Source organism: Phoxinus phoxinus, assembly GCF_949152265.1.
Source record: "Phoxinus phoxinus genome assembly, chromosome: 14".
Taxonomy (NCBI): Eukaryota; Metazoa; Chordata; class Actinopteri; order Cypriniformes; family Leuciscidae; genus Phoxinus; species Phoxinus phoxinus.
Window position 1 is genome coordinate 32,557,747 of NC_136889.1, and position 144,179 is coordinate 32,701,925.

Genomic DNA, 144,179 nt, shown 5'->3' on the forward strand with positions numbered 1-144,179 from the left:
AATAATGCAGATTCACTAAAGGTTAGAAACATATCTCCCTTTTCAAGAACAGACAGATTTATCCTGGAGGTGTTCGTATGAACCACGCATTATCTCGTGGCTTACACTAACCCAGCAGAAATGATGTTATTATCTGTCTCTCTCGTATTAAATCTAGCAGAAACGTCCACAGATTTGTGCAGAACACCTCTGCCTCTTGCTTCACACCTGGAACATTATTATTTTGTAAAGTAAAGGTTGTGCAAAGTATCATTATGAGCAGAATTGTCATATTTAATAAAAAAAATATGCTAACACTTTATAATAACTGCACGCTATTAATCATTAAATAAGCATTAGTAAACAGTTCATTCATCATTTATAAAACATTAATAGACATTAATAAGCAGTTTACAAATACAGCTATACATGATTTGTTCTTGATTTAAAAGCATATATATCATGTGTTTAATAATTGTATTTTCATACTTCATTAATGATCAATGTATCATTTCTAAATGAAGTATAGTATTATTTACACATCAGTTATTTAGGAGTTGTCAGTGATTCATAAGATCACAGAAAGTGTGAGTAAATGATTAATAAACTATTTAAATGTAGATCCATACATCTTATTATTCAGACATATAATAGTTACCTAGTGTGTTAATAAATGCTTTATTAACATGTATTTCTACTGTAATTCAGGCAGTTATACAGCATTTAGTAGTGGTCAGTCAACTATATCTGTGAGCTCATCTAAAGTGAGGACTAGTTATGACTTGTAAAGCATTTATAAAGGAGATTTAAAGGCTGTTAATATTTATATGTTCTGTATCACTGTGTTGTGTTTGTTTATTTTTTCAGTTTAGAAGAGAAATTAACATTTAAATCTCCTTTATAAATGCTTTACAAGTCATAACTAGTCCTCACTTTAGATGAGCTCACAGATAGTTAACTGACCACTACTAAATGCTTTATAACTGCCTGCATTTACTACATTTACTTACAATTTCTAAGTGATCTTATGAATCACTGACAACTCCCAAATAACTGGTGTGTAAATAATGCTATACTTTATTTAGAAATGATACATTGATCATCACTAAAGTATGACAATACAATTATTAAACACATTATAGATATGCTTATAAATCAAAAATAAAGCATTTATAGCTGTGTTTATAAACTGCTTAATAATGTCTATGAATGCTTTATAAATGATGAATTAACTGTTTACAAATGCTTAATTAATGATTAATAGCGTGCAGTTATTATAAAGTGTTACCAAATATTTTAATTTCACAAACTCATCTGAGATGATCAGCTAAATTAGCAGTGCTGTTAGTATCATTAAGATACTATAATAGTTTTCTTTATTATTATTTATTTTTATAACTATAATAACCCTGTGGGTAAGGGTTGCATGATGACACGAACCGATCTCATGAGAATATTGTACAAAAGCGTAAGATTTGTTGGTAAAACGTGAAGGATCAGCCCTTCTGGAGCAGATTGCACATGCGAGTGTTGTTGTCTGAGGTCTACATCGCCACCTCTGCCACTTGGCATTTCAATGGATCAACATCTGCATCTCCTCAGCCGTCAGAGGATGAACTGCTGCTGTTTCACATCGGATGTCTTTACCGGTCAGTCCTAGACCTCAAAGACTCGTACACCCTTGCAATTCAAGAAAAGCATTCACACTAACATATTTGAGTTGCCTGCATGGATTCTCCCAAAGGCTTTCTTTTCCCCCAGGTATCCAACATCAAACGGACAGTTTCCTGTGGCTTGCACACCAGGGGACTAAAGAAATTATGTTCTGTGAACTGTATTACATTTTATGTATAAGCATTTTGACATGACTTTCAGTTAACATTTTAGGGGTGGATGATATTCCCAAAATCTTAAACCGTTATTTATTTGTGTTTTTACCAGTGATGCTCATCACCACATAGTAATCAGGCTTGTCACCAGCGCTGGAGAAAGACAAGTTATGCATTCAAATATTCAGTCAGTCCGTAAAAAAACTGTTTGCGTGGAAAGTGATGCGTTACGTTACTTTTCTATTACTTTTTCTCACCTGGGCTGAGCTTGTTTTATGATAGCAAAAAAATATAAAAAATTATAAGATCTATTTTGGTAAATGTAAAGGCCCTCTCTCACCAAAAGGGAAATGATCAAACAAACCTCTCAGCTGCGCTTCATTCTGGATGGCAGAGGAAAAGAAAACAGGAGAAGAAAGTCTTACATCAGCAATAAAAAGAAGAAGAAGAAGAACGAAACACAAATGTGATGTTTAACTTAAGTAATTTTACTTATTAGAATGGTTAAAGATTAGATAAAACACATAATGTATAATTGTATAAAAAACATGTGTAATGTGAAAAGTGCTGTAAACATTCTTCTGCCAAATCTTATAATACACAATGTCCTGAGAGTGTTGAATAATGCACTACCTGCTCAAGCACTTCAGTTTCAGCTTAAAATAGATCATTGAATTAGCTTTGTCCCCAAATGGACTTTATATAAGGACAAAAGAAGACTATGGACAAGATGTTCAAATGTTTTACCTCTAAAGAAATTAAAAGTAAATTTGGTCCCACTTTATATCAGGTGTCTTTATGTACTAACATTTAAAATAATAATTTGATACAATGCACTACCTGTGTACATGTTTTACATTGTACTTATATTTAAAAAATATATATATAATTACAGATGTAAATTACTTTTATAATTACACTGTTGACCTTCCCTTATACCATAACCCATCCTTAAACCTATACCCATACCAGCAAACCTGTCCTAACCTTACCCATATCCAGCTCAATAACACAATATTGCAATACAATATGAACACAATAATAGTAGCAGGTAAGGACACCTAATATAAAGTGTGACCGCAAATTGGACAGATATGCTTACACTGATGTGCACATGAGATGAAGAAAAAGCTGTTTGGGTTTTCGCTCAGTGGATTGTCACCTGACCAGCCAAATCTCAGTAACCAGAGACTTTTGCCTTTGTGTGTTGCTTAATCCTCACCAGTAGGTGTCAGTATAAAGTCCAGGACCACTGACCACATTGATTAAAGCTGTAATCAATTCACTTGCTGCCTGTCAACTCATATAGGTCAAAATATTACGTTTATTTTCTTGTAGTAAAATGACAGTATTTCATACAGCACTTTATAGCCTCTTTCTTCTCACATCATTAAATAGTTTTAAGTCAAATCAGATTCATGAGTCATGACCATTAATTTATTTGGTAAGTACCCTGTTAGGTTACAAGCAACAGTGATAGTGTTTTTAATTTTATTTTTAAAGACCTGATATTGTAAGGAAATGGCATTTTGATATTGTTTGTCCTTTCCAATATAATCTACTGTACATGTGCACTTTGTGAAATGAGAGCCATTAATGAATGGCTTTTAAATAAAAAAACAGTTTCATAACACAATCTAAACACAAACAAAATCATGACCTATATATAGTGCAAAGCCAGTGCAGTATATATGCCAGTATTGTTAGTCACCCTTAATGATATCTAAGCACCAATTACCCACAAACCAGCATTTATCTATCTTGCATTTGTTCCAGCATTTCAGTGTCAATTAAACAACAACAATCGGGGTTATTTTGGAAGAGTGTTCGAACAGGCTGAAGTGCAATTTAAGGTTGTATGGATGATTGACTAAAGCTTTTAATCAGACCAAATTAGAGGTTTTGTCCTCGGGTAATGTTTCATAATTGCTTTCATTCAAGTGACAGAAAGTATAAAGCCAATTGGCCCATATCCCCACTCCAGATATGCGTTTAAGTGAAAAATACTACTACAAAGTAACAGTCCTTGCAGCATTTTTCACCAGTTATATTGCAAACCTTCAACACTGGTGTTAAAATTCAAGTAAACAGCACCGTTATACTTTTTAAAAGCCGAAGTGTGTAATTTTTTGGATCTGAAAATACTCTCTCCTATCCGAGTTAAATACACAGAGCCAATCTTAAACAAACCACTCGAGCATGAGCATCCCAACCGGTCTGACATAACAAGCTTGTCTCAATAATTGGCATAAGTTAGAAGCAGGACGATCTGTTAGCCTGACCAATGGAAGGTGAATAGTGCTTGAGAAAACCTTGAAAACAATTATTTGTGCAATGTTTGCAAATCCATTTGGTCAGGCTAGTGGTGCACATCTCAGCTCACTTCACTTTTCATTTTAGTACTTATTCTTGTGTATTAAATTTCCAACCCTTTGAATGAACCGGCCGAATCTGTTGTCTTGCCCCTGTGTCTGCTGGTTTGTATAAGTGTTATGGTCATTCATTGGTTGTCTTCTTAAAAAGACAGTATTCCTTGTTTTCTCACTTACGCTGCTCTGTGGAGACACATAGGCAGGCTGGCCCGCTGTGGGAGGCCTGGCTTCAAATGAGCAAAGCGGCTCAAATCTGCTATACAGCCGGTTTACTGATACTTGTTGCTTTGGCAACGGATCTGATCTTGTTAGTGTCGGGTCTGTCTTCTCTTTCTGAGCAATAACCGAGGATTGTTCCTGTGTGTTGGAAGTCTCTACACTTGCAGGTGAGTGAGGCGGATGAAGCTCTTCAGTGCTAAAGCGAGGCGCAGATGTCTCTCCCACCAGGCCTTCATCTCCAGGGAGCTTCCCATTAGCTCGCCTCAGTCGGATGCTATCAACAGACTTGGTGGAATTGGCAGTGCTTCCATGGTGTTTCTTGTCTCCCACGGTGTCATCATAATCCGAGAGAATTGTATCCGTGCTGCTTCCCATTTTAAGACTTTGTGCATTCTTTCCTTTCAGTGAGCCGTCCCCCTTCTGTGGGATGTTGAGAAGAGATTTTATTTTGTTGGTGCTCCTTTTCAAGAAGCGTTGTGATGATACACTGCTCGGTTTCGAAGGCGGACTGTCCTCTTGGTCCAGAAGCGATGCGGACACAGTTCTCAAAGGGGGCTCTTGCCATGTGTTTGCTGAGGTAGTTGTGCTCTCATCTGCCTTTTTGAAATCATGATGTGAGACGGACCTCTGGTCCTCTTTGAAATTTGGAGTGTACGCTTGATTTCTGGGAGTCTCCTGTGCAGGCGCAGTGCAGTTTCTCGGTTTTCTAGGTAAAGATGCGTACATGTAACTGGAAGGCCCGTTTGTGTCACTGTTATATGTATTGCTCCTGGGATCGGCCACACTGTGCCTCTTGTATCTGTCCTCTTGCTCAGTGTTTTGAAATCTACTTTTTGCTCGGTTTAAACTTGTATATATTGCATCCCTTGCAGAGCTATTGGTTGCATTACTCCCTGAGTTTTCTAAAACACTGCGCCTCTTTAGCATGAAGTCATCATGCTGTGCGGTCTTATTCCAGTGTGATGAAGAATAAATCGGAGCATTTGGCTGAATTCGTGCTGGATTGAGGTTGGAGGACGCTGAACTATTGGAGTAGCTGTTTGTCTCTGGTTGTTCCGGTATGGTGGGCGTGAAAACAACTGATGACCTAATGCGAGAGTGTTGCTGGGGAGCCAATTTATTATCCTCGTATTGGTCCAGATAATCGCAGTTCTCTCCATAAGATGCATCATTGTGGTTGTTGAGGTAAGACTCTAACCTCCACGTCCGAAGGAAAGACTTGGAAGTACTTGCTAAACTGGGCATGTTTTGCCTCATGTTGATAATTTGTTTGTCGTGGCCATGGTACGATTGCCGCATGTTTGAGCCTCTGAACATCGGGTTGGTGATGTAACTTTCATACTGGTTGTCCACATTGTTGGAGAAACCACTGTAACGGCTGCTCTCTGCTGCCACGTTCCAATTACTAGAGCCAATCTTGGACAATTTCGACATATATACAGGCTCCTGACGTTCACCCGCGTAGCTGTGTCTTTTGTAAAACTCTGATGTGTCTTGAAGGAATCGAGCATGCGGTGTAACGACCAGCCTTTCTTCCACCTCTCTCAATGGCGAAATCCCTGATCTTCTTTCACAGGCTTGCCGGTAAACAGCGTCAAGTGTGTGCCTTAGATGATCTTTCCTTTCAAAGGGGTTGGTGGAATTAATCGAATAGCCATCCATTTTGCCATTGGGCTTCATCTCACACTGGATCACGCTGGCAGTCTGAAACTGAGCTGGGATTGTTGATCGGGCGTACAATGTCCGAAATTCCTCGTCATATGTCTCCACTAAACGGCCTGTTATAACCTGAACCATGCTGAGGTTGATCTTCTCATAGGACCACATGAAGCTGCCAAACGAGAAATGAAGATAGCAATTAAATTCAGCCTTAGCAATATGCAAATACTTTGGAATGCAGTTTAGCTCAGGTAAGGTGTAATAAATGTTCTTTGAAAGGCAGCCATTTGATTGACAGCATGTGTTTGTTGACATGTGCTGAATGTTAAGCATATATATAAGTCAAACGCAAAATGCAGTAAGTCCTTATAAAAAAGTGTTCCAAATCGTATTTTGTCACTTAAGCCCCATTTAAAAATGGTTTAGGATTATATAATAATTTCAAAACATTTGCAATTTATTTTAAAGAAACATGCACATATCCAGAAAACAAAAATGAGGTTCCCTTTCGAAGTGGAACTATAGAACTATGGAAACGCTTCCGTGTGAACCGTTTTCTACACGCCAATCTGATTGGCCGAAGGTAGTGACGTCACAGAGTCCGAAAATAGACGCCAGAAATGTGTGCCTCAGCTGCTTTGTCTTCAGAAGCTGTATGTTAGAGCATGTGTCTGCCTTCAATCATGTGTGTGTGTGTGTGTGTGATAAAAGTCAGGAATCAAGCTCCTCAACATGTCGTGGTTAACACCATGCCTCCGCTTTATTTCGGCGGATGACTCACACCAAATGTGCCACAGATCTCGCCCTTCGTGCAAGCGCCAGTGGCGTAGATCCTCTCAGCTTCTGGTGCTTATGGGGTCACAATAGAGGTAATGCAGTCACCAAGCAGCGTATTTAGCATTGCATTTCAGATTTAAGTCACCCTCTTCTATGAGGCACGCAGGATGGCTTCGCCTCTAGGCATCAGGACCCACTCCACTAGGAGTGTAGAGTCTTGAGTTCTTGCGAGGGGTGCACCTTAACAGGATATGTGTGGTGCTCTCCGCACTAATTCATCAGGTACTACAGTTCAAACATGGATTCAACCCCAGGAACTCGAGTCCTTCAGGGTTGACCCAAGTCTAGTCTGTGCTCAACAAGCTCATACACAGCCTTGTGGGCTCTGTTACTTTGGGTGTGGCAACGTTAATATTGAATTTCCGACTGTAAAAAAATATGGACGTAGTGTCCATGACGTCACCCGTAGGTTTCTGAGGAGTATTTTTTAAGCACAAAGAGGGCGGAGCCGGCCATTGCCATCTTGGTAGCGTGTCACTCCCGGATAAACGAAAATGGGCAAAAAGGCGGGATTAGCTAGGGTGACGTGGCGCTAACAGACAGCAGACAAACGGCTAGTAGTGACATCCGCGACAATCCACCCAAGTGGCCACACACTTAATTATGCAGAACTTTACGGCATAATATAAATCAAATGGATGAGTTATAAAAACAATCCACCCACCTCACAGTCGTCACGAAGGGCAACATTAGCAATATAGACCAAAAGCTCTTTTTGTACCAGGCTGTAAACATATTTTTTTCTGCTGTAATGTTGGGCATTTTAACATGGGGGTCTATGGGATTGAGTCTCTTCTGCAGCCTGTCTCTACTGGCCAGTCGATGAAGTGCAGTTTAAGTCACTTCCATGTTGGCTTCACGAGAGAGACAGGAAGGTTGCAGCTTGGCCATGACGTAGCGCCGAAGCTCCTCTTTGAACATCGTGGGTTACGAATGTAACACGGTTCCCTGAGAAGGGAATGAGATGCTGGGTTGCATTGCCACACCTCGGTTACACCGGTGCGTCTTCTTCAGACAATTAGAATCTGCAATGCTCATTTCTGGTGTCTATTTATGGACTCTGACGCACTTTCTCTACCTCACGACATCTATATGGAAACACTGCCACTGCTTGCTGTTTTACAATCAGTCGTTTGTTTGGTTCAGCTAAATAAATAAATAAAGTAATGTCGCCTCACCTGTATGATCCATAAAACACCTTTTGGCAGTCAATAAGAAGAAATTTCTGCTCCATTGCTCCGTGGAACTTCACCCCAGATCTGCAGAGGTATTCTTGGCCTTTCACTGTACGTATCCTCATAGTCTGCATTCAAGAGGAAAATGTTTAGATAACTTTTAGCAAGAAACGTGAAATGACATCTTAACTTTTTTAATTCAAATTCCTACTGTTAATGTGCATGATTCCTTGATGCACATTGAATAAAAAATACATATTACATTTTGGTTATGAAGACATACAATTCAAGTCAAATTGAATTATATACAGTAGCACATTAATTATTTTGTGCAGCAGAAATATCAGTGCCTGTATGTTCAAATGTAAATAAGAGATTTCTCAAATTAATATTATTATTTTTATTATTAAAAAAGTATTAATGAAAACATGATTCAACATTACCACAGGACAAATGAACTCGGGAAACACAGGACTATACTAAACCAAACAGGGGACTAATAGACTAATTACTTAGAACAGGTGAACGGAGTAATTAAGTAACACACAGGGAAACGAGGTCAACTAATAATGCCCAAACTGAACATGACTTCTGACAACTGGTTTGACTCAGACTTCTGCCTCTGAAATCATTTTCCTTCTTGCTGACATCAGAAATGTTTATTTGAGATGAGATGAGATAAAGTTTTCATCCGGTCAGTTCCCATGCATAAAATAAAGTCCCCTCCAACATTTTCCCCATATCCTGTTTTGCTCATGTTGTGTTTAGTGTCTCATGTTGATTTTAAGATAAATTACACAGAGACACTGTTCAGCAAAAACTAAACGAAAGGCAAACAAACCTCATTACTGCTTTGTAAACAGAGATAATGACAGCAAGTCTGTCTGTTGAAGTCAAGGGTTAGTTCTTATCACTGCTGCTAAAGCGACAAGGCTGTTAACGTGTACGTCCCTTCTGTTTGACTACATCTGCACACCCAAACAACACTGACGACAGTGGGCATGTTGTGTGCAACTGTAAACTGTAAAAAGTTTCTTGGGTCTACAGTGAGGAAAGTCTGTTGCCAGCTTGTTTGGCAGCTGTGAATAATTGTCTCCCGCAAGAGCGAGAAATTGTAGAGATGCTTAAAACTTACAATTTATACGAAGTAAATCAAGCATAGAAATCAGGATCTGCTTCAGCAGCTGTTGCTGAGCTGTTAGAGGGTTTGTTCACCCAAAAATTTAAACTCTGTCAGTAATGACTCTTCCTCATGTTGTTCAACCTCGTAAGACTTTCGTTCATCTTCGGAACACAAATTAAGATATTTTTGATGAAATCCTAGAGCTGGCTCACTCCTCCATAGGCTGCAATGTATCTGCCATCCCAGAAAAGCTAGTAAAGACAATATTTAAGCCTCCGTTCTGACGTACAACCCAGAAGAACATCAAGAGTTCAATAAAGTCCTTGTTTTTGTGTGTTTTTTTGCACATAAAAAGTATTCTCGTCGCTTGATAAACTTAAGGTTGAGCCATTGTAGTCACTTGGACTATTTTAAACATTGTCTTTACTAACTTTCTTTCAAGTTTCAATTACAATAGAAGCCTATGGAGGAGTGAGACAGCTGTCAGATTTAATTTAATAAATTTGCAGAATTTCACTTGGGCCAATTGAAAAATTTAGATGTGACCAGTCACTAGACAATTTTGAGTTGGGGAGGCTAGAATTTTTTACAGTGTTGAATAAAGTCGTTATTTTTGTTTTGTTTTTTTTGCACACAAAAAGTATCCTCTTAAAGTAAGGTTGAGCCGCTGTAGTCACTTGGACTATTTTAAACATTGTCTTTACTAACTTTCTGGGCCGGCAAGTTTCAATTATAATAGAATTACTGACAGAATTAAAACTTTTGGGTGAACTAACCCTTTAAGTGACCTTTAAATGTACTGAGGAGTTATTAATAAATGTCAGTAGCAGAAAAATGCTCTCATGATAGTGAGGTGTGGTGAGAAAAATCATAATTGCCACTTGTTTTTCATATAATAATAGTTAAGACCCTCTGGGGAGAAGTGTTTCCAGCTCAAAGCTTCTTTATATTTTGTATATGGCTCCTCATTACTTCACAGTGCATGTGAATGAAGCAGTAAATGATTTGCTTACAAAGAGCAAAAAAAGTATTCAGTTGAAAATATTTTCTAATTTTAATAATGTATATGTTTCTCAAAGTTTCTCAAAGAATGACTCGCTGGGAACAACTTTCATTTCCTGTAGCGCATTGAACAAAGAAATAAAAGAGAGAGTGGAGCTCTGTAAAAAAAAAACAAGAGTAACCGCATGACAGGTTTGCAGATTGTTGTTGACGTTTTGTTTTTCTGGTTATGTGTTATGCCAGTCACATTTTAAAAGTGAATTCAGCCTCAGCTATCAACCACAAAAGTATAATGCAGATAAATGAAGAAATCTGTTCACACACTGGAATCAAATATATAAATCTGATAACAAAGCCTTTGACACCTCATGGTCACAAATATACTGTGATTTTGGTCAGTGTTTCTTTCAGAAAGACAAAGTTAGCATTGTTGCAGCAAATGTAGGTTTGTAACTGATGTTTCATTTATGTATTTCATCATTGCCATAGAGAACATGAATGCTTTCAATACTTCTCATTTTCAAGTTTTATGTTTCCATTCTCATATTAGTATCGTGTCTTTCTCTTGTTTGATGCGCACACGCTTGGTTGGAGCTTCAGGTAAACTGAGTCTCGTTCTCTTACAAGTCATGATGAAATATGCTGTGTGCGGTCATCTACAAACTGAGCTTGTGACCCTGTTTCTGCCGGTATGTGTGCGGTTGCTTCTTTTTCATCTTCTGATCTTTTGACTGCTTTGTCACTATGATTTGTCATCTTTAACTCGTGGTCATTTGGTCAATGCTCTTCACAGTAAAAAAAAAAAACGGCGGGGACGTCGAGTGAACTGCAGCGAGTAGCCTCTTTTTATAATGTTCAGCACCCATTATTATACCTCGGGAAGCTTTGCCCACACATTTGCGTGAATAGCTTGGGGTAGACACTGTTGAGTACAAATACACCTAAAGTACATCGTGGAAAGTCTGGAAAATGCACCATCAATTGCTCAGCAACCTCGGAATTGGTGATCTCACGGAGGAGACTCAAATATCTTCAGAGGCTTTTGTCTGCAGAATATATGATGTGCATAAAACAGACTCTGTTGATGCAGCAAGGCATATACTTTTCTCCAGGACAGGTAAACCAGAAGCAATGCCGGCGACAAGCGATGCGCTCCACTTCCATCTGCTGAGAGTACACTACCAGGCAATGGTTTGGAGAAATGCTCACTATGCCACACCTGAGCTTCCTTCACCCTTGGACATGGGATGGAAGCATGGCGGTTCAGGACTACAGCCCATTCTTATGTCACAGAATCCAATACCTGAAAGTTGCCTGGAAATGATCCTGTGTACATGTAAAAAACAATGCACAACACGCCAGTGCAAATGCTGAAAATCAGGGCTGTTATGCACTGCAATGTGTACATGTCAGAGTGATGACCAATGTCCTTGTTTAAATGTGGAGTTGTAGTCCTCAAGTATACCAAGGCAAGGGGTAACCAAAGAACTTGGAAAAGGACTGCAGAAAGAAATACTAATCAAAATGAAATTCCAAAGACAAATGGCACACAAGCAAACTAGAAAGGTATAAAAACAATTTACCAAAAACAATTTTCACAGGGAGTGAACTACAGAACTAAAAATCTAACAGAAAAAAGCAAAGCAATTAAGCTACAAACATGAAAGAAAATATACAGAAACAATATGTGATCTATAGATCTGTTCAAGGGAATTTTCATGGTGTTTTTTTCCCTATTCACTTGGGTTTTTCGATGTTTGAATTAAGAGCGTAAATGCTTTGTTTGCATAAAAAAATGAAACCTCAGACAACTTGCAATGGTGTTTTTCTTAGTTATTATGTAATATGGAATACATCACATATCATACACTGGGAACATTAAAAGCCCTATTCGCACGGGATTAGTACTATATGTGGACCTCTAGTCATTTGTAATAATTGCGGAGGTTGTCTGTGATCTTAATCCCGTGCGAATCGGCCATGTCTGTAATTTGTATAGTAAAAATTCCCCCGCAAACGACCTACCATATTTCGCCGAACACCAAGATCCTGTGATAATATTAGTCCCGTGCGAATCGGCATCTCTGTGATTTGGCGGGATCGTATATAATTGTTTCAATGTTTTTGTTTCATGCGCGCCTTTTTTTCCATCTTTCGCGAAGAATGGAGGCTGCGTTGAAGTGATTTGATAGTGTTTTGGGTGCCGGGTCATATCGCTATAACTACTATTCAATTTGCAGAAAGAGAAAGCTGAAAATTATCAGAAGAGCAAAAACAAAAAGAATGATTAGATGGAGATAAATGACATGTATAGCAGCATGCGGTAAGGAACATTCTTCTGTTTATGATATATCATACAGCTTGACCTATAATAACGGCAAGACATTTCCTAGTAAAGCCTATTGACGTCATATCAGGGAGATAAGTCAGTAAATTTGAGTAAAATCACAGGCTTCGGTTATCCCGTGTGAATGCGCCACACGAAATTCAGATGTGTGGGGGTCATTTCTAAATCACACGTGGTCCCGAGATAGTACTAATCCCGTGCGAATAGGGCTTAAGAGAGATATTGATTGAATATTTATGTCGGCCTTAAAAAATGACACAAATAATGCTTAATTTCAACTTAAAAGTTGGTATTTTGCATATATATATATACATAAAAAATGTATTATATCCATTATATCTTTGCTCTGACCCTTGACTATCGAAATTAAATTTCCTCATCTTGATTGCCTACTTACAAAAAAACGAGGGGAAAATGTCCAACGACTGAGCAAGATAGGCAATTTGGCGGCCATTTTGATATGCAAATTAGAAGGTCAAAAACTCACAATTTCGCTTGGGTACCAGTTTTTTTGGATTCAGCACCCTTGGAATATGTAAAGCAGGCCGGTTCCCGACTTGTACCCATAAATGCTCCTCACTTTCACTTTTTGGGTACATCCCATCTAGACTATAAACCCACGTGATGGGTAGGTTTAGGGGCGGGAAAGGTCATTCGTACCAATTCATACGAATGTGGCAACTCGTAAAATATTTACGATTTAGCAAAAATCGTACAAATTCGTACGAGTGAGGTCGTATGAATTGGTACGAATTAGCCACCTCGTAAAATTTGTATGAATTGCCATGAGATCGGGTTGGAAATGCACTGCAAATGTATATTAATGCATATTACAGCCTGTATATTTTACAACTTGTAACCAAATATTTCATAAGTGATATAATGTTAATATGCCAGACTACTTGAACAACCAAAATCTGTATTTGTTCATGCGCGCTCGTCTCGTAAATAAGGATTAAATTGGGCCAAAATGATCTGAAACAGCATTTTGACAGTTCGCTTGTCAATTCATTGCATTTCCTGTATGCTCCAGTTTGTTTTGATCCATACACACATTCTGTCTCTTTTAGCGAGTGTACTCAATCGAGATAAATCTTTCATGCACAGGCTCATACATTAAGGAATATGCTTCATTCCGTCAATGGTTAACCTTGGTAAAGGTGGCATATTTGTTCTCGTGAGCAGAGCGAGACACTGCGTCCCTCTCTCTCACACACACACACACACACACACACACACACACACTGCCTGCTCTCTGCTTCAGTGAAATCACTCTGTGAAACATATCCAGATGCATCACACTTTCATATATATATATATATATATATATATATATATATATATATATATATATATATATATATATATATATATATATATCCATTGATATGCAGTAGCAATGTTACTTGGTTTATTAATAGTTAAATATGCGGAAAAGTAAGAACCATAGCACTGGATCACAGCATATATAAAGGTGTTAGTGTTTTTAAATATTTATCCATCTGTATATTTTATGCATTTTATTATTTATTTATTTTTTGTACGTAGCCAATATGACATTTTTTATTTTATTATATATATATATATAGGCCTATATATATATATCGTGGCCACGAATCAAGAATTCACTACCTTAACCCTGACCCTTTTTTTCAGATTTTTCTTGTTTTAGTGAGATCATCACAAATTAAGAATTTGTTCCTTTGGTCCCAAATTGGTACAACATGGCCACGATTTATCTAAAACTAAGAAATTAATTGGTGGACAAATATATATATAGGCTAATATATATATATATATATATATATATATATGTCCATATATCAGCTGAAGGTTTTTTTTGTTTTCTAGTAAATATGTAACTAAAACTGTTAATATTTTAAATTATGCTTTTGGTAACACTTTATTTTGATAGTCCACTTTAGAAATTCTATTAACTATAAGTGACTTTGCAACTACATGTCAACTAGCAGTCGTTAGTAGACTGTCTGCTTAAAATCTGATAACACTTTATTTTGATCCTCAACAACAGACATTCTACTGACTACTGTAACTTTGCAAATACAAGTCAACTTATTCTACTAACCCGAACAGTCTACTAATAGCATAATGAGAATTAGGTTACACAGTTAGTATAATGTCTAAAGTGGACTATCGAAATAAAGTGTAACCATGCATTTTTTTTTTAACTAAGTGTTTTCTTCTATTGTTTGTGAAGCACCTTGGGCAACATCTGTTGTATTATGTGTGCTATATAAATAAAAAAACCTTTTCCTTAGTATGGAGGGCATTTTGATTCTGACTTGACTTGACTGCAGCATGTGACCTGTGCATTAATATACAGTAGAATAGGGACACTTACCCTGAGTTTTTGGAGTTGGACGTCTTGTTTTTCTATCATAGTGAGGAAGCTTTTGAAGTGATTATGGTCGAGCAGAATGTAGACAGGAACACCCCGGACGGAGGCATCTACCACTTCTTTAAAGATGTCCACATCGGTGAAAACATCCATTGCGATTGCTATGACCTGTATAGACATAAAGAAGGAAAACATAATAGAAACATCAGTCTGGGCATTCAATAGCTGACATTCTCTTATTTAAATCAAAGACATCCCTGTCTTTTCTCTGCGTAGTCAAACAAATCTAGGTCGATTTCAATAACTTGAGAGGTGGATTTCATGAACCTAACAGGGGATCTGCATTTTCCTGCGCACTGTGCCTAATATTAAACAGTAAGTCAGGGGAGAAGACTATTCGCTTTTGTATTATTAACAGATTTAGACATTTGTGTTTCAGGAAGACCAGCATTCCAGGATTCAAGCCTTGACAGGTTGAATATGTTCTGTTAAAACTAAAGGACAGCAAGTCTCAGCATAAGCTGTATCTCACCACACCCTGCAGAACAAATGATTAAATCGAGAATTTCAAGAATTTGATGACTGAATAATATCATACAATACATAATCTTGATCCCAGTCTGACTGGGACATTTACAGTTTTGCATTTCAAATAAAGCAATATGTCATCATTAGCATCGACTGTAAGCAATCTCGCAATAACATGTCTAGAGTCTCACGGATTAACGGAAGATGAAGATAGTCTTTATTTGCAAAACTGAAGAGCATAATCCAACATGAAGATAATCCAAACAAATGAAGGCAATGTAAAAGAGCAGACAACACCAGACAGTGAGCTGACAGAACTGATGGCATTATACAGCAGTGGCGTCAGTGGTTTTCTGAAATGAGGCAAAGTCCTTTTTATTTATTTAATATAAATTCATCTCCCAGTTGCACTTAAGGTTGTCACATCTTCCTGCTTAAATAAACATCACATAAAAATGAGAAACCAAACACAATTCGATTGTGTATATTAATTAAATCAAGTTAGTTTAAGAATTTTTACATTTATTCCAAAATAATAACTAAAGGCAACATTTAAACATTGTATTTTATTTGTGAACTGAGGTTCAGCTATTCTTTTTAATAGTCAACTTATTTTCTGCAGTTATCAAGCTCGGTAAACACCGTCACAGACGAAAATATACCTTTAATACATTTAAAGGTACTAAAAATACCCCACAGTCATCATGTTTTAAGTCCATTTCAAGTTTCATTTTGATGTGACAAAGTAGCTGAGTTGTTTACTTACTTTTCAATTAGTCTTCCCATTAAACGCCATCATTTTGTTCATTCAGACCGATTTGATAATGCGCACGAAAACAAGAGGCGGGATTTATCGCATGAACCAATCATATCCAATCATAACCAATCATATCCAACCATAACCAATCATATCCAATCATAGCACGATGGAAGGCATTTCATGCGACTTTCCCCTATTCGTTCTCAATTACCCCCCATCAAACCCAGCGCACACTTTAAGGGGTCTGTTAAAACTTTACTTTGCGTCCCTCTGCAACTTTAAGCGCTGGTGTTGCTGTTGGACTGTTACTTTAGAAAAAAACAATATTACCAGTTTGTAATATTTGCATTGTTTACTTTCTCATCCAATTTTTTGAGGAAGCACTGCCTCCCTTGCCTCCTCGGAGGAAACGCACAGAGACACAGAGAACTACTGAACAAATGAGGAACAGGTGTGTAATAATCAATGAGACAATGAGTTTCTATGACAACAGATTAAAACAGAAAGGAAACAAAGGAAATACAGAACGACCACTGGCTCTGCTCCCTTTTACATAAACTCAACTCGAACTGCTGATTCCGTTGCTGTTTTCAGCAGCTTAAGATGCATCTTTTTCAACAATACTTGATCGATTAATACTGACACTTTCTCTTCTCTTCTTTTCTTTTCTATATCTATAAAAAAAATTGCGTCAGATTAAGCTGGGACTGGTCATAGAACTTACATATTGTTGTCATATTGTTAGTTTAACTGCTTCTATTGTTCTTCTCATTTGTAAGTCGCTATGGATAAAAGCATCTGCTAAATGATTAAATGTAAATTAAATTATGAATAACAAACTAAAAGTCCTTGAAAATGAAACTAAAAACACAACAGAATGACATAAAGAAGATCACGAAGAACTAAGATCAATGAAAGCTTTAGCGTAAGTTCTGCCAGGAAGACTCAATCAGCGTGCCACGTAATACTTCACTTCTAACCAATCATGTGCTAACACTCACAGTATAAAAGATCGGTACTTACATTCGTCTGAGTTCGCAGATGCTGATGCTGCCAATTACCTCCATCCTCCCCAACCACCACCAAGATGGTCCCTTCCTTAACCTCCAGGGGGGTCGGCTGCGCCCCTGCCTTCGTCTTCAGGCAGGATATGCAGATTCCGCTACCCTCGCATTGCTCTCTAAGGACGGAGCCCACGCCAACGAACTTTATAAATTCATGCTTGCTGGGCTGTTAATAAATATACGCCGTTATATCAATTTATCTCCCGAGTCTTTCTGGTAGAACTGTACCTAACAATTATTTTATGATGCAAGTAGTTTATATAAAGTTTGAACATATGCTATAAGGTAGCAAAACAAACATTGATATATTCAAATATTGTCAGCATGGTTGAAAACAAGATGAGATGAGCGGGATCTATTGGCGAACTAGAAACAGGATACAAAAAGATAGTGAAGGCACTAAATGTTCATAGAGACACCGTTGGAAATATAGTTCTCAAAGTTAAAGGAACAGTGGTTACACTACCTGGACGGGGCAGAAAAAGGAAGCTATCAACATCTGCAACCAGATTTCTGAGAAGGCATGTTAAAAAAAAAACCTAGAGTGACTGTAAAAGACCTGAAGCAAGACTTGGTGGCAACAGGACCTGAGGTTTCAGCTTGCACAGTAAGGTGCGTACTATTCGCATGCAGTTTCCATGATATGAAGAACACCGTCTACAGTTCAGCATGGTGGGGCTTGTGATGCTCTGCGGCTGCTTTACGTCCTCTGGCACTAGAAACCTGCAGACCAGATGGATTTATTGAAGTATCAGGAAATCCTAGGAGAAAACGCCATGCCGTCAGTGAGGAAGCTGAAACTTGGCCGTCATTGGACCTTCCAACAGGACTATGATTCAAAGCATACCTCAAATTCCACCAAGGCTTGGTTGCAGAAGAAGTCCTGGAAGAGTCTACAGTGGGATCACAAGTTACCTGACTTAAACCCATAGAAAATCTCTGGTGGGATTAAAAGAAGGAGGTTGCAGCACGCAAACCCAAGAATATCACTGAACTGGAGGCCACTGCTCGTGAGGAACGGGCTCAGATTCCTTAGAAACGCTGCCAGAAGTTGCTGTCTGGTTATACATCTCGTTTGCAGCAGGTCATAACAGCAAAACTGTTCTACTAAGTACTAGAGATGTTTGTCATTAAGGGGTTGAATAATTTTGAGATGGCAGAAGTCGTTCAAAGTTGCATTTTCAGTTGATTTGTTCAGTGCAAACAGCTGAAAGTCTGGAAAGTCTGGAAATTTTAGCTAATAATCCTGACTTGCAATGGGGGTTGAATACATTATATTACAACAGTAGATTTTATTAACAAAGACTTAAAACAAAAACACTCTATACTTGAAAACAGGAACAGAACAACCATGTTAATCTGAAGAGTACAGAAAATCAACTGAAAGAAATAGAGCTTAAGGTCCTACTTAAGTGCCTTAAAACGGGTAGCATTATTCAATGTGTTGACGTAATTTCCACTGAAACAGGAAGACAGGGCGGGGCATATCGAACAGCTCCTCCCCTTTTTTTAAATAGCCAAGTTTAAATCACAGCTCAGAGCCGTTGATCTCGGCAAAGCCACTGTTTCCTTCTGATCTCTAACCGGTTCTCCTCCTAATCTCCTCCATATCACTTTAAAATACAGCATTCTGTGCAGAATTCGAAACGTTTTGTGGTCTGTGTCGACTCGATCATATGATCCGCTCTGTGCTGACGTTTTTCTATTGTCTCTCTATTGTCGGACTTGTCTCGGACTATAGTTGGCATTTGCACACGGACATGTCTCGGACTTGGTCATTGGTCATTGGGTGAGAATCTATCTGTCACGACACGCACCAACAGGTAAGATCCAAGAGCAGTTTTATTGGATAATCCGTGAGCGTAAATCCAGGCAGGCAAAAGGTCAAAATCCATGTAAGGGCAGTCCAAAACAAGAAACAAACAGATAGGAACAGATCTCCGAAGTGCTGGTAACATTAAACACTAAACCAAACCAAGACTGACTCTGGGAAGCGGGTGACAACATACAAGGATTCCAGAACAAGTGATAAAACAGACAGGATATAAACAGACAGACACTAACAAGGTGAGTGGGAAATGGGGTGATGGGGATTGTAGTCAAATAGTGAATGACACCTGTGGGGGAAAAGAACCTCTAGTGGCTACCCAGGGGACATCACCCAGACATTGTGACATAACCTCCCCTCTACGGAGCGGCTACCAAACGCTCCAAGACCCACAAAAAACTAACAAAACAAGAGTCCAGGAGGGAGATAGAAAGGAGGATCAGGGGGAGGGATGGGAGGATCAGGGGGAGGGATGGGAGGATCAGGGGGAGGGATGGGAGGGCCAGGACCATGCAGGGGAAAAGGAACAGGAACAGGGGGTGATGGCTTAGGCGGTGGCCAGGGCGAAGCAGACAGTCCATCGGGCGGCCAGGGCAGAAACGTCAGTCCAACTGGCGGCCACGGCGGAAGAACCCCTTCAGGCGGCCACGGCGGAGAAGACTCCACGGGCAGCCAGAGAGGATCAGAGCCCTCGGACGGCCACGGCGGTGAAGACACCTCGGGCGGCCGCGGGCGGATCCGGCTTTGCAGGCGGCCGGGACGGGGCAGGTCCTTCGGGCGGCCATGGCGGAGACGACCAGGGCGAAGACGACCACTCGGGCGACCACGGCACAGGAACAGAACCCGGCTCAGGAACAGCAACAGACACCGGCTCAGGTACAGCAACAGACACCGGCTCAGGAACAGCAACAGACACCGGCTCAGGAACAGCAACAGACACCGGCTCAGGAACAGCAACAGACACCGGCTCAGGCTCGGCAGACGTGACGTGAAGCTCAGGCTCGGCAGACGTGACGTGAAGCTCAGGCTCTCAGACTTGACGTGAAGCTCAGGCTCGGCAGACGTGACGTGAAGCTCAGGCTCGGCAGACGTGACGTGAAGCTCAGGCTCGGCAGACGTGACGTGAAGCTCAGGCTCGGCAGACGTGACGTGAAGCTCAGGCTCGGCAGACGTGACGTGAAGCTCAGGCTCGGCAGACGTGACGTGAAGCTCAGGCTCGGCAGACGAGACGTGAAGCTCAGGCTCAACAGACGTGACGTGACTCCTCCACGCATGCAGTACTGCCACTGGTGACACAGGTGTCATTCACTATTTGACTACAATCCCCATCACCCCATTTCCCACTCACCTTGTTAGTGTCTGTCTGTTTATAAAAGAGGTAGACAGCCCTCTTGGCCGTGGCAGGACTGACGGTGGGCAGCTCCGAGACGATCTCAGGGCTGACAGCGGGCTGCACAGGGACGACCTCCGGGATGACAGCGGGCTGCACAGGGACGACCTCCGGGATGACATCGGGCTGCACGGGGACGACCTCCAGGATGACAGCGGGCTGCATGGGGACGACCTCCGGGATGACAGCGGGCTGCGCGGGGACAACCTCAGGGATGACAGCGGGCTGCACGGGGACGACCTCCAAGACCAACGGACTCGGGACAACCGGACTCGTGACCACCGGACCTGGGACCACCGGACTCGGGACCACCGGGGCCACGGGGACAACCAGGGCAGTCACGGAGGAAGTCTTCCTTCTCCTCCTCCGTTTCGGTACCACCGGAACAGGGACCACCGGAACCAGCGGTGAAGGACGCTCGGGGCTGAACATCACCCGCCCATGGTCAGAGAATGACGGAAATGGAGAATGCTGTCGGTGCTCACCTCTAGTCTCTCCTGCCCTGCGACCTCCATGGGTCCCAGAAAACCTGGCCAGACGGGTTCCCTCAAACAATTGTCCGTGTTCCATGGAAGGGGGCTCGGATTCTACCGCCACGGTCTCCTCAGTGATGCGAGCCCATAATGCGAAGCACTCGAAAATATTAATCCGAGGCGGCACCTCCCCAGATTGCGAACTCCCCTTCTGCTGCTTCCTCTCCCTCTCGGTGGCTGGGGAAGAGGCACGAAAACCCATACCGCTGGATCGATTCATGCTGGAATCCTTCTGTCACGACACGCACCAACAGGTAAGATCCAAGAGCAGTTTTATTGGGTAATCCGTGAGCGTAAATCCAGGCAGGCAAAAGGTCAAAATCCATGTAAGGGCAGTCCAAAACAAGAAACAAACAGATAAGAACAGATCTCCGAAGTGCTGGTAACATTAAACACTAAACCAAACTAAGACTGACTCTGGGAAGCAGGTGACAACATACAATGATTCCAGAACAAGTGATAAAACAGACAGGATATAAATAGACAGACACTAACAAGGTGAGTGGGAACAGCTGAGTGTGATAATGAGTCCGACAAGGGTGATGGGGATTGTAGTCCAATAGTGACTGACACCTGTGGGGGAAAAGAACCTCTAGTGGCTACCCAAGGGACATCACCCAGACATTGTGACACTATCATTGGCTTGGTTATTGGCTGAGAATCTATCTAGAGCGCTCTGCATCTTTCAGACAATCAGAACAGCTCTGTGTCTGCTTCGGTGGCCGATCCAAGGGATCTCCAGTCACGAAGCAAAGACTGTCCAGATGGATAGATGCCAAATCTATGGCATACACCTCAGTGGGTCAGGTTTGACCTATACTGTAGGTACTAGAGCCCATTCGACTAGAGGCATGTCCTCGTCATGGGCTTGGTCCTCTGGGTTTCCTATTCAGGACATTTGTGCGGCGGCCAGCTGGTCCTCGCCTTCCACTTTTATGAGGTTTTACAACATGGAGGTACCTTCCCTGCAGGCTAAGGTCCTTTCAGTATGATTATGACCCGACGGTGTCTGGTCTTATCTACATGTCATGTCACTGTTCATAAGCACATTATCCATTATCTTATAAAACCCACCTTGGCCGGTTCAGATATCCCTTGTACTTAATAGTCCCGACAGTGTCCAGTCGTATTAGTATATTTGTTGGGTATGAGCTTACTGACATTATATATGTATATTATTAGACATGACGGTGTCCGGTCTTTTTCAATATATATGCTTTGGGTTCTGGCTTGTTTCTGTGAGCTCAGGAGTCCTGAGCTGCAGTAGGCAACCAGTTACTTATAGTGCAGCGTTTTACATGGCGTCCCCACTGCGTATTAGCTACGCAATACGAAGTGACCATTCTCGGAAGGGAACGTACTCTGTCACTATCGTAACCTCGGTTCGCTGAGAGCAAGGGAACGAGTATTGCGTAGCCAGCCGCACTATAGTAACATGGCAAGTTGTCGCTTCAGTCGATTAAACCTGCTATAATGGCTATTTCGGGCACTAATATAGGTCTAGACCACGCCCAATTTGGCGGTTTCTGACATGTGTCGGCACGCTGTTAGCTCATTGGCGCACATGTCAGAGGCGCCACGCCATTGGATGTGCAGTTGCCGCAGCACAGCCAATGAGTAAGCCAGACACTCACTGTGCTAGCTGTGCAGCTGCAAATGTGTTTTACATTTTAGGCTTCAGTAGTATCGAGGAAAAGGAGTTTCCCCACTGCACACTAGCTTATTTATAACAGCAATGCGATCATATTAATTTTTTAAGCTAAAAAACTTTAAACACAAACAAGCCAATTAACAAAATGAACAACAGGTGTGCATGATAATGAAATTAACAAGAAACCATAGGAAGCAAAACAAACCCAGGAAACAAGAGCTAGAACTACAAATGAACACAGGCTAGATACACAACACAAAAGCAAACTCAGAAATCACTTACATTTCCACCACATCAAGCAGGTGCAACTATGTGCCTTATAACAAAATTAAGACCAACAGACGAGGGCAGGAGGGGGTCTGGAGGTGGAGAACACAGGGCAATGAAGGAAGACCACAGGAATCAGATTTGCTGGAATCGACAGATGTAGTAAGGCTATTTCACTCTGATTCCTCCCCTGTCCAGTCGTTTTTTACACTTACAGTACAAATTTGAGGACAGAAACTGCATGAAGTTTCAGAAATGTGCATGGCTGAATTAAAGCAAGGCCTGAATTTTGCTCATTTTCAACCTATCCAAAGGATATCCTGTTTGCTTAGACATTATAATAACCCATGTGGTTTTCATTACTTTTCATTTATGGCTCATACATTCTTATTCAAAGTGTCTCCTCTCATCCCGAAGGAGCTGTTCAGCCTTTCTAATTTACTTCTTCATGAGTCATTGAAATACAGAAAAGGCATCATTACTGCCAGGCACAATCAAAGCTATCATTTGTTTGCTGCTTTTAAAATGCCTTTATTCTGAAAACACACGTACAAGTAAAGTGTACACAACACAGCACTTGGAAATACAAATACACATGTATTATGGAAATTACAGTGATTTAAAAAGCTTCCAAGAAAATGTCATTTCTCAGACCTGTTTGCACTCTTTTATGCAAAAACACATTTACTGAAGAAGTTATTAAAACTCCTGTGAGCTTCACTGAACACAGTGCTGATGTGGTGCTGATATATTCGTTTGCGTAATTTTACAATCTATGATGAAACCACCTTTAGTTTAATTGAATCTTGGCTTGGCAGAGGCTAGTATATACATCGATATCATTTGGCACCCTAGATGAGAACACCCTCCCCAAACACACCTGAGAAGAGACTGTATACATCCGTCAAGTGTTTCATTACTCTAGAGAATACATGTAATCAGAGCGCCAGGACCACACGAGGCAGTTCATTCGACACACTGAAATTGGTTTGATAAATCCATGTCCCCCAAGAGATCGCCTATGTCACCTATTAGGTCTGGCTCTGCACTGGAAACAATGATTTGTTGAAAAGTGATACATGATATGCTACGATTTTTGAGACCATTTAAATTCGTCCACATGCAACAAATTTAAGTTATACCAACAGAAATCCTTTTATAGAGCCTCTATTATTTTATTGGTGGAAAATTGTTTAATACACATTGTTTATCCCTTACTTAACAGATACAACTTTTTATTTTTTTTCATAATGTATTAGTAAATGTCGAAATGAACAGTAAAAACGATTAGAGGATTAGTTCACCTCCAAATGAAAATTTCCTGATAATTTACTCACCCCAATGCCATCCAAGATGTCCATGTCTTTCTTTCTTCAGTGGAAAATAAAAAGTTTTTTGAGGATTATTCTCCACACAATGGACTTCAATAGCAACCAACATGTCTTCCAACATGTCAACCAACACTTCAGCCAAGTCCAAATCAATGCAGTTTCAAACGGCTCTGCACGATCCCAGCTGAGGAAAAGGGTCTTATCTAGCGAAACGATCGGTCATTTTCTAAAAAATGATATACTATTTAACCACAATTGTTCTTCTTGTTCTGGTCTGCGACTCGCCAGGCATTACGTCATCACGTTGGAAAGGTCACGGGTCACGTCATTATTTGTCTGTGTACTCCAGTTCAAAAAAAGGGCGAAACATGCATAAAATTGTCTCCTCTAACTTCAAAATCGTCCGACATCTTTGTTTTATTTTATAATTATTTATTATTTTTATATTTTTTTGTGAATTTTCCAACGTGATGACGTAATACGTAGAGCATCTCGGAGATGGTACAAGACGAGCATTTGTGGTTAAAAAGTATATATATATTATAATTTTTTTAGAAAATGGCCGATCGTTTCGCTAGATAAGACCTTTTTCCTCAGCTGGGATCATGCAGAGCCGTTTGAAACTGCATTGATTTGGACTTTAACATGTTGGTTGCGATTGAAGTCCATTGTGTGGAGAAAAATCCTGAAACGTTTTCCTAAAAAAACTAAAAAAAAATTCCACTGAAGAGAGAAAGACATGGACATCTTGCATGGCATTGAGGTGAGTAAATTATCAGGAAATTTTCATTTTGAGTTGAACTACTCCTTTAAGGGATTCGAACCGGCGTGTCCAGTGTGTGAGACCAGGGGAGTGAGGTTTACACGCACAGCTCTTACTGGCCTACGTTACACTTATTTAGATGAAATTATCACTTCCTTTTTGCCATTTCTTGTCGATCATAAAGGTTGGTCAGCGCTGTATTGATGAGATCCCATGCTGACGATATTGTACTCAATCACATCTATCTCAGTCCCTCAGTGTGCCATGTCCAACAGAAGCTCGTAGACGGCTTTATCTCTCATAATCAAAACACAAAGAAGACTGCATTGCTCAGAACGAACACATTGCATTCTCACTTATAACTAATGAGCTCCACACCCCATAGCAGAGCTTTCTTTGCATAACAAAATGTTTCTTTTTTTGTGTGGTAAAGCTGGCTTCTCATGGGCACACCTAGATATTTCTGGCACTCCTGTGTCATCAACTGCAAAGGGAGCGATCATTTCTGCATTGCATATTGCACAACTTCATTGTTTGCCCTGTGTTTGTTCAGCACGGTTTAGCAGCCACTGTTGCTGGGGATAGACTATATGTACATGACTGATGCCTGAGGGGGAAAGTGATGTCGCCTACGTGACCTTATCACATCTTTAGCAAGAGTTCAACACGTCTGGGGCTGGTTTCAAAAGCTGTGATTTAAAGGAAATCAATCTACAGTCTCCTCTGTGATTATGAGGGATTCTTGAGGTACAGACAGACCAGGCACTGAACATGGTTGGCACTTTTCCTCATGAGAGGTTCAATTGTCTGACGAACAACAATGCTGGTCTCATCAGGGCTGTCTGTACAAAATGATTATGATGAAAAGATTATGGACTCATTAAAAATTATATTTGGGGTAGGGGTGTAAGAAAATATAGATACTCGTGAATATTGCGATATTTTGTTGGGTGATACTTCGATTCACAAAAGCAATGTATCAACATTTATTTATTAGCTTAAATCCAAGATTTGTGTCAGTGGCTTTGTGTTCGGTTTAAACCCGACCGATGCTCACGAGACGATAGAATTATACCGGCTCCCGTCGCGGTGTTCACAGCTGAAGTCTGGACTCATTTTGGCCATTAAAGAAACCACTAAGGAGATTGACAAGAGTGGATTGCCAAATAAGCCATGATAAAATCCAATAGCTACTCTAGAAATGCATCGAATCTGAGAGATCATTTAGCCACGCTGCTGAGAGTAGCGTTTCAATAGACAAATATGAACTGCACGCTTTCATTGTGATGTGGATATACAAGCTCTCCAATTCAAACGCTCCAGTGAAGGCACGCTTATTTATACAGCACTTTATACAACAGGTGTTGATGCTGTAGAGCAAGCAGCTTTACAGTGTACTGTATATACATATATATAGTAAAACGGTGTCATGCAGTCATTGAGTTGGCTATGCATTTTCAGGAATTAAATACTTGAGAAATTAAAAACTGTCATAATGTGAACATTTATTAATGAATGTGTTCAGTGATAAATGAAAATCCAGATCCCACTGTTTTAATTAAAAATAATGGTTTTAGCTCAGTTTTTATGCATTTTATGGTGTGTTCTTTATGACAGTTTTTCTAAAATTAGACTAAGAAATATCTAAAAAATATCCCCTTTCTTATCGCAATAGATCACAAACAATATACCGTATCATAATCCCTGTCTCATGATAGGTATCGTATCGCTAGATTCTTGGCAATACACAGCCCTAATTCGAACACAGAACTACATTGCCAATTTAAGGCTTTAAATCAAACCCACATTAAAACAGGAAAAACTAATTTATATATATATATATATATATATATATTTTGCATTATGAAATTATTTTATGACTAATTCTCAAAACTTGATTGTTACCATAAAAACAGCTCTTTATTTTAGTCCTCTTCTGTATGCATGCATGCTAATATAGTAATTCAAATAACTAATGTTGAACCATGATAAGTCAAAGTAGTTTATTTATACTCAGTACTTTCTTGTGCACACAATGTAAGATAAAGTGCAAGCAAAAAAATCTAATCTGCATTAAAGTCAGCATGAAACAAATATGCTTAATTGTCATGAAAATAATGTCACATTGAACTAAAGGTAAGTTATTATTTTTCTTTCAATTTGAAAAGCAATGTATGTAATAATTGATTTTATTTCAGAGTACTCTGAGAACCTCTATGATGTTTTCATGTAGCATACCAATATTTATTTAGAAAGACATATATCTGTAGAGAAAATCTTCACTTCACTTTCAAGGTAGAAGCTGTCTGCTGGGCTAAAAAAGCATGTCTGTATGATAGATGATTCCCGTGTGGATCAAAGACGTACGTTGTATCTCTACATTTAAAGGAGCTTTGCTCATGTAGCCTTGATCTCTGACTATTAGGCCCTGAAGAAAAACTGGAAGCTGCAATATAAACTTACTTTCTAGATGATGGCAAGACACTTTATTTGAGGAAAACTATTTAAACTCAACATATTACGTGAATTGTTATGACAGCCTAATTGTTAAAAAAAATTACATTTAGTATTTTCATTTAGTGTGATTCCCCTTTGTTTGCTACATTGGATAATTTCCCACAATTATTTTTCCCATATAGGCATTTAAATAAAAAATGGACAAACCGAACTTGAAGCAAAAAATAATAATAATTATTATTTTTTTGACATTTGCGATTTTTGGGTTGTTTGACATAATTTTTTGCTTCAGGATTGTGGGTAGTGTAGTTCTTCACTAGAATTTGCTAAATAAACACTGGCTTGTGGCTTCTACAGACGCATATGTTATCGCTTAAGGCCTGTCTCGAAATGTTAAAACAATATTGCTAAAAATTGTTTTTTCTATAACGAAAATGAATGGGACATCCATATTCTGTCTGTGCACTCTATATAGCTTTTCAAAGATTTGTTCATTTATTCATCACACACTCGACAGGGTGACAGTGAAACGATTTTTCCAAAGAGTGACCTTATCAACATGCTGCACCATCTTTGATAGTGGTGTATAACTTATAACCTGAGGTGAAGTGCTTTGTTACGGGCATGGATCAGCTCTTGTGGGCCTTGAACCCACAACCTTTCAATTACCAACCAGAGCTGCGTTTCTCACAGGGGCTGTTCAAAGCATTGCAAGCCTAAGTAGATTGCAGAACCATTAGCACCAGTGATCTCTACCAGTGATCTCTACGACCAACTAACCCTAACCCTGACCCTGACCCTAACCCTAACCCTCACGTGCTTTTGGGCCTGTTTACACATGGTCTCTTCATGCGGTTTTACTGATCAGATAGCTATCTGATTTATCAAAACGATTACATTTACACCTGGTCACATAAACGTGATTTCGCAAAACGGATATAAATCTGATCTTCAATTCATATTTGCAGATTTAATGCAACCTCTGCAAGATTCTTGCTGACATTTTAGCAAGTGAACTCTCTCTTAATCCAGGTATTATTTATTGGATCATGGATTTCCTTACCAGTAGAGTCCAGCGGGTTAGAGTGGGCTCATTTCTGTCTGACGTGATGACAACATCCCTAGGCTCTCCACAAGCATGTGTTCGATCTCCTTTACTATTTATTTTATACACAAATTCATGCACTAGCACTTTTCAAAACAGACACTTTATTAAATATGCAGATGACACAGCTCTAGTGAGTCTGCTACAGGACGGGGAGGTAGATCACGGGCCAGTTTTAGACTCCTTTTTAGAACGATGCAATAAGTCACACTTAGTTTTAAATACCAATAAGACCAAAGAAATGTCCATAGATTTCAGAAAGTCACAGCAACCCACCGACACTTTTATCAATGGGGAGACTATTCAGGTTGTTACTAACTATAAATACCTTGGCATTGTACTGGGCAACAAGCTTAAATGGGACTCATGGACTGATCTTTTGCACACTAAGACACAGCAAAGAATGTACTTTTTAAAGAAACTGCTTGTTTTAAATGTCAATAACAAAATGCTTCAAATGTTTTATACTGCTTTTATTGTAAGTGTTTTAACTTGCTGTATTATCTGTTGGTTCGGAAATGCCTCTGAATCACAGAAAAAGATAATCAGAAAAACAGTAACTACTGCCAGCAAGTTACTTGGGACAACATTACCGAGCATTGAAGACATTTACAAAGACAGAATGGTGTGAAAGGCCAATACAATTGTATGTGATTACACACACCTGTTGGCATCTCATTTTAAATGGCTGCCATCTAGGCCCATCTAGGCCCACCCCTTATGACCAAGAACAGATCCAAATTTTATTTTGTACCACAAGCCATAAAAGCCTTAAATCAGTCAAAATAAGCTAGATGTCCAGCTGGCCTGGTGTATTGTATTAGTTTGTGTCATATGTCTGATGTTCTGTCATGAAGTGCCTTGCGACTGCGCCGTAAACCCAATTGCCCCACGGGGACAATAAAGTTCTACTACTTAAGTTCACAAAACCAAAAGCAACAGATATGAGCTGCATTTTATTGGTCATCAGCTAATTTCAAAATCAAAGACCGCAATAGGATAGAGAGCTGCAACAGCACTGGTAAGATCATATCCGCTGCTTCATAGTACGATGCATCATTGAAGAAATCAACTAGCTAGTCACGACTGTTTCCGAAACCATACTGTCGCGAATTGGTCATTCAAACACGTTGGTTAATGATGTCACGCAGGTGGTGGAGTAATAACTACTTTTAATGAATCTGTTTGAGTTCGAATTAATGCTAGATCTTTTGTTATAAATTACGGACATGGCATCTGAGGAATATTTCTAATTTCTCAGTTTTTTTAGATTCGACCTTAGGCATTTACATTTTATATTTAAACTTATGCATTTGGCAGGCGCTTTTATCCAAAGCGACTTACATTGCATTTCAAGGTACACATTTACATTCTTATCAGTTCTTGCTTTCCCTGGAAATCGAACCTGTGACATTGGCGTCGCAAGCGCCAACACTCTACTGGTTGAGCTACAGGAAAGTACAAAGATCGTTCTCACGTACTAGAGCACGTTCACACATGCACACTCTTAAAAACTACACTTTAAATCTCTTGACGAATTAAGGGGCTGTTTACACGACACAGTTTTCAACTAAAAACGGTCAACTTTTAATGCGTTTTTCCCGTTCGTTTACACAACAACGCCGTTTTGGGTGCCTGAAAATGCAAACTTTTAAAAATGGGTTTCAATGTGCAAGTTGTAGAAAACGTTCTTCACCTAAACAATAAAAACGTGAATCTCTGAAGGCGATGACGTCGTGCACATGCGTATTACGCGTTCAGTCTACAGTGTTTCGTCAGCAGAGTACAGCGTTTTTAGTCGTTTTTTTGCAGATCCGGGATCATTTTGACAAGTGTGGAGCATTTCTACGCTATATGTGTTTCTTAACTCTGAGTGCAGCTCAAAAGCACATGATCTACAGAAGGACTGGTTTCAAAGAAGCGTTTATTTACACCCTTGTTAGCATGCTGTTTTATCAACATTACCTGCCTGGCATCCTGTATTTGTTTGCGGATCACCTCCTTGATAGTGGGGCTGTTTTGCCTGGGCGGGTGGAAGAGCAGGTCGATGCTGGTGTCAAGCCTTCGGTGCGGGACTTCTGGCCAGCCTAACTCCAGGTTTGGCGGGTCAGTGTCTGAGTGTGTGGGCCAGTATGTACCGGTGGAGGACGTGTCGACCTGCGGACAGTCCACTTCTTCTGAGTGGTTGCTTGTGGGCGGCTGTACAGTGCTCTGTGTAATATGCTTGATTTCCTCCTCAGAGAGGAAACTGCAAATGCCTTCCTCTTTGATGAAATTTTGATAAGAAACTTCTCCATCTTTGAGGAGGCAGTCGATGGCTAACCGATACGCTTCCTTGTAATGCGGCTGTATGAAATCTTCTGCCTTGAACTCTCCCTTTGAGGAGGACAGCAGTGAAAAATCGGATTCCATCACGGTGTTGATTTGGATCCCTCAAACGCCGTACAGCCTTCGCCACCTAAGAAAAAACACATCATGGTAATCTAGGACAATTCTGTACATCAATAGTATAACAACTCATCTAGGTGGATGTATAATTGCATCTTGCATATATTTTGTTGCAATATAAATTGGAGCTTTTTTCTAGCTTTGCTATCAAGGCCAGGTTTTCCAAGCTTTGCACATTATTATAGGTTTTTGGTTTCATCCGTGCTGCAGGGATAACATACTTTTGTAGGACAAAAGCCAGAAACGAGATGCATTTTAGCATTTCGTAAATTAATTAACAAAAATGAACCATCACTGAACTTACTTAAGCTGGACTGTGATGCTATTTTCTTCTGGAATCAAAATTTGTTGCATTATTTTCCTGTTTTTATTATTATAGGTGCTTTGAAACGATCTGTATTGTAAAAAGCGATATATAAATAAAGGTGACTTGACTTGACTTCCGGGGTTACATCGACAGGTTTTGGGTTAAATGAGGATTTGGTGAAATGCCTGTTCAAACTCAAACTTTTTGGAATTTTTAAATAAAGACTGAATGAGTTGTCGGAAGCCTTGTGAAATAATCATAAACTTTTGTTGGTCAAAGAGCTTATTTTCTGCTATAATTCAAAAGCCAATGGAAAAATGCTAGTAAGTTTTTGTCAAGGTGATGCGGGTTAGCCCAATAAAAAAATTCATCACTGCACCACTCTTTGTTCAGATGCCTCCAATTCGACCCTCAAAGGACATTCATCAGTGGCTTGTAGACTCGTTTTATTTTACAACCAAATATATACTGTAGCTTTGAGATTGAGGTCCTGCCACTTGTCCCAACTCTTGTGGCCTTCATGGTATGTTTCACTGTAGGGACTGCTTGTTTGAACATGTTATTTCTCCACACTCATTCAGTGTGAAATGCTGGATCCCACACATACCATCACACTTGGTATTGCTGTTCATACTATGTTCATCTCGATTTGTTGACTATATCTTTAAAGTGTCCCATATCCGATATGGAAGCTTGTTTCTGCCACAGAATAAAAAAATAAAAAGGAAATTGTGACTTTTTATCTCACAATTCTGAAATTTTTTCTCACAATTTCGAGTTAACTCGCAATTCAGATTTTTCATGAGATTCATTTGTGAGAATCTCACAATTCTGAGAAAATATCTCAGAATCGCAATAAACTCGCAATTGCGAGAAAAAAAGTCAGAATTCTGAGTTAATTTCTTGCAAATAACTGACTTTATATCTCGCAATTGTGAGATAAAAAGTCGCAATTATCTTTTTTATTTTTATTCTGTGGCAGAAACAAGCTTCCATAGATATCGGATATGGGTCACTTTTAAAGATATAAAAAAGTAAGTAAAAAACTTGAAATTTGCAATGGACGCAGTGAAATGATAATACAAGCTTTTGCTTTCCGCAGCATCTTTAAATGTCAGTAAGACATTGGTCTCTAAAGATGGACAAAAAGAGGACAGCTCTTGTTGCGCTGCTGTAATCGCTGTGGTTGGTGTCCAATCTTTAAAACATTGTTATCTTGGGCGAATGTTCTGCAACGATCTCTGCTTTATTCGCTGTGGTTGGTGTCCACCTGAGATTATGTCATTCATCACAGTCGCATTTTCAATAACGTGCGACTTTCATTGACATCCGATCTGTCTGCTTAATATGGCAGACGCAAATGCACGTATCCGATTCATATCAGATTTATTTACACATATGAATGAGGACTGAAACTTATCTGAGATTTTCAGAACTCATGTTCTTATTTCCTGCTTACATGGTTGTTGTTAATATCCGATCTGGGAATTGGGTCACTTGAATCATGTAATGTAAATCTGGCTATACTATCATAGGCCATTTCCTCTTTTTTTTTTGTCCAGTAAAATCCTCCCTACCCTAAACCACCTGACACCAAGTTGCAAAAGAATGTAGAACATTTCCGTCAGGAACTATTCTGTTAATTATGTGTAAAACCTTTTTTTTAATGAGTCCACATTTAAAAAGATAAAACACTGAGTAACAACAGTGAGTAAAGTCTCCAGATGTAACATGTTCTGCTGATGATGAAACTGAGTGACTCACTGTTCCTGTAATGAGAAAGCTGCTCTGTAATTAACATTTCTTCGACTGAAAATGTGAGAAAATGGCAATGTTATAGCATCACGCTGCTTTGTTACTGAGTCAGGGCTTCTCAAACAACAAGAACCCTCATTTCCAACTCAATAAGTTCTGTTTGCTGGGAGCAGGGCAGTTCGTAGATAGTTACAAATCTTTAAATGTTGGCCACTAAGGAGGTCTAGAGTAGGCCTAAAGTTATCCCTCAATGGTTAAATCTCAATGGTTGCTCAACTGGTGTTTTAACAGGAGAATTATGTTATGACAAAGATGACTTCCCAGTGCCACCAAACCCTTAATTCTCTATAGTGACTATCATGAGTCCATTTCACGCCTTTAAGAGTCGGTCACTAAAAAAACCTGGCAAAACATCAGCTATAATATAATGATATATTTACAGTTCGTATGAGGCTTTTAAAAAAATCTAGTGGCATATAAATTATGTACTTCACCTTCAAAGGAACAAATTAAGACTGTTAATGAACCCGTGGGCAAGACCTTTGATGTGGTATTAGTCAACATTAAGGATTTCATAGAATATTGTGGAGTAAAAAAAAAACAGAATTAACTAATATTGACTAAGAGTTTTTCAGAAACAACCATATTATTCATTTGCAAACTGTCTGTGTCATGTTATATTGGTGTTTTTTTTTTTTCATTTTCATTTTCATTTCTTGTTTTCCCTATCGCTTTTGCGCAATGGAAAGTTTCCATGGATGTTAAAGGTTCTTGATGGAACGCCATCAATGCCAATAAAGGACTAGCCTGGGAAAACCCAGACCACTCTCAGTTGTAACTGAGTTAGGGTCTGGCAAAGCTCCATAGACAGTTCATTTCCACAGGGGCGTCACCAACGGACGTCGATCAAATGGCTCTGGGCGCAATTGGATAGATCTAAAACCAATCAGAGCGACGGAAAAACATCTGAGACTCTCAGCAATTCTCTGTTTGTGTTTTTCAGGAAGATGTAGAAATGGCTTCTGACGACTTTTGCCGTTTTTGTAAATTACAATTTTAAATCGCTTGAAACAGACGCGATAGCTGATTCGATCGAGTGATGTTCCACGGCGGCATCCATCTTTGTAATGTACAAAATCTGCGTCACAGTCGCTGCTCTGTCGTCATCGTGTAAAGCCCGCCCCAACGTTTCTGATTGGTGCCGTGATTTCGACGGATTGGAAATGGGTTTCAATGGGCTCTTTGCCAGACCCACTTGCAGAGCAAATCTAAATTTGCCGGAAGTGGTCTGGGTTTTCCCAGGCTAATAAAGAACCTTTATTTTTGAGAATGAATGTACCAATTAGGGACAGTGAACAAAACTGTAACATGCAGAAAACCTTAAAGTGATGGTTCGGAGTAATTTCAACCTAGGGTCCTTTGCACCATGAGCCCAAACACCCCTCAGGAGCTTTTTTCCCCTTGGTCGAACATTATTAAAGTTCGAGCTTATTTAGAGATATCAGCTGAATGGCTTAGTGCAGGCGCTAATGGATCCAAGGTTGTATCTGGTAAATTACCGCACTAATAATGCCCGGAATGGCACCAAACTTTTACAGTAGTACACATAGGTTCTGTAAGCATTAAATGAGCCATTGGAAAGTTTGTAAGTACATCAGGAGTTTATTTAAATAACACTTGCCTGATGGCTTATGCTACCGCTAACCCGGACGTCGAGGTCACTTCCGTGATTTGGGAAAAGCCTGTAAAAGTCCTGGCAGAAAGCGATGCATAAGGATGTAGTGTAACGACGCCCAGTTCCAGGAATGCACTAATATTTTGTTGATAGTACCAGTTTGCAACAATTATTAAGTTGTCAACTCTTCGGAACAAATAATAAAAAAATATTGGATATACCCAAAAACTTTTTCAGCAACACCAGTTAATCGCGCAAGAGTTTTACAGGCCTTTCCCAAATCACGGAAGTGACCTCGACGTCCAGGTTAGCGGTAGCATAAGCCATCAGGCAAGTGTTATTTAAATAAACTCCTGATGTACTTACAAACTTTCCAATCCCTCGTTTTATGAGTACAGAACCTATTTGTAGTTTGGTGCCATTCTGGGCATTATTAGTGCGGTCATTTATCAGATACAACCTTGGATCCATTAGCGCCTGCACGAAGCCATTCGGCTGATATCTCTAAATAAGCTCGAACTATAATAATGTTCAACCAAGGGAAAAAAAGCTTCTGGGGGGTGTTCGGCTCGAGGTCATGGTGCAAAGAACCCTACGTTGAAATTACTCCGAACCATCACTTTAATGCCATTAAATGTTATTTTCCAGAATCCGTCAGTGTTAATCATATTTCATATTCATCCCGTCAGGCATAATTAATTTATTCAACTTGACTTGACTTGATCAGCAGGTGCTGAGATCTCCACAGGCCTAAAGCAATCACATGGGGTTAGTGAGTCGCTCTGAGCCCCACCTGCTCTGATTAATCCGCTGACTAAATAACAAAGGCAGGTTTAGTCAACCAAAACTAAATGCTGGGTGTTACATACGTTTCTGAGAGAGAAACTTGTCACAGCAATATTATCTTCACTGGTGTAGGATTATGTTATAATTATACTGTATATTTAACTTGAAAAAGTTAGGTTAGTTTCACTAAACAATTAATTTTGAGAGATTACAGGCAAATTTTTATGAAAATGAAAACAATGGTTCAATGCAGTTTATGAGAGTTGTGTGGGAGAGAGTCATCATATTGGCCGTTACTATCGCACATGAGTTGCGATTCTTCTCTATTTTGAAATATACAGTTCTACAGTGTTATAATTTGTCTAGAAAGTGAACTGTGTGTAATAGTGACAGTAAAGTTAGACTTTAAATTTCAGTCATTTTAACAACAGATGCAATGAAGTCTTATGTGAAGTACACGTGATTGCGTTCAAATTTCACATTTATATACGCATACAGGCATATTTATATTCAAAAGATCTTAAAAATTCATTTACTTGCAAAAGCACAATTTCACAAAACACTTAATTCAAAACAAGAACGATAAAAAGCTAATTTTGAGAGATTTCAGGCAACTTTTCTAAGATTTGTTCGTCTAAGAGACCATAAGACATCAGCACTTCATAATATGCTTTTATTCATTTTTTTTTCTTTTACATATCTTGGCAAATCATTTTCAATAGGTAAACTGTGACCCTGGATCACAAAACTAGTTATAAGTCGCACAGGTATATCTGTGGCAATAGCCAACTATACATTGTATTGGTAAAAATTATACATTTTTCTTTTATGCCAAAAATCATAAGGATATTAAGTAAAGATCATGTTCCATGAAGATATTTTGTAAATGTCCTACCCTCAGATTCCAGATTTTCAATAGTTGTATCTCAGCCAAATATTGTCATATCCTAACAACCATAGATCAATGAAAAGCTTATTTATTCAGCTTTCAGGTGATGTATACATCTCGATGTCAAACAAAAGTACCCATGTGACCAGGGTCCAGCGTCACAATTATATTATTTTTGTTGTTGACTATTGAACTATAACTTTTTGAAAAAAATTCTGTTTTTGTATCTTATGTTTGTTAAAATTTGCAATTAAAAAAAGTAAAAAATAAGACATCAGCGCATTCCAAGATAAAACCAGAACTAAAATCCATGTTTAGAAACGATTGTTTGTCTGTGAGAACCCTTAGTTAATCCTTTACCTGTTCAGAACTAGTCATAGCGTCATGCATTGTGCTTGAGTAATGAAACGTTTCTTTCAATCTGCAAAAACAACCTGTAACCAAGTAACCTGTCTGCAAACTACCTCCAAAATATTCAGCATCGACTTCATGAACATTCAAGCCTATGCCATTTGTAAAAAGTTACTTACTCAAGAGGAAATCATCATGCGGGGACTCTTAGCATTCTTATCCTGTGTTGTTCCAGCGCAGATGATGTCTGTGACAAGCCAAAGTTTTAGACTCAGAAAAAAAGGAAAAAAAGCCTGAATGTGTTTTAACATGAGAAGAGCCGAGAGCCGGTGCAGGGTGGGGACTCAAGTTTTCACACGCAAATAACAAGAGCGTCTCACTGGCCAGAGGCTGTAAACCTGTCTGACATACCGAGGACACACCTCTTCCCCTCTATCTATCATCCCGCGCTTCTATCCTTTCAGTTCATAGGTCACTCAGATAAGGCTGACAGTTTCTATTTCTATTCTATCTTCTTCTCACTGACAGAGATGTTGTGTAAGTGTGACATGTACAATGTTTCAATGCACTTGTTGCACTAAATCGAGTGCTTCACAGTGGGTGTAGGAAGGTAAAGCACTCTGATGTCGGCGTCTTGCTGAGAGGAAAGCTTTTTATGAATCAGTTCATTTATTTTTAAAAAGCACGTCTTGATCTATCAACGCAATCCTGACGCTGTTTATGTTCTGTGAGTTGCCGACTTTTATAAAAGACCTCTGAAGATCAAGGAGGCTGTCAAAAAGCTTCTGGGACGCATGTGCTTGCCATAACTGATAGCATCTCGACTCTTCATGTAGAAAAACACGGGAGGTTTCATGTGGGTGGTGTTGTCGGTTTATCTCCACAGGCTCTTTTGTACCTGAACATTTCATCATCCTTGTCATTGTGATGATTCACTTGTAGGATTGAGAATTGAGTTTGAGAACATTTCTGAAGAAAATAACTGAATGGTTTTCGTGTTCTGTTCTCGATGTAAGACACTGACGGTGTGCCATGTTCCGCTACTCAGTGTTTTAACTCGAAGGTGCTTCTGAATCTGCGGTGCCGTGGCAAAAGCAATTACTTTGTCTTGAGGGTTCAGAGTGCTGTGTGTGACACCAGAGAAAAGACCAGAATACAAACAACGCAATACAGAGACCACAGTGAAATAACATATTTTGAACATGTTTTTTTTTTTTTTATAAACTAAATTTGTCAAATGCATGTGTTATTAGTGCATGTGTACAAAAGGGTTGTGAAACACAAATCAGTGTAATGAACTGGTCGGACATGTGACCAGGCGTTGTAGAAACCTTCCATTCGGCAGCAAACATCAGCTGTCTTTGAGACATGCCAGACCGGTATCCACATAATCGGGAAAAACCCTGTTATTACCAAGGAAAAGCATTCTTTCATACCCACCCACAAAAACACACACACACACACACACACACACACACACACACACACACACACACACACACACACACACACACACACTGTCTGGTTCACTATCTTTGTGATCAGACGTAATGGTGTTTATACTGTAAACTGTATATTCTGTCCCCTTACACTAACCCGACCCCTAACCCTAACCATCACACACACACACACACACACACCCTAACCTGACCCCTAAACCTACCCATCACACAAAACTTTCTGCATTTTTTACATGTTCTTACAAAAAAACCTGTATGATTTATAAGCTTGTGTTCCTAAATTGAGGTCCACAGTGACACAAGTCCCCATGAGTCTGTGTGCATTCAGGTTTAAGTCCCCACCGGGATAGAAAAACATGTACACACACACACACACACACACGCACACAAACACAGGTAAGTCTTGTCTATGTCACAAACACACCAGAGGGCTTTTTCAGTCGTATAGAGGATATCATTTAGCAGCATTGTTCCGCTACGGCTGGAGGATCTCAGGAGCAGGTGCAGTCTTACACATTAGCCACATTTACACATTCACAACAGGTTTCTGTCCCTTGAGGAAACTGCATCACACTCGAGTAATGCTATCCGAAAGGGAAAATCTTAATGCAAGCAGCCCACACTGTAATATACGTCACCTGAGCCGCATCGGCTTGTTCCAGCAAGCATTCCTTCGGTGTGGATGACGGAACACAGTCTTACTCGTCTGACTAAATCTGCTCATTTCAGTGTTTGTGGAGTGTTTATCTGCGTTTCTATGGCCCTAAAAAACAAGCAAGGTTTCCAAATTCATCAAATCACCTGAAAAAAAAAAAAAAAAAAAGGTCTCATAGAAACTGTCAAGAACATGTCTGGGTCATATTTCACCCCAAAATCGAAAGTAATCAGATTTTGGAATGAAAAGTCATGAATATTATGTCACGATGCACGATGTTGAGTTGTGTGAGAGTTACTGTATGATATCTGTTGTACTACTGTGTGTTGCACAAGGGTTCAACTGTGATTCTGTTCATCTTGAAATATTGATGTGCAGTTCTCCATCCAGCGCTATAATTCGTCTAGGAAGAAAGTGAACTGCTCTGTGTGCAACGGTAGTGAGAGTTTGGCATTACAATGTGTTAGACGTCTATATGACTTTCATTTCATTGGCATTCATAAGTTTAATTGGTAACACTTTAGAGCAATGGTCCAGTCTAATAAGTAACTGTGCAGAAAGTAATACATGATGAGTAGTATTACATTAACACTTAATGTGTTTATGGACCACACTTGAAAACTATGATTCTTACTTTAAAATAATGGTCCAGATCAATAGTAGTTCCTGTATAGTGACTTGGTAATTCGTAATTAGTGATGCATTTTATGACTGTATTCAGAGTAAAAATGAGGACTGATTCTGTCAGACACACGATGATGTTCTTTATAATTTGTCAGTTATTTAATAGATATTTATGAGGCTAATCTCATTAAGTAATTATAGATTTCCCAAAAAGGAACTATCTCCTAAATTCGATATTACTCACTGATTAGTTAAGCTTGTTTCCATATAAGTTAATAGTGTTAATGTAGTGCTACTCATAAGTCCTGCATTACTTTCTGCATAGTTACTTATTAATGACGCACCATTATTCTAAAGTGTTGCCATTTCATTCATTCTAATAAGAGATGTGATGAAGTTTTGTGTCCGTAAATGTTGTGTAGCATTTTGTTTTACAATGTGTTTAATTTCCACCAATTATAATTCAATTTAAAATGACAAATGCTTTGCCATATGATGAACAATCCTTAGAACGCAGAAATAAATTGAAAGTACAAACACTCACCCTGTCAATAACCTTACGCTCAATGCTACACAGCACTAACGTCTTCGCATCCGTATGAAGATCTTTTCAGTTGACCTACATGATGAGTATAAATGATATGTCATGTGTAGGTCAGTATTTGTAGATCTGTGAGTTGCTTCGGATGAAAGCATCTCGAATCAAACTCAGCGTGTAACCTTACGAAACAAAGTTTTAATTGCCATTTTCTGTCTTAGGATTGTATTCAGCATTCACAGCTGATATAATGTTTATTCAGCTAGAAAACTAAACTACAAACTATTTAATAGTTCGAAAAACTTTATAATCCAGGTCTGTCGACCGCTTTACAGTTCCATATCACTTCAACAAATTATTTCAGTTATTTCAATGGTCCTTTGTGCCTACAACAGCAGATGAACCAAAATCCACAAAGAAACCGAAAATTACAAACAATTTCCTTGTTTTTCACACTAAATTACCTTTTATCTCTTCTCCCCTGCTCTCTCTCTCTCTCTCTCTCTCTCTCTCTCTCTCTCTCTCTCTCTCTCTCTCTCTCTCTCTCTCTCTCTCTCTCTCTCTCGCTCTCTCACTCTCACTCTCACTCTCACTCTGCATGCACACACACATACTGTGCAGAAACACACTCACACAGGCGAAAACACATGTGATATGCTTGTCAGAGCTGCCTTGTGATTGATTTATATTTTAAATGCACAGATATCCCTTTTGGCCTCTGACTAGGTAATGCCTTTTTCAGAAGACATCCCAGTTAACGCATGCAAATCAAGAGATCCCTGCCGAGCAGCATCCACATCTGGTGTCCGGTGACACCCAGGTACCGACCGTGTTGGCTCCAAACGTTGGCTGTCATGGTCGATTCTGGCAAAGAAAGATTAAAGGATAATTCCGGTATTTAACACCTTGAGTCTATATTGTAGTTTGTTTTGGATGAACAAGAGTGGTGGACAACATTTTTTTGACAATGGTTCCTCTCTCGAGTTTTTGACTATAAAAGAATTGGCCATGGACCCATTTAACATTGGAGTCAATGGGCATGTCCGAAAATGTAATTAAAACAACCTTTAACATTAGTTTTCAAAACTGTGCAACTCACCGAGTGATTAGTGATGTTAGTTGATGTTCCAGAAACAAAAAGTGTTGCGAAATACAGTTTCTGTCGTGTTTTATTCGTCATTTTGTAAAATCCCATTGTTGAAAAAATAGTTCCACTATAGCAAAATAAACGGATTGGAATCATATATTGCGACGATATATTGTTTATAATCATCAACGAACACCACTAACCACTCGGTGAGTTTAACAGTTTTGTAAACGAACATTATTGGCTGTTTTAATGACATTTTCGGACATGCCCATTGACTCCAATGTTAAATGGGTCCATGGCCAATTCTATTATAGTCAAAAACTCGAGAGAGGAACCATTGTCAAAAAAATTTTGTCCACCACTCTTGTTCATCCAAAACAAACTACAATATAGACTCAAGGTGTTAAATACCGGAATTATCCTTTAAGCATGGATCTAATCGCAAGCCGTTTATTTTTATTAAATGAAAACAAACACATGGAAAACTTGGATCATAGGTGGTTTTTCAGGAACACCAATAAAACCACAGATTACATAGACAAGAATGGACAACACACTAAAAAAAAAACTTTTGCAAAAACTGACGTCACATCTAAAACTGTGTGTGACTGCTGTGTGTTATTCTCCACATATAGCACGTTCTGAACCCTAAACATGTTTTGTCACAAAAGCCGGTATTGTCCACTGTCAGGGCTGCTAGTCACTTCGAAAATACTCTCTAGCTGAGAGGAGTTTCGACACAGCGGACTAAAAGTGATCGAGGATGGATCATTTCAACAAACTTGATGAACCTATGATAACTTTTTCGAGACGTAAGAGGAAAATAAAAGCTGAAACTTTTTCACAGAACCTTGATAAAGCAGCACGTGACAGTGGTGAGGGAAAAGCTCCCTGTATATGCGTGTAAATCACAAAAATAAAGTTGGTCAGGATCAGGTATCTATGTCAGCTGAGAATATAACGTTATATTCCTTTCTTCATTACAGCAAGATGGTCTTTCTGCTGGGGCTTAAGCCTGTCGCACCTCCAACGGTGCCTTTGGTGGACTATGCATGGCAGAGGCGTCCTTTTCTCTGAGGCAGGCCTAAACCTGACCGCATACCGCACGATTTTGCTGCAGGGTCTTCAGCTGGGGACCACCGCTCATTGACGTTTCGCCCCTTAACCCAGAACGTCTCATGGTGGCGGAGCAGTGAACAGGGACAGACTAGCAAAACCTAATTTGATGTTACTCCCCAAGCCTTGTCTCGTCGTTTCAGCCAGAGCCAGTGGCTTGCTTTCTCCGCTTCCTCAGAGAGCTCTTTGGTGGATCTGCTCAGTGTGGCTCCCCGTAGTCCCAGGTCCTTGAGCAGACGTGATATTGATCTGCCCACAAAGCCTCTGGCTCCCACCTCCACTGGATACAGCCTCACACTCCATCCACTTTCCCTGCACTCCGCAACCAGGTCTGCATACTTCGCCTTCTTTCTCTCATAGGCAGCTTCCAGTCCCTCCTCCCATGGAGCTGTCAGCTCGATCAGTATTACTAACTTCACAGCTTCAGACCACAGCACCACGTCTGGTCTTAAGGTGGTGCTGCATATCTCCTGTGGGAACTGGAGCTGCCTTCCCAAGTCTATTTCCATCTTCCACCCCGCCCCTGGTGTTAAAAACTTGGCAGGTTGCCTCTTGCTGGTATGCATTGCGTGTTCCCCCTGCCTAATGAAGTGGATCCTGCATCGACTCTCTGATGGACTATGGTTGTTTGCCTCCTGTCGACTTTTCTCCAGCACCTCTGCCAGTTTCCCGAGCACTTGGTCGTGCCGCCATCTGAGCCGCCCCTGTGTCAGTGCTGTTTTGCAGCCCGACAGAATATGCTGGAGTGAGGCATTGATGGTCCCGCAAATGTCACAGGATTGCTCTGTTCCAAGGTTTTTAGGGCTCGGGAGGGTGTCGTACGTTGCCCTAATGAGGAAACTGAGCCTAGCCTGAATAAAATATATTGTATTATTTATCATAGCAATTACTTGGTTTTATTTAACTCTGAAACATGAAATGTGTATAGTTATCTGCTTTTCCTAAAAAACTAACCTTTAATATATAAAAATATATATTTTAATTTAGTAAATTACCTGTATTTTTTTATTACTTAATAAAAACCACCCAACTGCAGTTTGATCGATATTACTTGGAATACACAAAAATAAATAAAAAAACATGATTTATGAAATGTTAGGGGAGAGGCGGGACAGTTGAAACACTTTTCAGATAAACGTCTTTTTCTACGATAAGGTTACAGATAGATTTTTTGTGTGTGTGTGATCAACAACTCACATATGTGTTCTCTTAGTATCATGTGTTATTCGGTACAAATATAGAATGATTTAAGTAAAAATTGACTTTGATCGGTAGTTGTGCTTTGTTTCAATCGTCCCGCCTGAGCGGGACGGTTGCAACACAGGGGTGGGACGGATGAAACATAACAGTTTAAACGGCAACTATTCATCTAATGCTTGTTTTTATGAACAACACCTGACAAGTAACTTGTGTACATATTGTTACAAACATATTTTGTCATTTATTTTAATTTAAAGGCTCATTTTAACCATTTTGTTCTATCACCCATTAAACATAGGCGATAAGCCTATGCGCATTTTGTGTAATCTTTCTAATAGGCTATTTTGACAAAGACAGACAAATCCGTTTACAATTAATTATCTTAAGCCGCGTTTCCACCGCGGGAACTTTCCCCAGGAACTAGGAACTTTGGGCTGGTACTCGGTGTGTTTACACCGCAGGAACCAGGGTCTAAATGAAGTTCCGGGTAAATATTTCCCCCTCCGAAAGTCCCTGCTCGCGAGGTAGTACTTTTTCAAAGTTCAGGAACTTTCGGGGGTGGGACTTGCGTGCTGAACATGCTGATTGGTTGTGTTCACGCCGCATTTTGATTTGATGACTCCACGCAGCATTCTATTTTAACCGGCATTTTTGAAAATCTATTGCGTTTGGTGGCTTCATGCAGTAAGAGTTGTCTGTCTGCAAATATGGAATTAAAAATAAAATAAAAAAGATAACACAGCTGGACCGACGACGAGGTTCAGGCTTTATTAAGCGTATATGTGTAACAGGAAATTTTCTGCGCGTTCGTCCCAGCTATCTCACGGTCAATGTCCGCATCGTCTAATTTTATATCTAGCTTTCTGAACACACTTTAGTATCAGTGCTCGTCTCGTTTCTGCCGTTTTGTTAATTTCCTCGTTAGTAAACCAATACATCACAAACAACCTCAGCACAGTTTGAATCTTCTCCATACTTATTATAATGTGGCACCCAAAACTGATTACTGTCCGTCGCAGACTGGGAGGAGCAGTCGCGCGCAGTTTATAATCTTCCCGGTACTTTAGACCGCGGTGTAAAAGCAGAAAGCAACTGGTCTGGGGCAAAAAAAGTTCCTGGGAAAAAAGTTCCTGGGACAAATTGTTCCGGGTAATTTCGGTGGAAACGCGGCTTTATACTTCTTCCTTGAGTCATATCGAGTGTTTACTAGTTGAATAGCCTTAACAGCGGTTTTCCTATGACCAGATTTAACTGGCTGGAGGCGCTGTTTCATCCGTCCCGACAGCGCATCCCGACAGTTAAACCTGTTTTTCCCTTAAACTAAAAAACTCTGATATTGCACACTTAAGGGTGTGTTACAGTACTAATACACCTGCCGTATTATCATTACAATGGCACATGAAACAATAAATACAACTTGTCAGTCAAAAAAAAGTACCGCACGAAAGAATTCACTTACTGCACTCAAAAACAGCTTTCCGGCTTTAAATCCAAAACGGCATGACGTAAAGAAGAAATGTTTTCGCGGGTCTGGTAGGCATTGCGTGTTATACGTGCTGAAGAAATGTGACGTACATGACGTGAGTGGTTTTCAAGAAAATCGCAATGTTTCATCCGTCCCGCGTTTCAATCGTCCCGGCTCTCCCCTATCTGTTTTTGCAAATTAACTCTTTATGCACAGGGCGAAATGTGGCATTTAACAAGACACAATTGGAACTAAAATCAAATACCATGGCAACCAAATCAATCGCCAAGGAAAAAAAGCACCTAAGGACTAAACATAGGGAATGCATACTAAAATTAAAACATAGGCAATCTGTAACCATAAACTCCCGGCAGAAATGGAGGCCATCACCACTGAGGATCTGGTGGAGGAGAAGACCACAATGAAACCGGCGGAGTGGAGGCATGAAGATCCATGGTGGAGCCGGCGGAGTAGAGGCATGAAGATCCATGGTGGAGCCGGCGGAGTAGAGGCATGAAGATCCATGGTGGAGCCGGCGGAGTAGAGGCATGAAGATCCATGGTGGAGCCGGCGGAGTAGAGGCATGAAGATCCATGGTGGAGCCGGCGGAGTGGAGGCATGAAGATCCATGGTGGAGCCGGCGGAGTGGAGGCATGAAGATCCATGGTGGAGCCGGCGGAGTGGAGGCATGAAGATCCATGGTGGAGCCGGCGGAGTGGAGGCATGAAGATCCATGGTGGAGCCGGCGGAGTGGAGGCATGAAGATCCATGGTGGAGCCGGCGGAGTGGAGGCATGAAGATCCATGGTGGAGCCGGCGGAGTGGAGGCATTAAGATCCATGGTGGAGTGGAGGCATGAAGATCCATGGTGGAGCCGGCGGAGTGGAGGCATGAAGATCCATGGTGGAGTGGAGGCATGAAGATCCATGGTGGAGCCGGCGGAGTGGAGGCATGAAGATCCATGGTGGAGCCGGCGGAGTGGAGGCATTAAGATCCATGGTGGAGCCGGCGGAGTGGAGGCATTAAGATCCATGGTGGAGTGGAGGCATGAAGATCCATGGTGGAGCCGGCGGAGTGGAGGCATGAAGATCCATGGTGGAGTGGAGGCATGAAGATCCATGGTGGAGTGGAGGCATGAAGATCCATGGTGGAGTGGAGGCATTAAGATCCATGGTGGAGTGGAGGCATGAAGATCCATGGTGGAGCCGGCGGAGTGGAGGCATGAAGATCCATGGTGGAGTGGAGGCATGAAGATCCATGGTGGAGCCGGCGGAGTGGAGGCATTAAGATCCATGGTGGAGCCGGCGGAGTGGAGGCATTAAGATCCATGGTGGAGTGGAGGCATGAAGATCCATGGTGGAGCCGGCGGAGTGGAGGCATGAAGATCCATGGTGGAGCCGGCGGAGTGGAGGCATTAAGATCCATGGTGGAGTGGAGGCATGAAGATCCATGGTGGAGCCGGCGGAGTAGAGGCATGAAGATCCATGGTGGAGCCGGCGGAGTAGAGGCATGAAGATCCATGGTGGAGCCGGCGGAGTGGAGGCATGAAGATCCATGGTGGAGTGGAGGCATGAAGATCCATGGTGGAGTGGAGGCATGAAGATCCATGGTGGAGCCGGCGGAGTGGAGGCATGAAGATCCATGGTGGAGCCGGCGGAGTGGAGGCATGAAGATCCATGGTGGAGCCGGCGGAGTGGAGGCATTAAGATCCATGGTGGAGTGGAGGCATGAAGATCCATGGTGGAGCCGGCGGAGTGGAGGCATGAAGATCCATGGTGGAGTGGAGGCATGAAGATCCATGGTGGAGTGGAGGTATGAAGATCCATGGTGGAGCCGGCGGAGTGGAGGCATGAAGATCCATGGTGGAGCCGGCGGAGTGGAGGCATGAAGATCCATGGTGGAGCCGGCGGAGTGGAGGCATTAAGATCCATGGTGGAGTGGAGGCATGAAGATCCATGGTGGAGCCGGCGGAGTGGAGGCATGAAGATCCATGGTGGAGCCGGCGGAGTGGAGGCATGAAGATCCATGGTGGAGTGGAGGCATGAAGATCCATGGTGGAGTGGAGGCATGAAGATCCATGGTGGAGCCGGCGGAGTGGAGGCATGAAGATCCAATGGTGGAGCCGGCGGAGTGGAGGCATGAAGATCCATGGTGGAGCCGGCGGAGTGGAGGCATGAAGATCCATGGTGGAGCCGGCGGAGTGGAGGCATGAAGATCCATGGTGGAGCCGGCGGAGTGGAGGCATGAAGATCCATGGTGGAGCCGGCGGAGTGGAGGCATGAAGATCCATGGTGGAGCCGGCGGAGTGGAGGCATGAAGATCCATGGTGGAGTGGAGGCATGAAGATCCATGGTGGAGTGGAGGCATGAAGATCCATGGTGGAGCCGGCGGAGTGGAGGCATGAAGATCCAATGGTGGAGCCGGCGGAGTGGAGGCATGAAGATCCATGGTGGAGCCGGCGGAGTGGAGGCATGAAGATCCATGGTGGAGCCGGCGGAGTGGAGGCATGAAGATCCATGGTGGAGCCGGCGGAGTGGAGGCATGAAGATCCATGGTGGAGCCGGCGGAGTGGAGGCATGAAGATCCATGGTGGAGCCGGCGGAGTGGAGGCATTAAGATCCATGGTGGAGCCGGCGGAGTAGAGGCATGAAGATCCATGGTGGAGCCGGCGGAGTGGAGGCATGAAGATCCATGGTGGAGTGGAGGCATGAAGATCCATGGTGGAGTGGAGGCATGAAGATCCATGGTGGAGCCGGCGGAGTGGAGGCATGAAGATCCATGGTGGAGCCGGCGGAGTGGAGGCATGAAGATCCATGGTGGAGCCGGCGGAGTGGAGGCATTAAGATCCATGGTGGAGTGGAGGCATGAAGATCCATGGTGGAGCCGGCGGAGTGGAGGCATGAAGATCCATGGTGGAGCCGGCGGAGTGGAGGCATGAAGATCCATGGTGGAGCCGGCGGAGTGGAGGCATTAAGATCCATGGTGGAGTGGAGGCATGAAGATCCATGGTGGAGCCGGCGGAGTGGAGGCATGAAGATCCATGGTGGAGTGGAGGCATGAAGATCCATGGTGGAGTGGAGGCATGAAGATCCATGGTGGAGTGGAGGCATTAAGATCCATGGTGGAGTGGAGGCATGAAGATCCATGGTGGAGCCGGCGGAGTGGAGGCATTAAGATCCATGGTGGAGTGGAGGCATGAAGATCCATGGTGGAGCCGGCGGAGTAGAGGCATGAAGATCCATGGTGGAGCCGGCGGAGTAGAGGCATGAAGATCCATGGTGGAGCCGGCGGAGTGGAGGCATGAAGATCCATGGTGGAGTGGAGGCATGAAGATCCATGGTGGAGTGGAGGCATGAAGATCCATGGTGGAGCCGGCGGAGTGGAGGCATGAAGATCCATGGTGGAGATCCATGCACTATTTTGACGGAGCTGCACTACTCTCTCCTGAAAAGGTCACAAAAAACGCACGATCAATAACTCAACCCCTTGGTCGTTATATCTGACCCAGGATCTTAGTACCACAAAAACTACCCAAACACTGGGTTACACAAAAACTGGGTTGTTACATCTGACCCAGTGTCCCATGAGGTTGCAGGAAGGCAGACGGAGACGTGAATAATTTTCTAACACGAAGGTTTAATGGAAATTAAATACAGGACAGCAGAACAGGCAGCAACACACACTAAATACAACAGAGATCGGACAAAGACTGACTCAACAGACGAAACTTAAATACAGACACAGATGACACTGATTAACAGAACTCAGGCGATACAGATGATGATGATTAACTAAACACAAGTGAAACAGCTGAACTCATAATCACAGTGAAGATGACACGTGACATGATGACATGAAACAAGGAAAGAGAGAGGCCGAAAATTATTCAAGCAACCCTCATCCAGTCCATGTTTCTTAAGCAAATGCTGGACAACTGCATGCTTAAAACTATTTGGGACTACCCCAGTGTTCAAAGATGAATAAATCAACACTTGGACACTGGGGCCAATTATAGGAAAAGCTGCTTTTAAAATCTCTGATGGAATGACATCAAGTGGTGTGGTAGTTATCTTTATCTTGTTAACCAGGTCATTTAGTTCTGTTAAAGAGACGTGCTGAAAATTATAACAGAAAAACGGACTAGCCAACGAATTCAAAAACTGATCTGAAAGATGTAAAGTGAAGGATGAACGAATACATGTCACTTTATCAGCAAAAATTTTTTAAAAATTCTCACAGAGTTCTGCCGAGGTTTCCCCATGAAATTGGCAACTTGGATTAATTACTGAATTTATCATAGAGAATAAAATCGTATGTCTATGCAAGTGTTTAGCAATAAATTCTGAAAAATATTTTGATCTAGCTAACTAAGCAGCATTCTGAAACATAATCACTCTTTAAAGATCTCAAATGACACAGTAAACCGATCGCGCTTCCACCTCCTCTCCGCTTTACGACAAGCCCAGAAAGAGCATTGTCATCCATCCAATAATAAAGTTTTTGCTTTGGGTGTTTCATCTTCAAAGGGGCAATCGAATCTAAAATATCAGAACAAGCTGCGTAAAACAGAAAAAGTAAATTGTCAGGGCCATAGAAAGACTCAGCATTCAAGATTGAAAGATTGGCAACTCAATAGTATTAGCTAGATATTTCTCTGTAAACTGAGAGGAGGTACGTGGGTTTATAAAGCGAGAAAGGGAGCCTGCAGGCTTCTTAACAACGGCTGAACTCACAACAGGAATCATAAAAATAATGGGCTTATGATCAGAGAAGGAAGCAGCTTTGATAAATACATTATCCACAGGGATCCCATATGACATAATAAGGTCAAGTGTATGACCGCAGACATGTGTTGGTTGATTCATGTATTGCGTAAAACCAAATGAGTCCAAAACATTACAGAACTCAGAAACCAAGGAACGATCGGGGCAGCAAACATGAACATTAAAATCATAGCATGCGATCATACAACCAAACAACAGAAGTTAAAAATACTAAAAAGTCACTTATAAAAGCAGTGTCAGAGTTAGGTGGCCTAGATGAGAGCGCAGAGCAGAGGAAGAAGACCGTAATGCTACGCACTTTACTTCACATGACGAGTAGCTCCGAACAGAGACTGTAAGTATTTTAAGTGATTGTTTAAAAACCATAGCAACGCCACCACCCCTATCAACAGACCTTGGGGTACTAATGAAACAACAGTTCGCCGGACAAAGTTCCTCGAAGACGGACAACTCACCAGCGCTGGCCCAGGTCTCCGTCAGAAATAAAATATCCAGGTCATGTCTGGTTAGAAAGTCATTTAGGATAAAAGTTGGTAACACTTTATTTTGATGGTCCCTTTTGAACATTCTGTTAACTATAAGTAACTGTGCAAATACATGTCAACTAACTCTCATTAGAGTATTAGTAGACTGTCTGCTTAATATCTGCAAAATCTTTATTGTGATCCTCCTCCAACAGACACTCTACTGACTATAAGTAACTTTGCAACTACATGTCAACTTATTCTAACCCTAACCCTACCAGTCTGCTAATGCTCTACTAACACTCTAATGATAGTTAGTAGACATGAAGGGGCAATGTTACTTATAGACAACAGAATGTGTTAAAGGGACCATCCAAATAAAGTGAAACCTAAAAGTTTTGTTGCATATGGATCTAGCGTTAAATAGGACCATATTCAAAGGAGGCTGCGATGACTGAGGCAAATCCAGATGAACAAAATCCAGTTGACGTAGATTTTGACAGTTTACTCCTCTCCGGCGAATCCGTAATATTAACGTTACTTGCGGTTGCGGAGAAGGAGAGTAAATAGATGAGTGAGAAAAGTCCAGAAAAACAGTAAGATGAAAAGCATATCTATATTCCCATGAGCGCCGCATCAGATGAAGACCCTCCAGGTTCATGGTATCAGAGGGAAACTCCATCGAAGATTTGATTGCCCGTCCGATTCTCTCTCGAACACCACCCCGGCTGCCTCTCTTCCTACGATGCTTCCTTAGAGCAGGAACGCAGCAAGGAAGCCGGCGAGCGCACTCCTCCACAGGTTGGCTGAACGAGGATCGGCAACGAGGATGCAGAGCAGGACAAAAACCGCGGTAAACTCCCATACGGCTTTGGATGTTGAGCAAAGCTTGACGATCGTAGGTCAGCACTGAGACTACATGGTCCCAGTGCAACAACATGCATAAAACAAACAGTATTGATGCCAGACGAAGAGGTGCCACAGGTACAACACACTGAGACAAACGAGAAAGACGGCAAGCCGGGTACACTGGCGCCATCTTGGATGTAGGATGTAGCACTGTCCTGTACTCAAAGAGTGAATTGCAATTATACAAAAATATTACAAATATACAAAACCAGCCAATAATATAAATGTTACAAATATGTGAATAATACAAATACAAAAAGCAAGAAAGTTAAATTTTTTCATTCACACCATCAGGCAATAAAGACTTAAAATTATAGTAAATACAATAACTGGGTAATAACCCTAAACCTAGCCTTAACCCATGTTACTTTTTATTAACCAGTACTTTCTTAGGTTAGTACACTGTAAGTACATGTAGTGTAAAATAAAGTGTAACCAACTTGTTTAAAAAATCATATGATTTCACGTGCAATAAAAAAAAGCCTTAGAATATGCTTTAATCACGGCCAGAGGATCTCAGACCAGTTTCAGAGAGAATCCCACCAGCAGAAACAATACAGTTTTTATAGAATAGGAGCAAGGCAAAGGTGACATGATTCATTACATAATTTTCCTACAATATGATTGGTTCTTATTCAGCAAACCTTTCTGTTACTAGGTAGAAACTTTACTTTGTTACTCAAAGTCATGAGGTTATATATTTACACTGTTTAGTTTAATTTCCCCTTTTGTCATATTCAGAGATGATTCACTGACTGACTGACTTTGACCAAAGTGTTTGGAGACATTTTAGGTTTCAAAAAGCCTATAATTGTTAATCCTGCAAGAAAAATAAATGCTAGTTATTATTCATTTTAAAAATCCATAACAGAGGATAATGCTACTGTTTTCAAAAACTTGAGTGATTGAGAGTTAGAAGTGGTGTCGTGTAAACGTCCTCTGAAAGCTACATGATATTTCTCAGTAGTGAGGTAGTAACGTTGTTGTTTTTGAAGCAGTTCAAATTACAGCTTCGATTTATTAGTAGAGACGCTGCCAAACACTGTTGAGAGGCTCAGGTAATTCACACACTTAATAATCTCTCTCTCGGTCACACGCACACACACTTACTGCATGATTTGGGTAAGAAATTAATTCAGCAGATGATCGTTTTAAAGGGAATATTATGTTAATTGTTATCACAAATAACACAAATACTGGCTTAAATATTTCATAACACGGCAACCACACATTGGAATTGTGATGTCACGCTCCAAGTTGTGTTTGGAGTAAACCTCTGCAGTCACAACATCTTTTTGAAGAATATCTACAAGCCACATCTGTTTCTCTACCTCGAAAGAAACTGTTTTTGAGCTGTTTTAGATGTCTTTGAGAGATAACCTTATAATCTGGCTTGAAAGCCCGTTTTGGACAAAATAAAGTGGAAACTTATTCTAGAGTCATAGCTCTGAATAAAAATTGTGCTGAGGTCATATATGAATCCGTCTTGGAGATTGATTTGCACTCAGTGTTGTACTGCGGGTTGTGAAGTGCCTTCATGGCATTGTGAACCAATTACATTCTGCTCAGATGTGCCGATCCAGCCACTTCTACACCACAAAGGAGATAAGCAACACATATCTGCTTGCTCTTAACAGATTTGTATGCTACATCAGGAATCACAATTACAGAAAAAAAAGGAAAAAATAAATCACATGTTCGAGTGCCAATTTCAACTCGCATGATTGTATATTCCTCATGTTGCATTTAAGACAGCACAGTCTCTGACATGCCATATTCTCAGTATTTCTTTGATCAAAGTCCTATGTTTTTCTGTTCATTGTTCATGTTCCTTTTTTTTATGTATGTATGTTCTTTAAATAATTTATTGCCTTCATATTATGATTTTAGTTCAATTAAAATGGATGCGTTCATATAGCTATAGTAAATTCAATTCAGCAATGTCTCATTAGTTCATTTTGACCTGCATTGTTACTGCTAAAGGGATAGTTCCCCCAAAAATGACAATTCTCTCATCATTTACTCACCCTCAAGTTGTTCCAAACATGTATGGATTTCTTTCTTCTGCTGAAGACAAAAGAAGTTATTTTGAAGAATATGGCTAACCTAACAGTTGATGGGCCCCATTTACTTCCATAGTGGGGGAAAAAAATAATATGGAAGTCACTGGTGCCCCACAGCGGTTTGGTTATAGCCTGGTTAACACCAGACCCTTCTCAGTTGTAACAGAGAGTGGGTCTGGGAAAGGTTCATACACAGCCCATTTCCAAAGGGGCGTCACCAACGGACGTCGCTCAAATGTCTCTGGGCGCAATTGGATAGACCTACAGTACAACCAATCAGAGGGATCGTCATTGTGTAAAGCCCGCCTCAACATTTGTGATTGGTGCCAGATTTGGAAGGATTAGAAATGGGCTTGAATTGGCTCTTGGCCAGACTGACTTGCAGAGCAAATCTAAGGCCTTGTCCACACGAACACGGGTATTTTTATAACCTTTTTTTACGCGGTTCGCCCGTTCGTCCACACGGAAACGCAGTATCAGGTCACTGAAACCGAACATTTTTGAAAACCCCTGCCAGGGTGAGGATTTTCAGAAACGCCGGTTGCAGTGTTGTCGTGTAGACAGCAAAACCGGAGTTTTTGCCTTGCGACGTCAAAGTGTGCGCCGTTATCCACTGTGTTTGACGTCAGATTGTGCTCCGCTGACGGCTTCTGATTGGCCAACGTGGCTTTACGGTTAGGGTTATATCGCCGCCTGCTGGTGTGGAATGCTCTTGACGGCGCTTGATAGCGTGTTTTTGTGTTTGCATGTAGACTGAGATTTTTTAAAAAACGCAAGATAAAAATACCCGTGTCCGTGTGGACATGGCCTAAATTTGCCGGAAGTTAGTCTTGGCTTTCCCATGCTAGTTTGGTTACCCACATTCTTCAAAATATCTTCTTTTGTGTTCAGCAGAAGAAAGAAATACTTACAGGTTTGGAACAACTTGAGGGTGAGTAAATAATAAATTCACCTGGAAGATCTTTCCCTGACCCTTTTCTCTTTCTGTGAGCAGATTTAATTTTCTCCCTGTAAGTCGCTCACCATGTGAACTTCTCTCATTTGTTTGGTTTCCGAATGTTCAACCGAGTGAAGGATCAAATTATTTATTTGGAGAGGGACCATGAATTGAAATAATGCACCACAGAGCAAGATTTGTGAATTATTATTTTTTTCACAGCCAAAAATTCTATAAATAAATTATACTACATCCTACATCATTCTTCTGAAACTGTTGAGGGTCCCTAGAATTTATTTTCTTAACAGAGCATAACGGACCAACGGCTAAGCCTTTTATTCAAGATCACATATAAATCTAAAATCATAACATAATTGAATCAATTCTTGCTATATTCAAACATGAGTTTAAATTAAAGCTGCAAGCAGCATTTATCGGGGTTCAAGCGGTTTAAGGCCTTTAAGCACATGCGTAAACATATGTGTTTTATTTAGCAGCATGTGAACACTTAGAAAACTTAGGAAACCACAAGTAATTTATAAAAGATCATATAAGAGATTCAGTCAAGAATAATTTTGTACAGATGTAAATAATGTTTGTTGGATTGATGTTTATAAGGAAGTTCATCCTGATAATGCATTGTCAGCATTTGAAAGATTGTTTTACCCTTTGGTGGACAAAAACCAAGGACTAGTTTGCAAAAGAAGTTTATGGGATTTAGAATTTTCCCAAGGTGACGAGCAAATCCGAGGCATGTATTTTGGCCAATTATTTCAATGATATAAGACATTTGAGCCTATACGATACGGTTTAGGAGTTATGAGCCATTTTGTTCTTTCGACCGCTGTAGCGCCCCCGTCAGGCTGTTCGGGGCGCGCCTTTGGTGACGTTGTAGGCGGTGTGAGTACTACCAGCAAAGTTTCAAGTTTCTACAACTTATGGTTCGGTCTGCCCAGATCAATAGGCAGATGATCAATACCAAGCAAGAAAACATGGAACCAGAAAGAGCACTCAGAGTTTCAGACGTAGCCATGCATGACAAAATTGACCAGGCTTATATAGGGTGAACAAACGAGGTAAATGAAACACAGCTGAAAGCAATGAGTGCTGATGAGTCCAGGCAATGGATTATGGGGAATGAAGTCTATAAGAGAATGACAATAGTCTGTGATGGAGTGGCTCTCAAATAGTGTGTCAGAAAGGAGGTTAAGTGAAAACTCTGACTATGGTAACCCTGAAATGAGGGGAAATAATCAAAATTAGTAAAACAGTTTAAACAGGACTTATAGCCTTATGTTATTTTTGATATGTAGAAAATGTATCTTGATTCAAGCATTTTTAGATATTTTTACTGGAAACGACAAAACAACAATACTAAGTAAGAAAAGCATTTTTTGCAATGCAGATACATTCATTCATTGCGCATATTTACATCATGCAGACACCGTCTAAGAGGAGATTCACAGGATTGCAGGTCAGGGGTGTTGAAATCATTTTAAATGAGGCTAATCTGAAAGATGACGTTCACTTGGTGACATCTTGCTGCGACCTTAACTTAATCATAATCTTAACTCAATCAAAGAATTAATTTCCAATGTGATTGGATGCATATATGACACGCATATTGAAAAAAATGACTCTATGGATGCCAGATGGACGGGTAGAGATATATGCTGTAACCAACACCGCAACTGTCAAATAAACACAAATTATTCACAATTTATTTAGTCATATTGTTCCAATACTTGTTATAGTGGCCATCTCCTCTTCATCTGACAGAGCTGGTGGTACAGGTCTACTTCCAGTAGAAGTCAAATGTTAATGTCATTGCACGAATTAAGAAATGTAACAGTTTGGATTACAGAACACTCAATTTTGTGGAAAAAGCTGCTGCACATTGAAATAGACACTGAATGATATGTATTTGATATGTCAAATGTTTGTAAAGTCATGTAGAGTCATGCACCTTTTATGCTTAGCCTGATTGAATTGTGTTTTTTTTTTGTGTTTTTTTAGATGTTTTTATACTTCATTTTTATATTCTTTTTTTTATATATATTTTTTAGATGTTTTTATACTTCTTTTTTAGCACACAAATCAGGTACTTGAGTAAAATGACAGATACCCTAATACATTTAAAAGTTTTTAAGTAGTCCTTTCCAACTTTACTTGAGTTAAAGTACAAAAGTATTTTATTTGTATTGTACTTGAGTATAAAAAGTAAAATGTACTGATCAATAAATGTTAATTTAGCAATTTTACATACTTTTATATTAATTTTATATTGTATATTTTATATAATCCTACTGCTCAAAATACCTGGGGGAGGAATCTCTGGGTCTATCATTATTATGAATTAGTCAGTCATGTTACTTAAAGTGTTTTTATATAGTCACTTGCATTTTTACTAATCATAAAACTATCCAAATCATCTCCAAAAAGCAGATTATTGAATCATAATCTGATCACTCAAATGTTTTGAACACATCCTTCAACTTTATCCTCGTCCCATACGGCATCAGTAGGCCTATATGATGTGAATTAGACACATAGATTGTATAGAGCAATTCACACATAAAGTGCCACATGAGGTGACAAGAGACAATTTTACTGCATAAAACCGCCTTTAATCTGGATTCAAAATTAGTATGCAAGAGTTTAATCTAAACTAATTTGTCTGGTTTCAAATAACAGTTTTCTGTTGATCCGTCTACACAGGTGGAAAGTAAAGATCTGTCTGAGCTCAGACTTAAGCGCTAAATTTGGCTCTGGCAGTTTCATCACGCTCAGCATCTTCCTCTTTATCTGTCGACCGGCTCGCAGCAACGTCTCAGTTTAACACTTCTATTGACTGGCCCGTGTATTTGTGAGACCGTTTCTTATTTTTGCCTGTCTTCAATACGCCACAGAGAAACTGTGAATGCTGAATTTCTACTTAGAGGACAATAAATGAGGTGAACTGAATACAAGCTTATTAAAGAAGGTCTAAGTACTTGAGAGGCTGTCCTTTATCCATTAGAAAAGGTTCACTTGTACACGTACAATGAGACATTTAAAATATCAGTGACATTTTTGTTAGCACTATGGAGATAATTATGTAGTTAATCTGTTCTGTTCAAGCACTTGAGCTGCCGACTTGCTTCGGTGTCTAGCGGGCTTGTTATGAAACAGTTCGTGAGGGCTAATGAGAACTGAGAAGCACTGGAGATTCTCGTCCGCTCAATAAACACTTCCAGTAATTAGATCAAAATTACATAGCTGCTAAAGTTACATTATATTTTGTACATGCTTTGCTTGGAGACTTTTTTTTTTTAATGAAAGCATTCATTATGTTTGTAGTCGCTATGATTTATCATGATTTTTACAGGGAAAAGTTACAGTAGCAAGACTTTACTTTCATGTGGGATGCCATCATGATTGTTATATTGTTGCACGTTGTAGTTCACATATGTCTAGAAAGTTTTTTGGCATGCTTTACCACCTGTAAAAATAGGTTATACTGAAAAACGACCGTTCTGCTGAGTAATGTCAGAAATTTCAGCTTCAAACTGGTTTTGGGACTCTTATGGCCAACCTGTAATTAGCACATTGAAAACGTGATTATAGGTTTGGCACCAGTCCACAGCTCTGACTATGAAGTCTTAAAGTGTAGGTTTTGAAAGTCAGTTGCTGTAAGGATTGGGAGGTGTCTCAGTGCACTGAAGTGGTGCCAGGATCTCTTGCTCTTTAATTTGTTCTGGCAGAATTGGGATTTGGCCCACCCGGGTCCTGATTGCTTGGGTGGGCAATCACCAGCCTGGTCAACTGTGCACTTCACTTGTTTTCAGCTGTGTAATGACTGAGAAGTTTATGAAAACAGTAAGACTGGCCACAGACTTGAATATTATAAGCCCGATTTTGAGCCCGATTTGCGCCTCAAGCGATCTGGCGTGGCTTGATTTGAGGTTACTCGCAACCGACTTTGTGTCCAAAAAAATCCTCAATTCTGATGAAATGGTGTCATTACTGTTATTTTACTGCTCCCGATCTCGTCGTAGCCCGCATGATCATGCACAAAAATGTGACCAACATAACCAAATTCACCGTAAAATAACCGTTGAATAATTTTTTGATCTGGTTTGTTGAAACAAACTAGCCGAAAGAACCTTTTCATGGCAATTAATCTGACTTTTAATCACTTTTAGCGAGCGAGAGGCAAATTAATAATAAATACAACTTTTGGAATCGACTCTCAATTCCCAAGGCCTCGGAATCAATTATTTTTGGAAATGGTAAAACGACAGGTGTGTGGTCTCGAGGTCCGGACAAATCATCTAGTGTGTGCATTTGTTGGATTATAATGCTAAAAATCGATTAAAAATGCTCTTATGTCTGTGGTCTCCAACAGTTTTAAAATGGGTTAAGTGTGTCCCAGGCGGCAGGCCTAAGATGTGACCCTGTGGAGAGCATTTGAAAAAGATCCAACTGCAAGCCAGACTCTTAATTCTAGTACTAATGACTAATCACTGACTCAAAACTAAATCTGTAACCTGTTCAAAATACCAAAATAAGAAAGGAAATTACAAGGCCACATATGATTTTCCTTTTCTCATTTGCATATCATGTCAATTATATAATGTCAAATTCAAGATAAATGTTAAATTCAAGTCACTTTAGAAAACATAAACTCAGGGTGGTTTAAAACCATACGATCATTGAAAAAAATTGACTATGTAGTCAAGACCATTCCTGACATTGTATATCTGTCACACATTTGTTGTTCAAATCATGTTGGTTCAACAATGTAGAGCTTTCGTTTATGACGTCACACAGATTGCAGAGTAACTTCTGCTATTTAATCGATTTAGTAATTGTCAGATTAGTTCAATTGCATAAACAGAAATTCACAAATGTTATATTTATCACCTTTACATGAATCAGATATTGGAATATTTTCAAATGATTTACAGCATTTTTAGAATTTTTGCACATTTTGGGGTTTCCATCCCATGATTTTATGCAATATCCAAAATTAGTGTAAAAATAGGAGAGTGGAGTTGTCCACTCCAAGTTGTCCAAGATATGATATGGCTCACTTATCTTTTTCTCATCTCACCTGCTCCAAATCTTCCTACTCTTAATGTTTACATCAAAAACATTGCCAAAACACATGTGACGATGACACAGCATGCCAAAAGCCATCTCAAGCGCACATCTTGCCCTGGAGTGATGCTTGCTGTAGCGAGCTTCAACTATACGGATGAATGAGTGTTGAAGGTTTGGAGCAGATGAGCTTTATCAATGGCGTCATGTATTCACATGTAATACAAAACTTTGAAACAGAAGATGGTATACCCTCTCCTCATTCCCTGCGTTGTTGGGCACTTTTTCAACATGACAATGACTCTACACATCATATATAGTAGTGATTTACCTGACCTTAACACCACTGAGCTAAAAGTTTCAATCATGACGACTCTAGGAATAATTTTAGCATGTTATACAAGTTAAAGTGTGCCTGATCCATCATGGCTTAAACTTACCTGGACATATGTTGTGTGAGACAGCAACAAAACTGATATCATGTTGACCTCCAGAAAACTACAAACTGTGAAAGTCTTTGTACATGTGTCCACTATCAGAAAAATACTCAAGAAGAATGGTGTTCATTAAAAGACAACACACACTAAACGAAAAAATATTAGATACAGTATATTAGATATAATAAGGCATGTCTCTTGTTTTCCCAAGCCCACCTGGATGGCCCACAACACTTCTGGGAAAATGTTGACAGTAGACCGTTGAGATTGCAGTTAGGAAACCCTATAGAGTCAGTCAGACCAGTATTGACTGTGCCGATATTGATTTTCTCCAGGCTCCATTAATGCAGGTTTTGACAGAACTGCATATCTGCAGTAAATGGCTTATTAACTAATCAAATATCAGACCTATTCTGTGCTCTAAATTGATTGTAAAGTGAAAATTGATTGTAAGGTCAAAAAAAAAAAATTTGTTTTATATATATATATATATGACGATATTAAATATCTTAGTCATTTTTGCAAGCAAGGGGGATTTTGAGTTGAGTGCTCGGAGAAAGAAGTCAAAACCCAACGAATCTATACCACAAACTATAGATAGGCATGAGAATAAAATGTATAATATGAATTTGCATTTTGAGTTCAAACAGTACAAATAATTGTCTTAGACATGGCATATATTCATTATTAACTGAATTGAAAAGGCCACATCCTATCAAAGGCTCTGTGACTGTGTAGATGTGATGTGGACAGTAAGGCCGTTTCCACAGCAATCTCTCTTTGACTGGACGGCTGTAAATTACGTCTATTATTTAAAGCTGCAGTCCGTCGTTTTTCCTCTTTGTCGCCATCTCTGTTAGAAATCTGCAATTGCAGTTATTCGTGGAATTATTAACTGTGCGTGGGTAGTAAATCGGCATGAAACAGCGCGGATGAACACAATGTATTGAGGCTGCCGCGTCGCTGTGGATACTGTAACGTTACTGTCATCAGCAATCTCAGAGTATACTTTATGAAAGTGTCAACATTAGAATTTTCATCGGAAAATGTCATCTGAACAAGTAAGTAACATTCACTTTTGTTCTGACCAAATTCGGGGGGTGGGGGAAAGCATTGCAGTAGGGTACCATACTGATCAAATCTAACGATTGCTTATATCACGTCAAAACGTGAAAAATATATATTTTTTAAGTCTTTGGGTTTTACAACTGGTGAATCTCCAGTTGTCACTGGTGATTGTCGCTTTAAACTTTCGGGATCCGCCATACCAAGTGCTAAGCTAAACCTCCACCTCCATCATCCACACACGCTAGCCGGGGACTCCTTCTCTATGTGTACAGAAGTGACGTAATGACGCAAAGACATGCTCGAAATTCCCGCGGAAATCCACCAGTACCACTAGAATTAAAATCATTATTACAAGCTTACCGTTTTGAATCGAGGTAAGGCAAGCAGATCGTTTTGAACACTGGCTGGTTACGTTTTTTTCCAAAAATGTATTTTTTGATATTTTTAAACCCAAAAAAGTGCCGGACTGCAGCTTTAAAGTCTCTTATTAGGTGAATGTTACAAAAATGAGTCACATTTCACAGCAATATCAACAAGAAAAAATTCATAAAAAATGTAAGCATGTCGTTAGAATAATTATTAATACTGTAAACATTATGTTTAAACAATGTATAAACATTACATGTTTTCATAAATAATTGTAACCAGAGTTAAAATGCATTATAATATTTGCAGACTCTGAAATTGGTTGTTTGTCTTGAGTTTTAATGCATTAAACTTTCTAAAGGAGTAACAATGAATATATTAGTATAATAACTGTGGTTTTAATTATTAATGAGATTATACAATGCATTATAAGGTGCATAAAAATGCTGCATTAAAAAATCCTTTATAATGCATTATATATAAAGCTTTAAGTAAAGTGTTACCGAAAAGGATAACTGAGAAAAGGGTGTTTTAACAAAAATTCTGTCAGCAAAATATATATTTCTTTTGATTTTAAGATGAAATCTGAACTTGACATGTTCTTGGTGAGGTTCTGATGATGCTGATGTTTCTGGAGAGTATTGGCGTTTTGTCAATGATACCAAATTGCCTTTTGATTTAAATTTTCCACCATGAAGGGACAATTCATCTCAACCTTTTAATAGTGGAATGAATAAAGCTTGGCGTGTGCTGCATTGAACAGCCGTCTCGATGTGTAGTCACAGTTGCAGTCAGATCAGGCTCGGCTGTCGGCATCATATGTGTGTCTCCTGGGTGTTGCTGGAGGTGCAGGGAGGATCTTGTGTGGAGATCCTGGTCTGCGTGATCAGAGAGGTCAGTCTGGTCTTACAGTCTGGTCTCCGCTCTCCACGAGCTGACCGCGGGTCTGACGCTCCTCCACCTTCACCACTGCTGGCAAACTGAAAACACATGCACAGCTTATTAATCAAACGTGAGAAGAGCCTGTGAAGCTATCATCAAACCACTGTTTATGATATAAAAATAAAATAAAACTTATATTTTTAGGATTGTGACACTAAGACACCACCTATTAATAAATTAACCAATGCCATAATGCAAATATTAATAAACCTGGGATAGATTTGATGATGGTAACACCATGATATAAGGGATTTTCACGCTTGAAATAGTTAACCATGGATCATTATAAACCCTGGGTAAACTAAATCCTGTTATCTTGCTTCATCTTCCACACTGCTCATGATTTACCCGGGGTTAAGAATTAATCCTGGGTGTTCATACGCGGCCATTTCACGCTAGACTCCTAAACCCTGGGTTCACTTCAGAATAAAAAATTCCTGATTATTTACTCACCCTCATGTCATCCAATATGTTGATATCTTTCTTTCTTTGTTCGGAAATAAATTAAGGTTTTTGAGGAAAACATTCCAGGATTTTCTCCATTTATAAAATAAATATGTATATACTTTTTAACCACAAATGCTCATCTTGCACTCGCTGTGATGCGCCACACATTACGTGATCACGTTGTAAGGTCAAGCGTGACGTAGGCGGAAGAACAGACCTAGTGTTTATAATGCGAACGTGCAAAGACTTAGTCAAACGGCATTTACAAAAAATAAAAAATTAAAGGTAAAACAACGATGTCGGACGATTTTGAAGTTGGAGGAGAAAATTAGTTCTTACACTACATTTCTGAACCGGAACACGAGCGACCTTACAACGTGATTCTGTAATGCGTGTCGCATCACAGCCAGTGCAAGATGAGCATTTGTGGTTAAAAGTACATAAATGTTTATTTTGTTATAAAATGTCGGCTGGTGTGTCTAGATGAGACTCTTATTCCTCGGCTGGATCGTGAGAGACTTTGAAGATGAAACTCACATCTGGACCTTCGACCCGCTGGACCATTGAAGTCACTATATGGAGAACATCCTGGAGTGTGTTCCTCAAAAACCTTCATTTATTTTCCACTGAAGAAAGAAAGACATGAACATCTTGGATGATGTGGGGAGAGTAAATTATCAGGAAATTTTAATTCTGAAGTGAACTAATCCTTTAATGTTCTCATTTGCATATTTGCGATGTCAGTGTCATTGATTGGACGAATGCAGCAAAATATGTTTACATAAAGGCCCTAGCTTTGTGCAAATAATAAAACACAGCTTATTGTTAATACAAAGCGTGGAGTTTCTGTGACTTTCCAAAGCTTGTGAATATGAGGCATGTGATTGGCTATTGGTTGATAAGCAACAAGCCGTAACATTTTAACACCGCATCATTTCACACTGTACAAGTCTGGCACTGCAATGCCTGTTTAACAACACAAAAGTTTCATAACCCGGGGTAAAACACGATGCTAACCCCGCTTCTACATTAAAAGTGTGAAACGTTCCTCTACGTGGGGTTAAAAGCAGGGTTTAGGACGACGATAAACCGAGGTTAAGTGTAGAAAGTACTAATCGATAATAAATACCATGGTATTTACATCAGACTACTATGATACTACCAATATTTTTTCATTTTTATATTTAAAAAAAAAATAGTATTCCCATAATGCTGTTTTGTTAGTGATGAATCATTCATATTTTTAATCACTTAATGAATTTAATCACATAATTCATAATCACTCCATATTCTTCTTTAATAAAGGTGAAAAAATAAAATAGCAGCAGGACAATATATAAAACTCTTTCTGAAGGATTCAAGGATAAAACGGAAGAAACATTCACACAGAGACAGAGTGTCCCTCTGATTCTTTGAAACCCCTCAGTCCGGGTGAAGACGGCTCTCGTCGCTCATTCTGAGTCAATCCTCAAGCACTTAATCAGCTAATCTTCCAGAGAAGCTCCGCGCTCGATATCTCGATCTCTAGTGGCCTGAGAACATCAGCCGCCGCCAAGAGCCTCCAGACTCTTTACACACTCTAGAATGATGAGTGACCTGGACATATACATAATAAGGGAATCTTCCTATTACATGAGAAAGTTTTTGTTTTGTTTTACTTTTGAGCTAGAGAGTGGGAATTATCAATACGAAAAGAAAAAAAAAGCCTTTTCTCAGAAGTCCAGCTACAGGAATGATTACAGTAAAGCAAATGCAGAAACTTTGCATACACCGCTAATGTATCTAGAACCGAAACCTTAAAGAGCCCATTTGATGCTATTTTAAAAGCTCATTATTCTTTTTTTATTGGGTCTACTAGAACATGTTAACATTCTTTAATATATATATATATATATATATTTATTTATTTATTTTTCACAAACTATACATTTTTGCAGCATCTCAATTTACAGTCTGTCTAAAATACTCTATTTGAGTTCTGGCCCTTCCGGTAACACTTTATATGAAGTCCGTGCTTATAATAAATTAGCTACTATATAGTTACTATTCTATAAATATATTTATAAAGACTAATTTTTACCTATAGTGCATGATAGCAGCCACCACAATTATATTATTTTTATAGTTATTATAAGTCATTCATTTGCATGTTTTCGGTGGGCAAGTTTTTTCGGTCCAGTTTAGTTCTCTTATATAATTTTCACAAGTTATTCTTGAATATTGTCCACATACTTCCAGTGTCTAAATGGACTTCTCAGCAATTTGATAGGCTTTCAATCACTCTTCTCCTTACCTATCCATCTTATGATTCATTACAGCTCCCAGTGTACCTGCTGTTTATCACACTCCCTCTGGACACATGTCATCCAAGCCATCAATTTAGTGTAATGAGATCACATCTCAACCACAGAACCCCACAGCGAGTCGAGCTCCTCTGGGTCAAATAGGGCTCTGATATTGTGAGCTTTTCATGACACAATTACAATCGCATATTGATTTCTCTGTCTGTGCCATAATGACAGCGTTGTGAGCACAGAAATATCATCATAAAGACTCAAAACATCAAAACATTGTTTACAATGCTTTAGAGATGAAAAAATGGTTTTGTCAAAGAGACGCACTATTTCTTACTAAATACGAGCATTGGCATTTACAATAGATATATGTTATGGTTGCTCTTCATGTGAAATGTAAACTTTAGGTCTTTAAAACTAACACTGGTACTGGGGTATTGTCACCACTGTGTTCATGGACTTTTCAGTTAGTTGTCATTTGTCACATGTTCTTTTGTTCAGTTTCCCGCCACACGTCTGTCTCCCTGGTTACCATCATTAGTTCATCAGTATCACCTGTGTCCTTTTAATTACCATGATCTGTGTTTGCTATTTAGTTCCTCCTGTTCACTCTGTCTTTGTCCGATCTCCGTTTTGTACAGGATGGTAGTGTTTTTCCTGCCTGTCAGCCTGCTTGGAGAACATGCATTAAAATAGATGTATATTGATCTTAATCTGCTTGTCTTCTTATCTGAGCTAAGGTATAGGTTGTCCCACAGTGTTTGTACTTTATATCAGTTTCACCCCTGGAGGCTCAAACTCTTGCCCTTTTTCAAACTGAATCAAAAGTTCCCCTCTCAAAAATGTTCAGCAACAGTATTGTGGTCAACAAAACAAAATGCATGTAAATTATGATTAATAAAACAATGTGTATCTGCTGTCAGTCTGAGATGTTGTTAATGCTGGTTGAGGGAATTCCTCCCTTCTCTAAAGCTTTGAGTGCAGAGAAAAGGCCTATATAAATGTAGCAAATTATTGTTATCATGTTTTTTACCTTTACAGTGAAATAAAAATTATAATTTGAAAAAAAAAAATTCTCCTCAATGTAATTGGACACCAACATGTCTCAAAAACACATTACTTTTCACAGCCCAGGCTCATTAGAAAAACGTACCTGTGGCAACATTTTAAAATATAAGCATAAAAATAAAAGCATGTTTAGTTTTTTCCAGAACAAATGAACATGAATATGGCAACGTTTCATTACGCTGGTGTTTGTAAGCATCACCGCGGTTCTGAATTGAAATGTCCGGTTAGTGGTGCTAAAAGTCAAGTCACCTTTATTTACACAGCGCTTTTTACAAACCAGATTGTTTCAAAGCATCTTTATAGAGATAACAGGAAAATAATGCAACAAAGTTTGTTTCTAGAAAATAGCATTACAGTCCAGCTTAAGTAAGTTCAGTAAGTTTGTGAGGCAGGGAGCCGGGACAGGTGGTGGCTCGCCTTGCGGCTCCCGAGATCCAACTACGAGCTTTTTAACTGCAGCAACTTTAGTATACGCTATTGGAGCTGGAATTACAGCGGCTGCTGGCATCAGACTTGCCCTCCAATGGGTCCTCACCCATGGGTTTAGGATACGCTCATTCCAATTACAGGGCCTCGAAAGGGACCTGTATTGTTATTTTTCATCACTACCTCTCTGTGTCAGAAATGGGTAATTTGGGCGCCTGCTGCCTTCCTTGGATATGGTAGCTGTTTCTCAGGCTCCATCTCCAGGCTCCATCCCCGTTACCCGTGGTCACCATGGTAGGCGCCAAATGTACCATCGAAACGTATTTTGGGTTTTCAAATTTTTTTGCCAATGAGCAAAATTTCAAACTTGCGGTCAAAGTATTATTCTGGTTGAGTACCAACTGTAATGGTGTTAATGCAGGCAGATCAATAATATTGTTGAATATTAAATGTCCCCAACTAAGCAAGCCAAAAGCCAAGGCGACAGTGTCAAGGAACAATAACTCTATCAGTGACAGAAATGTAGAAACAACCCTCGGGAGAAACCAGACTCAGTTGCTCAGTTCCCTTTCGTTGTCACTTCGAGTTACGTCGAATGACGACGAATGGGGTTCGATTAGAAGCCTATCCTCTTCGAACAGTAATAAAACGAGCCAATGGCAAGCAAATGCCATGGGTCTGCTGAATTTGCATAGCATAACTCCGCCCCACCTTGTGGGTATAAAGGAAGTGAGCTGGCAACATGCAGATATGTTTTCGCTTTCGGAGCCAAGAGCATTCTTCACTCCACAAGCCATTCTGAGATCATCTCTCTTCACTCTTCGAGACGAGCTACTCTTCAGAAGTGTTGGTGTGACGGCGAATTCCAGCGAGCTTCATATTGCCTGCCGATCTGCGCAGTGGTCTGCCAGTCGTGTGTCTCTCTCTGGGCGCTTCAACAGTGCTGTTTGAGTTTTATCTCTCTAAAAGAGCTGCACGCGGCGCGTCTTTTTAAAGACCGTGTGTTTCTGGGTGCGATACACAGATTAAATCAGCTGATGGGCACGGACGCTGTCTGATGTGTTTGGGCAAACGCACAGACAGCGTTCGTGGATGCGTCATGTTCTCATTGCGGGGACATGACCATCGCAATGTAACGATCGAGACTCGATGACCTCCTCGAGAGAGAGTCCCCTCATCCACACCCCGATCTATTCTCTCCGCAAGAGGGAATACTTCGGCTGGTGGCCAGGGTGATCAGAGGCTGCTGTGTGGAACCAACCCGACGATCTATCCTCGGTCCACACACTCCTCTTCACATTGCAACCCGTGTGGTATCCGGATGAGATCGCTGACCAGTCCCGGCCAGAGGTCGCGGGCTGGTCCAGCATTTCATTCGATGCCCCGGCAGATGAAATATTGTCTATCGCCGCATCACAAGGTGGGCGTGAGTACGCTGGAGAAGACTCGGCTGTGCTGCCTCCTCCGGGTGTGCCAGCATTGCCCGAGTCTGAACCAGAACTCTGCCATGCTTCCCCGGGCAGTCGCGAGCATTTGGGCTTGTGTGGAACCCTCCGCCATGTCCCAGGTGCTTAAGGCTGATGATCGGTTTTTGGGGACGCACCGGCACACGTCGGCCCGCCCCCAATTCCTTTCTTCCTGGACGTGCATGAAGAGGTCATGAGATTACTCAGCGGCCTCTTCCGCCTTCTCTGCCCTCGATGAGGTCGCGGCCAGTGGGTACACTGGGGTTCCCCCTATGGAGTGTTCTGTGGCAACACAACTGTGTCCCCACAGCACCTCCACTGGCGTGGCGGCCCTAAGCACCCACCCACCCCAAAGCATGTAGGTTTTTGTCTACTCCGGTGGCAGAGATCTATAGAGCTGCGGGGCTGGCTGCCACCTCACTGCATGCTATGCCCATCCTTCAGGTCTACCAGGCCAGGGGTGCTCATTGCTAATGCACGAGGGTAGGGCTGGTCCAGGGCTCTTGCAAGAGCTGCGTGCCGCCACCGACCTCGCTCTACGGGCGACGAAGGTGACCACACGCTCCCTGGGTCAGGTGATGTCCACATATGTGGTCCAGAGACAAAAACTGGCTTAGTCTGGTTGATATGGGCGAGGCTGAGTGAACCCGCTTCCTCAACTCCTCATATCCCAGACTGCCCTCCTCGGCGGCGCAGTCGAGGACTCTGCCCAGAGTTCTCGGCTGCCCAGAGCAGACTGAGGCTCTGATCCCGCGGCCAGCTGCTCAGCCGCCGGATCAGCTGCCTCATTCCGCTTGCCGCCGTGGGCGCCCTCCTGCGACACTCCCTGCCGGCCCTAGCAGCACCCTTCACCCAGGCCGTGCCGTGGAGGTAGCCGCAGGAAGGCGCCCCAGCCCGTACCAGCCCCGCAGCAATGCGGTGCTCCCGTTACGGGCAGCTCAGAGATGGGTTGCAGTTCTTTCTAGGAGGTGGTTGCAGGGCCACTCCTTCCCCCGGTGGAGGGCCGGGGGAAAACCTCTTTTTCCAAAGAACTGTCTCTCCCATCTCTGAGCACACAGAGTTCTCGGACGACAGTGCGCGCCAACCTTTGGGTCCCGCCACTCTCGCCCTCCTCTGTCACAGAGTTCTCGGATGACAGTGCGCACGCTCACGGGCCTCGCCACTCTCGTCCCCCTCTGTCGCCAGACCCCTGCCAGAGCACGCCCCTGTGGAACGCTGGTCCTTCCCTGGCCTCCTCTGGCAGGACGCGGCTAATGACCGTGCCCCCACACCGGGCCGCTATGCCACCCACGTCTGGGCCGGTCATTCCGCTTCGCTGCACCCCCGGGGGGACGTCTGTCATTCGCATGACCCCGCTAGCACAGTCCGTGGGAGCCTGGTTAGAGCTTCCCCCCCTGTCCCGCTGGCTCGCGCGAACCATCAGGCTCGGCTATGCGATTCAGTTCGCACGGTCTCCTCCCCGCTTCAGGGGAGTCCGCTTCACTATGGTCGGTGGCAATGCCCCTGTCATGAGTGCGGAGGTCGCCACCCTGCTGGCGAAGGGTGCGATCGAGACTGTCCCTCCAGCCGCAATGAGGTCCGGCTTCTACAGCCCCTACTTCATTGTCCCCAGGAAATCCGGTGGGTTACGGCCAATCCTGGTTCTGCCCGTCTTGAACCGTTCCCTTCACAGGCTTCCGTTCAAGAGGCTCATGGCCAAGCGCATTTTCGAATGTGTGCAGCCACAGGATTGGTTTGCAGCGATCGACCTGAAGGACGCCTACTTCATGTCTCCATTTTTTCTCGTCACAGACCGTTCTTGCGGTTTGCTTTCGAGGGGCAGGCATACCAGTACGCAGTTCTCCCATTCGGGTTGGCCCTGTCTCCTCGCGTCTTCACGAAGGTCGTCGAGGCAGCCCTTGTGCCGCTACGGCAGCACGGGGTTCGCATTCTGAATTATCTCGATGACTGGCTAATCCTAGCTCACTCTCGGACCAGGGTTGCGAACACAGGGACCTAGTGCTCCGGCACCTAGCCCGTCTGGGCCTTCGGGTCAACTGGGAGAAGAGCAAACTTTGCCCCGTGCAGAGGATCTCTTTTCTCGGTAGGAAATTCGACTCGGTCGCCATGTGCGCGCAGCTTACGAGCGAGCGCGCGCAGTCACTGCCGACTTGCCTGAGACAATTTGAGGGCAAGAGTGCGGTTTCACTGAAACTTTTTCAGAGGCTCCTGGGGCATATGGCATCTGCAGCCGCGGCAACGCCGCTCGGATTGCTTCATATGAGACCGCTTCAGCACTGGCTTTGCGATCGAGTCCCGAGGTGGGCATGGCGTCAGGGCACGTTCCGAGTACCAGTTACTCCGACCTGCCATCAGATCTTCACCCCGTGGACGAATCTCAGCTTTCTCGGGCCGGAGTGCCCTTAGAACGAGTTTCCAGGCATGTTGTTGTCTCAACGGATGCCTCCTCCACGGGCTGGGGCGCCATGTGCAATGGACATGCTGCCGCGGGCTCCTGGACAGGACCCCACCGCCTATGGCATGTCAATTGCCTCGAGTTGCTGGCAGTACGTCTCGCTCTGCACCGCTTCCGGGCGCTGCTCAAGCACGTACTAGTCCCATCAGACAATACCGCGACAGTAGCGTACATCAACCGACAAGGTGGTCTACGCTCCCGCCGTATGTCGCAACTCGCCCGCCACCTCCTCATATGGAGTCAGAAGCATCTGAGGTCGCTTCGAGCCATTTATATTACGGGAGACCTGAACTGTGCAGCCGACGAGCTCTCACGGCTTCAGCCTCTTCCGAGAGAATGGAGACTCCATCCCCAGGCGGTCCAGCTGATTTGGGATCAGTTCGGGGACGCACAGGTAGACCTGTTTGCCTCCCACGACTCGTCCCACTGCGCCCAGTTTTACTCCCTGACCGAGGGCAGGGGCACCCTTTGGCACCCTCGTCCCGATCTCTGGAACCTCCACGTGTGGCTCCTGGACGGGACGAGGCAGGTTTGAGTACCCTACCACCAGCGGTGGTGGCTACCATCACTTCCGCTAGAGCGTCGTCCACTAGACATGCCTACGCGTTGAAGTGGAACCTCTTCGTCTCTTGGTGCTCTTCTCACTCAGAAGACCCCAGATAATGCCCGATCAGTGTCGTGCTTTCCTTCCTGCAGGATGGGTTGGAGCGAAGGCTGTCTCCCTCCACCCTGAAAGTATATGTTGCCGCTATCGCCGCACATCATGACGCAGTTGATGGTAAGTCCGTGGGAAAGCACGACCTGATCATCAGGTTCCTGAGAGGAGCAAGGAGACTACAACCTCCTCGCCCTCCTCTCGTTCCTCTTGGGACCTCTCAGTGGTACTAACTGCCCTGCAGAGTGCTCCCTTTGAGCCTCTGCAATCAGTGGAGCTTAAGTTCCTGTCAATTAAGACAGCGCTCCTGGTTGCTCTGGCCTCCATCAAGAGGGTAGGGGACCTGCACGCATTTTCTGTAGACGAAGCGTGCCTGGAATTCGGGCCGGCCTTTTATCACGTGATCCTGAGACCCCGGCCTGGATATGTGCCCAAGGTTCCCACCACTCCCTTCCGGGACCAGGTGGTGAACCTGCAAGCGCTGCCCCTGGAGGAGGCAGACCCAGCCTTGGCATTGCTCTGTCCAGTACGCGCCCTCCGTGCTTATGTAGACAGAACGCATTGTTTCAGGACCTCAGTCCAGCTCTTTGTCTGTTATGGTGGGAAGCTGAAGGGAAAGGCTCTCTCCAAGCAAAGGTTGTCTCACTGGATAGTGGACGCCATTGCTTTGGCTTACCAGCAGCAAGGTCGACCGTGCCCCCTTGGTGTGACGGCCCACTCCACCCGGAGTGTGGCCTCCTCTTGGGCTGTAGCGCATGGCGCCTCGCTAACAGACATCTGCAAAGCTGCAGGCTGGGCGACACCCAACACATTCGCCAGATTCTATAATCTCCGAGTGGAGCCAGTGTCCTCCCGTGTACTCGCTTCAACCAGCCGGTGCTAGGACCCGCTCAGGTGTCTTCGCTTGCTCGCCATTCCACTCCACGGACTGGATACGTGCGATATTTCCTCAGGTGAGCCTGTTAAGCACTGAGTTCCTCCAGCGCTGTTGACGTCAACGCCAGAGTTATGCCTCCGGCAGCTTTCGCGTTGGCTAGGTGCCACCATGTGCATGGTTCCCCCTCTGGGCGACCCCCACGTGTGTATTTCCACTATAAGCCTCTCTCGAGCATGTGTCTTTCCCTTGGCAAGCCAGTCTGCCACCCCTGGGGTTGAAATACTCCACCCTACGGGCTGGACACCCCAGTGTTCTCCGTATGCACCCCCTTCCGGGTCATATGTGTGTTTTTAAGTCCCCCCCCTTCGGGCGGGCACTGATTGCATATTCCACTGTGATATGCTTCCCAGTGTACCTTGGTATTCCTGTGTTAAGTAGGAGTCCTTCGTCCGTGCTAGTCTCACGACAGGGAGCTCAGACTTACGCAGGGCACTGGAAGACAGCCGAGGTGGCGTGATTGGACTGGGAACCCCATTCGTCGTCATTCGACGTAACTCGAAGTGACAACGAAAGGGAACGTCTCGGTTACGGATGTAACCCTCGTTCCCTGAGTAGGGAACGGAGACGTTACGTCTTCCTGCCACTTCCGCTGTACCGCTGGAACAGCCGAGTTCAGCCTTGGCTCCTTCAGCGAAGAAACATATCTGCATGTTGCCAGCTCACTTCCTTTATACCCACAAGGTGGGGCGGAGTTATGCTATGCAAATTCAGCAGACCCATGGCATTTGCTTGCCATTGGCTCGTTTTATTACTGTTCGAAGAGGATAGGCTTCTAAGCGAAGTCTCTTCTGCTCATTAAGGCTGTATTTATGTGACCAAAAATACAGTAAAAACTGAAATATTGTGAAATATTATTACAATTGAAAATAACTTTTTTTTCTATTTGAATATATTTTAATATATAATTTATTCCTGTGATGCAATGCTGAATTTTCAGCATAATATATTTTTTAAATATCTGCATCAACCAGACAGGAATAATTCCTGAAAATAACAACGTCAGCTCTTGGAGAAATGTTGAAACGCACACAAGCAAACTCATGACGGCTGTTATTCGTTTGCAAATGTCCATCTATCTATGTAAATGAAGTTCTGCCACATGGCATGCTTAGATTAACAGCGGTCAACATTACTGCGCTCATGGCTTGTCTAGTTATGTTGTCACATTGACAGCTTGAATACATAAGCAAACAGCTTTTATAAACTCGTTTGCACATTTATTGATCATTAAGGCTTCTTTTGTCAAGGTGATTTATTCACTAAAGCAGACCTCCTCTGAATAGGAAGTGAAAACTGTAATGTTGATAAGCTGTATGCAAAATAAATGACTCTGCCAAGAAAAGCCTTGAAGTTTCCTTTGGATGAAAGCCATTTTGCTCTGCTTGACAAAATACCGTATGACATAGAGAGACTATTAATGGTATTTGAAGCCAAAACATCACATGTTCTTTATACATGATGCTCTTTTTTTATTAAAGGATTTTCATATCATTTAAGGATTTTACCTGCTTTCTCTGCGTGTGTTTAAAATCAACACTGAGTGAACATTTCATAAATCTATTAACTATTGTTATGAACTATTGATATTATTTACAAGACAGACGGCTTTTCAATTATTCAACATATTTTTCCATCACAGCAGAGAGCTGCAATTTTTAAATGAATGACAGACTCTCAAGATCTGAACGCCGTCTGACAGACAAACCTCATCTGTCCTTACTGTGAATGTGTTATCAGATCATCTCACATATATTTCTCAATCATATTTCACCTTCGGACCCCTGCATTTTCACAAATTTTCTTCTCCAGTAGGTCATGATTATTGAGGATATATGGGGATTTAAAAAAAAATAAGTTTAAATAATGTAGCGGCCAAACGTGATTTCCGGCCTAGGAAATTTGACATCTTGCCCTTTATTCAAATATCATTACAAAGTTGGTAAAGATGTTGTAGGCATGTTGCACGAGTAAATTGTTTTATTTGTGATTAAGCAATGAAACATGCCCTCGGTTTTGGCCAGGCTGTCATGCAAAGATATTATTAACAAATGACAAAAACAAGAGAGAACCAACAAAATATGAATAACTGATTATATTGTAGTCAATGTATGCAGTTTTAGCCTTTTCTGACAAATAAATGTCAGATAAACACCTTAACCAAGTTTAACGCTTTGTTCTTCCGTCATATTTAGAATATTTTAAAAAATATAAAATAGATTTTGATGGTTTGTGATGCCCTCTGAGCATCACTTTTGGCCACTATTGTAGATTACTGGCATAACTAAGCATTTATATACACTTTTATTTACTATATGCACTTCTATACCTACAAAAATAACAAATTAATTAAGTCAAAGTCTGTGCGGAGGGACAAGCCAAAAGAAATTCTAGCAATTGTATAATTTCAACCCTTTTCGAAATGAGAGGGAAATACATGATTAAAGATACAACACAATGAAGTTACTAAAATGTACCTTAGGTATAATGATTTGAAATCTTTCTACATGTGTAATATGTGTAGGCAAAAAGAATCCCACTGTAAGAGTCGAGGGCACGCAGCTGCTTTTGGATTTCACCAAAGAATCATTATTGAATAAAAATGACAACATAAGCCTTTCCAGTGGAAATGAAACGAGCCGTGAATGTCAAACACACCTGAAGTCGTTTTTAAATCGTTGCTAAAGGAGAGTCCGGAGACGTTCACATGTCACAATAAATGTATCTTTTGTTTATCTGTAATCCTCTTCAAAGACAATAATTTAGTGACAAATCCGGATGACTTTTCCCGCCTGCGTTCGTAGGAAAGCCTGTTATGAGATAAACACTGTGTTTACGGTGTCAGGACACTGGCATCCTCAACCTTAGATAGCTTCTAAAAGCTTGTGTTTGACATGCACGTGATCGTTACTAAAGAGCTCAAATTTTCAGGGATTTTTGTTTCATCATCGCCGCTGTCTCATCACATGAATCTATGCCGAGGGGTGAACAATGATATAAAATGAAGCCGCAAAGCATCATGGGATAGTGTTTACAAAGATCAGGGCAAATGTCACAGTACACACATCGCTTAAACTGCACCTTCCGTTTTTAGCTTGATGCTTCAATGTTTATTAGCACTTAGATTTTGTATTGCATTGCATTGTGGAATATATTCCAATATATAAAAAATGTACATCTTCAACAATGTCAATAAATTATTGTACTAATTACTCTCTCAAAAAAAGTATTGCATTATTTATTACTAGTTACTGTGACGCCTTGGCTGAGGATGACGATGTGCAGCAGATCTAAATACAGCATAACTTTATTAAATAAAACAAAAAAACAATAATCCAAACCGAAGATACGAGATAAACGTAACAGTGTGCGACGCAAAAACATCTGGGGACTTTTGCCATATTCTTTTCAACATACTATGCTTTGCGACACATAATCTCACATACTATATTAAGGATGGATATGAACATCGGGACGCAGGGTGAGAGAACTAATGATGAAAACAAGAAGCAGGTGTGTGTTAATCAATGAACAAATGAGTAACTATGACAACCAGCAAAACAAAAAGGAAACAGGCAAAAAAAAGGAAATTAAAATCTCATATTAACTTCGACCTGTTGAACAAAGGATAGACATTTAACTGTTCTTTGAATTATTTAAAATAAATTATTTTAACATTTGTCGTTAAATCCACTATTGTTTTATGTAGTCTATATAGTATTAAATGCAATTACATCAGAAGTAACTGTAATTAAATTACAGAAAAATTACTGGTCACTATGATATATATATATATATATATATAATAACACAAACACAACTTCATTTCTTTTTAGACAAACTGAACAAAACAGGTTTAAAATCATGATTTTATATTAGACCCAGAGAAAAATGCACTTCAAAAATGCCATTTCACTTTTTTATTGCATTTAAACCCTTCAGAAACCTAAACCGACGACTGGAACACCCTGCAGTTTTTTGGACTTAATTCACACGCACACATGGCGGTCATTTTAAGTCCGCAAGACCGCAAGTGACGTGCTCCATGTGTGTGTGTCGGCCGCTTGTGTGTAGTTTGTGCTTGCTGATGATAAAGGCTGGCAGGGGGCTTCTGCTTGCACTAAGAAAATACGGCCCAATTTGTTAATTAAAAAGATTTTTCTTGAGTAAGTAGACTGTAAGTACATGTACTGTAAAATAAAGTGCAGCCCTCGTTTCTGTGGTGCATTATGGGATTGAATGAGTGCACTCAATAATGCCCACTATGGTTTTACACACAGGCTTTTCCTCAAAAAGAGGTGATTTCGGACCGAGTCTTAGCTTCCAGACAGGCACATTATACACACCTGTGCGTTACTCTCAGAAGCTGTGTAAAACCAGCCAATCAGACTTGAGCTTACTAGATCGAGAAAGTGTCTTCATTTGTGTGTCAATCGAATGCTCTCTGAGTAGCAGCAACATTTGCTGAGGAACAAACCTCACGACAGATAGAAACGTGCGCTCATATAGTATAAATGTTTATAACATGAAAGTAATTTCAATGTCAGTTGCGTTTACATTCACAGCTCCTCTCCTGTAGCCTTGTGAGATCAGGGTTTATATACAGTCGCCTTGATAGAGACTAAACACATTGTGCTCAACACAACACATGTTTATTTTCGATGCAAGTGATCTGTATTTAATGTAATATTACTTGCATAATTAATTTGAAAAAAACTATTATATATAAAAAACTGGATGGCATTTGTGTTTAGGGTTAGTCAGCAAGCATGTATAATTAGTTTGCTACATGGATGATGTGTTTGCTCTCTCTGAGGGTTCTGCAGTGATTGGTTGGGTATATCAGCGTGATCTTATCTTGTGGGTTTTAGATGCATGTCCTGATGTGGGGAATTGCTCATGACACTGGGTTCTTCTGATGCGTGCACTTCCTGATCCCACTGGAAATAAGTCAAACCCAGCAGGGCATGTTGCAGATACACTACTCTGATAAATCATTTCTAGTGGCACATTTTAAATTCCTACTGAAGTACATATGGAATTTTGACCCTTTGATTTGCTTGTTCCCTGATATAAAACCCAAACACATAACGGGATGGATGGATGGATGGATGGATGGATGGATAGAATGAAGGATGAATGGATGGAAGGATAGATGGAAGGACGGATATATGGATGGATGGATGGATGGATGGATGGATGGATGGATGGATGGATGGATGGATGAATGGATGGATAGAATGAAGGATGAATGGATGGATGGATGGATGGATGGATGGATGGATGGATGGATGGATGGATGGATGGATAGAATGAAGGATGAATGGATGGAAGGATAGATGGATGGATGGATGGATGGATGGATGGATGGATGGATGGACGGATGGATGGATGGATGGACTGATGGATGTATGGAAGGATGGATGGATGGATGGATGGATGGATGGATGGATGGAATGGATGGATGGATAGAATGAAGGATGAATGGATGAAAGGATAGATGGAAGGACGGATAGATGGATGGATGGATGGATGGATGGATGGATGGATGGATGGATAGAATGAAGGATGAATGGATGGATGGATGGATGGATGGATGGATGGATGGATAGAATGAAGGATGAATGGCTGGAAGGATAGATGGAAGGATGGATGGATGGATGGATGGATGGATGGATAGAATGAAGGATGAATGGATGGAAGGATAGATGGAAGGACGGATATATGGATGGATGGATGGATGGATGGATGGATGGATGGATGGATGAATGGATGGATAGAATGAAGGATGAATGGATGGATGGATGGATGGATAGAATGAAGGATGAATGGATGGAAGGATAGATGGATGGATGGATGGATGGATGGATGGATGGATGGATGGATGGATGGACGGATGGATGGATGGATGGACTGATGGATGGATGGAAGGATGGATGGATGGATGGATGGATGGATGGATGGATGGATGGATGGATGGATGGATGGAATGGATGGATGGATGGATAGAATGAAGGATGAATGGATGAAAGGATAGATGGAAGGACGGATAGATGGATGGATGGATGGATGGATGGATGGATGGATGGATGGATAGAATGAAGGATGAATGGATGGATGGATGGATGGATAGAATGAAGGATGAATGGATGGAAGGATAGATGGAAGGACAGATGGATGGATGATGGATGGATGGATGGATGGATGGATGGATGGATGGATGGATGGATGGATGGATGGATGGATGGATGGACGGATGGATGGATGGACTGATGGATGGATGGATGGATGGAAGGATGGATGGATGGATGGATGGATGGATGGATGGATGGATGGATGGATTTAATTTTAATGCAGAATTAATAACATGGCCTCATGGGGACAAAAAAGATGCATATGAACCTATTTAAAAATGTCAGTAAGAGGATAAATGAAAAAAAAATGTATTATGGCACTTAATGTTATTTGTAGGCTTTATAGCACATGCATTAAAAAAAATTCTTAAAATATATAATGAGCCCATATATATATATATATATATATATATATATATATATATAACAGCACTCTGTGGAATACTTGATTCTGATTGGTCAATAGCACCCTCTAGCTGTATGTCATTCCCAAACAACAACTGCTGAGTTCTTTGTGGAAGTTTTCCATTTGGTGAGCTAGTAAAATATTAAAACTCAGTCGAATCAATATTTTGTGTACAGTTATTTAATTATGCCATCCAGTATTGTGGACTCGCTCGTTTCATAAAAAAGCAGCGGCTGCCATTTTGTGACTATTGTTTTGTACACTGTTGGATTATGAGATAAAAACAGGTAGGATTGTAAAACAGTTTAATCTGAAATCAATACCTCTTATCTCCATAATGATTTATGTGGTGAAATGCTGTGTAATAAGTTGTATGACTGTATACCATATCTCTTAAATGTCCGTCTAGTTTGATCTTGTCCCTGAAACTCTCTCCGCGGAAGCTTTACGTTTAAATACCTAATAAAATATTTAAATTCAGATCAATATTTTGTGTCCAATTATTTACTTATGTGGCAAGTATCCGTGTAATGAGTGGGATAATGTACTTCGAGATGATTTTTATCTCAGAATAAACCCCCTTCAGGTGTGTGTGTGTGTGTGTGTGTGTGTGTGTGTGTGTGTGTGTGTGTGTGTGTGTGTGTGTGTGTGTGTGTGTGTGTGTGTGTGTGTGTGTGTGTGTGTGTGTGTGTGTATTTTTTTTTTAGTTTGTCACTGAGTTTTTGTTCACTGCGCACGACTCTTCAGAGAAACACACCTTGTATTGGTAGCGACTGGATTTGTTCTCTTGAAGGTTCTTGAAAGGATTTGGGTGTAATTCTTCATCATGTGTATCATCTGTAACTCTGGATGTTGCAGTGACTGGTCTAATAACTCCAGGCTTTGTCTTTGTCTAAGACAGATAAACAAGAAAAAAGTTAATTATAAATCAATAATTCCAGCCAGTAAAAACAGCCAGCTCTTGTTTCTTTGGCGCATATCCTAAATAGAATCATTATGTTACTAAATCTCCTCTTCATATCTACTGAACCTAATGTAGCAAAAACTGAGGTAAACATTTTAAAGGGCACCTATTATGGAATTTTGAAATGTACCTTTCATGTAGTGTGTAACATAGATCTAAGTGAACAAAAACATCCTGCAAAGTTTGAAATATGAAAGTGCATCGTATATAAAGTTATTGTCTTTCAAAAGTAAGAGTCGACTCTGAGTCATTTTTATGAATCGTTAGAAGACCGAAGCTTTTTCTCTGACTAGATGACGTCAACTTGTCAAGTTATTTGAATACGATACGCCCACTTATTGCGCTCCAAGGCCAGCAGGGAAACATCAGGGCGACGAGACGCTGTGTTCTGAAGTGCGACTCAAAAGCAAACTTTTTTCATCTGCCCAAGGAGGAGCATTTGAAGACTAAGTGGCTACAATTCATATATACAACTATACCACAGAAGTATAGTCCGAGCCTTGTGCTTTGTTCGCGCCATTTTCAAGACGATTGCTTTACCATCTTAAATGCAATCAAACTTGGATTCGCGAGCCGGCTGATATTGAAGGAAGGTTCAATTCCAAGTGTATTTGCATCAGCTTCCTCCTCCGTATCACAACCTGTAAGTGTTATTAATAATTGTTGCTTTTATGTTTTATGTAGCATGCTTAATAATTATTTTGTTTGTTGTGTACGCACCGTTTAGCTTCTAGGTCTTCAATGACAATTGTATTGATATATGTGAAGTGTTTGTCGTTGTTTTCGGAGTTGTCTTAAAGGGGTGGTAAAATGCAATTTTCACAAGATGTAAAATAAATTTCTGATGTCCCCAGAAGTGTGTATGTGAAGTTTTAGCACAAAATACCCCACAGATAGTTTTATATAGTATGTTAAAGTTGTCACTTTTTGAGGATTTGCAAAAACGCACCGTTTTGTGTCTGGCCCTTTAAATGCAAATGAGCTGCTGCAGAGGGCGGGGTTTCAAGAGCTCATGTGTGTGTTAGCAGCTGCGATTACCTCATGCAGACACACTAAAATGACAGAAACTGTTCTGTCTTTAATGTCAAAACGGAGTCAGACAAAGATGGAGAGACAACATGTAGAATGCAACAGGACATCTCTGAATGGTTAGTTGATGAGTTTATGTCGCTGATGTGGCGTTAACTATCTTCAATTAGGATATTCTGTCATGGTAATCTATAAATCGCTCGTATAGGAACTGTTGTGAGATGCACACAGAGTGACTTTCGATTGCATGTGAAAAGATGGATGCTAAAGTTTGAGCTGACTCACTTCTGTGACAAAATACTATACAAATATTACAAATACAAATATTTGACTTGTTCCCTCAACTGCGTGTTCCCGGGGGCGGGGTTTATGTACATTTTAGACTTGCTGATGTCACTAAACCCGGAGGAATGTCGTGTAGTCCCTACCAGCCGTTTGTTGTAGTCCTTAAAAAAACGATTTCTTTAAAAGCAAATATCTCCCTTTGCTTTGAACTTTGAGCGTTGTAACTTTGCAGATGTTGTTTATGTTCAAACAGCAACATTACACACTAACTAAAGTTGGAAAAGTGAAATCATACTTTACCACCCCTTTAAAGAATAGAATAATACCTCGTAGTAACGTAACTGCATTTTTTTTTTTTTTTTTTTAAACGTTATGTTTATGCATCGGGCTAATGCAAACAAAGACTGATTGTGCTTTTACAATATGAACTCTGGGCTATGCTCGCTAACATAACATTAAATTCTTTATCTTATTTTTAGTTTTTTACTACAAACTACAAAGCAGTGGACTATAATCATTATTATAACACAATTTAATTGATAAAAGCATCATTGTACTCCGTGTTAAACAATAAGTATTATCTATGTAAACACTGCTGGGTCATCTGACCAATCAACGCAGATTAGCGTCGCGCAAAGGAGGGGTTTGGAAAAGTGAGTCGTTGAACGAATCATTTGGGAGTCGGTGAGCAAATCAGGTAAAAATAAATGCATATTATACGACAACAAAAGTGTTTTTTGTCATTGCATGCATGTAAAACTGTTGTTGGGGACTCCCTAAACAACATTAGGAACATTTTAAATGTCATAATAGGTGCCCTTTAAATGCAAATGAATATGATACACATATCAAATACATTTAACAAAAAACAAAACAAAAAAAATACTTACCAGGGTTTTTTCAGTAGTTGCAAAGGGTTGAAAAGGAGAGCTTGCCTAGAAAAAAAGATGGCTTTACCCATGACATCTATAAAAGAGTCAGTAATGAAATGCATCTGCATATGAAACTGTGTATATTCGACATTGTTTTACATTTGACAATAGATTCATGAGTAAGTTGAAGAACACTCAGAATGAATTAAATAGTTTTAAAACAAGTGCTTCCAAAATATGTTCTTAATTGTTATACTATTATTTGACGTGATTTCATATCATATTATTCGGTTCCATGCCTATAATATTTTCTGAGTTTGTGATATTCCATTAAATCTTTCTATTGGCAAAATCTGTGAAACAATGAGAGAAAACTGAGTCTCCAAATCCTGTAATTTGCATAAGAAAATCTTATCCAAGCGAGATGAAATTCTGCTCTCAGAATGTAAACAGGGTCTAAAATACCATTATTATAAAGTAAATACTTCAGTAAAGGTCAGAATACCTGCATTCTCACGCAAATCACTAGTCTTATCATAAAAATGAAGTAAACGAAAATCCTATAGCAATAGAAGGGTTCAGTTTATGGGTCAACTGTTGTAACGTGTACACACTTTATATTCATAGGCATAATGCAGCAGCATGTGGGCAGTACAGGCTGAATTATGTGATTGTATCTGACTGAACAACAGACATTTACTCTGATTACCAGCGTTTCTACTGGTGGGTTGAGACCCCAAAATGGCTCTCGGTTCTGTTCTGGTGGGGAACAGCAGGGAACACGCAGCTAAAATGTAACCATATGATTTTGATTAGTTAAGACTGCACAATAAATAGGCTTATCAGCATTTGGAAGATGAAAATGCTTCCCATATCTTTTCTTGTCCACATCAAAGACTATGCATCCAACGAGTTTTCTATACTTCTGTAGGATAAAGAGTTGGATCTAAAATCTAGGTGTGAAATCTGGGTCTCTGATTGGCTTGTGTGCTCAGATTCACTGGAAAACAAATAGTTTGGATAGTACAATTGAATAAAAAAATGACCAAAAATGTGTTTTCAAAGATTTACAGTAACAACTGTAGCAACAGTACATACTGCAAAATAAGAATATTTCCAGAACTAACACTTTTATAATTAATGATTTGTTAGATTTGCCTTCTCAGAAGCCTGAGTGTAAAATATATACAGAGATCAGTGGAAATACTCACATATCTTGTTTCCCGTCCCAATAGTTTTGGTGATGGCGATGACGTCTGAGACTTTAGAAATTCAGAATAAAAGAAAAAAAGAATGATTTACGCACACATTTTCAATGCAAGGACAGTGAATATAATCAAATGGATAGCTGGGTTTGAGTGTTAGTCAGAGTGGAGGATTGAATTCTTCATCTCATATTGCTAACAGACGTATTCTTTGGAAATAATCAGGAAATTGTGGCTCTTACATATCGCCACCTTGGAATTATAAGGTTCTATCTGCATTCTGACTGGTTTTGAGATATTGAGCTTTAAAGTTTTTGCATTCCATTTGACTGTGTAGAAAGAACCTTTTTTATTTTCCAAATAAAAAGTTCCAAAATTTACACTACTTAAAAAACAACATCACATAATGTAAATAAGTTGTCACAGAATAAGAATATGTGAATAACTCAATTTTGACAAAAATGTCAGATAGAACCTTATAATTCCAAGGGGACGATATGACAATCTATTTCGTTTTTATTTGATTTTATATTTGTTTCTACTTTTTACAATAACTCATAGTTAAAGTCAACATCGAAGACCAAGATACACTGATTATACACACATAATATTTTATTCCTAGACAAGTAGTATCATTTATGATTTGACTGAACTTGATTTTGTTGTGAATAATTAAAATGAAGATGAGATTCCCAGTGTCAATCTTTAATTACATACCCTTGATGTCTCCACTGCCAAACACTGCATAGTGGCTTTGTTCACACGGTCTGATTGATGCTGGGGAAAAATAGATTAAAACATGAAAATCTGTAGATAAAAGGAATATTGTTTAGATCTGCTCTGAGCAGAGTGTGTTATGGTGCCAGCTCACTTTTTGGATTGAGTCCTCGAGGACTTCATCAATAGTGGCGTACAGGTCTGCAGTCTGCTGACGGAGCTGCGCGGGAGAGCACATCTGCACACACACACATCAGACACTAAGACAAGAGCTGACGCTACAGTGTATCACAGGACTGGTACATACAATATCAGCATGTAGTGAATTGTGCTGCACATTTCACAAAAAAAAAAAAAAATATATATATATGTATATATATATATTAAACAGATGGATATTTGTGGAAAGTCCAGAGTTAAATATGTATTTGTTATTGGTACTTCATCTCATTTGATTATTTATTCCATTTAATTAATGGATAATGGATGCAAAGTTATCAGTGCAAGGTTCTAAAAGTCAATTATAATCATTATAGTTTGAACTGATCTTTATTTGGGGCACATCCCAGTCTCTCATTATTTATCTTCACAAGTAAAATAATGTAAAGCAGTCTTGCCTACTGAAATATGGAGTTAAATAGCTAAATATCTACTGGTTCTACCAGCCACCAGATGCAATACTGTTATACTCTGTTTTAGAATGTACAATATCATAACAATTATGGGTAAATACCATATTCATAAATGTAAATGGCAAAGCAAAAATCCATCCCTAATGGTGTTAAAATTGAACTGAGGGAATACTTTGATTCTTTGAAACTTCTGAAAAACTCCAGTGATAACATTTAGGCCTACTCTTTATGTGAAGATGTCTCAAAATATTTGTCATTATAACTTGTAAAGCTTCCATGTAAGTTTATCTTAAAATATATGAAGACTGAGGATAATATGTGTATGTGAACAACTTTGACATGCCTTATGGACTGAAGTGCCTTTGCTTCATTTATTCTGTTTTAATTGTATTTGTATTTGTTTTGTTTTTTATCGAATTTGTTCTAGATAATTGTGTTAACTATGTTCTGCACATACGTCTCCCAACGAGAGATTTTGTATATTGTGCTTTGTAAATAAGTGTTTAATAAAAAAAATACTGTTATACTCAGCAAATTCATGTGTTTGTGTGTCATTCTACCGCTTCATGTGGGTCCTCCCAAGAATAGTTGTCTGCGGGGTTGAGCGACGCCTCTTTCTTGTCGACATCTTCATCTATAGCCTTCAGCAAGGAAAAGATAAAGAGATGCAGGTGGAGCTTTAATCTTTTAATGATGCAATATATTCTTGACCTTAGCAAGTGGTTAGAAGGAGGCTTTAGAAGCTACTAAATCCCAAAGATGTGAGTCTGCTCACGTCTTATATTGATTATCCCACTATTTTCTGACCCTGTTCAGAACATTTTAACCTCTCCTATAATGTCTAATGAAGTATACAATGTGGATGACTCATCCTGCTTGTTCTGTTCAGGGTCCCTTTGGCCACTTATGAACAAATCCATTCTGCTGTCCATCAACGAAAAAATTTTATGATTCAATTTCAACCTATTTAACGACAATACAGTTGCATGGAATCCAAAAATAACACTGATTTAATGGCTTAAACTGACACTGAATGAGATCCATTTAATAATTGTACAGTAAATAATAGCTGTCGTTTAGAGTAATTAGATAAAGCAGCTCACCTGCTGTTCCCGGAGCAGAGTATTTGTAGGAATGGCAGCGAACGCCTTGTAGGTGGATTTGATCCTGTGTGTCTTTTTTTTTAAGGAAAGAATGGTTGAAAAGTCATAAAAAGGCAAAAGCAGAATTAAACAACATAATATACAGTCCCAGTGCTATGCAATAAGACAAGACGGTATATGAGTAATTCCCTTTCATGAAACAGTCATATCACAATATTGTTGTTTTTGAATGGAAAAAGTTATTAATACTAAATAGTAAGGGTTTAACAACATATCGTGTCACAATATATTGCAATACAAAAAATGCATCAATATGTATTGTGGATAGTGACAATAATGGCTGTAAACGATTAATCGCGATTAATCGAATCCAAAATAAAAGTTTCTGTTTACATAATATATGTGTGTGTATTGTGTATAATTATTTTGTATATATAAATACACACACATGCATGTATATATTTGAGAAATATTTGCATTTATATACTGCATATATATTTTTATATGATTTATATTATATATACATAAAACTATTTTATATATAAATAACACATTTTTCTTAAATATATACATGCATGTGTGTGTATTTATATATACAAAATAATCATACACAATACACACATATATTATGTAAACACAAACTTATTTTGGATTTGATTAATCGTGATTAATCGTTTACAGCCCTAATTGTGTGTATATACAATTCAAATTACTGTGTGAGAAAAAAAGTTTACAGAGTTTTAGTGTCAGTACTACAATAAACTACTGTATATATAATAATATAATAATGCAATGGGGGAATATGTGTGGGTCCTGATAATGCCAAATGTCTGATGTTACCAGTAAAAAGTGGCCTACATAATTTTAAATACATCTAGTCAGTGAAAGAGTGCACGCATATTTGTCTAAAATTATTCAGCATTGGGTTTCCAGCACCAAGTCCAAGTCTATTCATTTTCACACTCAATGTAAAACAAAATTTTGCATTTTAATTAACAGTACATTTTTTGTTAACCTTTTACCAAATGTCTAGGAGTATCACAACAATATTGAATTGTGAGTTCAGTATCGTGATATGCATCGAATCGTGACATGAGGGTATCGTTACACCCCTACTAAATAGCCATGTGGTTCTTTCTCCTTATTGGGGGAATGCATGCATGAATAAATGGATATAAAGAAGCCAATATAACCATGCCTGTGACTGCAGATCAACATAAACATCACCATCAGTTCAGAATATCTCAGTCTGCATTCGTGTTATGTGGAAAACACTTAAAAACCGTACTCCCCAGAGATAGCCGTGCAAACATCTCTACTGTGATAAACCATGCATGTATTGTTCGAACCAAGGGTCCCAAACACGAAACATGCAAAACTTGCCCTTTGCTAAAGATTTACTGCTCTTGCATGAGTATGATGCATATCATGTTTCCCAGCAATGCGGGAGGCATGTCACTGCTGGAATGATTGCCACTTCTCAATGGTAGGGCATGCAAGTAGCTTGCAGGTAACAGCGAAAGGGCATGCACTGTACCTTTCTATTTTTACAGTCCCCATCTGCGCAGTCTGGTGTGCTCCCCCATAGGGATGGAGAGGGTGATGAACAGAACGAGTACGAGGGAGAGGGGGAAAGCTGGCGGCTCGGGACCGCCGGGGAGGGCGAGAGAGTGCCGCGATCTGGGGTGGAGGACCGGGAGCTTGGGTGGACGGGAGGACAAGCAGGAGAGGCGGGAGGTGTGTAGGACAGGCGGGCGAGACCCAAGGGTCTAGGAGAGGGAGACAGCCTAAAAGCCGGGGATGATAGGTGCACTGTTTCCACGTCATTTATGAGAGCATTTTGGAAAAGAGTACTTTGTTTATTCTCTCTGTGGCTTAAACCGGGAGATATTGAATTGATGTGTGATTCGAAAGTGTGTTGCAGAGTAGGAGATGAAGATTTACATGAACTCAGAGCAGGTTTTGGTACAGAGGAGTCTAAATTAGCAGATGAACTTCCCATGTGTTTCAGATATGGTTCATTGGAGAGCTCAGATGATTTCTGACTCTGTTTCAGTGGCAATGAATATTTTTCTGGCCTATCATGGGGTTTTGTTTCATCATTATGTATTAAAGATTCGCCTGACTTATTTGGATCCATAGATACAGGACAATCCCCTGACACTGGTGGATTGTTCTGGTTCCCATTGCTGGAACATGACAGATAGCTTGATTTAGGAGATCTCATGCGGGAGCTGGAGCTACACAAAAGAGAGCTAGGAACTGTCGGCAAACGATTTCCCTTGGGACCTGATTTAGACAGGTGAGCATTGGCAGCCTGGACTGCAGGTACGCTTGGCGAAGAGATGTGATTTGTAGGTAAGGTGATGCTACTACTGCTGGTGAAATGTCTGCATGAGCCAGGTCTTTCTGGTGGTTTCATGAGTGGGGATTCGTCAGGAACCTTAACCACCTCTGGTTTCCAAATCTGTGGCTTTGAAATCTGGAAAGACTTTGTATCAATGGCGGTACAAGACTTTGCTTTGGGCACGTTCATGGGTGCAACAGAAGAGGCAGCTGAGCACGCTAAACAGGACGACATGTTAACTGGACTGATGGGCCAGCAGGGCGAGTAAGGTCTTTGAGATGAAGAGGACAGGACGGGTAGACGGCCTTTCCTGAGGATTGCCGTTAGCAGGGAGAGTTGGGTTGGAGGAGTCCTGTGCCGGGCTCGGGGCGAAAGAGGACAGGGTGAGGTTGTACGACTGTCACAGGGTGTACCGCAAACAGACGACATCTGTAGCAAACTGGAGCCCGGAGCCAAAGAGAGCCGCTTGATTCTCACCACAGAGGGTGTGAAAGTCCCTGATCTCACGGAGGAACACGGAGAAACTGTGCGACTAAAGGGACATGGAGAACCGTCTCGTGAGAACATGTGGAGCGCAGACCAGCTCCTGTCCTTGTCCCAGCCCTCGGAGAGAATCGACTCCTTGGAGGAAGCAGGGGATGTGAGGAAATCCATGGAGCTGGCAGGGCTAAGGACCTCCTCTCTCTGGGACGCGCTATTTAAAAACAGACCCGAGCTGACCTCAGCAGTGTTGTGAAATCCTAGATGAGAAATGCCGGGGTGTTTGTTAACAGTGGTTTCCATGGCAGGGGTTACGCTACCGAATTCTGCATGAGGACCAACTGGGGTGGTGGGTGGTTTAAGGGTTAAATTGTCAGGTGACTGAATCTGAGAAAGAAAGAAGATTACAGAGCCATAAACAGAACTCATTTTGAGTATTGCAATGATGATTAACCATTGTTTTCTGCAAACTGTTTGTTTATTGATGGGCCTGATTGCCAATTACAGTATAACTCATTATTAGAGGTCTATGTAGACATAAAAATGTCTAATGCATCAGACTAATTTCTCACTTGTTGCTCAATGAGAATTTAGTGAAGTCGGTTACATTTTTCTTTCTCTCAATCTCTCAAATGGCAAGCTGGTTATTCCAGCACTAAATGCATGACGGTCTTTATGTTGAAGTGAGAGAAGTCATTGGCTAAAGTAGTCTTGGAAACATGTTTAAAAACATTATTTTTAATATTCTGATAAACACTAGTGGCACAGACTAATTAGACACAATAAATACTCCTATTCATCAATTGCTCGGGTCAGATCTCTGTCTACTGTGTAGGCACGCTAATGTGTGTGTTTAATTAACAGGGGACTGCAACACAGAAAGCAGCCGTGTGTTATCAGTATACTCATTATCATGATGTCTCCCATTAGAGCCGGATAAAAGATATTAAGGATTCATCTGAACATTGAACAATGTTCTCTACAAACAGTCCTTGTTTGAATTCAATTAGATATACTTCATACGCAGTGGTAGAATGATTGACCAGAAAACAAGCTATTGAAGTAATGACTTTCCAAGAAGTACGTCATTACTTCAATAGCTTGTTTTCTGGACCATCATTCTGCCACAGCGTATGACATATATGTAATTGAATTCATTTTTAAAGAAGGTTCAGCAGTAAGTTAAAGAAAAAAATTTGGTAACACTTTACAATTAGGTTTATTAGTTAACATTATGTATTAACTAACATGAACTAACAATGATCAATACATTTGTGTTAATCTTTGTTAATGTTAGTTAATAAAAATACAGCTGTTCATTGTTTTGTTCATGTTAGTTCACAGTGCATTAACTAATGTTACAAATACAACCTTTGATTTTAATAATGTATTAGTAAATGTTGAAATTAACTCAGATTAATAAATCCGGTAGAAGTATTGATCATTCTTAGTTCATGTTAACTAATGTAGTTAACTAATGTTAACTAATGAACCTTATTGTAAAGAGTTACCGTAAAAAAATTCATCAGGAGTTTGCATTTGCCCTTCTGACAGAATATAGCACAATACTAACCTCACTTTTAGTGGTGTTCTTGAGCGTTTCTCTCAGATCTTCAGGGTCTTGGACGTAAATAACCTCAGCCTTGTAGACACCCTCCTCTGCCATGCTCTTCTCAAAGTCCCCTGGCTCCCGTGAAGTCTGACATTGGAAAAGGAAATGTTACTAAGAGACACCAAACCTGAAATGGCAGCTGTCCCAAAGCTACAGATGGCTATTTCTAGCTTCTGAGCATCTTGACGATATAAGAGAGTCAGTGAATGCATTTATGTGTGCGTGTGTTTCCCGTTCCAGCTCGGACATCTTTTTACCAGAAGTCCGTGTCCCTCATGTATTGCTCACATGCAAGAACGCATGACCCACCCTGATTGTGTAAGCCCTTCAGCAAATGCCTTCAGCAGTTTCCCTTTTATACAGACGTAGGTCATCCTCTCCTAAGGGACTCTGGGAATCACTGAAGTCTCCCTCTATCAGATTTGAGAAGTATTTGCTAATTAAATGAACAGTTCACTCAAATAGTAAGATAAATTTTAATGTTATTAAGATTAAAGCAAGCGTTACTGCAACACAAAAAATTATGTGAAATTTTTTAACTAAATGTGAAATAAATTTGAAAGCTTCAGTAGCGGTAAAAATTTGTGAGTTATGACTTAAATTTGGGTCTGTTCTTCCAATAAAGGTACAATACAAATATCACAGCTGTCATTTGCAGATTTTATGATACTTCTGTAGTGCTTTAACCCTCGTTTTAATCGCCTTTTTTATATCACATATTTTAGTAATCATCATAAATTAGGTATCATTCGAAAGCTTACAAACTCAAGAATTCATCCTGTGAAAACCGTTTTGAAATTGGATGTTGCGTTACCATGGAAATGGTACTCTAAATTCTTTTAGCGGGCTCCTCCTTTAGTGGGCGGTGTCATTTTTTATATTATGAAATGTATTTAAATGTATGTAAACTACTTTCTAACCAAAACCTTTTCTAATATTTACAAAACACATATCGTCAGAAAGGTCTGAGTCTCAAGGTTCCATATTTTGAGATATTTTGACAGAAATGTATTAATTTGTTAGAGGAGAATGCATCAAAACAAAATTCAATGCAATGTACGCACATTGCATTGAATTTTGTTTTGATGCATTCTCCTCTAACAAATTAATACATTTCTGTCAAAATATCACTTATATCTCAAAATATGGAACCTTGAGACCTCACCCGGAGGCTATTTGTAGTACAGTGCCAAAACAAAATCTCATAGGGACTTACATTTCTATGATATTAACTGCAAATTTGGAACACAACTTGGTTAGACATATGGCTTTGATTTATAGCAATTTTAAAGTTGTTGTTTTTTGTAAAATACATATATTATATAAAATAATACATATTTAGTGCAGTAGATTTGATTTACAGTAAATTTAAACTTCCATGATTTCACTTCAGCAATAATCTTCTCACTTCAGCAATAATCTTCTTTAAAAGATTGAGTGTCTCAAAAGATTGAAAGATTGAGATTCAGACCAAAGTATGAATAGTGCATTTTCATGTCTATTCTCAAAAAGGGGGTTGACAGTTAAGTGGTTAAACCCATATTCACTATGGACTATCATTGTATACAAAGAGCTGGATTAGTTAAAATTCATCAAAACATTCATCATCCATGTTTGGAACAGCATGAAGTAAATAATTAACCCCTCCCGTGTGGTGTCATGTTTCGTTTTTGAGTGACACAGTGTGGCATACTACAGGAACCACACTGAGCCGTCTCAAGAGTTCTTCTCACCGGGTTTGGTCTGCCGGCCTGAAGAACCTTTTTCCAGATCCGGTTCTCCACGGGCAGTCTTTTTAGAAGTGGCACAAAGGTGAAAGACTTGAGCTTGGTTGCAAATACAGTGGTGACCTGTAAAAACAGACATATTTTTCAAGTAATTTCAGTACACACAGGGAAACAGCGTGGAGCCAATGAAAACAGCAGAGAGCCATCAAGCTTCTGTCTGCACCAACAAACGATAGAAACAAAACAAGCGCTGAATCCAGATGAGCAGAACTGTTTCATCCTCATGTTGACTGATTGGAGCATTCAGTGCTAAAAACCATAAAAAACATGTCTTAATTCTGAAACACAAAGCAAGAGCTGTGATTATAAAATCATGCTACAGCCATTTATACCACTTCATTTTGCAATCACGCCTTTTCATGTTTTCGGGTGATCATTTAGCAGCTCCTGAGGATGAAAAACGTGCCTGTCTTGCTAATAGTGACAACGTACTTGTTTCGCACCCCAAAAATGATGACTTAAGAGAGTTTGACGTACTTCATTTCTGACTAAATTTGAAATGAGTAAAAAAAGCTTGCATTGCACATTTGCATCCTAATCCAGAACAATGGCTGAACAGAGTAACTTTAATGGAAAAGTTTTACCTTCTGCTGACTTTAGCACTGCCGTCGACGTGAAGCGATTTGAGGATGATAATGTGTGGTCTCACAAATTGCTTTCAAGCTGTTGTATATTCATTGGAATGCAGAAACAACAGAGGGTCCATTCAGTGTATAAAAGTAGGCGTCAGGGACGGCCCTTTCCTACTCGCTTTTTAAAATCAGACAATTAACGATTGTTGGCTTGCTCTCTTGACATGTTTATGATTACTAGCAGATGTCATAATTATCTGATATAGAGCACATGCACCTATATTCTTATTGCGTTGTTACTAAAACTATGCTTATATTTTTAGTTTTGAAGGATTTCCTCTGCATGCTGGACACTTGTCTCTTAATCCTTCAAAATCCATTCTAACTCATGAATACAAAAACAATGCATGAATTTCTTGAATAATATAATAATAAAAACTGAGGTTATTTTGTTTGGACCCAGTCGAGCCGATGATATCCTTCCCGTTGACCTGGCTCCTGAAATAATATGTGAAACCCATCGTGACAAATTTAGGTGTCAAAATAGATAATGTTTTTAAACTTGATAAACAGATAAATAACGTCACTTGAGGCTTTTATCTAAAATTAAACCTGTCTTATCTCTTAAACACTTTGAACATGTGATTCATGCTTTTATTTCAACTCGTTTAGACAACTGTAATGCACTTCCCAGCAAACATTCACGTTGTGGCAACGTCTCTGGCACGTTGCATTTCTGCTATGGCAACGTCGCTGTCTACGTGCTCGCAACATTGTAACAACGTAGAATTGTAAGACGTGTCAGGGCTGTAGCAACGTTGTTACGCGACATTCAGCAACTGAGAGACGACGTTCTGACAATTTTTTTTATATGCTGCTGCTAGATATGCCTTTAGATATCCCCCATTTAGCAATTTGTTAGATAATTATATACTTTTTAAATATTGTTTATCCTTATTATTTAATGGGGCTATCAGTAAATTAGCCTAATTATAATCAACACCTGCAAGTGTACACTTTGAAGAGTAAAAATTACAGAAGGTTTCGTTAATTCAACTTTATCAAAACAGCATATCAAATTGCACTTCCAAAAGTCATACATTTGTGTGTGTGTGTGTGTGTGGGGGTGGGGGGGGGGGGTGGGGGGGGTAAACGAATATACAAATTTATTTTAAGTAGTAAATAAAACATGAAAACCAAAGGTAGATCAGAATATTTAATGAATAAAAAAACCGGGTTCTGTATGGCAGACAGTAGTTGAAAGCCGGCGACCAGAGAAACATCCACAAATGATACTAAATACCGAAAAATCAAATGAAAAACTAAAACAGTGCAAGTGAGGCTACATTAGTCACATTCAATTAAAGATGTAGGTTGTTTGATAGCTGAGGCTAAATGAAACGCAATACTCGCGTATCTGCTCGATGATGAATGAGAACACCAACCCGATCACACCCAACGGGCGGTTGGAATTTAAAGCTGATTGTCCCTCTTCAGTGACGAGTGATGTGTACATTATGTAGTCCAGTGGTTGTCCAGATACCCTTGGCACAATCTTAAGCAATGGCCCTGAACGGTGGTTTAATGTCAACATTGTGACAACGCTGTAACAACCTTCACCACACAACGTAGTTATAGCAACCTTTTGGCCATGTTGTTAAAACGTTGGTAGAAGGTCGGGTACGTTGTGCCAACGTTCTGTGTTTGCTGGGTTTATATTGGCGTAAACCGAACCTCTCTTTCACGCTTACAGCTAGTACAAAACTCGGCCGCACGCCTGTTAACCGGAACGCGCAAGCATGAACATATAACACCAGTTCTGGCCTCGCTACATTGGCTCCCGATCCATTTTAGAATACATTTTAAGATTGTATTGTTTGTTTTTAAATCACTAAATGGTTTGGCTCTTCGCTATATCTCAGACCTCGTAAAAGTTTACACCCCTACACGGTCACTCAGGTCTATTGACCAACTTCGGTTGGTCGCTCCAAAAACCGGGTTTAAACCCTGGGGTGACCGCACTTTTTCAGCCGCAGCCCCTAAACTGTGGAACGAGCTCCTCCACGGGTCAAACTGGCCCCAACCCTCGAATCTTTTAAATCTCGTCTAAAAACTCACTTGTATTCAGGCTTTTACCCCAGCATGAGAACTGTGTGATTTTATGTTGACTTATGGGTTTTATATGTACTTTTATGTGTTATCCCTTGTTCAGCACTTGGTAAACCTTGTTTTTTTTTTTAAATGTGCTATATAAATGAAAATGGAATGGAATATAATGTTGGATTGTTCAAGAAATAATTGTTCATAATTGTATTTGTCTGCTTAACTAATATGTTGACAACCCATTTTGTTGCATTTTTCTGTGGTGTTTAGGGGTTCATTTTAAAAAGATTACAGGCCAATAAATAATGATGAGAAAATAAATAAATGATACATCATCAATGGCGGGTCCCTTTCATTAGTTGGGACAGATTGCTTTTGCAAGAGGCTCACAAGCTTTTAAGCTGACCATCAATTAACCACGTAAAATCCATTCACTGACCGCCTCATGCATATTATGCACAAACTGCAAAGATTGTTCTTGATCTCGCAAGCTCTAATCTGATTGGCTGGCTTTATCTGCCTAGCAAACATTAAGTGTTTACATGATAATTGTGCTTACAAGATACAAGCTTTTTTGAAGATGAAATGATCACTAGATTGCGGCTGCCTTGTTACTGGCATCAAATCCTTGAGATTTTCAAGTTCACTGTAAATAATGTTATTTTTCTTCTTTATTGTGTTCTTTATTTGATTATGACACTCGCATGATTGTAATTAAAGTGTGTAATCGTGTTTTATTAATCTCAGAGCTGGTTGGTTTGGTCTATGGTGTAGAACTCTTTCCTGGAGATTATGTTGTGAAAATGAATGGGGAAAATATTTCCAGAAACAAGAGCTCTAAAAAAAGTGCAAGTTATATTCTCTGTTGTGTTGTGGCTCCCATCATAACACTGTGATCTCAACATGTGAACGTGCGAGTTATTTCTGTCCTGTGATCCTGCACAACAATCCCGGCCCTTAAGCCATGTTCCAACAACACGTTTCTTCTTTCTGTCCCTGTTTGGCTGTTTCATCATCCATATCTTCTCTTTTCATTGATATTCCTGTTAAGAGCTTTGGAATGAGATTAAAAAATCCCTGAAGCATTAATAAGAGCCCTTGAACACATGCATAACATTATTTCCACAATCTAGATTAGATGCTGTCACGGTCAGGTTGCAGCGGAGATGAAACAGGATTGAAGTGCAGCAGCTTTATTCAACAAAAAACTCAAACTTTACTGACAAAAACCTGAAAGAAACTCAAGGCTTTAGCCAACAACTGTGGAGCTAATTAACAAGACACACCTGAACAGAACCAACAATCAATTAGAAACCACAGAGAACCAAGCAACAGACTGAAAAGCAACCTAGAAACAGACATGAGCAAAACAAAGTCTAAAGTGAACAAACTAACACAAAAAAATTACAGATACTGTATATGGAAGATTATACAACTATCTGGTTCTTTAATCTCATGAGCACAGAGACATTCTGATATTTCGTATAAATGAAATATCATATATTCTGTGACTTGGCGAAGTTAAATTAGGCACTGAACATGTTTCTGTTCAATTTGGCAGAATACGTTTGATAAAAGTGTAATTCCTAAAGTGTTTTATTCAGCATTATGCATTTTCAGTAATGTTGCTGTTTGAGCATGAAAATTATGTTACGAAGCACCATGTTGCAGTTGCTAACACACACCCCCCCCCCCCCCCCCCCTTAATACCGCGTGGTTTATTTACATGTTGCTGCTGAGCCTGACATTTTTGACACACCCACCAAACAAGAGAAACCTTATCTCAAACCCCGTTGCACACCAGTCCGTTTCCAGGAAACATATCGTTCAACCCGGAAACTGTAGCAAAACGCTGTTCACCGGTTTGAGCTTGAACTGCCCCAGACTTCATCTGACACGCCGCTTTATGCTCGACACGAGCTCCGACGTCGGTTCAAATGTCACATCACTACAAATAGGAGCTCTCAGAAAACTACTATCTTACAAGCTGTAATTACGAGCTCTATGAGGAAGCGAACACTTTTTACATCATACAATTGCAGTAATTACGCCATGGTGTGAACACACCTAAATATCAACAGTTTTTCTCAGAAACCACTTACTGCACCATTATTGTCTGTAATTATCCACCAGTGGGGATGCTTTTGAGAAAACTCACTTTTGCTTTATACCTGTCCTGTCTATTTGTCATTTATGACCCTGGATCACAAACCCAGTCTGGAGTCGCACGGGTATATCTGTGGCAATAGGCAACAATACATTGTATGGGTCAAAATTATCCTTTTTTCTTTTATGCCAAAAATCATTAGGATATTAAGATCATGTTCCATGAAGATATTTAGTAAATTTCCTACCGTAAATATATAAACATGTATTTTTGTGAGTGATTGCAGCACAATCGTGAACATAAATGCACAACTTTAAAGGAGATTTTCTCAATGTTTAGATTTTTTTGCACCCTCAGATTCCAGATTTACAATAGTTGTGTCTCGACCAAATATTGTCCTATCATAACAAACCACACATCAATGGAAAGCTTATTTATTCAGCTTTCATGTTAAGCATAAATCTCAATTTCAAAAAATGGACCCATGTGACTGTTTTTGTGGTCCAGGGTCACATTTTTTGCTGTGAACGACTTGCACAAACTTTAAAGTAGGAAAATGAACTGTGTTGCCGGGGACAGTCCCCGCTAAGAGGGAACGTTCCCATAACTTTCACTATAGTTTTCTTTAAAAGTTATGCTAATGTTGGGACAAAACATTCATAAAATTATCTGTATGGATATGATATGAATAGTTAATATACGTTCTCATGATGTAGAGAATAAATGTTCTTAGAAAATATGTTTTTGGAACATCCTTATGATGTTATTAATATTTACTAAATGTTTTTGAAATGTTTGGATAAACTTTGTAAGAACAAGTTTAATGAAACATCCTTAGAGTGTTATTTGTAAAAGTTCATTTTTATCACACTGTGAAACTCAAAGCAGCTTTACAGAAAATCATGATGTTTATAATATTTATATCTTAATATCTTAATTTCTTCCCTTGTGCTTTTGGTTTAGAAAATGTACTGTAAGCTTTGCTCTTCACAATTCCATGTTTATTCCAGGTCTATAGCCCACATATTCAGTTTCAAGGGAAAAATAATCCCCCAAAAAAAGGTTCTACTGCTTCAAGGTGCAAACCATAAATACGGCGTGTCTTGAGTGAGCAGAATGATACCCCACTCACACTGCTAATGACTTGAATGCTCCCATTATAATCATCATGATGGCGCAGACTGGGGTCTCTTGAACAGCTCCACGTGGCTTTTTGTTCTGCACTCCCGCAAACCCTCCAATTACAATCAACAAAGCCGTCTCATACCTCGCTCGCAGTGTCAATGGACTGCAAAAATACCGCCTTTGGATATTAAATAAATTAATTGCTGTTGTGCAAACAAGGGAAAAAAGTGAAAAACAACCTAACACTCTCATATAAGCAGATAATAAATCTGAGGCTTCAAAAAACCAGCCAACTCCTGCTTGGCAGAAGTTTGTTGTGCTTCATTTCCATTTTGTTGCTGAAAGGTCAATTTTTGTCATACATGTAAATATTGTTTCTTAGTAAACTCAAAATTCATAGATTTAACGTGACATCACACCCTTGAACGCCAACCTGGATGTTAAAACAAAGCTTTTCTCCATTGCCTGTCAGTTATTTTTTACTATGTTTCTACTAAGTACTAATGTAGTACACTCTAAAAAATGATGGGTTGTTTTAACCCAATTTTGGGTCAAATATGGTCAAACCCAAATGTTGGGTTAAAAATGTAGTTATAAAATGTAACCCAACGGCTGAGTTTGTCCATATTTGACCCAAAGTCTCTGTTTTATTACATTAAGGCACTTTAAGTGTTTTTGTCATGTTAAGCGTTTAGACTATCCTGCAGTTTTTAGTGACTGAAATACTGCAGCAGTTTCTGGATATGGATCACAGGTGCCCAAAACTTGCATTTTTTTAACATATTATTGGTGATGTAAATATTCCTGGCTTCAACCAGACGGTAAACGGACAGGCCTTTGCTACAGTTTTGCCCTCGAGGTCTCGGTGCCGGTCGTGACTAAAAACTATGAATACGCAGTTGGTTTGCTCCAGTAGGTTTAATCAGCGCTCATAGATCTCTCTTTTTGTAATACGTAAAAGCTATGATTTATTTTTGTATCAGATAAGAAAAAAAGTCCAAAGCCATATTTGAGAGGATTTAACTTGTGATTTCAGGCTTTTCAATCGTTTGATTGAGCCACTGCCTCATTCCTCAAGAACAGAACCACATTGAGGCTCATTAAACAGGACAATTACTCTTGGGAAAAATTCTCCCACTATTATCTCACTATTCAGTGAATTCATGACAACAAAAATTTAAAAAATATTATTTTTAGTCATATTTTCTGTCAGTGAGTTGAGAAACACTATCATATTTTTTTTTTTTAAATCGCGACTCAAAAAGATTTTGAAAAAACATTAAGTGATTAATTATCACTTAAAATGCAAGGTGCATCACACACGTTGAGCAAATCCTGATAATGGGATTAACTCATAATGTAGCATCTCATTTTTGCAATTCAATGGGAAGGCTTAAAAAGAGATGTGAATGCATAGAGCCGTCCGTTGCCTTGCAGTGCCTCTCGTCAATTTACATTCAGGCTTGAGTATCTTCTTAATGAAGATCACTAATTAAGCTTAGCAGGAGATGTTCAACCCTCCAGCCATGAATTAGTCAGAGTGGATGAACTAAATAACAGGAATCAACATGATGAATATAGCAGGTTTGATAATTGTAGGTCATCTCATTCTTGAGCAATTAATGACAGTTACAAAAGAGGACAGCATTTTTACAAAGTCCCTGAGTCTTACTCATATTAAATCGTTCGCCTTCTCGCATGCTGTCCTTAATTCACTGAAGATGATGATGATGAGAGGTACTTATGGCATTGGTGATGAGAACGTATGAGCCATACGCTTATTTTTGTGCAATACATCCATACGTTTCAAGCCTCATGTGAGTTAAAATAGCTTTGATTCTGGCATTCAACCTTTCCTTCTCTCATGGATGCAGGATAAAAATAGACTTTAAAGGCCGACCATGAAGTTCTTGTCAAAGTGTTTGGTGTTCAAACAGAGAGAGAAAGTGGCACTATAATGCTAATATACAGAGTGTAGGGGGAAAAGTAGATCAGGCTGCTTGTCTTTTTTGAAATTTCAGCTTTGAATTCACTGAACGTTAACTTCATGCAACGTATGTCCACTGTGTAATAAAAAATATTCTTATGTATGCTGTGACTAAACATTTCAATGACATGAGCAGTTGTTAATACAGCTCTGCAATATGCTAAATATAATTTTTGCATAAAAGCAAGCAATCAAAATTATCAATTTTTTTCCGTCAATTGATTTCTATAGTGAAAATGTACCCTTACGCCAATACCAACTAACCGTTCGCAGAGACCCGCCACCCTTAGTTACTGTCGCTATGTCCGACAAGCCACACCTCTCTCACGCCACACCATGTTCTCACGCAGTGAAAAACATAATAAACAAAGTCTCACCTTTCAAATTTGGTCATTTTTTAAAATAAATGTAAACAATAAATAGCGTTTTGTGGCTCTTTAATGTGTCTGTCAGATCGCTGTGTCGCCTCAGTTAAAGCCGCTTGTGAACCGATCATCTCTTCTTCTAGTTCATTTATAGCATCAAATAAACATGAATGAACATCAGAAGGAATGTTGTTTTAACCGCGGAAAGACGTCAGTACACTCCGCTTCTCAAGTTCAAATCCTCCAAGGTTAATCTACTAACTCTCCTGATGGCTTTGTCGGACAAAATGGTGGATGTCGAAGTATGATTGGTCAGATCACCTGTCAATCAAGCTCCCTGGAAAGGGTCAATTGCACAGTAATCAGAGGTCCATTTCCAGGGCCGGCCCGAGGCATAAGCGAACTAAGCGGCTGCTTGAGTTTTTTTTTTTTTTTTTTTTACACATATTAGATAACTTAAACAAGTGACATAAATTAATGAATGTATAATTCATGACAAGCGAATTCTGATTTTATGATCAATATACCTTCCTACAACTGCTGCTGTGTCTGCCAGCGTTTGAGTAATGCACATAATCTAGACACCTCGCGTGCATAGACAATTCATGGGTGGGGAGACTTCTGTGATGAAAATAGACTTCAACTTTATTGATATGGTTTTAATAATCTTAATAATATAACCGAGCGTTCGTATAGGATTCACCTAACACTAACAGAAATAAGAAAATAATCAACGATAGCAGTTTGAAGTCTTCTCCACTTTATTATATTCCACATCAGATCACTAACTCCAAAACCCCGCGACACTCCAGTACCAAGTGCGCATCTACGGCATGCCCCGAGGGGAAAAATACATTGCATGCACACATATACAACTAGCGCCAGTACATCATTATTATCGTAACAGACTTTGTTGGATTCTGTCATGATGCATGTACAATCCAAAAAAAGTCTGTTACAATAATAATCTATAAATAAATAAATAAAGATTTTGAGGACAGTTACACTGTCAATAATTGTCATTGTTGTTGCTAAAATTATGTTTCTGATTTCTCAGTTTTGTCATTATTTTAGCAAATAATTGAGAGAGTCAGTAAAAGAGTAAAGTAAAAGTTAAACGTTTTAAAAACAAAAGTGAAAAATGTATGCGCTTTCATTATTTAAGTATAATTTTTTTTGTAACATTCTATTTTTGATTATATCCATGTTTGTCTATTTTGGTTTTATTTTGTAGTTGAATATTGCACAGTTACGGCACATTTGCAAATAATTTATTTATGTTTTGTGACATGCTTTCAGAAGTTTCAAAGAGTTAGTAAAAGAGTAAAGTAAAAGTTAAAACTTTTTATTTAAGTATCTATTTTTTATTAAGTATTTATTTTGTATTAACACATAACCTCACTGTATTAATTTATAATGTAGCATTATAGCATGACATTTGTGTCAATAATCGTCAAGCACAGGTGACTCCGCGTGGTGGGAGGGGCCCCCCAAATAAAATTCTGCTTAGGGCCCCCAAAAGGCTCGGGCCGGCACTGTCCATTTCAAAAAGAAAAGTTGGAGGCTCCAATGTGTTTTCTACACACAGATACAAAAATTGTATGCAACGACTGAAATGACTTTGTTATCTCTCTTATATTTAACAATGTTCTCTCATATTTCACTCTTAATAGTTTATCTCATTCTATTTCTTCAACCATTCAGGAACAAAACAGCTTTCAATGTCAGTCACTCTCTCAGCTAAAGTTATATTGTGAGTTTAATATGCAAGTCACATCAACTTCTTGTTTATTGAGCTGTTGTATAAAATCAAGATCACATTTGTAATCACATTTGCCTTGGCTTTTGTCTTGCTTAGTTGGAGACATTTAATATTCAACAATATTATTGGTCTGCCTTAGGATAACTCTCGCCAAAATTTAACCTAGGCTATTTTTGTTAATCTACCATTAGTCAAACATTCGTGTAAAATCATAATTAGAATGGAAACGCCACTTTTAAGTTTGACCGTATTTTAGTTTTCGGTCAAAATGCCTTTCGAATAGTGTCATTTGAGAAAATCGCTATTTTTAAAACACTAATGCGGCTCGACACAACATAAAACTGTGCTTGAAGTGTCACCAGCGGCTCTACACATGAACTCCAGCATTGACAACAATGTTTGTGTAGTAGCCTACACGGTTTACTAAATAGGTTTTGTACGACTCACTTTATCAGTTAGTGTTTCCGGTGGCTGGAAATGTGTCAGTCAAAAGTAATCGATCTCAGAATGCAATGTAACATGAGGAGAGTATAAAGATGGAAAGTGCCTAAAGCTTGTTGTCATGCTTTTCATTGGAATTACAAGTTCATGACTTTTCCTCATATGGAGTCAGTTCATTATGTTGCATTCGGAGATCGACTACTTTTGACAAAATGCCGGCGGATGTAAACAGTGAGTTGTTCAAAATCGTTCTTTTTAGTCAACTCTGTGTACACAAACAATGTAGTCAATGCTGGAGTTCATGTGTAGAGCCGCTGGTGATGCTTCCAGCACAGTTGCATGTTGTGTCGAGCCGCATTAGTGTTTTAAAAATAGCCCCAGTCTCTCCCATTCAAAAGGCATTTTGACCGAAAACGAAAATACGGTCAAACTTAAAAGTGGAGTTTCCATTGTAATGATGCTTTTGCACGAATGTTTGACTCGGGTAGATTAACAAAAAAGAGCCTAGGTTGAATTTTGGCGAGAGTTACCCTTTAAATTATTGGAAACTGTTTGAATTGGAAGCAATTATAGTTTCAGTCTGTATCTGCTGTAAATGAAAGCATGTTTCCATTTAAAAGGTAATTGCGACCTTTTATCAATTTTGGCAAGAGTTATACTTTAAGGTGGACGATGACACAATTTTCTTCTAGAAACAAACTTGGTTGTATTATTTTCATGTTATCACTGTGAAGCTGCTTTGATACAATCTGTATTGTAAACAGCGCTATATAAATAAAGGTGACTTGACTTAATCATGCTGATATTCGTGAAAACAGCACTCTTCCTTGTGCGGTATTATAAATATTGAAAACAAGAACTTATACAGCAAGATGTTTTTTCATCATATCCTGGATTTTGGTGCACGGCGTGATGGTGGGCACTTCTCCACTGATGGCCAGTCAAAAGTAGCTTTGATTTTTTCCATTGCGAGCAACATACTGTGCACATCTTTTATTATGCTTTTAAAGATACCAGGGATACTAGTGATTGACTGTCCAAGCACAGGACTGTCACTAGCAGGATTTTGGGACTGTGTGTTCCCGGCAGTTTCATCAGCCAGTCAACAACACTATCATGCCGTTCCAGAGTGTCTGCAAATAAAGATTATAGTCTTCACTTTATATGTACAACATAGAAACTTTTCCTCTATCAGCAGAAGGGGGTTACACACAGAGCTTGCAACACCCCTGTAGTGTATCCACAGTGACAGCGAAAGCCACAAACAAACAGAAGCAGTCAAAGGCCTCAGCAGGCATTTCCTACTCGCCCATAAAATCTCTCTCTCTCTCTGTAGCCCACAGTGTTATGTGGATCATACCGTTCCTGAAGGCTCACATTTCCATGCCATTCCCAAGCAAGGGGTGTGTTTGCTCCAAGCTGTTCCCAGCATAGTGTTTTATCCAGAACATAAGACTCGGATCTAGCATCTCTTTGATTAGTAATTCAACAAACTTTGAAGAAGCGATGCACTGAAGCCTGGACGGTTTCCACCAGTTAGTCTTGCACAGATTGTTCTCTAAAAATAATCGCTGTGGCTCTACAGACGCAGAGGCTTTGAAAGAAAGTGTTTACAGCCCAGATTTAGTTTAAGTAATGATTTGGTCGCACACAACAATAATGCTGAGTTGACCTTTGGTTGTATTTTCACTCTTGGCCTATAAAGCATTTGGCATCCGAGTTTAAAACGCAGCTGACGCCTCATTTCAGAGTTATTTACAGCAGGACAGAGAACAAGACTTGCGTGAACGAGAAACAGAAGTCAGAATATTAAAAGTGAACAATAATGTTACGTTCAAAAACACTGATTCCTTCAACAAACAAATAGATGTTGTCTTGGGCTGTCTAATCAGTCTTTTACAGTCGACCTGCAATATCTATTTATTCTATTTAACTTTATTCTAGAGCTGCTGTAAAGCCAAAACAATCTCTGTTACTTTCATTTATATCACAGTAAAGCTGCTTTGAAACAATTTATATTGCTAAAAGCACTATATAAATGAAGGTGACTTGACTTGACTTAACATGACCGCCTCCAATAGTTGACAATGGTTTGAATCTTGCTCAGAGTTGTGCAAATAGGACCAGTTACACTGTTTCCGTGACCCGGATGGGAGTGAGGTTTAGGGAGGTCTTTAATGTCCTTGTTAATTTGTAAGCCCCCCATGCCAGTTTATGCTGGTTCGAACCCCATGCACTCGGAGTGGTGCAGGACCAATTACAATGTTGCTGTGATCTGGATAAAAGTGAGGTTTGATAGAGTACGTAGCAGGGGTCCCAAAAAAAATTTATGTTAGTGACTTTTAACTGTAGTTAGTGTGTAATGTTGCTGTTTGATCATAAACAACATCTGCAAAGTTACAACGCTCAAAGTTCAAAGCAAAGGGAGATATTTACTTTTAAAGAAATCGTTTTTTAAGGACTACAACAAACGGCTGGTAGGAACTACACGACATTCCTCCCGGGTTAGTGACATCACCAACCCTAAAATTTACATAAACCCCGCCCCCGGGAACACGTCTATGTTGAGAAGAGGAAGAGTTGTTGTAGTCGAGCACATTTGGGAGTCCAAACTGTAGCATCCGCCTTTTCACGTGCAATACAGTACGTAACACAAATGCAATAGCATGTCACTCTGTATGCATCTTACAACAGTTCCCACACGAGAGATTTATAGATTATCATGACAGAATATGCTAATCAATGACTATAACTACACATCAGCAACATAAAATTATCAACTAACCATTCAGAAATGTCCTGTTGCTTCTACATGTTGTCACTTCTTCTTGAGTCTCTCCATCATTGTCTTGACTCCAGTTTGAACATAAAAGGCAGAACAGTTTCTGACATTTTAGAGTGTGTCTGTGTGAGGTAAAAAAGCTGCTAACAAACACTAGTTATTGAAGCTCCGCCCCCTGTGCCGGGAGCAGTAGCTCATTTGCATTTAAAGGGACACACAAAACGATGCGTCTTCACTGACCCTCAAAAAGGGACAACTTCCCTTTTCACAAAAATCTGTGGGGTATTTTTAGCTAAATCTTCACATACACACTCTGGGGACAACAGAGACTTATTTTACATATTGTAAAAATGAAAAAAATGAAGAAAAAAAATTATACCACCCCTTTAATGGGGGGCGGGTCAGTCTGTAACAGAAAATTACATGGGCCGGAGGGACTACCAATAGTATTGCTTGGATTAGTGTTGTCAAAAGTTCCAACTTCATTTCAAGTTGGCACTGAAATGTAAAAAATCATAAATCAGCAGAATCATAAACACCTTGATGAACACCTGATTGGCCAATGTGTTAACGCACACATCAAATATGTCTGTGATTGGCTACAATGATCAGCGCTTCAAAAATATGTTGTAAATACACATCAACGACGCTCTTCGCCGAGCGCTTACACAGATACACACCGGTCCGCTGATAGACTCCTGCTTGTGCTTTCAATCGCTCCCGCTTCAAAACACTTTCTAACACTTCCGTGCGCTGATCAGCCAATCACAGACATATCCGATGAGCATGTGAACACAATGGCCAATCAGAGGCGTTTATGGTTCTGCTCAACAGCGCTCAAAGCATCACACATTTTAACAGGAATATCAACATTTTGTCCAAGAACCGATAATTCTTTATATTTGAAAGCCAGTAACCGATACATTGGCCGATCAATCTAAATCCACATTTTTGATATACTTTCTGAAAGACTGATTACAAAAACAAAAGTCTCAACATTAAAAGCCATGTTCCAAACACACAATAATATTGTCATTATAATTTGATGTAGCCTATGACACACTTGGCACATTGGCACATGTTGCACAGATGGTATTTTCTTTATTTTTTATTAAGTGTTTCCAATCATATTTCAAGCAATTCAATGGTGAATATCTGAAGTGTCTCAGCTGAAGCAAATAATACATAATTTATCGACTTTAATATATCGGGCAAATTTTCTTATTGGGCTGATAACGATAAAGTTAAAAATGAACATATCGGCCGATACCGATATGGTGGCCATAATAAATGTATTTGTTTTTCATGAAGTAGATGCAGTAGAGGGTTAAGATCAAGCAGTCTTAACTTTTAATTGTGTTTACTTTGACATTTTGAAGCTAATAACTGGCCTTGTTGGCATCTGCACTGTAAATAACCATCTATTTTCATTCTGAATTCATCTTTGGAAATATTACCCTAAGCAGTAAGTGCTTATATAATGTTGCTGTCTTGAGAGGAACTTTGCAGTCAGTGGCAGGATAAGCAAAAACCGAATGCCTCTGGCAGACTCAAGCCACAAGTTTTGAATGCCAGAGAGTTAAGTTTGCATAAATGCTTGCATGTCAACGGGAGTTTGAAAGTTTGGGTGTGTTGTTGGGTTTTAGGAGAATTTATACCCCAAATAACACACCCATCAGCTTCCAGCTCGCCTCAAAGAGTCCGAAGGCTGTCAAGGGCTTTGGGGTTTGCCATATAAAAAGAGACTGCATCAAAGCCGGGAAACACTAGCAGGGCTTTATCTTCGGAGAGACAGTCCTGTACCTCCCCTATTCTGCTGCCTTAAAGGAGAACTCCGGGCAATTTTTAAGTTAATCTTGATTGTTATATCTTTGAGAGAACTGTCTATAGAAAAAAAACCAACCGGATTGGTGCTTGAACACGGAGCTGCTACCGCTAATGCCCAGAGCTCACTCAGCTAACGGCAGTTATGGGGCATATTCATAAAGAGTGTTTCTGTGCCTCTTAACAGACACAACATGCAATTAAAATGTCTGTCCAACATGAACAGGGTCCTTACATGATAACAAGATGCATTTAGCAACTTAGCCATTGTTTAAATTCACCTAAATAGTGTTTTAGAGACGGCTAGCTGTAGTCTCGCGCTGAAGTCCCGTGGGAACTCCCGTTGTAGCCGGGAAAGGTAAATAGAAGTGTGTGCAGGTGGAGGAGCGTCGTGTGTGTGAAGAGTGATGATCGGAGTTGCTCAGGAAAAATTGGTTCGTAACGTAACTATGGAGAATATAGGAGATTTTGAACACATGGAAGAGGCTTTTGAGTTTGATGGTCGTCCTTATTTATTAGAACCCGAGTATACAGACGAAGAACTAGCCTCACACTCTTCAGTCAACAATACCTTTTCCGGCTACAACGGGAGTTCCCACGGGACTTCAGCGCGAGACTACAGCTAGCCGTCTCTAAAACACTATTGAGGTGAATTTAAACAATGGCTAAGTTGCTAAACGCATCTTGTTATCATGTAAGGACCCTGTTCATGTTGGACAGACATTTTAATTGCATATTGTGTCTGTTAAGAGGCACAGACACACTCTTTATGAATATGCCCCATAACTGCCGTTAGCTGAGTGAGCTCTGGGCATTAGCGGTAGCGGGTTCAAGCACCAATCCGGTTCGTTTTTTCTATAGACAGAACTCACAAAAGTATAACGATCAAGATTAACTTAAAAATTGCCCGGAGTTCTCCTTTAACCCTTTCATTATGCATTGCTTTACAATGAGAAGCTGCCTGAGAACTCATCTGTCAAACATATCATTGACTGTGTATGGTTGTGAACTTATTTCAGCCTGCATTATTTGACACAAATTAAAAGTTGGCGCTAAACCAAGGGTAAAAGGTGAAGCGACTGGCATAATTCCTAATAGATAAATATAGCTTATGCAACATGAGGCAGAGCCAACACAAGGTGTTATGCACACAACACTCCCGTAACGCTAATGAGAGTCAGTCAAGCATTTAAACAGTCAAATCATATTTTGAACAAATAGTATTATTCATCAGTTAAACATTGTTGCTCTAGACTTTCCACTGTAGTCATGCTAAAATGGTATGTCTTTTGGTTCATTTCTAAATAAAGTCCGCCTGTAGTCAATAATTTCATCCCATTAAACTCATATTTGATCATAAAAATTACATATTTAAAAAAATGTTCCTTGAAAAAAAAAGTCTTCATGCCTTAAACCTTGTGCGCTGTGACCCCAAATTACGTTTGCTGAAATAAAATAAAAATGTTTTCTTTGTCCAAATGGCATGAGACTTTGTTACAGTTGTCAACACTTTTTTTAGATCTACAAATAAAAATAAAAAATTGGAATGATTTTTAAGTTAGTGTGAAAAAAGTCACACTCGTGCTGCTTAGAGAAATGGAGAAAATTCATCCTCAAAATCAGAAACAACACAGAACACACATAGACAGAAATTAAGAGATTGTAGTCTTCTTATGTTCTGCTAAGAACCAATCACATGCCAGATACATCGTATTCTTTGTTCTTATTGGCTATAGCACTTGTCAATAATGTTTATGCAAATTAGCTCTAGAAAGTTCAGTGTGTATTTTGCTGCTAAAGAGTGAACACTCATGTTGCGTGTCTGATAAGATTAATAAATCCTCATGGTAAAACTGTTTCTGCGTGCAACCAGAGCCTCCTTGAACATTTCGTCACCATAGCGAAAGCACAACAGAGGTGAAAGGATGAGACAATACAATTTAGCACCTAAACACACAGACAAACAGTTCAAATACCGAGATCACAGAGTTTGAGGTATTTTGTCTGTGTAGCCCAGATGGGATTTTATTCATATGCATATAGAAATACAGACTGCAAAGGGTTAATAAGTTTGGTTTTAAAGTACGAGAATTCACACGCGATTACACCCTAACTTGCTTGCACTGAAGATCACTTCCCATGTTTGGTGTTCATGAGGGGGCGGGGCTTAGCGAGGCAGCTCGCGAGGAGAATGTGAAAGAAACTGGCAATCCGCGTTAGTTCTCTAAAAATATAATAAAGTACACCCAGTAATGTTTGTAATCTATTTTATAAGTTAGATGGACTGATGATATAGTATTTTACACAGGAAACGGACAGTGTCTTTGATCATTGACCGGGATAACCTCCTTGTCCATGGGAAAATACATGCATTCTGTCTGATGATTCGCGAGTATTCTTCACTATCTTCACACACATCTGCTAAACTGTCAGCTGACTGAACTTGCAGCCCTGTACAGTTGCAACTGGACATCTTCTCAGGTCGTGAGTCCTGCTAAACACGCTTTTAAATTGAAGCGACCAGTGTTTTTTGTTTTGTTTTTTCAAGCTACGTCACAAGCCTGCGACTATTTATTTTGTTTAAGACTGGAAATGAACCAGAGACATGGATGAGTGTGTGTGCCCACCTGATTTATTATTAATGAATTACATTTTTATTGATCTTGCTGTCAATTGAATTGAGGGTTCACATTGGAATTGCTTAATTTTGTAGCCTATTGTAGATTGTTTAACTGTTTTTCTTTCTTTTTTTCAACTTCATACATACATATCATATACTGAATACTTTATCTCACCTTTACTTCAGTAAATTGTATATCATTTCTCCCAATCACATTTTGTTGTGTTATTTGGATTTAATACTGTGAATTGATAACTGGAAATTAAAATTAAAATGACTAAGTGGAGGCACCACCACAGTAGGTGTTTACAAAGTTTTGTTTAAAACAAATAGTTATAAAACAACCAACGTAACACCTGAGTTATTTGTTTTATTAGTATTTATTTTTTAACCAGACCCTAGTTACATTTACTAAAGTGGTTTAGCTAGAATTAGCACAGGGTTATATCTGGTTCTGCACGTTTGTTATGGAAACAAAGTCATGTGACTGCAGCTCAGGTATAACTGTGACTTACATGTAGTTCATTCTGATACAACATCATGGCGAAACCTGAGTTCAGTGTTCAGGAGACCCTGGATTCAGTTTTAGACCGTAGTGATGGTGAAGATGTGGCAGATGCTGAATCAGAGGACTTTGATGAAGCTTCTGAGACAGAAGATCACCTAGAGCAGGACCAAGATCACAACGAAACGTACGAGGAAAATGCAGATGAAGAGGATGCTGATGAGGACACTTACCTCTCTAAAGACGGAAGCATTGACTGGACATCATCTCCACCCCGCCGTGCAAGAAAACCAAAGAAAACACTGCAGACCACAGGAATAACCAAGTACGCATCTTGTCATGCTAAGGACATCAAATCGACCTTTGAGCTTTTTTTGACAGAGGAAATTCTAAAGATTGTGCTTGAAATGTCAAATGTGGAGGGGAGACATGTGTTTGCTGAGGAGTGGACGGATCTGGATTTGGCAGATATTCAGGCCTATATTGGTGTTGTTATTCTTGCTGGGGTTTACCGCGCAAACCATGAGGCCATGGCGAGTTTATGGCATCCAGATTCCGGAAGGGGGATTTTTCGTGCAGTCATGACTTTAAAAACCTTCAAGAAAATTTCAAGGATCATCAGGTTTGATGATAAGCAGACAAGAATTTCTCGATCTGTAAACGATAAATTGGCAGCAATCCGGGTCGTGTGGAACAAATGGGCCGAACGTCTGCCGATGATGTACAATCCTGGCCCGAACGTCACGGTCGATGACTTCCTGGTGCCGTTTAGAGGGCGCTGTCCATTCAGACAGTTAAAACCCGGTAAGCCGACGAAATACGGCATCAAAATCTGGGCAGTGCGCGATTCAAAAACAAGCTACGTCTGGAATATGCAAGTTTACACTGGCAAGTCTGTGAGTGGAAATCAAGAAAAGGAGCCGGGGACGAGAGTTGTGCTTGATGTCACCGAAGGCCTGGAGGGTCACACCATCTTCTGTGACCGGTTTTTCACATCACTTGCTCTTTCCCAGGAGCTGCTCAAGAGGAGGCTTACAATGGTTGGGATAATTGATAAAAATAAGCCAGAACTCCCTCCTGCCCTGCTTGCAACAAAAGGCAGAGCTTGCTTTTCGTCAATGTTTGGCTTTACGGAGACACATTCCCTTGTTTCTTACTGTCCCAAAAAAGGGGAAACTGTACTTTTGCTGAGCACACTACACAGGGACGCCTCAGTCAGCAGCCGAGACGACAAGAAGCCGACCATAATCTTGGATTATAACAAATCCAAAGGAGTGGACAACCTGGAAAAGGTATTTATTTATTTATTTTTTATTGAAAAGTGAATATTAGTTATAAAGTGAGTGTCATATTTAGGGCTGCAACTAACGATTATTTTGATTATCTATTAAAGGGGGTGGGTCAGAATTGTCTAAAAAAACTTTTATTCAAATTTGTTTAAACTGTCTTTATATACCAATACATAATTAAAATGCAAGTACTCTGAAATAGAGAGTATAAAAAACTGAGTGACTCTAGTGTATTTAATCTTCAATAAACACAGCTCATTAATTCCATTCAGTCCCACCTAAACACGGGTGCGCGCACGCGGGCAGAGCCAGTAATAGCGGCGGTAGTCATGGCGACGTAGAGTGACAGTCGCGCAAGCCAATCACCTGTTTCGTCCCGGTAGGAATTAATGAGCTGTGTTTTTTGAAGATTAAATACACTATAGTCACTCAATTTTTATAATCTCTTTTTCAAAGTACTTACATTTTAATTATGTATTGGTATATAAAGACAGTTTAAGCCAATTTGAAAAAAAAGTTCTTTAGACAATTATTACCTACCCAACATTTAATCTGTCGATTGTTTTTTTCGATTAATTGGATGGGGTTGGGGGGGGGGGGGTTACTATTTTTTTTACAATTATTGAATTGCGCTCCTATTCAACTGTGCTTCATCTGTTTGAAGATGTTTAAGGCCACTGGCGCTTGCTCATTGAACTCTGAAGTTTAAAGGGACAATGTAGTTTAAGTATTTTATTAACTAAAATCAATGTCTTTATTCATAAATATGTCCTCAATGGTGTACAATTACCTCTCCCAATGATCCGACTTATCCTCGTACGCGAAGAATTTCTTATCTTTATTCACATGGGACGGGTAAGTCCACGGAGGCTTCCATGTTGTTCCTCCATCTTGAAAATTTATAATAGCAGAGAGGGACAAAAAGCACTAGCCTAGCTCAACGCATTTCCACAATGCGTTTTCGTCCAGAGCCAGCGTAACGTGACTGATTGATTCAGTAATTCCTATAGTGTCCCTTTAACAAGACACTTGTCAGAATATGCAAAATGGAAATACTCGCGGGACTTTCTAACATCTAAGATTGAAACTAGAGCCTGACCATTATATAGACCGATATTAAAGGGGTGGTTCAGGATTTTTGACATCGGACCTCATTTTCAAGTTAGCCTGGTTGTTATTCATCAGTGGAGACTCTTACATCATCAACAGACATTTACATTGACAGTCTGCCGTTATAATTTATTTGCTTTTGGTGTACTGTGGAGTGGGTAAAACAACAGTTTTTAATGGCAGGCTAGCAGATACCGTTGACTCGCGCTAGCCTAGCATCGGCAAACTATGCAACTGGAAGAACTGGATGAAAATTTTTGAAAACTGTCTCCACTGATGAATAACAACTAGGCTAACTTGAAAATGAGGTCCGATGTCCAAAATCCTGAACCACCCCTTTAAGCATTTTCCAAACTATCGGTATCGGCATTTATAGTAGGGGTGGAATGGTACATGTATTCGTATTGAACCGAATCGGTACGGGCGTCACGGTTCGTGCATGGATTTACACGGAGAATACACGGTATAAAACTAAATAAAACTTGCGTGCAAATTAATTAATGTAATGCGGAACTACTGTTAGAAACGCGGGTTCTGTAGCCCTGCCTTAAGCTAGGTCTGCGCTGTCTATGGGTGTGCGAGCCTCCGCTGACTGCGCGCGCCTCCCTAAATGGACGAGGCATTTATTTCGTGCCGCCGGTGTAGTATTCTTTGAAACGACAGGGTGCGACTCGGTGTAATTGTCCTAAAACATCAGGAATCAGCGGCGAGAAGAAGTAAGGTACACTCGTGAATGTTTATTTTAGTACACCAAAACCACACTACAAAAGAATCGTGTAAAGCAGTAAACCAGATTATTCCTTGTCACATTAGAAGAAGAAAAAATGGATATGAGAACGTAACGTACAACTAAATTAACGTTATCTTACATAATTTCTAAACATTTTTATTTAGTTTTGTGAACCTTTTTATAAAACATGGCCATTTATTTTTATTTAAAGGGCTTATGTCTGCTATTGTAGGATCGTTTAGTTAATGTAAGCAACTAATTTAGACTTAAGAACTGTCTGCCGGTGCGGTGAGATGGACATGCTCGGCCAGATTCGGCTTGAAGTCGTGCACGACCACCCACACCGCAATGACGACATTTTTGCCGCGTGCACCTTCGCGCATTTTCAGTTTTATGGCTGATTGTCTTATTTTGTCTTACTTTATCTTACTTTACACACTTTAGGGCCGGCTGTCGCTGCTCAGGGGAGAGACTGTATAGTGGTAAAGACTGAGACATGCACAATAAATTGCCCTCTGCTTTTTTGTTTTGATTTTCCCTCCATTGTACCGAACTCGTACCGAACCGTGATGTCTGAACCGAGGTATGAACCGAACCGTGAATTCTGTGTACCGTTCCACACCTAATTTAAAGTGGCCGATAAATTAATATTTTAAAAAAATGCGGTGATGCAGTGGTGACGCATTCATGTAACATGTAAGCCAATAAATCACCTAAAAGCTGTCACAAAGAACTGCCTAAAGTAATGATTAAGAATACGTCAAATATAGCAAGGATACATTTTAATTGTTTATTAATAAACAAGTGTTTTCTGTGTCAGTGTCGGCTGCAAAGATGAAGTTGACGATGCTGACTCGCGATCTTCGCAGTAGTGAACGCGCCAGAGAGAAATGCACATTTCATACGGATTACATAAGCAGAGAGCTGTCTGTTTTCTTTCGTTTTGAATTGTTCTGTTTAAAAGTAGAAATTTCAATATAGATATTTATTTTTCAGGTCTGTGAGGCAAGTAGGCTAATACCTTATACGCTGAGTGAGTTTCAGTTCATTTGAGACGAGCTCCAGTTTAGGCCCCGACGCCTCTTTAAAATATTAAATGTTGTCTTTTGTTGGACAAGAGGTTCATAAATGCTTCTTTAGTTTGCTTTTTCAAATGCACGTTATAAGCGACTCAAACTCGCAGTGTTTTCAGAGTGAGCAGTGTTTACAGAGCCGTACGTCACTGACAAGCTGCGCACAAAATATAATCGCAGGCTTTCATAATCTTGATAAGCCAAATCGATTTACGTGCGATTTCATGTAAATTGAGATTAATCGGCCAGCGCTAGTATTCACTACTGTAAAAGGACGTGACTTGCTGCTGGTTTCCCGGTCACAGCGCGCAGTCGCGACTAATCGATAATCAAATCCGTTGTAGATTATTTTCATTGTTGATAATAATGGATTTTATCGATTAGTTGTTGCAGCCCTAATCATATTTATGTTGCAACAGCAGCAGATGAACTAAGTGTGTGTGTGTGTGTGTGTGTGTGTGTGTGTGTGTGTGTGTGTGTGTATGTGTGTGTGTGTGTGTGTGTGTGTGTGTGTGTGTGTGTGTGTGTGTGTGTGATATTTCAGATGGTCGCCACTTACACCTGCAAACGGAAGACGGTTCGTTGGCCGATGGTGCTGTTTTTCAACATGCTTGACGTCTCCGCACTGAACTCGTACGTGTTGTGGACTGACGCCCGTCCAGAATGGCACTCGGGGAAAAGCTTCAGGAGAAGGCTATTTCTGGAGGAGCTTGGAAAAGCTCTGGTGGGTCCGCTGATGGAGGCTCGACAGCCACTTCAGCCACGTCCACACACACCAGTCCTGAACAAAGCCAGAAGACCTCTGGAGCTGGAAGATGAAGCTTCCACATCACATACAGAAGCCGCTCCCAGGAAGAGGATGAGATGCTTCCTCTGTCCCCGGGAGAAGGATCGGAAAACCAGCTTGATGTGCAGAACCTGCACTAACCCCATCTGCAGAAGTCATGCGGTTTACCATGCCTATTGCCTGGAGTGCACTGACTCGTGAACAACACTGTGTGAGACGAGACCACCGATTGCCATTCCTAGGTGTTCGATTTTTCCATATTTACAGTTTTTTATTTTTTATTTGTTTCTGCTTTATTTGTTTGTTTTTTATCTGCTTTTCATTTGGTATTGCTGTTCAGTTCATTGCATTTTGATTTTCATTTCTGTTCATTCAGGTGTTCGGTTGTTTTCCATATTTAAGTTTTCTTTTTTCTTGCTTTATTTGCTCATTTGTTATTGCTGTTCAGTTCATTGCAGTTTGATGTTCATGTCGTGTATTTGTACTTAATATGTAATATAACTGTTCATTTCTAGGTGTTCACATTTTTTTCTGACTATACGTTTTTATAAAACTAATTGCTAGTGCTGGGCAACGATTAATCACATCCAAAATAAAAGTTTGTTTTTACATAATATATGTGTGTGTACTGTGTATAATTATTTTGTATATATAATTACACACTGTGCATTTATATATTTAAGTTCACGTTGTGTATATTTGTACTCAATATATAATATAATATGTTTTCTTTATTTAGTAACTGAAGTGTAGATTCAATTTGTAGAATTATATGAAAAGATAAATAAACTCTAAAGACTCCATATTTTCTCTTTGTAACATCTTGCTTAGGTTTGATTCTAATCATAATGTAAACTGTTTTTATTTTCAGTACAAAAAAAAAAGCTAAACTTTGACAAAAGTGTGATTTCATAATATGTACAAATATGAATCCAACTGGAAAAAAAATTGTGAAAAGATGTCTTCAGTTAGTCAAATAGTGGAGCTCTACAGCAATCTACTGGTTACAGTGATAATTTTTTACTTTTAAAATGGCATTTTCCAAAGGATGGGAACAAATCTTTCAATAAACCATGTCAAATTATCCATGTGATCCCCATGAATGAAAGTTAGACATGTGGGTCTTTTATAAAGTGAATTTTAAATAAAAAGCTGATTTTGTATATTTATTTATATAAATTTAAAAAATATCAAAAATCCTTTAAAAAATTTCCGAGTAAAAACATATTTTTAATTATATTTGTCTAAAACAAAAATTGTTACAAAATTACATTTTGGTGCCTGGGGTTTCTGAAGATCCCAAACATCACGAGTCCCAAACGAACAGCACACAAGGGTTAAAATATCTTGAATGTAACTCGACACCCTTGCCTCATTTAGTATACGCGGTTCTATGAATATGCAAATGAGCCCTGCCTCCACTCACTCACTCAGAGATCCACTGGTTGACGATCACACGTTGATCTGTCAGAAACACCAGCGATTTCAAACCGTGTTTTTGAGACTGTCTTTGGTTCACTGCAGTTTTAAGCAGAAAATACTCAGCAATGCTGTCGACTTATGAACTTACACATGGTTTGTCTTAAAGCAGATTAATAACACCACATAGACACATAAACAACATTAAAAGCTGGATTTTCACCACAGGGGGACTTTAAATGGTGTAAATATATAAGGTAAAACTTTATAATATGATCTAATTTGTTAGAATGAATTAATGCATTAACCAACATGCTTTAGATATTAATTCAGATTAATAAATGCTGTATGTATTGTTTATCATTAGTTCATGTTAACAAACAAAACCTTAAAGTTTTACCATATGTGTCTGTGTGTGTTTTACATGTTCTGCCTGTCATATATTAGATTTGCATTAAGCATAATCTCAAATAAGACTCTAAGACTCATCTGAAGGATTTGGTTAAGGAGACGTTATTAATGACTGTAGTCGAGTGGTTTCAAGCTGTACAGTTGCACCTGTTGCCTTTCTGACCATGAACTTTTCCATCTTCATTGACAATAACTCTTCACTCAAACATCTCAAACATTTGCTTAAACTGAAAGACTAATTCCACTCAACTGCGCACTTCACACACCGAAAGAAAAACTTTCCAGGTTAAACGGAGACACTGTCAATCCTGCAGGAAGAAATCCACACAATAACTGACAGCTTTTCCTTTCTAGATCCCAGGCGTTTGGGCTTACCTTTCCCCAGGTCCGGTGTGGCTGTTCCAGGGCCATGTGTGTGTGTGTGTGTGTGTGTGTGTGTGTGTGTGTGTTGTGCTGAAGGCTTGTTTGCTGCTATACTGGCATTCCCGTGCCCTGTGTGTTCAGCTTGACATGAGTGAGAGTGTGTGGTGTGCCGATAACTCTTGAGCGCAGTCGGTTTCCATTTATAGAGCCTAGAAAGCCACAAATAGTCCACAGACAGCAGGAGCCGTGACCACAACAACATCATCCGTGATGACGGGACGATCCCACTGGATTCACCACGGCTGGACCATTTGCTCTCGCTAATAAAACGTGAAAGTGTGCAGCTGTAATAATTGGGAGTTACTGTATAGCATTGGGTTGTATGTTTTTGCTTCCTTCAAATTCGGTCCAATTTACCCAACATTTGCCTAAGAAATGTGTCCCTGTTATATATGCTTTATTTTATATTATGTTCATTATTTCTGATAGTTTTATATTTAATTCAATAGCATTTACAATTCTGGTCAAAAGTTTGAAATAATTCAAATTTGTAAATGTTTTTGAAAGTGTGTTCTGCTCACCAAGGCTGTATTTATTTGATATTACAGTAAAAATAGTGACATATTTTTACAATGTACATCTTCTATTTCCTATGTGAATATACAGTAAAGTGTAATTTATTTCTGTGATCAAAGCTGAATTTTCAGCATCATTACTCCAGTCTTCAGTGTCACATGATCCTCCAGAAATCAGTATAATATGAGGATTTAATGCTCAAGAAACATTTCTCATTATTATCAGTGTTTTCCTGCTCAATATGTTTGTGGAAACCATGATGTACCATTAAAAAGTTTAGGGTAAGGAAAGAAATCATTTAATTTGGTTAAATTAAAGGTTTAATTTGTTAACATTATTTCATAACTAACAATGAGCAATACATGTGTTACTGTGTTTGTTAATCTTTGTAAACGTTAGTTAGTTAGTTAGTTAGTTAGTTAGTTAGTTAGTTAGTTAGTTAGTTAGTTAGTTAGTTTTGATATTAAATTCTGTTATTTCACAATATTACTGTTTTTACTGTATTTTTGATCAATAAATGCATGGTGAGCAGAAGAGACTTCTTTCAAAACCATGAAAAAATCTTAATTATTTCAAACATTTGACTGGTAATGTATATTATACAGTGTGTATATTATATTAAAAGGCATATATTAAGTATATATTAAAAAGCATCCAAATACAAATTAGGTCACTGTAGACTTAATAGTATCAAATCAAATGTTCAAAAATAGTGAATTATGGAAGAATTTTACATAATCAGATTTAATATATATATATATATAATGTTCTGCTGTAGAGACTAATTAATTGAATTATAATAGATTTGCATGCTGTGCTTTCTAACTTCGAGACAGATGGTGCTTGTTTTTGCCTCTGGGGCTCATCTTCATCAAACCTCATGCGAAGTTTTATAAATTGCCTGTAAAAGATAAAAAATAAAAACCAGGGAGGAACAGATGAAGAATACAGCAACAATACCAGCTTTCTCAACAATAACGTCTTACTATCCTTTGGATTTATTCCTAATATATATATATATACACCCAGTATATATCACACCACTCAACAATCTGTATTACTGCATTTAACAAACAACCAAACTTAGTTTGACAAGTGAATCATTGTTTCAGTTTCAGCAAAATCACAAAATTGTTTAAAACAGTGAGTTCTACTCAAAGTAGCAAAGAATCATATGTTTATAACATATTAATTAATCCATATACTGTATTCATTAGATGTTGCACTTTTTATTTTAATTTGCTGAATATTAATATTAATTTTAATAATCTAAATCATTGAAAAATTTTTTTATTTAATGCATAAATTAATTTCAAAATGATTTAATCTCTCCCTGTATTTCCTTGTTTTTTCTGTACTTGCCATCTCTCGCCATCTACTGAAATCTCCCTCAAACTGAAAAATAAATAAATAAAGGGAAACATTTGAGTGACACAAGGCTGTAGTTTAACATGAATTCAGCTTGAAAATGGGATTCACCAAATTGAGTATAGATATTAAATGTGTGAATAATAATATAGTAGGCCTATCAAAATGTGTTAACAGGACAAAATATTCAATAAACTTAACTGTTAGCTATAAAATATGTATCTAAGAGCATTATTTATGTATTTAAATGCAGTTCATATCATATAGTGTGACAAAATAATCATATGGTGTGACAAGAAAACCCTGTCACAGGTTATGATGTTGTGTCATACCATATGAGGTTTCATATAGCCTACTTAGCATAGTTCATGTACTTAGAACTTAGCAATGTGCTTTTATGCTAATACAATATGACAATATAGTTTTAAAGGTAATATTGACTGAAAGGTAATTTAATTTGGGCATTTTTGTGTAAAATGCGTCACACCAAAAGACTGAAGCAGGAGTGCCGGATATACTTGATTTTTTTGAAAACATGAAGAGAGAAAACTCATCTTGTAACATTCAGTGTCCTTCTGAAGTGTTGTTCTTCCTCCTGAAAGAAGGAGGACCCTCACTCCCCAAAGGTCTCCAAACCATTGCCCGTTTAAAAAATTGAATATGGCGTCACATAATATGATATCCATAAAATGTTTAAGTTAAGAGTGGCTTCAAAATATTATGCCTGAACTTTTAGTCAAGCAGACTCACACGCAGACATCTGGGTTATCAATATATGATTGAATAAACAGAAAATGAATTCATTTTCTTGTTTTATTCAAAATCAAAATTTGTTTTGGGACAGTCACGCTATATGAGCTTTTTCTGGTTTGGCTGAAAATTGTGAAAAAATGGAAGATTAATCCCATGAATGCTCTGTATGTTCATATAAAACAGCACTTTCTGAACTATATCACCACAGTTTTTTACATATTTTTCTATTATTGACTTAAAGGGATAGATCACTTTGAAATAAAATGTTGGTATGTTTTAGCTTAAGTGCATCCAAGATGTCGGTGTCTTTGTCTCCGCAGTAGTTTCAATTTTGATATTTTTAGGTCAAACCGTTCTTGTGTGTCAGTCATATAATGCAGGTCTATAGGCACTGTCTCCAAAAGCATGCAGAGAGAAGTCCACATTACACAATTCCCCATTGTAAGTGCACATTGATGGCCTAAGACACGAAACAAGCGGTTTGTGTGATAAAACGAACAGTATTTATATAGTTTTTATCTCTTTTACACAACCACGTCCAAGTGATCTGTTTACTTAGTCTGCGCAAGCGCCGTAGAGCGCCGGAAGTGATCTTTTTTTGAGAAAACTCATGTTTTCAAAAAAATCAAGTAAATCCGGCACTCCTGCTTCAGTTTGCGCTGTCTTTTGGTGTAAAAGAGATAAAAACGATATAAAGACTGTTCGTTTTATCACACAAACCGCTTGTTTCGTGTCTTAGGCCATCAATGTGCACTTACTATGGGGAATTGTTTAATTTGGACTTTTCTCTGCATGCTTTTGGAGACAGTGCCTATAGACCTGCATTATATGACTGACAGACAAGAACGGTTTGACCTAAAAATATCAAAATTGAAACTACTGCGGAGACAAAGACACCTACATCTTGGATGCACTTCAGGTAAGCTAAAACATACCAACATTTAATTTCAAAGTGATCTATCCCTTTAACTATTGACACATTGGACCAAAAAGTCAGCCACCCATATACTGTTAATGAAAATGATGTAATGCTGCCTGATGAGTTGTGATACGCATGCATTAATCTGGTCTTCTGTATGAGGGATGTTGCTTTATGCTGTCTGTGTTTAACTCTGGCATTACTGCAGGATTAATCAAACAAATTAGCCCCTGCTTTACTGAACACACACATCAATATTGACTGACAGCACCTTTAACCTGAGATTCACGGCCGTCGTGCTTGATCAATGACGACCGCATCACGACATTACTCTTCTATTGTAGACGCTGCCTCCACATCAGTCGTTCTCTGTAAACTCCAGAGATTTTAAAATGGGTTTATACTGTTGTCAGGAGAATGTGCTCAGTGAGCCTGAAACTCAGGGAGCTGAAAAGCAACATCGAAACGCGTGAAGCGTTGTCGGTCTGTGCTCCTCAGTTGTGCCTGGAAATGGAAAAAGCTTAGACGTGTCCTGGGAGGCTGACAGGAATGGGAAAAGAAAGGCGGAAGAAGAAAAAACAAACCACCCCTTGACTAATCAGTAAACATAGGTAGTACTTCAACCGCCCGGCTTACTCGGCGTACAACTCGAGTTTCCAAACAAATCTATTTGTTATTCTGGTGCGCGTCCACCTCGTGTAATTATTCTTAACACGCCGGTCTAAAAGAAAGGGCCACAATCTTCTCAGCATGTCGTGTATTCTGGCCTCAGCTGGTCCTGTCCGTCACTCAGCGAGCCGTTATAAGCCTCCTAATGCCGGAATAATCTCTCCGTAACCCCGAGTCATGCCTATCCCGCAGACACGCTTCACCTCTGCCGCACAGTGGGATGAAACCTCTCTGTTCACTCAGATATGGCCGAGAGAAATGTCAGAGGACGGGAGTTTGTGATTGCAGCCAAACGGGTTGTTTTATTTTCCTGTCAAGCAGTTTGATAGACTCAGGCTCTGTTTACACGGAAACGATCTGAAGAGAAAACTCAAAAGTGGCGTTGCGTTAGCACTTTTTATTCTGCGTTTAGACGAGCGTTATGGGGCGAAAATCTGCGTGCATATGGTGACGCAAAAGTGTGTGAGATTGGATGTAGTGTGCACTCCAGGCGGCTAGGTGGCGATGTGAAGCACTGAAAGTGAAAGAGACGCTGACACAGTTTTTCATGTTTAATACGGTAAAGCTGCTGCTTTAACCCTCGCTGCCCGGTGAATTTTTTTTGGTCAATGAAATGAATGCTATATTTTAGTTTGATAATGTTTTGTTATTTTCCTGTACTGGCGCATGCCTGTAACGTAAACGCGTACGCGACGCCTTCACTGTCTAGCAGACTTTTGCATTTTTACCGTTTTTACCCTTTAGACGGGAACGCGAGGGTGAAGCGTTTTTAAGATTTCCACTCTGGAGGGTGGTTTCACTTTTTTACGTTTTTAAGCCCCAAAAACACCATCGGCGTGTAAACAAAAGGCACATCTGATAAAATATTTTTACGTTTTCACCCGCGAGCGTTCTCGTGTAAACAGGGCATGTTTACAACACAACGATATGCTTAAAACAGAGAAGTTTTTTCTTTGAGTTTTCTGCGTACGACACCATTGTCAGTACGATCCCCGTTCACACGGATCCGCGAAAACGAATAAAAACGCTGTATTCTGCTGCCAGGCCAGTAGATGGCGATGAAACACTGTAGACTGAACACATACTGTAATACGCATGTGTATGAAGTCAGCGTCTTCAGATATTCGTGTTTTGTTGTTTACACAGACCATTTTCAAAAAAGTTTGCGTTTTCAGGCTCCCAAAACGCTGTTGTCGTGTAAATTAACGGCCAAAAAGCATAAAAAGTTGTACGTTTTTAGTTGAAAACGGTGTCGTGAAAATGCCCCTCTATTACCTATGAAGTAGCCTACTAGATTTGATTATAGTTAAATTGAAGTTTGATTTGTAGTTAGATTTTTTTGATTAGAGTTAAATTTTTTTGATTATAGTTTTTAAAAAATGGTCGTTTACACAGAGACCGTTCTCAAAAACAAAAACGGCCAAACATGAGAGCAGTTTTACACCAAACATATAACGGTGAGTAAGTGAGACCTGGACGCTAGAATGCGGAGATATTTTGCTAAATAAAATGACCCTGCCAGAAGAATTGCGTGATATCTTTATCATTTATTTTTCTGTCTGTATCATCTCAGTGAGCTTTTGTGAGGTTTTACGCATGCACAGATGGAGAGCGTTTTTAAAACGAAAATGGCGCTTTCAAATGTATCCGGATTAATGTAATGCGTCAGAAAATGAGGTTATGACAAGCATTTAAAAACAAACCATAACACTGAATATGAATATCTACGGTAGCACCTCATCGTGTGCTCAAGGACTCGTTCTAGCGTTATTGAGGACATTACATGTTGTGTTCTTTCATCCAGAGGCCTTCACTTAATCTATTCCCACATACACTCTCTGAAGCTTAGTGGATTTCATTAAAAGATTGGCTTTTAGCATCTAGTATTCCCTTTAAGATGTCCCTTCATCCACATGATTATAGAAAGGCACGCGTGTATGGAAGTAAAATAATGCCAAATGTATTTGAAATAAAAAAGCCTGTTGAATTGCACTACTTGAAAAAAAATATGCATTGCATGGCTTGCATGTGAATGGGCTGAAATTCAACATGGTTGTATATTTAAGCTGTGAATATTTAAATTCAAAACATTTCAAACACATTTTCAGTAATGAAAATTAAATAATCCATATTCACCTTTTATATTTCACGTCCAAAATATTCAAACTGTTTAAAAATACAACCTATAATATTCAACAGGCAATTTTTGATCCATTTTATTTTGCTTCCACAAATTCAGTGGTTCAAATTCGACAGTAAATTCAACATTGACATCCAGGAACTGCAGGAAAAGCAGTAGATTACCGAGCATACTCTCCATCTGCTGTTAGTCGACCTCACCAGCAGGGGGCGCAAGCGCGTGTTGTTGATGAGGACCAGAGCAACAGTTAGAGCAAGCCATTCATTCATAAAAACTGATTTATAGAAATGTAAGTGTATTTGTGATTATTATGAGTCCTGCCTATGTTTTTATGTTTAATTCAGTGTCTTCTCTGCCCCTGTGTAGCCTACATGCATCTTTCTCTACCGTGAACTTCACGCAAAGCATATTTTATTCCAGTAGTGCAATTCAACAGGCTTTTTTATTTCAAAAACATTTGGCATTATTTTACTTCGATACGCGTGATGCAGGGAAAGGAAACATGTATACATATGCGTATGGAACACTTTTTAGTTAACTTTACATAATGGCTTGACCTAATTGTTAAAATCTAGTAATCTACTATTCACATATATGCCTTGTTTACTCAGAAAACCCAAGTTATGATTAATTGATTGGTTTAAGTTTGGTTTTTGAGGCGGGGAAAATCTTAATGGACTCATTTCCTCACTTCTGCAGTTATTTTTCTCTGTTTGCATTCACTCGTTTCCCAAAGTCATCTTGGTGTTGAATTGTCAATACAACTGAAAAATTTGAGAGAACATCACATAAGCTGACTTCATAAATTATGTTGATTTTCCTAAAATGTTTTAGTCACCATTATGGCGATTAGTGATCCCTTTGGTTGGACACTTACTATTGTTATTCTCTTAACATTGATGCAGCGATTGCAACAAGACATCAGTTATTCGGTTTCAAAGAAGTAATATATATATATGTTTATATATTTGTATGTGTGTATGTATGTATGTATGTGTGTATGTATAACATAACTACTGTATATTTCATGTCAATTAATGATCTTTTATAATTTTGTTGCTAACACTTATGTCCTAAACACCTTGTGAAACTTTTAATTGGGTTTATATAATCCTCTATATGTGTGGCAATCTTGTAATTGATCATGCTTGAGTCGCACAGACTTCAATATTCAGGCTTCAAAACACAACAATGGTCACAATTATATTATCATTATATTAACAAGTAATTATCAAGTACTCTCTACAGTTATTTGTTTAGTTGCCCGAACTCTTGTGTAAGTGAACTATACTAACTATTGTCAATACCACAGTCTATTCCTGTTTCACTTCACTTGTTTTCTATAAGGCAATCGGTTTGCATGCTTTTTTTAAGTCCAACTAATTAGATTTTCCAGTGTAGATAATCTAGTGAATTTCAGGTTTAGTCAAAGTCATAATTATGCTTAAAACCCCCTCATGTTATTTGTATTAGGAAAAATTGGCCAGATTTTATTAATGTTATTCACCTTCTAAATATGCTGCAGTGAAGCCACCAAGATTTCTGCTTTATGAATGCAAATTGCTTCAATTGAAATTCCTCAGATTCCCCCCCGGTCACAGCTGTCAGTCAATCACTTCTTATCCGTGTCAATGTAATGGTAATTTGACTTTGGCACTTGCATAAGAAAGAATATGCAACTAGAAATTATGGTAACACTTTACAGTAAGGTCTCATTTGTTAATATTAATTAATGCATTTTCTTACATTAAACAATATATTTGTTATTTATTCATCTTTGTTAATGCACCAATGCTATAATTGTCTGTCATACTCATTTGTTAACAAACAAGTATTCATTACTTCAATGAGCTCATTGTTTCTGCCTTAAATTATGACATTGTTTAAATTAATACATTTTTAGCTAAATTTGTATATGTACATTTCTGAAGTATAACTTATCTCTGATAACAGATCACTGTAAACTGTAATATGGACTCATGCTCTTTCTGTAAAGCTGCTTTGAAACGATGTGTATTGTGAAGAGCGCTATACAAATAAATGTGAATTGAATTGAATTAAAGGGCACCTATTATGGAATTTTGAAATGTACCTTTCATGTAGTGTGTAACATAGATCTAAGTGAACAAAAACATCCTGCAAAGTTTGAAATATGAAAGTGCACCGTATATAAAGTTATTGTCTTTCAAAAGTGAGAGTCGACTCTGAGTCATTTTTATGAATCGTTAGAAGACCGAAGCTTTTTCTCTGACTAGATGACGTCAACTTGTCAAGTTATTTGAATACGATCCGCCCACTTATTGCGCTCCAAGGCCAGCAGGGAAACATCATGGCGACGAGACGCTGTGTTCTGAAGTGCGGCTCAAAAGCCAACTTTTTTCATCTGCCCGAGGAGGAGCATTTGAAGACTAAGTGGCTACAATACATATATACAACTATACCACAGAAGTATAGTCCGAGCCTTGTGCTTTGTTCGCGCCATTTTGAAGACGATTGCTTTTTAAATGCAATCAAACTTGGATTCGCGAGCCGGATGATATTGAAGGAAGGTTCAGTTCCAAGTGTATTTGCATCAGCTTCCTCCTCCGTATCACAACATGTAAGTGTTATTAATAATTGTTGCTTTTATGTTTTATGTAGCATGCTTAATAATTATTTTGTTTGTTGTGTAAGCACCGTTTAGCTTCTAGGTCTTCAATGACAATTGTATGAGATATGTGAAGTGTTTGTCGTTGTTTTCGAAGTTGTCTTAAAGAATAGAGTAATACCTCGTAGTAACGTAAGTTCTGCGTTTTTTTTTTTTTTTTTGTAAAAACGTTATGTTTATGCATCGGGCTAACGCAAACAAAGACTGATTGTGCTTTTACAATATGAACTCTGGGCTATGCTCGCTAACGTAACATTAAATTCTTTATCTTATTTTTAATTTTTTACTACAAACTACAAAGCAGTGGACTATAATCATTATTATAACACGATTTAATGGATAAAAGCATCATTGTACTCCGTGTTAAACAATATACCAATCACAACTGACTGGGTCATCTGACCAATCAACGCAGATTAGCATCGCACAAAGGAGGGGTTTGGAAAACGAGTCGTTGAACGAATCATTTGGGAGTCGGTGAGCAAATCAGGTAAAAATAAATGCATATTATACGACAACAAAAGTGTTTTTTGTCATTGCATGCACGTAAAACTGTTGTTGGGGACTCCCAAAACAACATTAGGAACATTTTAAATGTCATAATAGGTGCCCTTTAATGTTAGTTTACAAAAACACAACGATTCATTGTTAGTTCATGTCAGTTTAGATCCAATAAATTATATTGGCGGACACAACTTTTGATTTTTATAATGTACTGTATTAGTAAATGTTGAAATTAGCGTTAACTGAGATTAACTCAGTTTTTGCATAGGTAGTTCATGTTAACAAATGGAACCTTATTGTAAAGTGTTACAGAAATAATAAATGAGACATAGGTCAAAATTAGACAGCAAAAGCAGATGTAAAAACATGATAGCACATTAATGGGCAAAATTAGGACAAGTCAAGTCATCTTCATTTATATAGCGCTTTTAACAATGTAGATTGTTTCAAAGCTGCTTTACAGAGATAAATGTATAATTTAAGGTAACAGATTGTTTTGTCTTTATAGCGGTTCTTGAATAAAGATATTTTCCAGCTAAAGTTAGTTTTGATTGATTCACTTCCGTCGAAGTGATCATTAGTTATTAAATTAGAGACAACACCGTTCTCTCTACACAGACTTTAAACTGAACCTGTGAGAAACGCTGATGGCGCTCACGTGCGCATCAAGAATTAATTCTATAGTTATGTGCGTTTGAATATATGTGCGCATGTTTGTAATTCTCTACAAACCAAGCCTTAAACTACTTGTCCTGCCTATAAATTTGATACAGAATTTTATTTTATTTTATCACTACGGGGTAGATACGTGAATTTTCCACACAGAAAATGAAAATGTTATAATAATAAAAGGACAGAAAATGTTATAATAATAATATAATCAGTGGTCGAGAGAGCATATTGCGAGCTACATGAAGGTTATTATGGGGTTGATTCCCAGGAAAAACACATGGCGATAAAAATTTAACCCGAATAATTTGGCAAAACTCCAAACAGTTTTTCGCCTCAATTTTTTTAAGTTATGAAATTCACAGTTTAAAGGGGGTAGGTCAGAATTGTCTAAAAAAACTTTTATTCAAATTTGTTTAAACTGTCTTTATATACCAATACATAATTAAAATGCAAGTACTCTAATAAAGAGTATAAAAAACAATGAGCTGTGTTTATTGAAGATTAAATACACTATAGTCACTCAATTTTTATACTCTCTTTTTCAAAGTATTTTAATTATGTATTGGTATATAAAGACAGTTTAAGCCAATTTGAAAAAAAGTTCTTTAGACAATTCTTACCTACCTAGCAGAACTGGCAGATTTTTATTTTGTACTTAAACATTTCAAGTTAAGAAAAATTACACTAATTCATAAATTTAACTTAAAACTTTCATGCAATCTCAATGTGAACACTTTCATCAGTATAGCTTTAACAAGCTAGTTTACTAATATGCTAATTTGTTAACATGTTAGTATGTTATACTGAAGCACTTGCTGTATGAGTGCAACAATTTTAAGATTTTATTTGCTCTCAAACCAAGCTCATAACTATCCTAAAACCAACATTAACATAATTGTTTCTAAATTAGCATATCAAAACATTAATCACTACTAGCTCTCCCACTTAAAGCTACACTGTGTGATTTTTACCCCCATCTAGCGGTGAAAAGGTATATGACCATCCAGTGAATATTAGTTTATGTTCCTCTCAATTCCGATTTCGTTTTAACTCCTACGGTGGCCAATGTAGTCCAAGATTAACATGGCTTCCAGTTCGACCTCGTCCATGAGTATTCCTTCAAGTGATGGGGTTACTTGTCACAGTGTCTGGTTTGTGTATTCCTGGTGTCCACTAAATGTCCTTTTCCCCACGGTGTCATCCACATTATACTACATTTCCCATAATCCTTTGTCTGTTACCCATCAATGTTTATTTCTCACAGCTGTTCCCTGTCTTCATTGTTCCCAGCTGTTCCTTGTTAGTGTCTGTGTATAAGTACCCTGTCTGTCTCAGTTCATGTCACGGAGTCCTTGTTCTGTCACCACACTTCGTCGTCTTGGATTTACCCTGTCGTTGTTTGTCTGTTGGATTGCTTTCTTGGATTTTGACCCTTGCCTGGACTGTTGTGAGTACGGATTACCCTCAAATAAATACTGCAAATTGGATCTTCTTGTCTTGTGTGTGTTCGTGACAGAAGGACTCCGTCACTACAAGATCCAGCAGTATGGGTTTACGTATTCTTCCCCCCACTACTACGAAGGAGAGGAGGGGAAGATTTAGTAATTTAAAGTCGGTAAATGGCTTGTCTCAGACATTTTGGACTCTATCGAGAGGTATGGGGTACAATGATGTGACACTTAAGGACTTTTTTAACAACTGCCTTGACGACCCTTTGCCGCAGTGTGAGATGATGGGGCTGGAGACTCTGGATTTTTGGGGGTTCATTAATTACCTGCAGAAGCGCAGCCGGTGGGTTACGTCAGACCCATTTGTTTTTCCAGAGGGGAGGACTGACCTCGCGCCGGTGTCTCCAGACAAGATCGCCGCCGCCGAACCAGTGTCTCTGTCGGCCATGGAGAATGACCCACCACAGTCCGCACCATCAGCCAGCACGATTGCCTCTATTGGACTCGTCCGAAGGAGGAGTGGACTGGTGTCCAAGTTGGCCGATCTGCCACTGACATCTGTCCGAGCAGTCTTCCCGGAGGTCGTCTCCGAACAGCCCGCTGTAGTCCCGAAGACCGTCCCCGAACAGTCCGCTGTCATCCCGGAGGCTTTGTCCGTGCAGCCCGCTGGTGTTCCGGATGTCGCCATCAGTCCTCACGTCACGCCTGCCGAGCCTGAGCTTCACGTCACGCCTGCCGAGCCTGAGCTTCACGTCACGCCTGCCGAGCCTGAGCTTCACGTCACGCCTGCCGAGCCTGAGCTTCACGTCACGCCTGCCGAGCCTGAGCTTCACGTCACGCCTGCCGAGCCTGAGCTTCACGTCACGCCTGCCGAGCCTGAGCTTCACGTCACGCCTGCCGAGCCTGAGCTTCACGTCACGCCTGCCGAGCCTGAGCTTCACGTCACGCCTGCCGAGCCTGAGCTTCACGTCACGCCTGCCGAGCCTGAGCTTCACGTCACGCCTGCCGAGCCTGAGCTTCACGTCACGCCTGCCGAGCCTGAGCTTCACGACACGCCTGCCGAGCCTGAGCTTCACGTCACGCCTGCCGAGCCTGAGCTTCACGTCACGCCTGCCGAGCCTGAGCTTCACGTCACGCCTGCCGAGCCTGAGCTTCACGTCACGCCTGCCGAGCCTGAGCTTCACGTCACGCCTGCCGAGCCTGAGCTTCACGTCACGCCTGCGGTTCCTGAGCCGGTGCCCGTATCTGTTCCAGTTCCTGAGCCGGTGGTGTCTGTTCCAGTTCCTGAGCCGGTGGTGTCTGTTCCAGTTCCTGAGCCGGTGGTGTCTGTTCCAGTTCCTGAGCCGGTGGTGTCTGTTGCAGTTCCTGAGCCGGTGGTGTCTGTTGCTGTTCCTGAGCCGGTGGTGTCTGTTGCTGTTCCAGTTCCTGAGCCGGTGGTGTCTGTTCCAGTTCCTGAGCCGGTGGTGTCTGTTCCAGTTCCTGAGCCGGTGGTGTCTGTTGCTGTTCCAGTTCCTGAGCCGGTGGTGTCTGTTCCAGTTCCTGAGCCGGTGGTGTCTGTTCCAGTTCCTGAGCCGGTGGTGTCTGTTCCAGTTCCTGAGCCGGTGGTGTCTGTTCCAGTTCCTGAGCCGGTGGTGTCTGTTGCTGTTCCTGAGCCGGTGTCTGTTGCTGTTCCTGTGCCGTGGTCGCCCGAGTGGTCATCTTCGCCCTGGTCATCTCCGCCATGTCCGTCCGAAGGACCTGCCCCGTCCCGGCCGCCTGCACAGCCGGATCTGCCCTGGCCACCTGAGGGAGGATCTCCGGCGTGGACGCTTGAGTGGTCATCCCCGCCGTGGCCACCCGAGTGGTCACCCGAGGGGTCTTCACCGCCCTGGCCACCCGAGGGGTCTTCACCGCCGTGGCCGCCCGAGGGGTCGTCTCCGCCGTGGCCGCCCGAGGGGTCGTCTCCGCCGTGGCCGCCCGAGGGGTCGTCTCCGCCGTGGCCGCCCGAGGGGTCGTCTCCGCCGTGGCCGCCCGAGGGGTCGTCTCCGCCGTGGCCGCCCGAGGGGTCGTCTCCGCCGTGGCCGCCCGAGGGGTCGTCTCCGCCGTGGCCGCCCGAGGGGTCGTCTCCGCCGTGGCCGCCCGAGGGGTCGTCTCCGCCGTGGCCGCCCGAGGGGTCGTCTCCGCCCTGGCCGCCAGATGGACTGTCGTCTCCGCCCTGGCCGCCAGATGGACTGTCGTCTCCGCCCTGGCCGCCAGATGGACTGTCGTCTCCGCCCTGAGATGGATTGTGGTCTCCGCCCTGGCCGCCAGATGGACTGTCGTCTCCGCCCTGGCCGCCAGATGGACTGTCGTCTCCGCCCTGGCCGCCAGATGGACTGTCGTCTCCGCCCTGGCCGCCCGAGGGGTCGTCTCCGCCCTGGCCGCCCGAGGGGTCGTCTCCGCCCTGGCCGCCCGAGGGGTCGTCTCCGCCCTGGCCGCCCGAGGGGTCGTCTCCGCCCTGGCCGCCCGAGGGGTCGTCTCCGCCCTGGCCGCCCGAGGGGTCGTCTCCGCCGTGGCCGCCAGATGGACTGTCGTCTCCGCCCTGGCCGCCAGATGGACTGTCTGCGCCGCCCCGGCCGCCGGTTAAGTTGTCATCCTCTGTTCCTGTTCCCCTTCATGGTCCTGGCCCTCCATCCCTCCCCCTGATCTTCCACCATTCCACCTCCCGCCTGGACTCTTGTTTTGTTTGTTTCTTGTGGTCTTGGAGCGTCTGGTAGCCGCTCCGTAGAGGGGAGGTTATGTCACAGTGTCTGGTTTGTGTATTCCTGGTGTCCACTAAATGTCCTTTTCCCCACGGTGTCATCCACATTATACTACATTTCCCATAATCCTTTGTCTGTTACCCATCAATGTTTATTTCTCACAGCTGTTCCCTGTCTTCATTGTTCCCAGCTGTTCCTTGTTAGTGTCTGTGTATAAGTACCCTGTCTGTCTCAGTTCATGTCACGGAGTCCTTGTTCTGTCACCACACTTCGTCGTCTTGGATTTACCCTGTCGTTGTTTGTCTGTTGGATTGCTTTCTTGGATTTTGACCCTTGCCTGGACTGTTGTGAGTACGGATTACCCTCAAATAAATACTGCAAATTGGATCTTCTTGTCTTGTGTGTGTTCGTGACATTACTTTAGAAAACTATTATAATTTGCAGTAATTTAATTTGTCAGTTAACATATAGGTTATGACATCTATGTAAAATGAATAATAGTTTTATGTTTTCGTTATTTTTTTACCATTTCATTGCTAACATCAGCTATCAGGTTCCCAGACGAATGCAAGCTAATCTTAGTAAAGTAACTTTTATCAGTGCTATCCTTATTCTGTATATTGTACGACATCACTAGCGTAAGGCAACGTTTACATTGTAGGCTATATCATTTTCTCCGTGAGCAGAGATCAGCTGATGTGACGGAGGGAGAGGAAGAGGGAGAGGGAGAGGGAGAGGGAAAAATTAAAACAGGGCCGGTGCCAGTGAATTGCGGAGACGCGAAAGGCGAAGCTTGAATTAACGGGTATGTCCCTCTTTGACTAATGTACTTTCAAGATGGAGGGGCAACATGGCGACCGACATTCGAACCCCTCACCCGTATGTTTTTTCAATGGCATATTATACACTCACAAGAATACTTTATTACTTGAACGAAGTAAATATACTATATTAAAGCACTATATTTCTGTAGTGTGCGCGCTGTCGCGGAAGCGTCAGCGGAAGCGTTTCAGCTCTCCTCGTGTGAAGACCGACTCGGGTAAAGACCATCGACTCTACCTGCGCGACTCCACCGAGCAAGGACACCTGCAAGGCACTTAAGTATCCTATTCTCCCTCTTCCTTTCACACTGTTATAGTATTTCCCTACTAAATATGTGCTTTCAATACATTCCTGTTGTCTCTCGACGACGCTCTCTCATCACGCACAGAAGGCAGCGCAATACTGCTAATCTGCGTCCTATTCTCCCATCCTCTCACACACCTCTCTCCCTTTCTATGGGTCTATGGAATTGTCAGTCAGCAGTCAACAAAGCTGACTTCATTCCAGCCTTTGCATCTCACTCTACTCTTAATATTTTAGGCTTAACTGAGACCTGGATTCGTCCAGAAGACTCAGCAACCCCGACTGCTCTCTCGAACAACTTCTCCTTCTCTCACACTCCTCGCCAGTCTGGGAGGGGTGGGGGCACAGGTCTTCTCATTTCTAACAATTGGAATTACTCAACTCTCTCTTCTCTCTGCAATAACTACTCGTTTGAATATCATGCTATTACTCTTACAACTCCCATTAAGATCCATATTGTAGTCATATATCGCCCCCCAGGTCAACTGGGAAGCTTTGTAGAGGAGCTGGATGTGCTGCTGTCTTCTTTCCCTGAGGATGGAACCCCGCTTGTAGTCTTCGGTGATGCTTTGGATAAAGGCGTCTGCTAAATGACTAAATGTAAATGTAAATATACATTAATGAGCACATATATTTTTGAAAGAACTAAGTGTTTTTAGCTAAGAATAAACTAAAAAAGTTACACAGTGTAGCTTTAACATTAATCTTGCACAAAGAAACATTATATTACACTTAGTTTTAGCATTTACTCTCCCTTTCGAGTGCCATGGGCAATGCATGCTGGGAAATAGATATCCAGCCGTTTCAGTTCAACTTAAGTTTGTCTAAATTAAAATAATTTCATAAAACTCAAAACAATTAAACAATTCAATTTACTTAGAATATATCAGTTCTGTGAACTTGAAAGAAAAAGAAAGTGCTAAATACTCAAAAGTTAATTTGACTGAACTAATTAGTTTAATTTAAGTTTGTCCAACTCAAACCGATTAATTATTTTGGGCGTTCGGGTTTACGCTACTTTGTACTGAAAGGCACATTTATCTGGTGATCGTCTAAAATGATGATAAGTTACCACTCGTAAAAATTTGGAAATATATTTAGAGCGAATGTGTGTCAAAATGTTGTGTTTTTATCCATCAACATCCAGTAAAATGGTGGGGAGTGATGCATCTGGTTATGAAATCAGAGACTGTTCCCTCAAAATCCAGTCAGAAGTGTCCACAGGATCGGTCTCAGCTGTTGTGACGTTGATATCAGCCGTAAACAGGGTCTTTGGATGGAAGCCTCGGCCACATGCATACATGTAGATGTAGAGGTGCTAAACAAGAGCCTGAGCAACAACCACACAGGAGAGGAAATCACCAAGATTAATCGATATATCTCACATGTTGATAAAGAATGATATTGTCAGGTCATCACCAGATTCAGCAGCTCTGAGGGAGAGTGTGTTTGCATGAGCCACAGACTGGCAGTGTGGAGAATAATGCTGTTATTTCCCCTGTGGTCCGTGACCAGACCTCCTGTAAGCTGAGCTTGATATTTACTAAATAAACCACACTCGGAGACTGGGTTGAAATGTGAGGAGAAAAGAGAACAATTCCTTACCGTAGTAAATATGCACAAGTATAGTAGTAAGTAGCAAGTATGTACAACAAACACTAGTACCATTATGTATTTAAATAATATAATATAATGTATATTTAAAATGTATTTGCATTAAAATATTGCATATAAAATAGTGTGTGTGTGTGTGTGTGTGTGTGTGTGTGTGTGTGTGTGTGTGTGTGTGTGTGTGTGTGTGTGTGTGTGTGTCGTTGTGATGCAATGCATTTCTATAAATATAAATTCCCCTAAATATATATATATTGTTTTTGATAACACTTATAGTAATAACTGCACGCTATTAATAGTTAATTAACCATTAGTAAACAGTTCATTCATAATTTATAAAGCATTAATATTAATTAGCAGTTTATAAATACAGCTATAAATACTTTATTCTTGATTTATAAGCATATCTAAATGAAGTATAGCATTATTTACACACCAGTTATTTGGGAGTTGTCAGTGATTCATAAGATCACTTAGAAAGTGTAAGTAGATGCAGTAAATTCAGGCAGTTATACAGCATTTAGTAGTGGTCATTTAACTATTTTTGTGAGCTCATCTAAAGTGACTATTCATGCCTTGTAAAGCATTTACAAAGGAGATTTAAGGCTCAATTATCTTCTAAACAGAAAAAAGAAACCAACACAACACAACTGTCACGGGTATGGTGCGGATGAAGACAGGCAGAGGCACAATAGTTCCAATTCAAGCATTTACTACAACAAACTCACACAACTGGTACAGGCAGACGGGTAACACACTCAACACACAGTAACATATACATTGACCGACAACTGAAAGGTGAAAGACAGGAACTTAAATACACAGATGATAACGAGTGACGACAGGTGATGATGATGATGATGAACAATGACTAATTAACTAAACACAGGTGACAGAACTGAACTAATGATGATGAAGAAAACAGAAAGTCCATGATAAACGTGACATAACGCCCCCCTTCAACAAGGCGCGACCTCGCGCCGTAGAACAACAAAGGGGTGGGGGGGTGGGCGCCCTGGAGGCTGATGGGGGGGTGGGCGCCCTGGAGCAGGAAGCCTCCAGGGCGGAGCAGGACGTCCAGGCGGCCAGGGCGGAGCAGGACTTGCAGGCGGCCAGGGCGGAGCAGGACGTGCAGGCGGCCAGGGCGGAGCAGGACGTGCAGGCGGCCAGGGCGGAGCAGGACGTGCAGGCGGCCAGGGCGGAGCAGGACGTGCAGGCGGCCAGGGCGGAGCAGGACGTGCAGGCGGCCAGGACCCTTCGGGCGGCCATGGCGGTGTGGACCCTTCGGGCGGCCATGGCGGTGTGGACCCTTCGGGCGGCCATGGCGGTGTGGACCCTTCGGGCGGCCATGGCGGTGTGGACCCTTCGGGCGGCCATGGGAACAGTGTCGGAAGGGCCTCCACGATCCCCTCAGAGGACTTATTGCCCCCCCCCAAAATTTTCTTGGGGAGGTCAGCACTGGACTGGACCAGCGGCGAAGAGAGCTCTGAGCTGACCGGGGCCAGCGGCGAAGGCGGTCCTGGGCTGGACGGGACCAGCGGCGAAGGCTCTGGACTGGACGGGACCAGCGGCGAAGGCTCTGGGCTGGACGGGACCAGCGGCGAAGGCGGCTCTGGGCTGGACGGGACCAGCGGCGAAGGCGGCTCTGGGCTGGACGGGACCAGCGGCGAAGGCGGCTCTGGGCTGGACGGGACCAGCGGCGAAGGCGGCTCTGGGCTGGACGGGACCAGCGGCGAAGGCGGCTCTGGGCTGGACGGGACCAGCGGCGAAGGCGGCTCTGGGCTGGATGGGACCAGCGGCGAAGGCGGCTCTGGGCTGGACGGGACCAGCGGCGAAGGCGGCTCTGGGCTGGACGGGACCAGCGGCGAAGGCGGCTCTGGGCTGGACGGGACCAGCGGCGAAGGCGGCTCTGGGCTGGACGGGACCAGCGGCGAAGGCGGCTCTGGGCTGGACGGGACCAGCGGCGAAGGCGGCTCTGGGCTGGACGGGACCAGCGGCGCAGGAAGCTCTGGGCTGGACGGGACCAGCGGCGCAGGAAGCTCTGGGCTGGACGGGACCAGCGGCGCAGGAAGCTCTGGGCTGGACGGGACCAGCGGCGCAGGAAGCTCTGGGCTGGACGGGACCAGCGGTGCAGGAAGCTCTGGGCTGGACGGGACCAGCGGTGCAGGAAGCTCTGGGCTGGACGGGACCAGCGGTGCAGGAAGCTCTGGGCTGGACGGGACCAGCGGTGCAGGAAGCTCTGGGCTGGACGGGACCAGCGGTGCAGGAAGCTCTGGAGTTGGAGTGGGGCTGGTGGCATCATCGACGGTGAAGGATGATCCGTTTTTCCATAATACCCACTCCACATAGGCAGCAAAGTTCTCCCGAGGCCCATCTCCGGGCAGGCGTGCTTTGGTCTCAGCGTTGAGGCCTGCCCGGAAGAACATACAGAGGCTGATATCATCATAATGTACCAAAGGTACCAAGTCCAAATACCTCTGTGTGTGGGCCTCGAGAAACTGATCCTCCTGGGAAAGGAGAAGGATCTGGACGGCTGGAAGATCCATGCTGTCTTGGTCGGTCAATCTGTCACGGGTATGGTGCGGATGAAGACAGGCAGAGGCACAATAGTTCCAATTCAAGCATTTACTACAACAAACTCACACAACTGGTACAGGCAGACGGGTAACACACTCAACACACAGTAACATATACATTGACCGACAACTGAAAGGTGAAAGACAGGAACTTAAATACACAGATGATAACGAGTGACGACAGGTGATGATGATGATGATGAACAATGACTAATTAACTAAACACAGGTGACAGAACTGAACTAATGATGATGAAGAAAACAGAAAGTCCATGATAAACGTGACAACAACGATACAGAACATAAATATTTAACTGAGCCTTTAAATCTCCTTTGTAAATGCTTTTGTTTTTGAGTACCCTAACACCTCAGGTGGTGACTACCATCACTTCAGCTGCGGCCTTGTCCCCGAGACACGCCTATGCTCTGAAGAGGAACCTCTTCGTCACCGGGTGCTCTTCTCAAAATATTTATTTTTTCTCAAAATAATGACAATTGATAGTGGACGCCATTGCTTTGGCTTACCAGCAGCAATGTTGACCATGCCCTTGGTGTGATGGGTTCCTCTTGGGCTCTAGCGCATGGCGCCTCGCTAACAGACATCTGTAGAGCTGCAGGCTGGGCAACACACAACACATTCCTCTCGTGTACTCGCTTCCACTAGCCAGTAAGTAGGACCTGCTCAGTGTCATCGCTTGCTGCGCCATTCCACTCCACGGACTGGATACGTGCACTTTTTCACTCAGATGAGTTCTTAGACCCTGGGTTCCTGAGTGCCCGGTTGGTCAGCCCTCGTGATTGGCCAGGTGCTTCCATGTGCATGGTTCCTCGCTTGGGCAACCCCCACATGTGTATTTCCACGGTAAGTCTCCACCAAACACGTGTTTTCCCTCGGCACGTTCAGGTAGCAAGGCAATAGATGCAAATCCTTGAAGCACGATGATCAGCGTAAACTTGCAGTCATCCACAACGAATAGAGGAATCCTCTCCAGACCAGAATCCAAACTCACGGCTGGAACAGTAACTGAGGGCTAGAGAGACACTGGTGAGACTCGCGACTGGACAGGTACAAAACAACGATCTGACAACAGACACACCAAACGCTAGGCAGATATAGGAGTGGTAATAGTCTGCAGGTGAGCCAACCTGATTAACTAATCATCATCAAGGTTGCTAGGAAACCCAAACAAGCAATCAGACAGTTGACAACACTAGACAGACACACAGAAAACACAGACCCATGAACCGTGACACTCGGCTCCTCAGCATAACATAATGCGAGATTACCGCACTGCTCCTTTTATACCCACGCGGTGGGGCGGAGTTGCGCTATGCAAATTCCGCAGATCCATGGCATTGTTTTGCCATTGGCTTGTTTTTTAAGAACTCAAAGGTGATAGGCTTCTAAGCGAAACCCCCATTCGTCAGTCACTGTCGTAACGTCTCCGTTCCCTCCTCAGCAGTGATGGGAATAACGTTACCGTTACTGCCAAAAAATGCGGCGCGTTACTATAACTGATGAAGCTGTTTTTTTTTCATCAGACCAACTAGATCTCTGAGCGAGAGGCAAATACTTTTTTTTACTGTTCTTCCTTGGTTAGTGGGCAGAGCACGAGACAAGCGCATAAATGCTGACGATTGGCTGAGGTAGAGTAAAATTTCATTGTAAGCCAATCAGAGGTAGAGTTGGGCGGGTGTTCGAAAGCACGCATAGTAGTGATGGGCATTCGGCTCTTTTGAGTCAGCTCACTGAAAAGAGCCGACTCTTTTGGCTCACAAACGGCTCTTTAAATGACTTTGACTATAATATTTCAATTTTTATTACATAATTATTTAATTTCTGTAAGCTAAATTTGTAAAAATAGAGTCGGCTCTTCAGATATGCGAGCCAGCGCCCGACGTTCACCTAAAAGAGCCGGCTCTTAGAGTCGGCTCATTCGCCAATCGCGAACGACCCATCAAAAGCTCATTCGCGAACGAGTCGATCCATCATCAGTAACGCTCATTCGCGAACGACCCATCATCACTAACGCTCATGAATTGCGAACGACCCATCATAACGCATAGTCGGACAGGACAGGACACACAAGGAACAACACAAGCCAGTCAGTCAACGAGAGACAGGTATGGTGACGAGCCCAAATAATGGAGGCTAGTCTCACTTTGTCCCACAGCAAAAAAAAAATTTTTAGATGTGTGTACAATGTTTCATGTTTCTGTTAATAATGTATTGTATTAAGTGTCCATTTCATTATAATATTCAGATTTATCATAAATAATTGAACATGTATTTTAAGTTCCGTGAAAGAGGGGTAGAGGTGGGGTCACATTTGAGCATTTAAAATTACATTTTACTTGAAAGTAACGCAATAGTTACTGGGTACTCTAACCTGCAACATAGCCTTTAAGTAACTAGTTAATTTAAACATTTGTAACTGAGTAACTAATTTAGTTACTTTTTGGAAGAAGTAACTAGTAACTGTAACTAATTACTTTTTAAAAAGTAACTTGCCCAACACTGTTACATACGTTATCGAGACGTTTTCATGTGTCATGTGTCACGTGTCTTCTTTGTTCAGATTCCCGCCACTCGTTTTTCTCCTTGGTTACCATTATCATTAGTTCATATGTGTCAGCTGTATGTGATTAATTATCCTTGTTTATTAATTATCCTTGTTTGTGTTACTTAGTTAATGATAATAACCCAGATACACTTACTTGATGCCAGAATCTGCTAGTTTTACCGTCACAGAACAAAATTCATTTAACTATTATGCTTCTATAACAAACTATTAAATACATGCATTCATGCAACAAGTGTTGTGTTGAGTATGGAGATCGTAGGATATCTACATCAAATATTCACCACAGCACTGCGCTTCAGAGACATCATTCATACCATTACACACATACGACCGGCAAAATTTGTAACATTTATTTCATTTTTGGCAAATGATGCAAGTAAAAACATTTAAGTAAAGCATACACAAAGCAAGTAAGGTCTATTTTAGAGCATGTCAAATTCAAACAAGCAAAATGTTAGAAAAATATTATATATTTACTTTCTCTTTCACACGTGGTGCTCTAAACAGTTCAGATAGTTTTATGGATGTAAGCATCATGTGACTGTGGACTCATGGGAAGTTTGCCTGAAGTTTCAATCAGTCATTTTCTGCTCCGGCGATTGTTCACTTAACCAAAGGACACAGGCACATCTGAATTCACAAAGAGAGAGACGGTATTAAGCCTCCTGAAAACTCATTTTTGGGGCAAAATAATATTAAAATTTTCATCTTTGTAACACACAATAATCCTCTACAAAATTGAGTCTGGCAGCTACCTAATTGAAATCTACGGTTAAATTAAGTTCTCCGTTCATCTCGCTTTTCCAATTACAATGTGCTATCGGTGATATTTGTGCTGTCATGTTTTGTAAATAAACTGAATCACAGCCCAGTGCGTTTCCTGATCAATTATGTGTCCTGCCGTCAGCGATTCATGCAAATCTGAGATTCACTTAGCATGAATACACATCCTGGACATGCTGATGTAGCGCTATAACCACATGCTCTTCATTAATAATAATCTTAGGGGAAATAAAAAGTGTATATATGAAAGCAATACAATTTAGCATAGTAATTCATTGCAAATGAGAAACTACACTACCAGTCAAAAGATTTTTTTTTAAAATGTTTTTAAAATAAGTCTCTTCTGCTCACCAAGGCTGCATTTATTTGATTAAAAATACAGAAAAAAATGTAATATTGTGAAATATTATTATGATTTAAAATAATTGTGTTTAAAATAATATATAGTAAAGTGTAATTTATTCCTGTGATCAAAGCTGAATTTTCAGCATCATTACTCCAGTCTTCAGTGTCACATGATACTTCAGAAATCATTCTAATATGATGATTTGATGCTCAAGAAACATTTTTCATTATTATCAGTGTTGAAAACATCTCGGTTACTAATGTAACCCTCGTTCCCTGAAGGATGGAATGGGAGACGTAACGCCGACGTAACGACGTAATTGGGATATACACATGTGGAGAATACACATGTGGAGAATACACATATGGACTGGCCGGTTAGGGGCAGTTCAACATATGGAATGTCACTGGGGTGGCTCCAGCCTGAGAAGGGGGAGACTACACCGGACAGTGACGGCAGAGCAGACACTGCCAAGGGAAAGACACGGGCTCGTCGCAGGGAGCTGGTCATGGAAGAATAGGCATGGGATCGCCGCAGGGATCACCACATATGGAACCCAGCCTAGCACAAGTTACACAAGCATGCGAGCACTAGGCTTGGCGTTGGACGCTCCGCAATGTATGACTGCCGAAGGGGTGCGGAGAAACTCTACAGGGTTCGCCTGAGGGGGGAACTCGACTGGAGCAAAAAAGTGCATGTATCCACTTTATGTGGAGGGGAGTGGCGCAGCAAGCCGACACTAGAGCGGGAACTTCGGTTTTACTGGCTGGTTGAAGCGAGCACACCAGAAGAAACTGGCTCAACACCTAGGCTATAAAACCTAGTGAACGTGTTAGTTGTCGCCCAGCCCGCAGCTCTACAGATGTCTGTCAGCGAGGCGCCATGTGCCAGCGTCCAAGAAGAAGACACCCCCCGAGTGGAGTGGGCTGTCAACCTGGGCGGGCAAGGCACGCCTTGGGCTTCGTAAGCCAAGGCGATGGCATCCAGTATCCAGTGGGCCATCCTCTGCTTGAAGACAGCCTTTCCCTTCTGCTGGCCTCCGTAACAGACAAAGAGCTGATCTGAGGTCCTGAGGCTTTGCGTTCTGTCCACGTATAGGAGCAGAGCATGAACGGGATGGAGAAAAGCCAGGGCTGGGTCTGCCTCCTCCGAAGGCAGCGCTTGCAGGTTCACCACCTGGTCCCAGAAAGGAGTGGTGGGAACCTTGGGCACGTATCCGGGCCAGGGTCTCAGGATCACATAAGAGTTAGATTAGAGTTAGAATCGGCACGATTCGTCGACCGAAAATGCATGCAGGTCACCTGATGGAGGTCAATGCAACCAGGAGTACTGTTTTACAGGACAGAATTTTTAACTCAGCTGATTGCAACGGCTCAAAGGTGGTCTCTAAAGTGCCAAAAGGACCAGAGACAAATCCCAAGAGGGTATAGAGAGTGGGCGAGGCGGATTTTCCAGGTCATGCTTTTCTAGCGACTTACCTTCAACTGCATCGTGATGTGCGGCAATCGCGGCAACATACACTTTGAGGGTGGAGGGAGACAGCCTTCGCTCCAACCCATCTTGCAGGAAGGAAAGCACGGCTCTGATCTAGCAAGTTCGGGGGTTCTCCTCGTGAGAAGAACATCACTCAACAAACAGGTTCCACTTCAATGCATAGAGGCGCCTCGTAGAGGGGGCTCTAGCGGAAATGATGAGCCAGAGGGACGGGGTGGGAAGCGCTAGCCAGGCTCCCAGACACCGTGAAAGCGGGTCCAACAGCACCACAGACGTACACGGGGTGGGGCAGCATGGTGGAATGCAGGGACCCGATTCGGACGGTATAGCGGCCCGGAGTGGGGTCTGAGTGTGTGGTGCAACACATACCTGCTTCCGTCGAAGGGCAGAGTGAGTGTGAGGAGGCATCAATGCGTCCGGGACACAGCCACTGCTGCTCGCTGGCGATGAAAGAGGGGCTTGAGGGTGACAAGGCATAGCGTAGTCGACCGCCAAGCGTGCCCTCTTGGGACCCAGAGGTTTGGGTTGGGACCCGGGGGCCAGTGGCGGAACAAAAAGAAAAGGAAACAAAAGATTCTCTGCCCGGCCCTCCACCGGGGGAAGGAGCGGCGCGTTCACCATCTCCTGAAGAGCAACTTGATCCACCTCTGGTTTGCCAGTCTCAGGGTCATTTGCACCTCCGCTTGCCTCCTGGTTTGGCCGCGGCCTGGATGGGCATGGTCGACTTCCTGCGGCTTGCTCCACGCTGTGGCCTGGGTGATGGCTGCTGCTGAGGCTTCACGGGAGCGGAGGACGTCTGCCGTCTGCTTCTGGGCGGCCGAGAACTGCTGGGCAAAGCTCTCGACCGCGTCGCCAAATAACCCAACCTGGGAAAGAGGGGCATCCAGGAACCAATACTTATCGTGTCCCTCATATCCGCCAGGTTGAGCCAAAGGTGGCGCTACTGGACCACCAAGGTGGACATCGACTGACCAACGGAACGTGCAGTTTCTTTCGTCGCCCGGAGGGCGAGGTCAGTTGCCGCACGGAGCTCCCGGAGAAGCTCTGGGTCAGAACCACCCCGTGCATGTCCATGAGCGCCTGGGCCTAGTGGACCTGCAGGAGAGCCGCCTAGCATAGCCGCCTATTCTGGATCGGACTCGGGAAACACCAAACTCCCCGAAGGGGGTAACGCAGCCGAATCCTCATCTCCAGAGGACTGAAGCTCCCCCTCCAATACTGCGATGGACATCTGGTCATCAGGTGGAGCTCCAAAGGACACGGCTGGTTGTCCATGCGAAGGACCAGCACGCACTGGGGAAGCCTTCACGGTAATCCTCAGATCACCCTGGCCATGCACAGAAGTAGGTCTATTCTGAGGTTCAGAATAGACGCTATATCGGGGCATAGGCGAGGGGACTGCACCTCCCGTGAGTTAAGCGAGTCTCGATCTTAGCGCTGCCATAGTCGTATTCCCGCAATGGGAACATGAACTATTCACTAAGGCTGCCTCAACGTGCTGATTGCCCAAACAAGATAGGCAACTATTGTGGCCGTCTGCTGACGCCAGGGAACGACCGCATCCAGAAACGCACAAGCGGAATGACATCCTGAAAAGGACGCAGGGTCGCGCTTGTGTTGCTCTTTTTAGTGAAAACAAAAAAACTGAAAAACTCTCTCAGTGCTGAGGCACCCAGTTCGACGTTACGTCGAACGTGAGCGACTAAAAGGGAACAGTTATTTACATTTTTATTTCAGGATTCTTTGATGAATAGAAAGTTCAAAAGAACAGCATTTATCTGAAATAGAAAGCTTTTGTTACATTAAACACTAACGTTCAAAAGTTTGGGGTCAGTAAGAATTTTGGGGTAAAGAAATTAAAATTTTATAATGTTACGAAAGATTCCATTTCAAATAAATTCTATTATTTTGAACTTTCTATTCATCAAAGAATCCTGAAAAAAAAAAAGTTCAATATTGATAGCATCAAGTCCCCATATTAGAATGATTTCTGATTTCATGTGACACTGAAGGCTGGAGTAATGATGCTGAAAGTTCAGCTTTGATCACAGGAATAAATTACATTTTAAAATATATATAAAAAGAAAACAGTTATTTTAAATTGTAATAATATTTAACAGTATTCCTGTTTTGTTTTAGTTTTTTGTATCAAATAAATGCAGCCTTGGTGAGCAGAAGAGACTTCTTTTAAAAATATAAAAAATCTTATTGATCCAAAACCTTTGACTGGTAGTGTATGTGAAGAGTGATGAAGTACCTGACTTTCACAGAGGATAGAAAGCATTGTTCAGGCAGTCGGAGTAAATGTCACTGAAGTCACAATCAAAGTCTCCATCATCTGGACCCTGTGTGAGCGGCTCCACGTCTTCATCTGAGGTCGAGGGGTGAGTGAGGATGATCCGAGGAATCTGTCAACGTGAGCCGAGAGGAAATAAGATTTCACACAGCTGTCAGCATTTAAAATTAGCCATGTTTAGTTTGAGCTTTCTTCCAAAAGCAATGAGATCCATCCTTTGCTTAAGGCGAGACACTACAGGTGAATAGGGTACAATTTAAAAATAAT

General features: G+C 40.7%; 4 protein-coding genes across 8 annotated transcripts in view; 1 reads left to right on the forward strand and 3 right to left on the reverse strand.

Moving 5' to 3' along the window:
* Positions 1–1,381: 1,381 nt before the first annotated feature.
* On the reverse strand, positions 1,382–37,193 carry fam83b (family with sequence similarity 83 member B). Its single transcript, XM_079634236.1, has 5 exons — positions 36,969–37,193; positions 30,544–31,036; positions 14,905–15,069; positions 8,074–8,198; positions 1,382–6,230 (listed from the first exon to the last, which is right to left on the reverse strand). Exons 2-5 carry the CDS (start codon positions 30,988–30,990, stop codon positions 4,205–4,207), a joined length of 2,763 nt encoding a protein of 920 aa, XP_079490362.1. The 5' UTR covers positions 30,991–31,036; positions 36,969–37,193; the 3' UTR covers positions 1,382–4,204.
* A 23,013-nt stretch (positions 37,194–60,206) lies between these two features.
* On the reverse strand, positions 60,207–117,013 carry mlip (muscular LMNA-interacting protein). Of its 5 annotated transcripts, none has more exons than XM_079634690.1 (12): positions 116,694–117,013; positions 91,253–91,369; positions 89,481–89,606; positions 86,618–88,294; positions 85,081–85,152; positions 84,538–84,618; positions 83,500–83,583; positions 83,346–83,405; positions 82,635–82,685; positions 81,442–81,486; positions 79,031–79,165; positions 60,207–62,026 (listed from the first exon to the last, which is right to left on the reverse strand). In XM_079634690.1, exons 1-12 carry the CDS (start codon positions 116,727–116,729, stop codon positions 61,862–61,864), a joined length of 2,649 nt encoding a protein of 882 aa, XP_079490816.1. In that variant the 5' UTR covers positions 116,730–117,013; the 3' UTR covers positions 60,207–61,861. The 5 variants fall into 5 exon arrangements, 4 of the variants coding, with proteins under 4 accessions (XP_079490816.1, XP_079490819.1, XP_079490817.1 ...); XM_079634693.1 differs by having other exon boundaries at positions 89,486–89,606; positions 116,694–116,834; XM_079634691.1 differs by lacking the exon at positions 116,694–117,013 and adding an exon at positions 91,891–91,961.
* LOC307010209 (piggyBac transposable element-derived protein 4-like) lies at positions 108,537–115,284 on the forward strand. Its single transcript, XM_079634699.1, has 2 exons — positions 108,537–110,791; positions 114,246–115,284. The coding sequence occupies exons 1-2, from the start codon at positions 109,535–109,537 to the stop codon at positions 114,687–114,689; spliced, it is 1,701 nt and encodes a 566-aa protein (XP_079490825.1). The 5' UTR covers positions 108,537–109,534; the 3' UTR covers positions 114,690–115,284.
* A 22,315-nt stretch (positions 117,014–139,328) lies between the features above and the next one.
* Positions 139,329–144,179, reverse strand: part of lrrc1 (leucine rich repeat containing 1) — a 111,146-nt gene continuing 106,295 nt past the window's right edge. The window contains exons 21-22 of the mRNA XM_079634694.1: positions 143,874–144,024; positions 139,329–139,623 (exon numbers count right to left, since the gene is read on the reverse strand). Of these exons, the coding sequence (XP_079490820.1) occupies positions 143,881–144,024 (144 nt within the window). The 3' untranslated portion in view covers positions 139,329–139,623; positions 143,874–143,880. The remainder of the gene's footprint in view (positions 139,624–143,873; positions 144,025–144,179) is intronic.

What these genes read in the sequence shown, in the direction of transcription:
- fam83b (XM_079634236.1), bottom strand. Translation starts at nt 30,990, where the DNA reads ATGGAATCCGATTTTTCACTGCTGTCCTCCTCAAAGGGAGAGTTCAAG. An exon ending in AAATACAGGATGCCAGGCAG is followed by an intron (nt 15,070 to 30,543) that starts GTAATGTTGATA and finishes ATGTCTATACAG; the next exon opens with GTCATAGCAATCGCAATGGA. An exon ending in GTGTTTTATGGATCATACAG is followed by an intron (nt 6,231 to 8,073) that starts GTGAGGCGACAT and finishes CTCGTTTGGCAG; the next exon opens with CTTCATGTGGTCCTATGAGA.
- LOC307010209 (XM_079634699.1), top strand. Translation starts at nt 109,535, where the DNA reads ATGGCGAAACCTGAGTTCAGTGTTCAGGAGACCCTGGATTCAGTTTTA. An exon ending in GAGTGGACAACCTGGAAAAG is followed by an intron (nt 110,792 to 114,245) that starts GTATTTATTTAT and finishes GTGATATTTCAG; the next exon opens with ATGGTCGCCACTTACACCTG.
- mlip (XM_079634690.1), bottom strand. Translation starts at nt 116,729, where the DNA reads ATGGCCCTGGAACAGCCACACCGGACCTGGGGAAAG. An exon ending in AGAACACCACTAAAAGTGAG is followed by an intron (nt 88,295 to 89,480) that starts GTTAGTATTGTG and finishes TTTCTTTCTCAG; the next exon opens with ATTCAGTCACCTGACAATTT. An exon ending in CAACTACTGAAAAAACCCTG is followed by an intron (nt 79,166 to 81,441) that starts GTAAGTATTTTT and finishes TATCTGTCTTAG; the next exon opens with ACAAAGACAAAGCCTGGAGT.